Here is a 115,116-nt window from a genome sequence, read left to right as displayed (position 1 = left end):
TAAGGCATCTGACTATAAAAAGCCTTTTAATTTAAGACATCTAGCTTTAATATCAAGTTCATCATTTCAATCTATCACGAAATATTATTCTCTCTAAAAGTTTCATTAATCATTTTCTCACGATTTTATTTTCAAATACAGCCTTATTATTCAAACATAAAAAACATTTGTTAGTCTAACACAGATCCACAATTAAGTGCAAACAATTTTCCCTTAAGCTTATTTAAGAATGATACATTTTTAAATGAATATAATTAACAAATTATTTATTTTTTGAAAATTGGACTTTGATCAAGGTTTAGTGATTCCGTATGTCATCCTAGCATTTCAAATCCACAATAAAATCACTGACCCTTGGAGCTATTAATAACTTTACATCTCTCTATATTTTCTGGGAAGTTTGAAGCAGAAATTCAAATTGGAGGGCTTAAAATCAGAATTGACTATGAAAATATTAGAAATACTTGGATCTTAGAGAATAAGGTTTCTCTCTCCTTCTCTTTATTTCTTGGTTTGTGTTACTTTTTTAATAAAATATTGTTACTCATTTATTTCTATTTTGTTTACATAGTTTGACAAAATATAAATATGAAAATTTAATTAATAAAAATTATTTTATCCTTTTTTACCTTTCACTCGTTAAGACATTAATAAAAGTCATTCATTTAATAACAACTATAAAAATTATTATGAAAAAAATAATTATTTACGTTATTTAAATTTAGAAACTTTGCAAACATTTTGGAGAGAATAGTTAGGAATTGAAAATGAATTGATTTACATAGAGGCCATATCTAATATTTGATAACTCACTTCATCTATTAGAGCAAAGAAATTGAAGACCAAAAATTGATCAAAGGCCTAAATAAAGCTTTCTCGAATTTGGAAACTGATTTAACTCAACTACATTCTAATTTTCAATGCAAAGGAAATTTTAAACTAAAAATTACATTAAACTATTGATAATTTTAAAGTTCAACAAATTAAATATATATTGGTTTGATTTATTTGGAATGATTTTAATCTTGAAAATTATATAAAATGAATCGATACTTTGATTAAATTTTCCCATTTATAAACGGAATCAATTCAATAACTTTTTTGAGAATATAATTTTTGAGCCATTTGAATTGGTTCAAAGGTTTGTAAACATTTATGTTGAATCATGTTACACGTCTTAATTTGAATAACATTACTGTTATACTATATTATAATATCATATCATTTCATTTGATAATTAATTTGATTTATAGATAGAACGATTTTAGAATTGAGAGATTATAAATTAAAAATTAATAAAAAATGCATACTTTATGTTTTTTTCTTAAAATAAGAATAAGTTTTAATAAAAGGTTTCAAGATTTTTTTTTTATTTTTTATTTTTTTGTTTTTTGAAAGAAAAGTGCTACTAAATTTTTGTAAAATGTGAAAGAGACGGAGGGTGTCAAGACGCGCTGGTAGAGGGGCGTAGGGGGACGGTAACGCAAAGGCGAAAATAAGAAAAGAAGATAGTAAATTGCGGTAAGGAATCAAAAAGTCAAACAGGCACGGCTCTTAAACGCGCTTGGGGAAGCGTGCCATAATGGCCGTTGGATGGGTGGAGAGCAGAGATTAATGAAGTGAAACGTGGCAAATTCTAATTATGACCTGACTGACTTCTAATACCATTTGTCAACTCCAGGGTTGCCTCCGCAATCGCAACTTGACTTTCGCCTTTAGCAAATTCCTATTTTATATTCTTAATAATCAATTCTTTAATTTATATTTCCCGCAAATTATACAGAACTTTATTTTTCAAAAAAAAAAAAAAAAACCAGTATATATATGTATACATTAAATTCAGTAAATATGCCATTTTAATTATTTTAGTTATAGTAATCTCATTCTTATTTAGAAAAAAAATAAAATAAAACCCCATTCTTAGCTCAAAAAAATTAAAAATTTATCTTATAAATTTATAAATATTTTTTAGAAAATTTATGTATTTTAATTCAAAAACGTGTTTAGTAGAACCGGATATGCTCTATTTAGTATAGTGTGGAAAGTATTAGGTGAACTTTGCTAAATATGATAATTTTTCATTTTAAAATTAAAAAAAAAAAAACCAAAGTTTATGTTGACTTGTAAATCTTTGACCTTTGAAAAGAGAAGGGTATTGTAAAGAAGATGGCAAATTCTCTTTTCCTCCCTTTTTCTGACTATATATAATCTAATTTTCTAACCAAACATTTAAATAATGAAGCATTAGTATTTTCCTTTTAAAAATATAATAAACTTTAAAGTTTTTAATCTAAAAAATAATATTTACAATTTTTTTTATAGAATTGCTAAGTGCAAGTTAACTTTAAACTAAGTATAATTATATAAAATTTATAAATAACTTACAACAATAATAATGTATTTAAATTATATATTTTATAGATGTTTTGTTCAATTTTATTAAAACAAAGTATAAAATTTAGAAAATACAAAAAATTAGGGTTATTAAAAAAAAAGTTGATGTTGTGGATATTACTCGTGAATTTAAAGTACAATAAATTAAACTGAAAATTTTAATCTTATAAAAGAAAAATGGTTTGTTAGAAGTAAAAATTTTTAATCATTGCTTATGGATTTTAATGTGTTTAATGATTAAAAATTAGGCGAAATAAAAAATGAGTTTTTTGTTTACTTATTTATGAATATTTTAATCTCGACATAAATGATGTATTTTTGAATGGATTTAAATTAAAAAACCTTTTAGATTTTCTTTAGAAGGTACCAATTGAAAAACCAGTGTTTAGATAAATCAAATCATTGCTTTATGTATTTTAATACAAATTGAATTATTATTGTTCATATATTGAGATTATTATTGCCCATATATAGATATTTTATTCTCAATTCTAGTCGTTCTGACAGTTTCTAGATTATTGTTATCACTATTCTGGTGATTTTTTTTATAATATTTTATTATTTATATAGTTATATAGAAAGAAATGCAAATCTACTCTCTGAATAAAAATTAAAGATAATCTGATTGGACTTTAAAAGACCATGCAGTCAAACAATGCCTAAGTGGAGGAGCTATCACCTGTGATACATATATCATATTTTGTCAACTCAATTGGATATTTCAAATCAAGATGATATCTTTTTATTCTTTATATAAATAGTTTATTATTAGACTTTTTATGCAAAAATAAAAACATATTAACTTATATTTCATTTCTGTATGTAGTTTCCTCTTAATAAAATTTTGAGTTTCATTTCTTTAAAAAAAAAAAATTCAAACATTTGTGTTGAGCTGTGTATAATATAGTAAAAAATATAAGGTATTATTTAGTTTTTACTTTTAAAACAAAAAAAAAATTTATGAAAATAATATTTTATATTGTGAAACAGAACTCAACCATTAAATCGATTAGAATTGATATCCTTTAGTGTAATTTCACATCTTCTATAAGTGTAATGTAATGTGATGGAATCATAATATCATATTGTAAATTAGTGTTTAGAGTTTCAAACTTTTTTTCATTTTACGTACGCTTTAGGTTATCAAATACCAATCAATATATATATTTAGTTACAAAAAACTTTGAATTTTGATTTTTTTTTTTCAAATTTTTGACCAATATTTTTTATTTTATCAATAATATCTTGAGTTTATTTTTTCTTATTAATTTTTATCCATCCAAATTCCATTAAAGACTAACAGATTTGACCGTTAGACTCTACATGTTGTCATTTGAGCACCTTTTGTTTCTTTTTTTTTTTTTTTTTTAGTCAGACTTTAGTCCAGCGGTACACTTTCATTGAACTGGGTTTGAACAGTGCGCTTTAAAATGCTTAACTAATGTCTCATTTTCTAACAATTGTCAATATAATAAAAAACATTTACCATATGGCAATAAAAAGAAAGGTGTAGCATGTAGAGGCAAATGGTTTTTAGGTACATGATAGCTTCCAACACTAACCAAAAGCAATGGTGGAAAAAGGCCCATATGCCATATCTTGTATTAAATATTATTAATTAATTAATTAATTAATTAAATTAAATTAAAATAATTAAGTAGATATAGTCTAAAAGGGAACTTGGTTTTAATATGTTAATTACACAAATTTCCATTTTGATAATGATATCCCATTTGAGAATTCAAAGCCATCATCATTCAATATCACACAAGTGGAGAAACCTTCCAAAGCCCACCATCTCCACAATCCATTTGCTTGACCCACCCAACCTTCCTCAATCCCTCCCTCTTTGTCTTCTTTAACATCTACTCCTTCATTCCTATACTTATCCAATAATGCACATTAATTAGTTTATATTCTTCTACTTGACCATTTGCAATCTCAACAAATAAAATTTGTTTCAAGGCTCCTTAGTTTAATAATTCAACGGTTATTGATTTCAAACTGTAATTGAAACCGCGTATCTAGAGTTTGATTTGAATTCTTCATTTTTTTAAATCAAAATTAGTGATTTTTGTTAAAACAGTGAAAAATATGGTTTTAAAAAATTTTTTAATAATTTTTCAACTCCTCTATAGTAAAAGATGCTTCCCTCTGGTAATTTTAGCACATCAAAATTCTCATTTGACAAAGTTTCAATGTCCTTTTTGCCAAACATTTGACATGTTATTTTCATGCACTTCCCTCTCTCTCACTTCTATTTTTTGTGGGTTGTTCATGAATTTACTTTTCAACATTGGTCATATATTACTTTTTTTTTCCTACTGTCTTCCAATCCTTTTCATTAGTTAATTTCAAGTAGTTTATAGACCAAAAACTAGAAAAAAAAAAAAAAAAAAAAAAAAAGACCCAAGCACTTCCTTTTTTCACACAATTAAAAAATAAATAAAATAACCCTTCCACTTTAACATTCATAATTATCTCACCTCATGTTAACCAATAAACCTTTAGCATATTTCAATTTAAAAGCTACACTTAATTGAACCCTCTTTTGTGGATTAAAGATTATATTATCTATTACCTTTTAGTCATTCTTCAATCTCAATCACATTTTTCTACAAAAAGTTTTTGATAGCGTTTAGCTGTTTGAATAGATTTTCGTAAAATGTTATAAACTAAACATAAGTTAACTTTTTATAAAGTACTGTATTAACCTTTGAAAGTTAATTCAAACACTATATATTATAAAATACTATAAAAAACAGCATTTAGCGTTTTGACAAAAACAATTTAAAAAGTTGTTGCAAACACAGCCTAAATCATTTTATTTTCATTCATAATTATACTGTTGATAACATTAAAACTCAACTCAATTGACAGAATGTTATTTTTCACTTGGTTGATCATGAGTTGATATTTGGGATTCATGTGACTGTTATATAAAGAAAAGAAAATCTAAAATTAAAACTCAAATCCTATCAAAATATACATTGATTGAGTTTATCTCAATTGATTATGTATTGGAAATTTTATAAAAAAAAAAAAAAAAAAACCAAAACATATAATATATGTGAGAGAAATAAACTAAAGGAGGTCCAACCAACCAAGAGAAGATTTCACAATCTTGGACTCAACCTTCCATAACATAAAATGCATTAATTAAAAATGAAGTAATATAAGATAATTGTAATGAAATTATGAAACCCAAGACAAGAGAAAGCACCAATCTACAAGAAAGATCATACATATAAATATTCATGCTTTGGATCATTAAATCCTGACTTTATTTAATTATTAAGATTTGAATATATTTCAATTGACTAATTAGACAAAGCTTAGTGGAGTTCTCTCACACTCTTTAAAATATATATTTCAATTCACTAATTTCTCGAAATTGAAATAAAAACTAAGAGGTTGCAAGTTGGGAATGTTCCGTTGCCAATCGATTACAATGTATTTGTTTTTTTAAGAATAACTCACATAAAATATATTTTTAAAAATTTTTAATATTTGGAATGCTCAAAAAATTTAAAATAATTTTTTTTTTCCAATCGAAAGAAAAAATCATTGTAATTATTATATTGTTGATCACCAAAAGTCATAAGCTACTATTCTTCATCATCGACCGACGACCTTATCATTGTTCACTACAAGTCATCATCGTTGGTCACCAACTATTATCACAATTTATCATTTCTATGTATTTTTTCTCATATTTAACCAAAAAAAAAAAAAAAAGAATATAAAAGATCTATAATTTTAAAAATATTTTTATAATCTTAAAAGTTAAAATTTTTAATATTATTTAATAAATTTTCAATATTAAACCAAATAATGGAAAATAAATTACTTAAAAATATTTTTCAAAAATAATTATTTTCCTGTCTATATTCTAAATTTCTTCCTATACATATGTGGGAAAGAATGTCTTTTTTTTTTTTTTTTTTGTTAGGTGATGATTAAAATTTGAACTTTCAAATTTTATAATATTTCAAACTCATTGATAAAGAATTCATTTCAAATTTTACATATGCTAATGAATTCAATTTTTTACCTTTGACCTCCACTACTTGTGTTATAATAGGTTTAATATTTTGGTTTTGCTCTTATATTATTAATGAAAATGAAGCTGTGGACCTTTGGCTGCGCTGGCACCGTGCAACTTTGTTGACTTGTAATGGTGTCCACTTCAGTTGTTTAGGACCATTCCCTTGTCCCATACCAAACCCAAAGCTTCATTTTCTATATATATATATATACTCTTTTCTTCTCTCTTCCTTGTCTTTCTCCCAAGCCCTAGCTACCAATACTCTATGGTGTAAACAATATTGATTAATACATAAATTTTAATACAATTCTGCAAAACTTCTTTAAAATTTTGAAATTGATATTTTTTTTAGAAAATAAATAGGAGTCTGGCGAAAACTGCTTATGCTAATAAGTATGATTGATTTAAAGCGAGTCGAGATAAATTCTTCATCATCCGTCTTCTATAAGTCTAGAAAAAAATAATTAATATTTTCTATTGTTTGTCAATTGAATATGAAAGTAGAGTGCAATTATCAAAGTTAAAAATATAAAAAATTATTTTGACTATAGATAATTCTAGGTTTTGACTTTTGCTTAACAATATTTCTAGCTCTCATATTTGATATTTGCAAAAACAAACAGAAATTCAAACACTTGTATTAATTAATTAATTAATTATACTTTTATTAAAATTCTAAACTGCAAAAAGAATGTTGAATTTTATTTTGATAAATGAAGGAAACTTAATGTGCGAGTTCAATAATTATGTCTTAGGAAAAAAAATAAAAAAAAAAAATCAAATTTCCAATTAACTATAATATAAAGATATTTTATACAATTAATGCCAGCCATTTTGCAAACACAATCCAGATAGTTTGACTCAAAAGGAATCCATTAGCCACCACCACCATAGTCATTGTCATATGAGCTATCACCACCACCTCCACCTCCACCTCCACCATCAACCACCATTATAACCCCACTACCAAAAATCCAGCAACCACTATTCCTTTCCAATATATATATATATATATAATTACCATGGACATGTGTACGTGTCATATGAGAAATTTCTCTTCTTGTTTCTCCCTTTTGTATTTTTTTTTTTTTTTTGTTCTTTGTTTGTCTTCCTTTCTTTTCTTTTCTTTTTCTTTTTTTTTTTTATTACTATAAGAAATTGATATCATCAATTTTTCTCTTGAAAAACTTTATACAAAATTTGCAATTTTGAATATTGTTATGATTTATTAGGAAAACTTATATATGGCGAGTTGAATATTTGAAGCCGCATTCAAATTTTACATTACCAATTAAGCGTTTAAGATAGGTTTAATGCTACTAGATGAGAAATATTTACCTTTTTTTTTTTTTTTTTTTTTTTTTTTGAGGATAGAAATATTTACTTTTAAATTTTAAATTCGAGCAAGGTTTTGATATAGCAGGATCCGTACCCGGCATGACCCTAAGCATGACTGGACATACATACAATACAATACAACTGTCTAGTAATGGTCCTTGGAATTTACTATTTAGAAAGTATCGTGTGGCAAGTTGCAATTGGTAAGGTTACGAGTTGGTGAGATGAAAATGAAACCACCACAAGGAGAGATCTTTTAAAGCCCAATTATCTTTGGGCTAACCCCAAAATGCTAAGGCTAAGCAGTGAATAAAGGATTTTGGGTTAGTGTAGGCCCACAAGGACAGACTAGTAATTAGCACCAGCAAAAACTTTGATTTTGACTATCACAAAACCTTTGTTATTATTGCTAATGAATCTAAAGCAAATGCCTTTATTTTTTTTTCCTTTTGGTATAGCAATGTGATTAAAGTTCTCACTAGTTCCTATAAACTCATGATTTAACTAATAGAATTTATAATATAGTAGTTACGGATTTTGAACTTTTGATTTTACAAATAGAATTTATTACAATACAATTTATTTTTGCTAATCAAACATTTATTGATTATTAAAATAAATATTAATAAAATTTTTATCTTTATTTTTATAAAAATGTTTATTTATTATTTTAATGTATAATTATACGAAAAAAATATAAGTTATATATGATATAATTATACAAATATATAAATTCATTTTTGTAAATTTTATAAAAAAATTCAATGTCTATGAGATTAAGAATTTTTATAATATTGCACATATTTTATACTAACAGCAATAATTTTTTAAATTTTTGATCTTTATATGAAAAATATTAATTTATTTTAGAAATAATAAATTTCACATATTTTCATTATTCAATTTAAAGTTTTCAATAGAATAATTTTTATAAATTAAAATATTCAATAGAATTAATTTTATAAATTAAAGTGTGTATTAAATCAAAATAAAAATTGAAAAGACAACAAAAATTATCATAAAAGTACAAGAGCTACATAACAGGGATAGCTCTTTCCTAATTTACAAAATTGATAAAATCGTCTGTGATCGAGAAAGTTCGAATTTAAGAACTCGCTATTTTCACGTAATCGAAACCATCAATCAAATTGCCACTTCATTCGTATTGAAATTATTATGTTAAAAAGCTAATATAGCGCGGATTTTACTTATTTATTATATTATATATGAAGAATAATACAGGTTGGAGCATGTTGTCTACAAAAAGAAGTTTGTCACCTTTCGCATCCGAAAATGATGATGATCGTCCCGTAATCAGGCTTTTGTTACTTGATTAACTTTATGTCTGAACTTAAAACAAGGATATCGGGACCCATCAATTATCCTCAAAAACGCGTCATCCGATACATCTGAGCACACTCTAGATTACCCCGCTTGATCGAATAATATTGATCGCTCTAGATCTGTGGCCGTACGCTGCAAACTGCAGGCGAGTCCAATCAACATCTAACGGCATAGATTTGCGAGACCTCCATCAGCCTTTTTTAAGTTTTTTATTTTTACAGTTCGCGTTTCGAATTTTTACCTTGAAACGATATATTTTACTGTTTTATTCTGAAGTAATTTTAGTGGTTCTGAATTATGATTGATACATGCAAAATTACTTTGATCATGAATTTCATTGACCTTGAATTAATATTTCTAATATTAATAGTAATATTAATAATCTTAATATTGGAAATTTCATTTGCTTATTTAAATTTGAGTTGGCTTCAGATTTCAATTAACAAAGTATTAAAGCAGTGACAAAATGACAGAAAAGATGAAATTAAATAATGTTTAATCTGATTTTTTTTCTCTCCTGTTAACCTTGGAATTTTCTATTCCAGACATAGCCAAAACCAAACAAATATAAATAAGAAATTGTGTTCTGGAAAGAGCAGATAGGAATTCAGGATTTTCTGGGAAAATAACGAAAGAAAGCTTTATATATTTACGACTTTTTGACAAATTCATGAATTTCATGTAAATTCTAAAAATCCAATTTCTCTTCTCAACATTTACTTTCTTTCTTCCTCTTTCAGTTCCTTCCAAATCCAGAAACTCTGAAACCTTTATTAAAAAAATATATATATTTGGGATTCTAATTCTATTTCCATGCTTCAATGTCAAGATTCCAACTTTTACCTTCTTATTACTATCTGTTACTGATTCAAAAGTAGAACGCAAAAGAGATATATCAACAGATCGTAACACTGAAACGTAAATGCAATTTTCTTAACTCAAAAGTTAAGAATTTGCAGAGAAAATCAAAAAGGAAAATGCAGGAAAAAAAATATTTGCTCTTTTTCTATATAGATTATTGAAACATTAACACAATAAATTAATAATTAGACAAAAATTAAAAATACAAAATCCAAAAAAACAATGGCTGCTTTTTTAGCCAAATTCAATCACCGTGTACAAATGAGGAAAAAAAAAAAGAAAAAGGAAAGAAAAATAATTAATTATGAAAAAAAAAAGCTCATACCACTACAAACAATCCTGTACAAACCAGAGCAAGAATCAAGCTCCGCAATCCATTAATGGCGGATTCAGTTCTAGCTCCGGATTTAATGTCTTCTCTAAAATCCGGTGGCGATGAAACATGAGACGGTTGTTGCCCATCGGATCCTAGTGAACTTTCCGGTGAGAGAGAGATATCCGGCGGCGGAGCTGTACCCATCACGGCATTACCCGGCTTACTTGTCGTTATCGACGGATTCTTGCCAAAAATCTCTCTCGGCAATAAAACTTTCGATACCCCAAATATCGCCACTGGATTCTGATCAAAAACCGTCTGCGTCACTGATGCTTGAACAATCCCTGTATCAATTGCCACAGAACCATTAACTCTTGAGATATTAAGAGTATAACTTCCAGCGCCGGTCGCCTCCGTCGCCAATGTGGGCTGAACTGGGTTAACAATCGACTCGAGAGAACCTAGTGGGTAATAAGAGTGCAAAACATGAAATTTCAACACTACAGCTTTTTTTTCAGCTGGCAACGACTGAAAACTGACGGTGGCCGGTAGATCTGCAAAAGCGACGTCGATAGGGACAAAAAGAGTAATTCCGGCGCCTCTTTCATCGGCTTCGAATTCATCAACCACACCAGACGCCTGTAGCATCGAGGCAGCCACATTAAAGTTATGCCCATCGATCAATGCTTTCGTTATATTTAACCCTAACGGCGGCCGAGTCTCCGACGCCATCAAATTAAACCCGTCGGGGACTAAAAGGGAGCTAACAGAAAGAATAGTAATATTGTAAGGGAACGTTTTAACAAGAGACAACACGGTGGCGTTTGAGTTAGAGTAAGGTGATAAAGAGTTTATAGTAACGGTGTTGGTGGTTGGATTCCGGGTAATGTTAACGGTCCCGGAGTTAGAAGATGCCCGGCCGGTAGTTTGAAAAAGAGTGGTGACAAGTACCCCGGAGGGAGAGATCTGGTGGAGGTCGGACCAAGAGAAGTACTGTAAAAGAACATGGTAGCGGAGGAGGTCGGCGAGAGAGAAGGAAGAAAGGTGGCGCGTGAAATCGACGGAGGCGGAGAGATAAGAGTTGGGGACAGCCAAAAGAGTAAGAGAAGAGCGGTGAGTGAGGTCATCAGATAAGTAAGGATTGGAGGAGAGAAGAGAAGCGAAGGAAGAGAAGTCAGGGTAAGAAGAGAGAAGAGTGGAGATGTTAATGGCAGAGGTAGAGGATAGGAGGAGTAAATAAGTGAGTATGACAGGGGTAAAATGGGAATTGAAAAATCGGTTTAGAGGTGGCGATAGTGGTGGTGGTGCCATTATTTTTTTTGAGCGCCTCTCTGCAAGAAATGGAGGCTCCAGCAGAGAGAGAGAGAGAGTGAGTGAAGTGAGCGAGTAGTGACAGAGGGAGAGAGAGAGAGAGAGAGAGAGATAGAGAGAGAGCAAAGAATGAGAGTGAAAGAAGGTGATGTTGAATTTTTGTTTTTGATGATAAATGACGGTAATGAACTAATGATGTGGATGCAATGAAAGTAATTAATTTTTGTTTGTTTTTTATTTTTTAATTTTTCAAATATAAAAATTATATACATATATACATATATATATATATATATATATATTATTATTTTACTCCATTTTTTTTCTTACATCAGAAAATGACCGTGCTACTGTGTACATTTGTCTGCTTACTTTATCAATTTATGTCATGTCCTTAACCAATAAAAAAGAAAAAAAAAGAATTATTCTTATCTGACTCATGGCCATGTAAAGTGTGATTAAAAAAATTTTCATTCGGTTTGATGCTAACAACAAATAATTAAAGGGTAGTCATCAATTATTAGTAGTTTCTAGTAATTACATGTTACTAGTATTTCATTATAAGAAAGTCATAAATCATCAAACATAATTATTTTTTTTTACATGTAGCGGTCTAACTCTAATTTTAATTTGTGTTTATCGTTGTTGATCAGTGATAGTTCCTATCTTCTTCGATTCATCTTTTATTATTTATTTCACTTTGTCTCCATATTTAAAAATTTTTATTGTTTCTTTGTAAAGGTTTAGTGACTTCTTTATAAAGATCTAGCACTAAATAAAAGCACGATATTTGATTTTATTTAGTTAGAGACTTTATATCTTAATTTGTGGATGTTAATCTTCAAGTAGTGAAGTCTGGTACTGTAACATGTTTCTCCGTTGGTGTTATTGACGTACAATGATTGAAATCCATGTGTGTACATTATGTTCCAAGTTATTGAAAAGAAATCTAAGTATAGAAAATCCAAATGATTTCTTATTTATTCGTCCAAATCAATTAAAGAATTAATTGCTAATATGAATATTTATATATTTTGACAGTGTCATATTGAAGCAAAATGATCTAATATTATCTCTTTTATTTTTCAGAAAAGCATATAAATAATTTTTATGGTTTATCAAAAGAAACAACTAGCTCTATTAACTAATACTAATAAAGTTTCATTTTAAATCCATACAAGTATTTGCAATACTTGATATTATCACTAATAAATTATATTTAAAAATAATTTTTTTATCAATTTTAGTAATTTTAAGCATTAATTTTTTAATATTTTATCTACAACAATAAATTATGACTATTACTCTAATAGACAATTTAACAATTATCTCAAATTAACAAATAATTTTTTTTTATTTAATGATAATGGCGTTTCTGCTCTGGCATACTGTATTTTTCTCTAAGTTTGATAAAAGGTAACTAGACATACTAAATTTAAGGATATATAAATGGAAAAAGAATCATTTATATTCCATTTAGCTGGGGTCAATTTTTAATCAATGAAAAGTAAATTCAATTACCAAATAAATTGAATTGAACAATTAGTACTTTAAACTTTAAACCTTAAGTTTTAATTTTAAAATCAATTGGTGACCTATTAATTGTTAAAATACTATCATGAAACTTAAATAACTATTATAAGCTATTATTTATTATTAATTTATTATTATTAGTTAAATATTACTCTTTTTATCCATAAGTATAAGTCCTTTTAAACACCAATAAAAGTCATTTGGAAAATATTAAAAGGTAATTAATTAATATGTTTTAATTTTACCCTTATATATATTGAACATATTAATTATTAAAATGTGAGATAAAAAATAATTTAATAAAAAATTAAAATTTATCAACTTATAATATACAGAAAAAACTTATTTTATTCAAATACCAATTCGAGTCAATAAGCTCTACGCCACGTAACTTAACTTGGATAACTTAAATAAAAAAATCTGATCTAAATATCAATACTCATCAAAATTAAATACAATAGAAAACCAAAATTATTAATTGATATTCCATAAAATTATAAAGCCAAATCTGCAGATACAATTATTTTATAGTTATACCAACCATCCAAAACAATTTATAAGGATGGAAAATGATGAACGAGAGCTAACAAGCAAAACTTTGACATGTATGCCCGTCTGCAACTCAAATCAGATTATGTCTAAGCTAAAAATGGCCTAGTCATTTCAACTTTTTCATTGGACATGTACAGTCATTTTATTTTTTCGTAAAATAATTTATAGAAAAATAATTTGTTAAAAAATATTTTTTATGAAAAATAACTTTTTTTCATTTTTTTTATAATATTGAAAATTAATTAAAAATATTTAAATATTTATCTCATAAAATCATAAAAAATATTAATAATAATAGAAATTTTATAATTTAAATTTTTTATTGTTAAATATGAGAAGAATGCAAAAAAAAAAAAAAAAAATTATGAAAGCCGATGGCTGGTGGTGGTGGCCAATGTTGCTAGCCATTGGTGATGATCGGTGGTAAATAATGACTGGTAGTAATAACTATAATGGTTAATAAATTAAAAAATATGTATTTATAATGTTTTTTAATGTGCAAAAAATATTTTACTCTTTCGAAAATGAAAAATTATTTTTCTTAAAAAATGACTTAATTTTCCTTTGATCAGAAAAATATTTTCCGTTGACTTATTTTCTTGAACATCCTAAATAACGAAAAATTATGAAAAATATTTTTTTATAAATTATTTTACAGAAACAAATGGAGCCATAATCAGCAAAATAATTTACATTTCTGTTTATATGGTGAAATTTCACCTGTTCTAAATAAGATAACATCATGTCAAACTTGTCAAAATGTTTCTGCTAATGCTAATGATATTTTTGCATTTGATGTTTTTGCATTTGAATTGCTCAATAGACTGAGTTGCTTGAGTTTGACTCAATAACCAAAGGTGAGTTTAGTTAAATAAAAGTTTTCTTTCTATAACATAGGAATTTTTTTTTCTTAATAATCATGTAAAAACCTTAAACGAGAGAAACAAATGCTAGTAATAAGATACTCACAAATTTTATTTTTCATCACTTTTGTTATAAATTATGAATATTGCTTCAATTATCATATATTATCAAATGTTATAATAATTTATTATTATTAATTTAAACATGATCAATCACTAGCTCTCAATCATTAGGGACAAATTCGGAAATTTAAGTTGAGAGGCAAATAGTCAATACTTAAACAACTAAATTGAGGATGCGAATAGTTAACCGGAATTTAAGAAGTATTACTTTAAAAAAAAAAAAAAAAAAAAAAAAAAAAAAAAAAAGACAGAGAACAAGAAGCCATTGCCTACCCACCCTCCCATGAATGTGCCTTCCCCACCGTCACAAATTCATTTATGAAGAAATTAAATTTGTTAATAATATCTAAAAAATGTAGCTATCAGAATTTTTTTTTTCTAATTTAATAGTAAGCATATTATCAATGGATAATTTAATAACTTATACTAAAAAAATATTTAATAATTTTGATTGACTTTCAAATATTTGAACTCATATACCACTATATATTTTGATGTTTCAATTGCGGATGAATAATTATAATAAATTTTGATAATTAATAATGAATACAAGATACATAATTGTTTTGATTAAATAATTACTCCTTTATTCCATTTTAAATTTTATTTGAGATAATTAAATGATTAACAAAATTATTAAACAATTTCAATTAATGATTAAATTTTTACATTAATTTAGTGAAAAGTTATAGAATTATACTCAAAATCTATATCTCCTTTAATTAATAATTTAAAAATAGTGAAAAGTTAATGTGTAACAATTTGTTCTCTTGCCCTTTTTATGTCTAATCCATGAGAATTTAGATTTGCGTGCGCATAAAAAAAAAAAAAAAGCATAATAGTAATTCTAAATGATTTAGGTTCAAATCTAATATTTTTTTTTTTCACGCAGACTTTATAATAAAATAATTTAAAATAATTCGAATTCAAAATTTTTTATTCGTTTAAGTGAAAAAATTAACGAAGTGTAATTCACTAATAATATATATTAATCATTGCTTTTATCTATTTTCTTCATAAACAAAATCTTTTTGATTTTCAAGATTATTTATATATATATATATATATATAAGAATAAAAGATTATTATTATTATCAAATGGAATATGTGACTGACTTTCTTGCACTAAAGTAATTGGTGTGGGTCCTTGAGGAACAATGGAACCTGTATATTTCAGAGAGAATAAAATTATATTTTTGAGAGAAAAAAAATATCTTCATATAAACAATGCATACAAGCATGTGAAAATATTTATATAGCCTCAACTTTTGGCTCATTCTAAAAATGAATTTATTTTTTAAATTTATTAATTTTTTTGTATATAAGGAATAAATTCTTAATTCAATTTACTTAAAAAGAATTTTTCTGATATAATAAAAAACATTTAAAAAGAAATTTTAATTTCAATAGACAAATATCCTTGTTTATAACATCTATATATATTAAGTTGTTATTATAAAACCATATGATAAAATAGTAATCAAAATGAATAAAACTTCTAATATATGTTATTAAAAACTTCAAATTTCCTAGATAAAAATTATTCCATATATTTTTTTAATGTTGTGTAATATAGTATGTTGAAAATTAAATTCTCATCTCAATGTAAAAAGAAAAACTCGAACATATTAGGTTGTATTCTCACGGCTTTATTTGATAATAACTTTTAAACTAATGTGTAGTGTTTTAACTAAAATAAAAAATAATATTTATCTTATTTATGTGTTCAATGACATTGCATTTATATTTAGATTTATATATTGTGGCAGTAAATTTAAAATAAATTTACTCTAAATTATGAAATTTTATTCTCCAATATTTAGCTTACAACAATTAAAATAATTAATAACTATTAAAAAAATTAATATTGCAATGTCAAAATTAAATTAAAATCTAAATAGTAATTCAACTCCACAAAGATATACTAGTAAAAAAAAAAAAAAAAAACATTGTGAACCACATCCTTTTATAATTTTATTTTTCAAGGTACTTTGACCAACGTGTCGAGAAATTTTATGTGTCGCGAATGAGTTTTATTCATGAAATATATACATATCAAAAATTGTGTTATTAAGAAATAAGAATTCTCAAATTATAATGCCATTTTTGAATTATATTTTTAATTTTTTGTACATTTTCTTAAGGATCACCCTTTTCTTAATTACATTTTTAGCGCATAATTTCGTTTAGTTATGTACAATTTTCCTAATACAAATTGGTATTTATTACTAATAATCTCTACTTAGAAAACAAAAAGGTCATAGGAGTTGAGTGATGACGTGGCGTAAATCAATTGGTGAGGTGTATCATATTATAGCTTTTCTCCCGTCAAATTAGGGCTCGTGACGAGATGACGACCATACACGTATACATATGTTAGAAATTCCCAACTGTAAAGGGTGCATTTGAAGACAGGAAGTGGTAGGCGCCTGATGGTACGGCGGTGTCCAAATACACGACGGTGGGCCGCTACTACAAAAAACCGTCATGTGGGGCCTCTCCGGCTCGGAAATAGTTAAAAACCAACACGTGTTAACGTCTCATAGTAATTGTCATGTGTCTAGATTGTAGAGAGCAAAGGGCATGACGCAAAGCCTTAAGTATTCTATATATTTAATAAGCAATAGATTTTTTTTTTTTTTTTTTTTTTTTTTTTTATATACAAAGCCTTAAGTAATTCAGCAATAGATATTTAATAAGCAATATGCACCATTTACAACTGTAAGTACAAAAAATATATTTTATATACAAAAACAAGACACGTGATTTTTTTTTTCAAAATTATACAAGACATGTGAATTAATAAATTTGAGAATTTGCCTTCTATTTACTCAAAATGGATTGAAATAATTGAAATTTGAAAGCACGAATAGTTTATTTTGCACCTTACTTATCTTATACATAATCAAATGGAAAAAAAAAAAAAGATTGTAAAGAAAGGGAATATCCTGATATAAAGATTCCTCTAACACCAACAAAGCAACAACACAACTTGCATTATGAATCTTACAATTTTTATATATATGTACAATGCTTTCCTTCACATATAAAGCCTAAGTACCAATATTCCCCAACATGGCCTTAAAGGCAAATGTATACATTTTTTTTTTTATTCTCAAAAGCTTAATGGGGCAAAAAAAATCTTCAACTTAGACCTCTTTTATAATATTTTTATAATTTTTATTAAAACTTGAACCATAGGTTTTAATTAATACAATAATATTAGTTTTTTAGTGCAATTAAAAGAATTAATAAATTGATTAGCAGAAGATTGAAGATAGTCAACTCCTAAAAAATAATAAGCAAATCAGGTAAAAGATCTCTTGGAGGAGACACTTTATTATTCTCTTGGATAACCAAGACCTAAAATATTATAACCAACACCTAAAATAATACAATAATTTTTTTTTATTGCTCTTTGCTATTTGATATTATTATTTCCAAAAATATTAAATTCTTCTCAAATAATTTCCATTACAACTTTAAGCCCATATTTAATGGGCTGAGCCCAAGAACACCATGGATTTTTGGGATCTTGAGAGACTGTATTTATTTTATGTGCGCTGCATATAATAATAGGTAGGTAGCTACTGATTAATCAAGTCAGTCAAATGATGTGAAGTACCTTATAATTAAAGCTAGATGTTGTGAAAAACTTTTGAACAAGTGAACATTGACGTGTATTTTTTAGCACGACCATAGAGTTTGGTTTTGCTTTTATAATAATATAATTATATTTTATTTTTTTCTCTCTCCATTTTTTATCCGAAAAAGAGATTTTACGTACGTTCTTTCTTGTTTTATTTTGTTAAAGTAATTTTGAATCAGATATTTTCGCTTAACTTATCCGGGTTAGGCTCAAATATCTTAGGAAGCCTGTTGGTTTGAGTTAATTTGCTTGGATAAGTTAATTTTTTCTGCTATGTTTTATTATAATAAAATAAATTAATTTCTCTCGTAAAAAAATTGTGTAACGTGTTTGTTTATATAAGGAGAGTGTTAAATTTTTGGCCAATCAAGTAGTAGGCATACCCTTCATACACATCAAGTGAAGAGGTCATGGTTGTGTTTCTTTGACAAATTGTAGTATTATCCAATTTTCAGGCATAACCAAAATTTAATCGTAATAAATGCCAAAATATCTGAGTTTTCAACATTTGAAACCCTTAGTTTGAATGAATCATAAGGTAATGACATAGTAAAACAACTTTGGAATTGTACTATTGGATATATCTTTGAAGTGACAATGACATATATTTATATTAATTAGTTAAAATTGAAAAATTAATTATATTTCTAGATGTCTTCAAAGGATGAAATTGCAATAGAAAACTAGTCAAACTTCAAAATTTTCCCTTCTAGATAGCCCCCAAAATTATACCATAAGTCAAGTCTAATGACCACTTGCAGATTAGACTCAATATTGTTGCTAAATCACTATTTTATAATATCATTTTCAAATGACTTGGTAGCATGAATGTGTAAATGAACCAAATCGGCTTGCGAATTATTGAGCTCGACTCGAAAAGAATTCGAAAAAGTTCGGTTTCGAGACTAATGACGTTCAGCTCGAAAGTTCATTGAGTCTTATTGAGCTTTAATATATAAGTATATATAATATTATTTTAGATTATTCAAGCCTCAAGTCTCGAACCGAGTTTAAGTTTAAAATTTTTTGAATTGAACTCAAGTGTCAAGTCGAGATCAAACTGAATTTGAGCTTTCATCGAGCTGAACGCGAGTCTAAATTTTCAGGCTCATTGATTTTCGAGCTCAACTTCGAGTCTGGCAAATTCGAACTCGGCTCAACTCATTTACACCCTTAATGGGTAATTTTCCTTACTTATATATACAAACTCTAATTTGCTTATAATTATTTATTTTGCTAATATATTTGGTAAGACGTAAAATGGGATATGGACGCACAATTTGGACAAAAATAAATATGGTATCGTGATAAATATGGACCCTTTAATTTGTAATATGTTAGGTCAATTGAATCCAATTTGGCGTTTGTATTAATGGAATATTATGCTTCTAGATAATTATTTTTTATTTGTTAACATATTCTCGTTCTTTCTAGATTCTCGTCGCAATATAAATAATAAATAAATATAATAAAAAGAAACAGATACAGCCAGCATGGCAAACACTATGATCAAATATTAAAACATTTAATATATTCTAATCTTTATAAAAATTTTTTATCTAAATTAAAAAAAAATAAAAAGAGCATATAAGTGGTGGAGGTCAATTATTCAATTAATATTTATTTTGATAATAATTAAATTTATAAAACTTAATTTATATATTGAAGCCGCATTTGTACAGTCCATTTCTTATTAATTTAAATAAGAGTGTGCCATGCACCTCTTTTAAATTCCATCATATTTCTATCCACAAAGCAATTAATTTTTTTTTAACTTTCCGTACAAATTTGGAATTTTATCAGTCAAATTTTGCAAGAATATGATTAAAATATTTTTTCACAAATAATTCAGCTAATAAGAATAAAATAAATAAATGTAATTAACAAGAGAAAATGGAAGAAAATATAGGAATTTATAGAAAATAAAGAAAGATGTATAAATAAATAGATAATATTCTTTTAATTGCATCTTTAATAGATATAAATATATAGATATGGCCATATAAATATAAATAATTAAGAAAATAAATAATTATAAATAAATTTTAAAAAATATCTAAACTGATCCAACCAAGATATATAGAAACATGAAGAAAATTTTAAAAATCTCTGAAAAGAGAATTATAGAATACTTAAAAAGAGAGAATTAAAGATTAAAGATTAAAGATTAAAGAAAAAGCCAAATATTTCTATTAATGTAATATAGATATTAACATTGAAACACATAAAGTAAATTCAAACTTAAATAAATATCTCAAAATAATAAAATAATTAAAGTTTAAACATTAAACTTATAAAATAGAAAAATAATAACATATTGAATTGCCAATATTTAATGATATATAAACATGATTAGATTTTCAAATTAATAATTATTATAAATAAATTTAAATTTTAAACTTAACCCATTGCCTGAAGTGGTAAAATCAAAATATAGAAAAATAAATAAAAAAGATTCAAAAATTCATCAAAGAAAATAGAATGCTAAATAAATAAATAGAGATATAATTTTCTTTTTATTTTATATATAAAATTGAGAGTTTAAGAATATATATAAATATTGATGAATATCAAATGAATAATTTAGTTGCAAAACGAGAAATTGATGTGATCTTGGAAAATTAACTCAAGAATTAATTTAATATTTTTTTTCACATTTCTGTGTTTCCATTCTCATATGTGAATCTTTATTTTGGAAATGATGATTCATCCAAAAACTTAAAAAAAAAATGGAACATGTGAGAAGACACTAAAAATGGAACAAGTCCAAACCTTTCACATCAAACCTCCTCAACCCAAACCAAACCCTTTTATGAGTAACCCAAGAATTGAACTTGGTCTGCTGTATAATTTAAGGGCTTCGCTCAATCTCCAATCAAACATCATTATTTACAATAACAATGGTTGTGCATCTAATACGTAGCCCCTTAGCTTACTTATCGGACTTTTCTTTTGACTTGTACCTTTCAGTTTAGACAAAGTCTTCTTATTTATTTGGGAACCATATACAGATACTCGTACAAAGAACCAGACTTTGGCGGGCAAACTACGCCAAAACTGCTTTCTTGATCTTCTTTACCGGGAAAAAACGACTAACGACCTTCTTCTACCCTATTCTTGCACGTTGAAATACCTTGTGTATACTTTTATTTGATTCATCAATTTCTCGTAAGCCTTTCTCTGGTTCTTGGAAGCGAAGCTACAGCTAAAAGTTTCGAGAAACTTGTCATAAGTAAGTTTTTGGGTTTTCAAGCATTAATTCGTAAGCTTTTTCTGTTACTTTTATGAGTTTTTTTGACATGGGTTTTTGTTTATTTGGATATTTCTATTCAAATTTTATATATTGGCATATCACATACAAGGTGTTTGGCAATTCTTCTTAGTTAAGATTGATACTTGAAAAGCTTTTGTCTGAGAGATGGATTTTAGTTCAGAAAGTCATTCTTGATTTTCTTTTCTTTTCTTTTATTTGGCAGATTATTGAATATTCAGTAATAATGTTTATTTATTCTTTAAATGAGTTATTCTCATGGTTTTTGATGTTGTTTCAGGTTCTACAGTAGAATTATGTGGAAGATATAGATATCAGGGAATCAGTTTTTCTATAGTAAAGCACTTGGACCTCGAAGAAACTAGTATTCAATTTCAGGGATATCTTACAGGCTGCATGTGGATCCTTCATATTCTTGATTACCATCATTGGCACCGTGCCAAAACGACTTCTCACCGCAAAAAACATAGAAGAGTGAAACATGCCATATGTAAGCAATCTTGATTGTCCTTGTCTTATCTCCCCTTCTAAGGTCAACTTTTTTGCATATTGAGTGAGGTAGAAAAGTTGAAAAAAATTACTATTTTAGTTGCAATACTAATTTTTTTTTAGGTAAAAAAATAAAAAAAAAAAGGGTAGCCAAGGCTCGAGATATTACAAACAAACTCTAGGATGCATTCCACCCAAGTTATCACGCAGTAGCCATGGAAAAACTCCTTGAAGATGCTGTTGAAGAAAGTGTGTGCCACTAGGAAAGTTTCCAGTTGTATAATTTTAAATAACGGTTAATACGATAAACAGCAGTTTCTTGGCATTAAAATGAGCCTTTCAACCAATGAGCTTTGAGTCAATGGTAGTAGAATCATCTTTTTAAGGTTGAGAATTTGATGTATTAACAGGCCTTTCATGTATCATGTTTTACTGGATTTGTTCTGTTGGTTAACTTTATGGCTTCCACGAATGCATAGTTTCTCACTTGACAAACGGAATTCTTTGGTGCCAAAATAGTTGAATCAGATTTAGTAAATCATCTGTCAAAGGAAAATTTTCTGAAGGTTTTCAATTTGGTTGAATTTGATTCAACTTTGGCCAAAGAGAAATCTGAAGTGGGAAAGATAGGCCTAGCAAATGAAATTCTTAGAAGTAGATATATGTTGTTTTGATTTATACCCTCCTATGTACTCAGCAAATTTTTTCTCTTAATCATAGGCTGTGGACATCCAAAAACAGTTTCTTTTGATCATTTTAAGGATGAAGTGCAAAACTATTTGGATGCGGATGCTGTACCCTTATTGGTAAGTTGATGTTCTACTTTTACAATCTTGAGAATCCATGAGATGTGAATTTTGTTGCACAAAATTTTTTACTTTGCATATTGCAGAATAGGGATTGACTATGTTTATTCTAAAATTTACCAGGATGAGCGGCAAACAGTACAGGCCACTCCAACTGATGGGGTTTCTAGCAAAGCCCGCATAAAAGCATTAATTGCTAAAGAAATGTCTGCAAGGTCACGGTTTCAGAGAACTGATTCAGTTCTTCATTCAGGACCTACAAATGGCCTTCATCCAATCATAATCCTGCAAAAAAGCACTGATACTTCTGCCTCTGGATTGCTGGTTCCATCTCTACCAAAGTTCCATGAGGAAAGAGTCGCATTCAGTGGAAATTATAATGAGGCCTGCTTAAAACAAAACTCTCTTTCTGCAAAGCAAGAATTTCCCTCAGAAAAGGGCGATAAATCAGTGACTGCCTCATTGGACCGGAACTTTTCAGATGCCAGTAGACAGTTACACAGAGAAAATTCATGTCGCCAATTTGTGGAATGTGTGGACGTTCTTGAGTTATTTAAGATAAACAAGAAGTTGTTCTTGGAAATCTTACAGGATCCTGATGCTGAAGCTGCCAAGAAGTTCCATGTTCAGCTGCCTTCTGATTCGAGAATAAGATTAAATAAATCAGGGTCATTTCCCTCAGCTGAACCTGCACAACGTAGCTATTTGAGGCCTACTACACTTGAACACAAGCAGAAGGAAATTTGGTCTTTCCCAAAAGGAGAAAAGTTTCCCGCTGGAGCTGCAGCGCTGAAGTTTGTCGCATCCAAGTCTTCAGAGGATTCCCATGATGAGTCAACTGGTTTAAAGGCCGACAATAATGGAGTTGTTGCTGTTGCTCAGGAAACAGACTTTTCATCTTCAGCATCAAGTCATGGGTCAAATAAACATGGGTGGCATCAATCATTTATGAGTCATCTGAAAGATGTTATGAAGAAAATAAAGCATACACTCAAAGAGAGCAAAAAGGAGAATAACCGCAAATCGGCGAATGTCCTCCTCTATGGAGTTCCTTCGAGAAGTAAAATGCCGATTGATGAGAAAGAGACTCCTGTAGTTTTGAATGAGGGTAAACTTCACCAAGATGGTAAAGAAAACTCCACAAATTTTCATGACAGAAGTGTTTCTGATAATGATCCCAGCAAGAGTAAACTCCCTCAAATTAGAAGAGTGTCCTCGCTAAATGAGTCTATAGATAGATATGCTCGGTTGTTTGAGTACAGTTTAACCAGAGAGACCAAGTCGCATGGATATCAATCTCGGAGTTTAAAATTATCAAATGAAGATAAATTTCCACCTCCAGGGAACAGTTTGAAATCCTTCAAAAGGAGACTTTCTCTGCCTGATCTTGACTCTTTGTATCCATTGCCAAATGATGCATCAGATGATCCACTTCATTCAGGGATGCCAATTAAGAGTATTGCGGATGATGCTACAAATGCTGAGAATGACAATCGTGATGACTTGAAATCAGTGAGCACTCGTGCAGATAGTGAACAATTTGAAACATTAGATGCTATTGAAGAGGCTCATTTTATTCAGGAAAGCTTGGTGGAAGTAGGTCACCGCTGTGAGAATAATGAATATTCAGGTGATCGAACAATAAGTAAGGAGGAAATTGTAAAGACTGAAGAACCACACGAGGATGCAATTGTGCTAGAAAAGCAAGGGTGTAGTTCTTGCCAAGATCAGGAAACAAGTTCTATAATTAACTCCAGTAAAGAGCATAAAAACCAAAGTTCTGTTTCAGTTTTTGAGACAGATTTTCAAGAAGCCATAACTGGCCAAGCAGAGCTCCCAGTCTCAAAAGGTAAAGCATACAAATCTGTTACAATATGATATTTAAAGAAGCTCACATTTGTTTTCTTCTTCTTTTTTTTTTTTTTTTTTTTTTTTTTTTTTTTTTTTTTTTTTTTTTTTTTTTCTATTACGTCAGGAAATGATTAGCATTTTTAACATAAGTTCGGTGTGAAACACAATATTGACTTGATACACTCGAAACTATAGTTACTTCCAATTAGTTTCCTTCTTTTTTCGTCTTCTTTTTTTGTCACCTTGATGGGATTAATCATTAATGGCAACCTCTAAATTGTATCAGGTTCTGAGTTGGTCTCCAGTCCCATTAACATTGATGAACCAAATTCTTCTCTCGATCAACAAGACAGGTCTAGCAGTTGCATCAGTGTAGACAGTAAGAACTATGAAAGTGCACACTCAATGGTTGACTGTAACTTCCTTCATTTCCAATTAAACGAAGTAGAAGAAAATGATTTCAGTTATGTGAAAGATGTGCTTGATATATCTGGCCTTTTTGAGCAAGGGTGCCTTGGGACTTGGCACTCGCTAGACCAGCCATTAAGTCCTACATTGTTCAAGGAATTAGAAGCTTATTTACACCATGAATCTGAACGCTCATCAGAGAATTTTGGCTTTAACTGTGATCACCAGCTTCTGTTTGATTTGATTAATGAGGTGTTACTTCATATCCATGGAAGCTCATTAGCCTACTTTCCAAAACCCTTTTCTTTCACTCAACTTGTACATCCATCACCGAAAGGAATCCATATTCTTGAGGAAGTCTGGAAAAGAATTAGTTGGTATCGGAATTCGAGAACAAAGGCAGATCAATCATTGGATGATATCGTCATCAGAGATTTATCAAAAGATGATAGTTGGAGGAACCTTCAAATAGATGTTGAAGATATAGCACTTGACCTTGAAGATTTGATTTTTGATGACCTTATAAATGAAGTTGTATGTTCATGAAGAAGTCAAGGCCGTATATGAAGGAATCCTTCCGCATTTGCACATGAAAATTTTTGTTTCTTTTCTAAGTCATGCTTTTTTTGCCAGGAAAATCATGGTTTCTTGATTTACAAAATTTCAGAGAGAGAAATACTTGGAATCTCGCAACGGCTGTCTTATTCCATTGCAAGTTTCTGTATCTTCTGGATGTGAAATTCAGTTGGGAAAAGAATAGGAATCTTTAGCATCAAGTAGATAGAGATCACATGTAATTATAGGCTTCTATAGTTTTGTAGCATTCTTTCAGAGTTGAAATGATATTTTTGTATACATTAGTACAGTTCTATTCAGCAGAAGTTTTATTTGGAAAAAATTCTGAATAAATGTATAATTCTACAGTCTCTATTCTGCAATGAAATCTTAATGATCAGATTACTACGGTAATAGAATTTTCCTGCTTGAGCGACTGAATGCCAAAGAGTAGATAATATTTCTCATAGAAGAGACAAAAAAGAGTAATCGAATTTGCGGTATGAGGATTTTGATCATCATCATCATCATCAAAACTGCCACAAGGATTGTATGCTTATACTCAAGAAACTAAAGACAAACAAACTAATAGAAGAGACCATGTAAAAGAACACAATACCAAAACTACAGATGCCCCCTATCAGCATACTCAAGAAAACACACAAGACCCAACTGAATCTACAATTTACCAAATTCACTCCCCTTTCCCAGACATAAAACTAAACTGGATTTGTAAACAAAATGAAACTACAAAATTCTACCCCGCTTCTGATTCTGCAGGAAGGGACATGAAAAAGGGCCAAACTGACTATTTGTGTTTCATTCTGCACTTACAGCTTCACTTCTCTATCAAAAATCCAACTGAAAGGAATTGTGGGTCCTTCCTTGGCTCGTCCTTGAGCTCTCTCTTCCAGCCTTCTAATTCTTGGAGGTAACCGACAAACGTAATCCTGAGCCTTTTGCCCCTCAGCTGAAAGTCCTGTTAGCTTATCCACCTTCCATCTGCCCACCAAGAACTCCAATATATCTGCATAGTCCTTTGCAGTATAGACACCAAGCCGCTGTGCAACAGCTGAAAAGTGGTCAAAAAGATTGTCATCACGACCATCATACATCAAGTGTGCCGGCATGGAAATTTTCTTTCTCATCATGTCAGCAAAAGCCAACACAGTTCCATCAGGATCAATCTCGAAGAGCTTTTCCACTATCTTTGTGTATGCTGTCTCATGTCGCTTCTCATCTGCAGCAATTGTACCACATATTTGAGCCAACTTTATGTCTCCATGTTCTTTGGCAAGTCTGGCAGTGTTTCCATGCGAGATGAACGTTGCCCTTTCTTGGAATGATGTGTAGATGAATCCAAGATAGGGACTGTTTTCAGTCCGTGGATCCTACAGAATGATATAAAGAAAAATAAAAGTCAGATTAAAATTTAAAAGAATAATACATAAAAAAAGAGCAACTGAGCATTGTGATGAAATACAGTGAAAACAAGAAAACGATTACACAGTAGATTTAATTATTTATTCATTCATTCATTCATTATTATTATTATTATTATTATTATTAGTAGTAGTAGTAGTAGTAGTATTTTGCTTACTCCATAGATCTAATTTATTAATCCTATGAAAGATTCATAAATTTTGCCTCAAATGCAATAGTAACAGGACCTGAGAAAAATCATTGGACCTAAAGCTACAATGCTTAAGTAAATCACAATAACAAGGGATAACATAAAAGCTCAAGCACAAACATGTTTTTCATGTAGCAACCAAGCAAAACATTGTTTGCATATACTTCTAAGAAACAAATAACCCAAGCCCAGACGTATCTTATTTTGCTGAAATGTCTTGGTAGTCCTGAAGTTAGTGAGCTAAAACAAAGGTAGCCATGAATTGGCAAGACAAGCATGAAACAAGAGTGAGGAACAGATGAAACTCCCAAGTCCATTTATCACTATTTCATTGCTTATCTACCAAATTTAGCTTGATATAAAGGAAGTATCTTGATGTATCTGTTTATCTATGTGATTTTTTTTAATCCGGGAAAAAAGATCTGTTTTATCTACATATGTATCTTTGTTTCAAATAGCGTATAAGAAGATTTAAGACAACACAAATTAAGTGGCAAGGACATTACCATTCCTGATCCAATCAAATATTGAATTGTCTTCTCAATTTGCCTCATGTCCACTCGTCCAGACAGATAGAGATACTTATTGAGAAGGTCGCCATGTCTATTCTCTTCAGCAGTCCATGCCCTTGTCCAAATTGCCCAAGAAGTAAGGCTAGCACCAGTTTCATCCCGAACTCCATCTAAAGTGTTCAGCATTGTTTGATAAGTGGGAAGGGCTTCTTCTGTGATCATGTCTCCAACCAAAACAACAAAGTAGTCATCTGGAATCTCCTTCACTCTCTCCCTAAGTTCCCTGACTTGTTCATCAAATCCATCAGAGGAAGGATCAGGCAAAAAATCCTGTGGTTGCCAACACTTCTCAACTGGTTTCAGATGAACAAGAATGTTCTGCTCAGCCCATTCATCTAGAGATTTAAATATCTCAATCTTCTGGGGTGGCATAGAATGAGTAACCTGAACATGCACCTCCCGAGGAGGCATAAAAGGCTTCTTAAGATTCTCCACCTCCCTGCAAGTAGAAAAATTTAGAATTATGGAAATACGACACTGGAAGGTAGGAGCTGAAACTGAAAGCATAATTGCCATAGAAGTAAAACAACAAAGCTCATGGACAAAATGCAACCAATGTGCCTATTTTCCAATCAATTATTTTTGCACAAAATTAAAAGATGATTAAATGAAAGTGCACTATCCAATGTAGCCATTCAAGTATTTTCACACACTGAAACCGATTTAATGGTTCTTGAGCTTGTTGGTTCAAAATTTTATGAGAATGAGCTCAAAGAATGTCATGCAATACCTAACTTGCTATGGTTGGAGTCTCTAAAGAATATGGAAATTTTTGCATAGTAATGATTAGATGGATTCAGCCATTCTAGCTCCAAGAGAACAACGTTTAGCACACCCAACCCAAGTAATGTTTAACATAACACATGAACTCTACATTTTCATATGGAATTTAACTCAAAATAAAAGGAAAATACAGATGCCAGGTATCCACATAAGCTACGAGGGACACAGTTCTCATTTCAAATCCCAATCACATTGTTAGACACATTGATTACAGTGTTCTCCTCATTTTAGAAACAAAATATTCATTTTTAATTGAGTACTTGTCTTTCGTTTCCTCTATATTTTAGTTTATTATTGAATGTTACAATTTAAGGTTTGATTCAATTCACAGTTCAGAAAAAGGATATTAATTCATGATCACAATCTCAAATTGACAATTTTCTTGGTAAAACTTTAGGACTCGAGAGTGCTTCATGCCAAGTTGCCAAAGGTAAGACTATCAAAACAGTTCCTTCTTGAAGAACCAGCTTGAATGAGAACATTATTGGCCTTATCCAAAAGTTTTAAACACTTCAAAAGGCATTTTGGATGAAGTTATCAAACAAAAACTTAACGTTAATTCATCTTTATACCATACAGCACATGATCCACCCGAGAATCAACACTATGCATGGTTTTTAGTGAATTGAGGACAAAGTAAAGGGAACAGAGGGAAAATCATCCTCTTAACTTTATTTGGCATTTAATTATTTTTGAAGGGGTATGGAAAAGAAGGTCAAGGATTCCCCAACATTCGCTCCTAAGAGTCAAAGTTGGTCACACTCCAATTCATAGTGTAAGTCATTTCAAACTAATTAAATAAACTCAAACTGTCCCTTTTATCGTTATAATTGCATAAACAATGTAAAACTAAATTAAAAGATACTATTTATTTTGTTTTCTAAATATTAAATTTACTCTTCCTCTATCCATCCAAACAAAATAAAGATATTATGCGTCTTTTGTTTTACACATCTAATTTTTAATTTTCCAAACATGATTAGATAGAAATTTTATCTTCTCATCCATCCATTCCTTCCCTTCCCCTTTGCGCCCCTTAGCCAAGCATCATGTGAGTAATTAGGAGAATATCATCCATATAGAACAGAATTGACCACAGTCTATCACTAAGCAACCAAGAAATACCACTACCATACCCAAAAATGATAATCTAACTCCTAAGAAAAAGGCAACAAAAATGGGACATAAGATAGAACCTAAGTGCGGAATCATTGCCGATGAGAACTGATAGAAAAAGAAAATTATATTCAATTATCACAAAGGCGCTATAAAATTAATACAAGATGAGATCAGCAAAGTAGTTGACTAATAACTACCAAAACTAAGACAACTTAAAAAATAAGAGTCCTCAGCTCTTGCAAACATGATAGCAGCTGTAATTTAGAAAATAGTCAATGATCTGCACGTACACAGAAATCAAATCTAGGTTTACCAACTTAAATATTCACCTCCAATGACACCAAAAAAGTAAATAAAACTATTTAGGCCATTCAAAAAGAATAAAAATAAATACTTATAACTAATGCAGCCACGCATGGATCACTAAGTTAAAAAGACAACTGATGAAATTCAAAAAAGATTGAAAACAAAATTCAAGTTCACAAACTTGTTGAATAATGCGGAGATTTCTTAACTGCCAAGAAGCAGAAACCAAAATTTAGTCCTAAAAACATGACAAACAGCTGCACCTTCGAAAGTCAAAGATTCCACTGCTTAATTAATTCAAGAAGGGATCTGCCTACTTAAGTTAAGCATCACAAGTCCATAACCACTTTCACCCACTTCAAAGTCCTTTTCCAAGATAAAGACTAAACCATATTCAAAGAAAATAAAAATGAAACATTATTTTCTTTCAAAAAAATTATAAAAGAAATGGTAAAAGCAAAGTAAAAATTATACCATCAAATCAGCCCATAAAAGTGCAGTGACCTTTTCTAAATTGAATTGGCACATGCAGAGTTGTTTTACATGTATCACTCATCATGTTAATATTGTAAGTATGAAATAAAATAGAACACAGTAGAGAAGAACAAATAGAACAGCTAATATAATAATCCAAGCATTTTCTTGCAGAAAACTTCCAAAAAAAGGAAGAAAATAAATTGAAAGAAAACAAAGCCTGACCCTGGGCATGCGCTTCAGAATCACAATTGAAAACATCCATCATTCAAGAAGCTTCCAAATACAGAAAAATCTAGGCAGGAAAACAACAACAACGAGCAAGCAACAGGTGGACAAGCATGCAGCCATCAAATTCAACATATTATATGAATGAAAATTCCACCAAAAAGTAAATGCCAAATTAAGAACTTTCATTAGCTTTTCTTTAATGTAATCATCAGTGAAAACTTAAATTTTATGGTTGTAATTTGTTTGCCATATGCATCATCGAAAAAAAATGTCTCAAAAAGAAAAGAAGAAAGATTGCAACAAATATTGATTCAGCAGAATCTTTGACAAGGAGTAAGTGCACACTTAAAACATGGATTCCTCCTAAAATGATATTATTAATATAATAATTATCCTAACCAACCATTATCAAGCTAAAAAGGGACAAATAGAAATCTGTGGTAGCATTAAAAATAGATACCAAACAAAATTAAACCAGGTGAACTATTCCAACCACCAAAATCCAATTGAAGAAAACAATAGAAAATTTTCAAGAACATATCATTTTCAGATGAAAATTATCTTGAACAAAAACTGAATTTAAAATCGCCGCAAGAAAATTTTTTTAAATTTTCTAGAAAAAGTTTTTTTAAGTTTTCGGCAATATGAATGTATCTTGCTTGACGATTTCCTTTTCTTAAAGTTTATTGCATCATTAAAAGCCATTTAAAAGCATAAATATGAAAAACCAGTCATTATCATCACATTTAAAATAGTTTTGCCATTTTAAATAACAAAAATGAAAAACTATACAAGTGAACGAAGACAAATTCCAAACAATTAATAATAAGAAGAAAATCAATTATAGATTCAGAGCATACATTCATGAAAATGCAGAGACTTGAATAAACCCCAACTAGCAAATCTAAGAAAATCCCCAGAAAACCCCAATAATATGCGGAAATATAAAACTAATTTCAAAGAATTTAAATAAGAGAATTAAAGAAAGTTTTATAGGTGAAACACACAACCAAATAAAAAAAAATCATAAAAGAAATTATTGCAAAAGTGAAACAAGTTCTATAGAGTTCAAATTAGAGGAGAGAGAGAGAGAGAGAGAGAGAGAGAGAGAGAACCTCATTACGAAAAAGCAGAAAGACCATAAATAAATATATTTGAAAAACATAGACAAAGTACACAAATCATTGCTATAAAGAAATGAAGCCATATCTCAATAAAATCAAATAGAAAAAACCCATAAGAACACATGAAAAGAAAATCAACAAAAACCCACATAAAAATGATGAATTATAAAGCTAATTTAGAAGAGCAAAAAAAGAAAACCCAGATCCAGAATCGGCTGAATAGCAAGAAACCATGGAAAGATCCATTGTTTAGTAAAGAAACAGGGAATGGAAGTTTATAACTCACTTGGAACCGGACTTGAGGGTAGAAGCCATATAGAACTTGGGAGATCTGAGATTGGCCATTGGTGGGAGAGCGAAAGTAGGCAACTTGTGAGATTGAGAAATGAAAGAATTGAGCTTGAGAGCCATTGTTATTGTTCTGCTGTTACCTCTTTTTGTCTTGGTTCAGTTTCCTCCACAGGAGAGAAAATATGAGGACATAGAGGAACAGAGAGGAGTGACAACTGACGACAATAAAGCTCTTCACTCGAATAATGGGTATTATATGTGTACACTCTACTGTCCTGCTGGGTGAATCTCTTACATCACTACAAACCCCTTGTTTCCTCCTAATTGCATATTAGCCCTAATTTTTCTCCAATTTTTCTAAGAGAAAATCACGGTACGATTTCTGTAATTTAGAAAATACAACTAATACGTTCATGTATTTTTTAAAATAAATTAAAATATCCTTATATTTTACTTCAGTTAGATTATAAAGTCCTTCCGTCTAATTTTTACATTTTTTCCATTAAGTACCTTATGAAATGACAAAAATACCTCTTTTATTTTTAAAAATATAGGAACAGACTAGTTATCAAACTATAAGGACCGTACTGTAATTTTTTTAGTATAATAATTTAATATCTCTCATTTGATCTTTGTATTTTCTTATTGACTTAATGAAAAAAATGCAAAAAATAGACAAAAAGACCTAGTATGATAACGGAAGCAAAATATAAGGACAATTGGTATATTTAAAAAAAAAATGACTAATTATATTTCGCAAACTACATGGATCATATTGTAATTTTTTCTTTTCCTAACTGAATGATTTAGTAATAGTTATCTACCTTTATTGCTTGAAGCATTGTGAATACGAGTTGCGAACACAAATGTGAAAGGTGATGTGGCTAAATGTCATATAGACATTAAATTTTAAAAATATATGCACTATTTTATAGATCCACAATTTAATATATTGTTAATCAATACAAAGCAATAAATGTTTACATTATCTAACCGACCTTCAGAAATAGAAGGTGTGATAAGTAATACCTATTTATTTTTTGACACCTCAATTTGACATACCAAATAATCATCGGTACTGGAGATGATGCCAGCTATTAATTTAAAAGTTACAGTTATTATAATATTTCATGGTTGTTTTATTATTTTAAGATAATTTATTGTTATTTTTTAAAAAATAAATATAATATGCTATATTTTTATATTCAAGGTTCTTCAAAATGCTTAATTTGTAGATTTGACAATATTATAAAATTAAATACTTAATTAAGATAACAAATTTCTTAGTTAGTAATGGATGAAATACATGAAATGAAATGAAAGGTAATTTCTGAATTGGAATCTTATTGTAATTCGAAATGATAGAAATGTACTACAAGTGAATAATTACGTATTATTGAGTTTAATAGTTTAAATCGTATATTAAAATTAAGAAAGAGCATTTATTATAAATTTTTATACTCTGTTAACTATTGAAAAGGTTGAATGCGACAAAAAAAAATGAGTTGATTGGATTGGTAAGTGAATTCAAATTTCATAAAGGTAAAAACTGTCGTAATAGAAGTTTGATCAGAAAATGCACTTTTTATATATTTTATAAATATTTTATATCTATTTTGGCATAAAATTAATTTCATTTTAAAATTTATGGATATTTTCTCTATAAATTGTTTTTCGCGAATCAAAATTCCAACTTTGGAAAGATTATTTGTCTTATGGATATAAAAGCATTTTTTTATAGTAGTCTTAAGAATATCATACAAGAAATGTATAAATATAGTATTAATTGACGTTAAATACACGACATATAGACAAACACGTCCATTTACCAATTAAAATATTCTCTTTTCTTTTAGAATAATTAAAATACTCTTTAGATATCTATCTATTTTGCCATTTATCTTCTTTCATTTAAAATATAATGTGAATATATCTTTCTGTTTACGAGCTGTAATTTAAATGGCAACATATATTAAATATGTGAGAAGAATTTTCGAATTCGATTCTCATTAAACACATTTATACTAAAACTCTGAGCTTGAATTAGACAATCTCTAACCAGTGATTTATAAAAAAAAAAAAAAAAGTTTCTCTACAATAAATCCAAATACAAGGAATAAGGATAACTGATAAGCACTATAAAGCTAAATAATCCAAATACAAATTGCTCGACGGTTCATTTAGAATCAGGAAAATGGTATTAAAATTCTTAATTTTTTTTATTGATCTCCAAATTAAAAAAAAAAAAAAAAGGAAAAAGAAAAAAGTAGGCAGAGATTCAAAAAATTAGAAATTTTCTCCTTTTTATTTCATGAAATGATGCCTGCAAATTTTTATTCCATATCAACACAGCTTTGTAACTCTTCTAATTCAAATATGCTAAAATATTTTTAAGCATTTAAACATCAAAATATTTTTATGCATGTGGCCAATGAAAAAAAAAAAAAGCAATTTTAAACCCACATTTTCTGTAGTTTCTGTTGAGGTTTACTATTTTTATCACCCCTCGAACAAATGAATTGCTTCCGTTCTTCAAATAATAAAAAATAGAAATTTAGAATTTAGAATGCAAAGGTAAGGAAGAGTAGTGCAGTGGTTAGTGAGAGCATATAATCTCCAAACTTTGTTAAACCAGTACTTTACAAGAGCAAAGCAAGTGCCAAACAGGTTACAAGCATCTATATAATTATAAAGCAAATCAGAAAGCAGGTATAAGACATCTACGTAATTGGTTAAATTCGTAGTTAACTTAATTTTTAAAGCACGATTATAAGTTGAATGTGACCGGACCTTCTCTATACACCAGGAGCAGGATAACATGTTGGCGAAAGCATTACCAGCTGATGGAATTCTTTGACTTCTGGATTTTTGCATTATGGGAACTCTCTATCTCTTCCTGTAAATTTCAAATCACTTAGATCAATTCTACGAGGATTAAGTATTCATAGATAAAAGTATAAATGAGCTGAACCGGTTCGCAAGCTGTTCGACCTCAAAAAAAGTTAGAAAAATTTCGACTCAAATTGAGCCTCATTTAGCAAACCAACCAAACTCGAGCCTGATGATATTTAGCTCAAAAATTCGCCGAGCCTTACAAGCTTTTATATATACATGTATGTAATATTATTTTAGGTTTAATTGTGCCTCAAGCCGAACTCGAACTTAAAATTTTTTGAGTTGAACTTGAGCTTCAAATTGAGCTCGGCTTGGCTTGTTTACACCCCTATTCATAGTATCCAAACAACAAGAAATGGACAATTGAGTTGCTTTGTAATGTAAGCTAGCATACAAATTAAATCGGAGCTTAAGTTAAATTTGGTGCAAATAATGATGCTTCATATATATATATGACAGAATTTGCTTTATGAAATGTATAAGAGCCTATATGGCACTAAAGGTTGAAACAACTTATCAGCAAAAGTATCATATTATATGCTGTTGGTAAAAACAGTCTGAAAATGTTGCGTAACTGTTTAAAAGTTTTTATGACTAAAACATATAACATTCACCTGAAACAAACTTTAATAACCTCATCTATAAGATAATGCTTTTCTCAACTACAGCTAAAACAGATTTTAATTCCTTCTGGGGCAGTCTAGGTTTCATTTTACTCAGTACTTCGCTTTTCCCACCATTAGTTGAGCATTTATCATTTCATTCTTTCACAGGCAATGTTTACAATGTACTATGTACTTCGTTGAAAGCAAACTGACCTTAGAATTTTCCTAAATTAATGTCTTTTGTACAGAAATTCTTGATTTCGAAGTTCTACTTCCTATTTACTGAGACAAGAGAACCGCATAGTTCATACTTTGAACATAGGCAGCAATGAAGGTTTGAATAACTGAAGTAATGTTCAGGACAGGAGCTAATTCAACTGAATACTAAATAAGCTTCCTAAAATGAAGATAACAAACAGTGCATGCCGAGTTGATTCAGGATATACCTTGCAAGATTTTAGTAGAGGTCGCAAGAACGACGACCTGAAAAAGCTAATTGATTTTCCCAGTGAGGTTCTATCACATTCTGCCATAAAAAAGATATAAATCAATAAATGCATTTTGGATATCATTTGTACCAGGAAAGGGAAAGAAATCTAAAAATGGACTCTGAAAGTGCACATGCGGTAAACAGGATCCACTAGCAGCATTTCACAAAACAGAAACACTAATCTTATCCTAATCTTATAATATCCTTCTAAAGACTGCAAAGAAATGCTTGACTATGTACAGTAGTTCAGGGTCATATTAACATACCATTATCACCATCAGCTCTCAGTCCCCCCTTGTTGAGTTCTTCCAAAAGCTGTGAATACAACATAGTCGTACAGAAATTTTAAAGAATAGGGGAGGATTCAGTAAACATAAAATGGAGTATTTCACACCATGAATAATACTTGCTAATTTTATTTTCTCTATCACACGCATGAAGATTGACTAAAGTGTGAAGGGCATCCCGCAAAGGAGCATTTAAGCCTTTCAAAGGCTCACATGGTAAACTGGGTTTCATCTTAGTGTCAATAACAGCTGTATAGTGAGTCAATATCAGCTGTAATTATTGTATATATCTTTACTAATTTGCTATAATTCTGGTATTTAATAGCTGTAATCTGGGGATTTATTGGGGATGTAAATATGGGATGTGATGTGCTTAAATTTAGGAATATTGTAGGCTATCTCTTGTATAAATGTATATGATACAGAAGCATGAAGATATACAGAATTTTCTCCAAATTCTTTTGTCTTGTTATGGTATCAGAGCCTTACGAGATACCTCTCTTGTGTTTTCTTGTCTGAGATAGTTCTCATCTTGTGTTGTTTTTTTTCCCCTTTTTCATATCATCTTGGTTTTCTAATCATGGAAAAATCTGACGTTGTTGCTTGCATCAAATTCACAGGCAAGAATTACTTTGCTTGGGAATTTCAATTCAAGATTTATGTTCAGGGAAAAGACTTATGGGGACATGTTGATGGTTCGACTAGTAAGCCGACGGATTCAACTAAAATAGCTAAATGGGAAACAAAAGATGCTCGTGTGAAAAGCTGGTTGTTGCAAACAATGGATCCTTCCATTGCTGTCAACCTCAGACCATTCAAAACAATGAAAGCGATGTGGGAGTATCTAAAAAAAGTGTATGCTCAAGATAATTCAGCTAGGCATTTTCAACTGGAGCAAGATGTGTCCACTTACACGCAGGGAAATTTGTCAATCCAGGAATATTATTCGGGTTTTGTTGCTTTGTGGACTGAATATACTGAGATTTTATATGCTTCTATTCTTGAAGCATCTTTGGAGACAGTCATAAACCTTCATCAGACTAGTCAAAGAGATCGTTTTTTGATGAATCTCAGATCTGAATTTGAGATTGTCAGATCCAATTTGTTGGCTAGGACTAACATTCCATCTTTGGATGATTGTTTGAGTGAATTGCTTAGGGAGGAACAACGTCAAAAGACGCAGCATGCCTTAGAACAGCAAGGCAGCTCATCCAATGTTCTCAATGTTGCGTATGCAGCACAAACCAAAACTCGGAACCTGGCTGGAGTCCAATGTTACAGCTGCAAAGGATTTGGTCATATTGCAAGTCAATGTTCCCAAAAATTTTGCAACTATTGCAAAACTAAGGGACATATTATTTCAGAGTGTAGAAAGCGTCCCCAGAATCGTACATCTCAGGCTTTGCATGCTTCAACAACCAATCATTTGGCGGCATCAACATCGAATAATGCTTCTCAACAAGCTGTACCTGTACTTACTCAAGAGGCAGTTCAACAAATAGTCATTTCAGCTCTTTCTGCACTTGGAATTACGGGTAAAAACAAATCCCTCTCTAAAATCTGGCTTTGTGATTCAGCTGCATCAAATCACATGACTCCATCACTTGACAATCTGTGTAACATTAAAAAATATGATGGGCACTTGAAAATCGAGACTGCTAGTGGGAATCATGTTCCCATTATGGCTACTGGTGATATTTCTTCCTCTCCTTTTCTGAAGAATGTTTTTATTGCTCCTAAAATCACTACAAATTTATTATCTGTTGGACAAATAGTGGAGAATAATTGTGAAGTCATTTTTTCTCCCTCTGGTTGTGTTGTGCAGGAGGTAATGACGGGGAAAACGGTGGCAAAGGGACCTAAATGGGGCAGATTGTTTCCTCTTAATATCCATGAACCGACCAAGCTTCAAAGTGTGTCTTCTTTTCTAACTACTTCAGTTCAAGATGAATATCACTTATGGCATACGAAGTTGGGTCATCCTAATGATAAGACTATTTCTCTTTTGTTTAATTCTGGTGTGTTGGGAACTAAAACCTTGTCTAAAAATATTGATTTTAATTGTTCTAGTTGCAAAATGGGTAAAAGCAAAACCTTACCTTTTCCATCTCATGCTACTCATAAAAATGAATCTTTTGATTTAATCCATAGTGATGTTTGGGGAATTTCACCTGTTATTTCTCATAATCATTACAAATATTTTGTAACGTTCATTGATGATTACAGTCGCTTCACTTGGATCTATTTTTTGCGACAAAAATCAGAGGTCTTTGATGTTTTCCAAAAATTTTTAGCCTTAATCGAAAATCAGTATTCTAAGACTATCAAAATCTTGCGTTCTGATTCGGGTGGGGAATACATGTCCCAAAAATTCCAAGTTTTTCTTCAATCAAAAGGGATTCTATCTCAACGAAGTTGTCCATATACCCCTCAGCAAAATGGTGTGGCTGAGCGAAAAAATCGCCATTTACTTGATGTGGTTCGAACTTTGCTCATTGAATCATTTGTTCCACCAAAATTTTGGGTTGAAGCCTTATCCACTGCCGTACATCTCATAAATCGACTTCCCTCACAGACTCTCAATAATCAAACACCATATTTTTTGCTTCATAAAACCATACCAAATTATAAACATTTACATCCTTTTGGATGTGTATGTTTTGTCCTTCTACCACCTCACGAACGAACCAAGCTTTCCCCACAATCAATAAAATGTGTCTTTCTTGGCTACGCACCAAATCAAAAGGGTTTTCAGTGTTTTGATCCAACCACCCAACGGATTCGTATTTCTCGTAATGTCATTTTTTTTGATACCAAAAAATTTTACTCTTCCTTTGAAGGCTCATCCAATACCTCTTCTTATACACTGCTTCCATCTTTTGAAGACAACTTCAATGACTCACCTTCCAACTCTTCTCTTCCAATAACCGGATTTCATCCTGGGATTGTGTATACTAGAAGACCTGTTCCTAGACAAATTCAACAACAATCTGATACTCCATCAACAGTAATGGCACTTGAAGCTTCGCCTGGGTCCCCTCTGCCACCTGAGCCCGACATTGCACCTCCACCACTTAGAAGATCTGCTCGAACCATCAGAGCCCCAGACAGGTACGGTTTCTCTCCAGAAAGAAAAAATGAATCTCATACATCCATGGTTGCTACTTTGTCTTCTATTGCCATACCAAAGTCATATTCAGAAGCAATTAAATCTGATTGTTGGAGGAAAGCTATTCAAGATGAACTGGATGCTCTGGCAGAGAATCAGACTTGGCAACTTAAACCGTGTCCACCAGAAATCACTCCCATTGGTTCCAAATGGGTTTTTACTGTCAAATTGAAAGCAGATGGTTCTTTTGAACGTTGTAAAGCTCGTCTGGTAGCACTAGGAAATCGCCAGGAATATGGGATTGACTATGACGAAACATTTGCTCCGGTCGCGAAAATGACTACAGTTCGTACAATTTTGGCTATTGCAGCTTCTCAAGACTGGCTTATACATCAAATGGATGTTAAGAATGCCTTTCTTCACGGGGATCTTAAAGAAAATGTTTTTATGCGTCCGCCACAGGGATTGCAAACTGGTCCAAATGAGGTATGTCATCTGCAACGTTCTCTGTATGGGTTGAAACAAGCCCCTCGTGCCTGGTTTGCAAAATTTCGTCAAACTTTGCTTGATCTCTCCTTCCAACAGAGTCAATATGATCCTTCTTTATTTTTCCAAAAGACACCTCAAGGCATAGTTATGTTACTTGTATATGTGGATGATGTTTTAATCACTGGTAGTGATACTGTTTGCATTCAACAATTGAAATCATCTTTAACTGCTTCATTTCACATGAAAGATCTAGGGTCTCTTACTTATTTCCTGGGATTAGAAGTTCACAGAAGCACCAAAGGAATCTTTGTAAATCAACACAAGTACATTCAAGAACTAATTCACTTGGCTGGGTTAGCAAACACAAAACCAGTGGATACTCCTATGGAAGTTAATGTCAAATTTCGTAAAGAGGAGGGTGAACTTCTACAGGATCCTACATTATATCGGCGCCTTGTTGGAAGTCTTATCTACTTGACAATAACAAGACCGGATATCTCTTTTGCTGTCAATTTGATGAGTCAATTCATGGCATCTCCACGCCACTTACATATGGTTGCTGTGAAACGCATAATTCGGTACTTGCATGGAACTCCACATCGTGGTCTATTTTTTCCAGCTAACTCTTCCCTTACTCTTGCTGCTTATAGTGACTCTGATTGGGCGGGTTGCCCGGATACTCGTCGGTCTACAACCGGGTGGTGTGTATATTTAGGTGAAGCTCTAATTTCTTGGAAATGCAAGAAACAAGACAGAGTCTCCAAGTCTTCCACTGAAGCAGAATACAGGGCAATGTCTGCAACATGCTCAGAAATAATATGGTTGCGTGGTTTGTTATCTGAATTGGGTTATACTCAAGCTGGGTCAACTCCTCTTCATGCGGATAATACTAGTGCCATCCAGATTGTCGCTAATCCAGTCTATCATGAGCGCACCAAACACATTGAAATAGACTGTCATTCAATCCGAGAATGTTTTGATAATAATGTAATCAGCCTCCCATATATTTCTACAACACAGCAGATCGCCGATATCCTGACCAAGCCCCTCACTGCTGCTCGACATCAATTTTTCGTAAACAAATTGATGCTGCTTGATTCACCAGCATCAATTTGAGGGGGGGTGTCAATAACAGCTGTATAGTGAGTCAATATCAGCTGTAATTATTGTATATATCTTTACTAATTTGCTATAATTCTGGTATTTAATAGCTGTAATCTAGGGATTTATTGGGGATGTAAATATGGGATGTGATGTGCTTAAATTTAGGAATATTGTAGGCTATCTCTTGTATAAATGTATATGATACAGAAGCATGAAGATATACAGAATTTTCTCCAAATTCTTTTGTCTTGTTACTTAGTTTGCTGAATAACTAGAAGCATAATAGGAAAGCACGAGCTGTAGCAGAAAGTCATAGTTTTCCAGAGTTCTTGTGAGGAATAACTAAGAAGTCAACATCGACTCACAAGGCTTATTGGAGGCAGAAATAGAAATCAAAAGTGGGCAGTATTGAGGTTCTAAGCGTTCACCTAAAAAATATATATGAACATTGAAATTTATTTTAAAAGGAGGAAACAATGGTGAAACCAAGCAAAGTGTTCCTATATACTTTATTCTGTTTGTAGGTGAGAACTAAGACCATACAACTTCACAAAGTATTCAAACTAGTTGCTTGGTATAATCTATGAGGCATTTTTGCTAAGACTTGGAAATTCAAGAGCAAGGAAGCAAGGAAAAGAAAGCAGTCGCAAGGACATAAAATATAAGGGATAAACCAATGGCACAGGACCAGAACAAACTTAAATCTCAGGTCCTAATTACAGCAATTTTTTCCCCCACAACTATTTTAGGCTGATCATTTTCTAGACAAGCTGAAACTATCCTCAGTTCAGAACAAAAGAAAATCAGGGCAAATTTGATTTTATTTAGTAATAAACTAAGAATTAAAAGTTATTCCATGAGGAAGCAGTTATCTGGTTCAGAATAACTGAATCAGGGCAAATTTGATATTATTTAGTAATAAACTAAGATTTAAGATTCATTCCATAAGAAAGCAATTAGGTAGATAAATCAAAAACAGGCGCACGGCATCATTACCTGGGAAAGTGTTGGCACCGTAGTAGGATCAAATTCTTCACAATGTTTTGGGTCAATAGGTACACAAACACGTCCTGGGCCAAGATGATTTATTAGTATAGAAACACAGAACCTGAATAGTTAAATTCATGAAAGATAACAGTAAAAACATCTCAAAGATTCCAAGGAAAACTGTAACGCCTTTAAGCTATATATAAAAACCTATCAAAAAGACAAGAAACTGGTGTTTGGAACAGAAGAAACTCTTGAAATTTCAAAATCAAGTGATGATTTTAAATCAAATAATGTCGATGGCATTAATAACTGGTACGAGTAGAAACTTCAAATTTACCTGTTTTTGGATGAATACAGAATGGTGCTTTCAGCAAATGGTTCATGTGTTTTGAGACCTAACAAAAGTAGGAAGGTTCAAAGTAAATGGCTAGAACATGTAATCATATGGAAAAGGCGTGCACTTGCTGAAGGTCTGCATTAGTGGAGAACCCAGAGTAGATTGCAGTATTCATGAATTCTCAGGACTTGTTATAAGGGATCTGATGATAAAAGTGGGTAAGGGGATGGAACTGTACAAACCTCCATATCAAGCCTAGGATACGTAAAGGAGAACACAATCTCTTCAACACATCTACGAAGTCCTTGTGCCTGAGAGAGAGGAAAAAAAAGCCATAAATATTAAAGCAAAGTAAAGCTTTTATACTTATAAAATCATCTGTTTTATTCAGTTTGCAAGATATCCTTGTCAATATAGCAATTCTCAGAAATTATATATATATATATATATATATATATAAAAGCAGTATTTAATATTTTCAAGAGATGCAAGACATTACAAGATAATGTGACCTTGAAACGGAATAAATGAAAGAAACCAATCCTACTTAAATCAGATCAAGAAATTTATTCAATTGAATCTCAGAGAAAACATATTTGAGCTCAAACTGTATTCACATCAAATTGTATCTGCTCCAAAACTTAAAAATGATAGAGATACAATCACAAAGAACAACAAGCAATTGCGTTGGATGGGAATAATCCAGTCCACTCCAATTGATATGGATCAATGGAATTTTCCAAGCAAAAGCCCATACTACAGTTATTTGAGTAGGCATGGACAATAAAACATTGATTGAACACCAACATAATGGTTGAAATGTATTTATTCATTTTCTTAAGAAAAATGACAGTTCCACAAATGCCATATTCTTACCTTCTTTTGTCCAGATTGGAGTATATGCGTAAGCTGCTTCCATCGAACAAGATTAATGTCTTCTTTTGCAATGGAGGATTGCTTTGCATTCTGCCACTTCCCTCGAAGCTCGGAAGTAACAGCTACAAAGATGACAGTTTATTTCAGCAGGAAGTCATGGAGAGAAACTATACATGGAAGTAAAAATTTTGCAAGACAATACATTCATCCGGAATCATCTCAAATATCTTCTCATATTTCTCTTCAGTTGAAAATATATTTTGACTGGAAAGCAATTTTCTCTCGAAGAAATCCTTGAGAACTTCTGTATATGATCTCCTGCAATATAGCATTTCTCACTATAACAAATGCATCCAGAACTAGAAGCAGCGATAGAGGACAGGAAAAATAAAATACACATCAAAACTTACACAAGGAAAGGGTGAAGAACATGACCAGCCAAAGACACCCTTTTGTTACTATTTTCATTGCCCTGAACAGAGTACAGAATAAACTTCCATCAAACTTTCAAAATAAAATCTCATTATGCAGTTACATTCCTAGAGTGTAGTAAACCACCTTGTATACTCTGAAATAATCAGCAATTGCTGCCCTCTGTTCATTAGTTAGCCTGCATGCATAGTTGCAGTGAATTTAAAACATTGAGCTAACACCACAGGCAAGAAAAATAGAAGGAATTAAAACACAGATTATAAGCTGCATTACCTTCTTGCTTTTCCATCACAAACCCAGCAATGGACACCACGTCTTCCACTATAAACCCAAAGAATATGGTTGAAGCCAAAGTCATCTGCATGGTTGAAGTAACTGAGTAAAACATAATCGTAGTCTTATTGCTCTTCACTATTGTCCATGGCATGAAATTAGATCTGTCCATTCGCTTAGCATTTTTATATATAACATTTATTTGGAGAAAATGGAACAAAATACTAGACTTGGATAAAAGTTCAGGGAAATGAAGAAAAATGATGAAGCTTTTGCTGAACTTCCATTAACATTGGAGTTGAAATTTTAAGCATTAACCTTACTGCTTGAGACATACTTGAAATTTATGATCAAAGAAAATGTTGTGCAGCACCTATAATACAGATAGTACACTAGATTCTATAATATGCCAAGATGACTTTCTAAAGAAGATATCGGGAAGGTAATATGAAGTATTCTTACCCCTGAGTGCAGTATCAATCACTTTAATAGCAACAGTCATTAGAGGCCAGCAGTCCAAGCAAACATCAGCGCCTAAGCAGCAATATCTTACATTATCATAATCTGACATATCCTGGGGGAATTAAGAGCTTAAAAATGTTAGCAGTGAAGCCATAAACTCATAATTAAAAAAAAAAAAAAGTAGAATTAGGATGTGACATTAAGCTGCAACAGAAGTTCAAGGACTTACAATATCAAAAATCAGCTCCCTTTCCACTGGAGTGAAAACATTATCACCACTTTGGGCATACGCATGCCTCTTTGCAGGCTGTAGCATACAAAAATTATAAAACAGAAAGGATTATAAGCCAAACGCTAATGAGTTTTTATTCTGGAAAACATGGAAAGCAACTAAAAGTAACCAGAGAACAAAATTCAATTCATTGCTCTTATAGGACTACAAATGCTTGGAAGCATAACTATTCGAATCCAAAACTTCTTTTAATCCAATAATGAGTCTAGCAACAATAAAAGGCAAAAGATGAACGTTGCATTTACCATGTAGCACACACTACAATCAGATTAACTTTTTTAAGGCAAATATGTAAGTCCTGAACCTAGATAAAAGTAATCATCCAAGATAGCAGGCACATAAAGTATAAGTCAAATTAACAACTTATCATCAACTTCAAAAGCAATGCTAACAGAAAACTTACATCCACACTGTAAACGGGACCAATATCTATTTTAAATGGACATTTCTCTTTTATGGAATTCTCCAGTTCAGACTCATTGTTGAAAGACTGAAACCGCAAATAAATGTCATTATCCAGAGTAAAAGAAAACTCTCTACGACCAAAGTAGGACTTGTCACAGGCAGGATGCTTCCCATCTACAGATAGGCAACAAGTGGAAAAGTTACATATGAAAGAGATATCATCTTGAACATCCACGAGCATGTGAACAGTTGCAACATGGCATGCCTGCTCCACTAGTGTACGTGCACATGTTAATATACACGGAAGGATATGTGAATTACCATGTCCATAGGACATCCATTTGAAAATATCAGCATGAGGGAAAAGCTTTCCTGCAATGCAGAAAGTTCTGGTTAGATCTAAAGAAAAGCACATTGCCATCTCAAATAAGACTCTAGGAACAGGAAAAAACATCAAAGGAAAAAAATGAAAAGAAAAGGAGCAAGAAATTACATGAACAACCATCAAGAAAAACTTATGTCACTATATTCAATTGGGATTAACCTTGTTGATTAAGTTTGCCTAAAACAGTAGCCTCTAGTGTCTTAATCCCCCTATAAACTGACAATTTCAGGTTCTTACTCAAAAGACAAAGTGAAATATAATTAGACAGCAAAACATCACAATCAGAATCATAAACAAGAACTTAATAGTTTCATTCCATTAAACACACCAATTTCACATGTATTCTAGTAAAATTCATTGATTTGGATTAATCATTATACAACAAATGCCAAATGGCAAAGTAGCCGATGTTATAAATCAAAAAACAATGATGTGATAAAATGGCTAATATTCAATTATGGATGATCTTGAATAAAAAAATACTGCAAATATTAGTGAAACTAACGAAAAATTTAGTCCCCTGCACCCTCCTCCCCTCTACACAAAAGGAGAAAATGAGAAGAATTTACCATAGTAAACTTTAAGATAGTTAGGATTAAATCCGTCAGGGACAGCATTTCCCACCCTCTGGCCATCAATCAACATGTCATCCCTTCCATTATCAACTTCCATTGTCCGTGTGGAAAGCACCTTTTGCTCGATACTGAGAAAAACAAATCATTATTATTATTCTGATGATGTTTCTTGCTTAGATTCACGAGATAAGAAATCTAAGGATAAGCAAAATTAAACTATTACTATAATTCATTAAACCTGTAAATTATAAACCACTAATACGTTGTTTTAAACAATACCAACTCCGGCTAGCCAATCAAGCTGCAAGTTGAACTCAGGCAGGTGTGCTTGCTTAATCAGATGTAATGCTCCTGCAACAAGGTCAAGAGGCATAAATTCAGAGTAAGAGAGGTTTGGAAATGATAATTTGCTAAGTTTCATAGAATTTCTTCTAATATAAATTTTGCATATCAATAAAAAAAGAAAAGAAAAGAAAGCACATTAACCAAGGAAAAATTGATTTCAATTTCAATTATTAATCAAAGCAGAGAAAATGTTGAGATTCCTTCGAAAACAATTCCTGGGATTTTGATTTCCTGACCCCATTTTATGGAAAAAAAAAAAAAAAAGAATCAAGAAATAGAACTGGAAGAAATTACCTTAAAAACAGAAAACTCAGTGGATTCAGTAGTCCTGAGCGTCAAAAGTAAACGAAATATTCGACGGCAATAGTGAAAAGCGGAAGGTGACGGTGCGGGTGTTACGGTGGCGGACAAGGGCTGGACATGTGCTTCAGAGGCTAGAAACTAGTTGGGATGCGCATTAAACGATGAGTTTAAGGTTTTGGGGTTGGAAATTGGGCGGCAAAACGTCGGGATGATTAGTTTTGTGGCGGGAAATGTAATATAATGATTTTGATACGACCAAAATACCCTTCATTTTCTTTTAAAAAAATGTCAAAAAAGCTCAAATTTGTTAAATGCACTACTAGAGTTTCCTCTAATGAGTTCGAATTGTTCATCAAAATTACAAAACCAGAAAAGGAAATGAATAGCCAATCAGAATTTGCTTCAAAGTTCAAATTGAAATATCCCAATTTTTATTAAAAATAAAATAAAACAACAATTTTTAACATTTTTAACTAATAAAATCAAAAATATTATAATTTATATTATTAATTGGCTTTTTGATCATTTGATGCAAAGTTAGATTATATTTATATAAATTTAATTTTTGTGTGAATTGGATATTGTCTTCTAGTTCATGCAGCAAAATTGAGAATTATTCCAAGTTCTTATCTAATAACAACTTTCCAACCATTATTGGGATAAATACAATTATTATTGAAAGTTTTATATTGGAATAAATGTAAATTTTCAGTGGCTAGATTACAATTTGTATTTAGATAATTACAATTGCTATTAATATATTTATATTAGAATAAGTGTAATATTGAACATAGTCATATATATGTATATAAATATATATAATAATAATAATAATAATAATAATAATAAATTATTAAGGCAATCAAGGGAAGCAAGTCAATAAGGATTTTAAAGGAAGAAAAAATATATATAAACTCTTACACTCAAACCATCATTTCCTATTAGTTGCTTTTATTATATTACATCAGTATTCTGTAACTCAAAATATCACCATACACTCGAATCAAATGACACCAAAAATATGGGAAAAAAATGTTAAAATATACCCAAGAAAGGAAAAAAAAATCACACAAATCGGTTAAATGGCTTTCTTCCAACAGTGGCAGGCATAGATACTGTTGAATCCACACTCAAATTTCCTACAGACTGAACTGATTCATGTTTATCCAAAACCCTTTGAGAAGGTGAGTCCTTGCCACCAGAGAACAATGACCCTTTGTTCCACTTGAAAGATCCAATGCCTTGTGTTAAAGGAAATGAAAGTCTCCTCTTTTCACTGCTTGGAGTCCCTGGAAACCTCTCCTTTGGATTACTATTAGGTCTTGCTTTCGCTTTTGCTGAAACTGTAGGAACCATATAGTTTGGCACCGAAAAGGGTGGGCAGCTCGTGAGGCTATCGTCGTCCTTCGATGGTAAGTCGAAAGGAGATTCGGCTCCAGTACTAGCTCTTGCTCTTGAATATTTTGACATGCTTGAAGTGTTTGCTTGTGGAGTCCGGTGTACGGGCGTTCGTGCTGGTCTTGTTGACACAAATGCAACTGACTTACTTGATCTCGGTGTTGGAGTATCCATACTATCAAACTGATAACGTTGTTGCTTGTGGTTGCTTGATGATGGTCGAGGACTAGGCTTCAGCTCAGAATGTGGCCTCGGGGGTGTAAGTTGAAAATTCTTTACGGTTTGGCTTTCAGGAAGATTTGTTGCTGGAAGCTGACGCTCTAACCAGTTCCACCACCATGGGAAGCCATTTGATCGGATGTCTGTTAGAGCTGACTGAGCAGATTTTGGAGTTGATTTCCATAACTGTCAGCAAATAGAAAACAAAATTCTAAGTTGTGTTCTATGACTCAAATCATCCAAAATGTGTTAATTGTATTATAGAAATGCTAAGTCGGCCGTGCAAAGAAAAGATTAAAGAATATATAGCTAGGCTGTAACATTGATAGACAGAACATGTAGTGATTCTGCAAAAAAGGAAGTAATATAGCAGGTTAAGCTTGTTCATCTAACTCCAAGGAATGAGGAAGCTTACTATCTTGCAATTATTCTAGCATTTTATCTTTGTAGGTTAAATCTAACATGATGTCCTTTCTATAACTAATAGAAAACCTGAAAGAATATGAGAATGCAATAATCTTTCTACACAGAAAGATATTGTAAACATGTACAAGTTTTAAATTAACAAAAACAAGGTACAATATCATTTGCTATGGTCTATGGATACCTGGTGGGAATATGCATATGCCATGGCTCTTTCCCTTTTGACAACTGCATCCACCTTTCTCTGCAACCTTGCTTCAATTTCCTCTTTTGTTAGCAGGCTGTCATCCCAATCTTCATTACCTGCCTCAGACTACAATGGTGGACCCAAAATCATAATTTTGCAATAACTGGGGTAAGTGACTCAAATTTTTGGAACCTAGACTAAATCAAACTGCAGACCACAATGATTGAAGTGTACAACATGAACAACTAATGAAGCAAATGGACAGATTACAGGCCCAAAAACTTATAGCTAGTTAACGGATAGAAATACGGTCACAAGTCACATGAGGGACTTACTGCCAGGCTCCATTTTCCCAAGGTACTCTCCACTTCTTTATCATTTCTGTATTGAGCTTGGCGTCGTGCTTGGTTTTCCAACATCTGGATCCTCCGTGACTGAATCTGAGATTGAACCCGGACTAAGAGTTGCATGTATTTCATAGCATTCATCGTCTGCCGCTTCACATTTTGTCCTCTTACAACTCCTTGAAGCCTCACCAGACCCTTGAGAGCTCTAAAGCTCCGTCTTGCCTGTGTTGAGAGATCCATATAATGTCATTTTGGTAGTAGTCCACTAATATTGCACTATAACACAAGTTAACTGCTGATGCAAATGAAGCAGCACGAATTTAAATTGCAGGGTTCAATTTAAAATCTCAATGTTAGTAGCTGCACTTACATACGCAATTAATTATTACATCAAACTCTACTGCAAAACATGAAAAAATTGCCATTTCATAGTAGGGAAGGTACCAGTAGTAGAATTAATATGGAAAATAGAAAGAAATTAGGGAAAAAAGAAGTGTACAATATAGCCCCTATAGGCTGCTTGGATCTTGGTAGCTGAAGCATGGTGGTTCCTGAGAGTTGGTTCTGGTCTATGGTATATCTCCTTATGGCGATGGACATTCCTAGGAGAAGCTGCCCTCGGGGAAGCAACCCTTGGAGATGCAGCTCTTGGGGAAGAAACTCTAGGAGAAGCAGCTCTTGGGGAGATAACTCTTTGAGAAGGAACCCTAGGAGAAGCAACTCTGTGAGGCACAAAGGGTGGTGTTTTAGGTTGCTCAGGAGGTGTAGGAGGCCTAAAAATTAATTTATGCTCCCTCTCAGCTTCATCCAAAATTTTCTCAATGCTACTTGGTTCTCTAAACAATGGAATGAATGAATTGGTATCTCCATGCCTTAGTTTTGCTAGCCCCTTCTTCTTCTTTTCTTTTGTGCTTTTCTTATCTGATTCCTGCAATGTGGTTTGTGACAGTAGACAAACCAAGCCATCATTCAGCTGTTAACAATTTGAATTGCACTCATAAAAGCAACAAAATGCTATCATTCTAGGTAAAAATTGATATTCAAAGGACACAAATTATCTAAAATGTTAAATATAAAGGGCTATGAAATTCTTTTTTCCCCTTATCGGCATAGTATGAAAGCCAAGCGGCTAAACATATGTTCCGCTTCATTAATTGGAAATAATACACATTTTCAAAAACAACATTATAATTCATATATATAAATCATTTTTCACAATCTTTTCAAAGGCATGCATACAAAACACAAAGCATTTCTAGGACAACAGAAATACGCCTCAAAGATGGAAAGGTTCTAAATTACAGTTACATCAACTTCAAAAATAACACAATTTTTTCTCTGTTTCTTAAAATTAATCCACTTACATTAGCTAGCTTGTCTTTGGAGTGGGTTAAAAAGACCCTCTTGATTGCAGAAAACCAACTCCCTTTCTTTCCCATGTTCCAAGCATTACTGTCTGTCTACCTGGATGGGAAGATTAACTGAGTAATCAACTCTCTGCAGGTCCAAAAATATAAACCTTTTCTTATCTGTGTATGCATGGGCTCATAAATGTACATATGTAAAAAATATCCACCACAGTTAAATTTTGACAACCAGACTGATATATTTAAATGTCGACTTGACATATGACAAAATATATTAAAACCATGAAAGAAAAATTACAGGTGGAACCATTCAGATGTGACAATTCATAGTTTATCATGTCAATTGCTACATCTAAACACCATTAACAAGACTCACTTGGTTAAAAAAAGTACCAGATCAACACATGATGGGTAATTCTTATCTTCCCAAATCACTGCAAGTGATCTGCAAAGTGTAATGGATGGGGTATTTATAAACAAGCACCAAGAATTTGAAGGAAGAAAGTTTGGCAACTAAGTTCCCAGTAGAAATTTGTTAAGGAACACGTGTATACATAGAGGATAAGGTAAGATAAGAAGTGAACAGAGGAATATTCAAATTGAATTAAGATATCTGAGCCATAGAGGACAGAGATCCTCCATCTTTTCATATCAATCACAAACAAATTGATGGTTTTAAAATTAGTGCATAAAGAAATTATAACCATAGATGCACATAGAAGCAAGAAAGTACTGACAAAGCAAAACTGTGTGTTAACACACTAAAGACAGAAATGTTTCTTGTCTTCTATATAATAAACAAAAAAGTATTGATACCCTTCTCCTTTAAAAGACTTTTCTTGTTCTAAATTAGAGAAAATAAAACAATTAAATTATAATAAACTCTCTAAACACAGAGGAAGAGAGAGAGACGAAGAGATGAGGAGTTGTTGCAGCTGTATTTTCAGGTGCTAAATCTTATCCAAGAGAGAAAATTATAAATCTCTAAGAAACAAAAATCTGACACTGAACAGACAAAGGGGATCCAAAGACAGAAGGGATCCAAAGACAGAAGGAATTTAATAGGGGAAAAAATAATCTAAAAAACTACAAGATGAGGAGTCACAAAACAGTATCAATCTCTCTAAAAAGAGTAAAAATGCATCTTTTAAGCATTTTCATCTCTCTTTAACATAATTAACATAACAAAACAACAAAAAATATCACATATTCCAGAAACAACATACCGTACTCACACATATCCAGAAAAATCTTTGCTTGAAGAGAAATAAAAAACAAAGAAAACAAGAAAAATTATCTGTTGATAAATTACCTTATTCAAGACCCAATTATGCAAAGAAGCCTAAAAAGACAAGAAAAAATTAAGAAAAAGGAAGGAAAGAGCAGCAGCAGCAGCAGAAACAGCAGCCAGAGAAGACTCTGTGACTCTGTCTTTAGCCTCCTTCTCCTTTCCTATAGAACATACTGTTGTTTTCTTTTGAAATCTTTTTACTCAATAATTCCCATTGGTTTTTCCTTTTGGGTTCTTGAATTAATTTGATTTTGTTTCAAAACAAGAACTCCCTCCTTTCTTTTTCTCTCTGTTTCTTCTTTTCCCTTTCTCTCACTAGAAATACTTTGAATCAGGTTCCTCTTTGCTTGTATGAATTAAACTTTTCTTTCCTTAACACCTTTCACCTTTTATTGGATTTATAATATTTTCTTTATGGGTTGATGATCATGATTATGAAAGAGAGAGGATGGCCCCTTTCTCACTCAATGGGTAGAGGCCAACTTCAACTAACTTTACTTGAATGGGAAGACTATTTGGACAGCAACAATCCACACACTGATTAAAACGGTTAGGTTTTTGGTACTCTGTTATATTCTTTATTATTATTATTATTATTATTATTATTATTATTATTATTATTATCATTCATTTTATTATCATTATTACGTTAGTATGATAGAGATCTTACACTAAACTATCCTATTTTTTTACTATTTTTATAACCAAAAGAATATATGTGGTATAACTTTATTCTTCTCTAAAAAAAATAAAATAGTATTTTTCTTATTTTTAAATCAAGTTTTATTGCTCTTCCAAACATATTTGGAACTGATTTGTATTCTAAGTAAATTTTATTTATATATGATAAATTTAAAATTTAGAGCCTTCATGATTAAAAGGATTTTATCCAATATTATTGATTATTAATATTAATTTAAACTCAAGTGCAAAAGTTCGTATAAAAAATTATAAATCAGTAAATAATTAACCGGTAAAATAATATTATATTTTCAGGTCTAACTTTATTTATAAAATGATCTTATCTAAACAATATTCCGAGCATACGAATAAGTGTATAAAAAATTAGGATTTCGCGTTAAAAGTTTCATTGGTCACTGGTAAATGTCTAAGCGTGTTCCTCACGCTCCAATCATGAGCAGTTTAAGTCTTTCACGCAAACATTCTTCTGTTTCCATGTGTTAGGCACCTGGTTTATTGTAATATTTTCTATTATATTAACGTAATAACATTCAACCGGAACCGGTCTGTGTCCTCACTGATCCCCACTCGTTTTCAGAGATAAAAAAGTGAATCTGATAAAAGTTACCTAAATCGTGACGATAAATTCTATAAGTATTTTTTACTGTTGAATTATCCATTTGAATTTTTTTTCCATTTATTAATAATTAATTAAATTCAAAAATATAAAATATAAAACAAAAAATGGGAAATTAATAAATAAGGTAATTGTTTTTTTGTGATTTCAAAATATTATTTCTTTCAAAATAAATTAACTTCCTTCTATTAGACGCTTGGCTTATTTTGACAGTTGTTAAACAAAGGAAGGTTGGTCAACTTTTTTTTTTTTTTTTTAATCAATGATAAATTAAAGTGACATTATAAGCTAGTTGGGTCAAAGGCAGACCATTTACCATAAACTAAAGAATTCATAAATAACAAAAAAAAATATATATATTTATCGTCTAATTTCAAGTATAGAATTATTTTAATAATTTAGAGAGTAAACCTACTTATTAATTGAGTTAACCCTTCAAATTGTCGAAATAATTATTATTTTTAAGAAATTTTGATTGAAAAATAAATTTTCTTTTAATATCTAATAATTGTTTGCTATAGAACAAGAAGTAATATGTTTTATGTTGCAAGTTTAATTTCATTTTATAATTCATAAAGGGGTATTTGGTAGAGAAAAAACAAAATTGCATGTTTGTTGTTTTGTTAAACGTGTGTAGTTGATCATACATTTGACTTTGTCTTTATAATAAATAATACTTTTGACCTGGCAAATTAACAAACATGTGACCTCCAAAAAAATCTCCACCGGGATTCAAGTTTGGGTCGAATTTTCTTAGGACAAGTCTAAGTCTGCTGACCCCGTTAACTTCTTGCTACTTTTTTTTTTTATTATTATTTTTAATAGTTACGTGAGGTATTTAGATCCGTGTCCATTTTAACAGTTTACAAATCTAACTAATCATCATTCGTCTTTGGAGAAAGAGACTAGCTTGGAGAAGTTTGTATTGCAGAGGATTAAACCGATAACCTAAACCATAGTAATCAACTCTGCAAGTGTTCTTTACCACAGAACTACCTTATTCGGGTTTGCTATTACTTTTAATTTAAGTCTTTGTACTATCCATTTTAACATGTTATTAATATTATTATGATTAAAATATTGCAAATTCATATTCTCAAATCAAAAAATATAATGTGATGTATTAGGCTCATTTTCCCTTGTCGCGCTCGATTCCAACCACCTGACAGTTTTGTCCGCAGGTGAAACTGGAATCCATTCTATAATTTCTTTTAAGCGAACACAATTAATTTCGGAGTTTTTTAAATTCTCCAAGTCATTCACCAAAAAGTGCATTTGATAATTAGTTTCTTTTTTTTATATATATGTTAAATTCATTCATGTATCCCGCATTCTACTATCTTAGTTAGTTTATCATCCTAAAAGCTAGTCAAGAGTTTTGCTCTTCCTGCTCTCTTAGGATTACTTTACCGGGTCAGGATGTCACATACCTTGTGAAAAAAGACCTATCTTTAAAATATAGTATTTTTTTAAAAAAAATATTTTATTTTCTATTATTTATTTGCAATATTGAAAAATATATTAATTAATTTATATAACCTAAAAGTATTTGAAAACTTGTAAAAATTTAGCATTTTATTTGATTATTGAAAAAAAAAAATAATGATTTATAGTAATTGTTTTAATAAGAAATTTGCTAGTGGCTATTGGTGGTAATTGATGATGATAACAATAATGATAAGTGATGATAGATAAATTAGTGAAGTATAATATAATCAAATAAAAATTTATAGAATAATAAATAGAAATTAATTTTATTTTATTTCATAAAAACCTCATTATAGACTTATCATAATCTATTAAAAATTTAAAAATTCACTTATGTGATTGATGTTTTTTTTTTTTTCTTTTTTAAGGAACATAAACATCAAATTACACAATGCTAAAGAATGTGATTAAGTGACCTTAAAAAGTTCTATAAATAAGGAAAAACTCCAAGAAAAAAAAAAAGAAAAACAACGTAAAATAAAACATAACAAGTAATATATGCAATCTTCTAAATCAATTTGTTGTTATTTCTGATAATAACTTGTCATAACTACAAATTTTATTTTATTTTTCCATTTTCTGTTTGGGGTTGGCTATGGGTCACTTCATGTTCCCTTTCTGGCTTAGTTTTCTCCCCATGCAGCCAAAACATTACCTTAATATTCAAATGAAGGAGATAAGAAAAAAAAAAAAGACTTTATTTGGTTTACAGAAAAATTGGTTGTCCAAATTCAATACGACTTATTTATTTTGTTTATAAAAAAATTATATTAAAATTAAATTTCTACAGGTATTATTTATAATTTTCATATAAAGTAGCATAACAACATATTAATTTAACTTGCAGATTGTATTAACGTTAATTTTTTATAACAATTATATTCATATAAAGTAAATTGTGTATATATATATGAAAAAAAAAGGACTACTAGGTGTGTTAGTCACTACTCCTATCGGCTCGGGCCACCGGTCAAGTGTTAACGTTCCGATTTAAGACAATCCATAGGCCTCACGACCCTCAAGCATTGATGGGAGACGCTGTCCCTTTCTTGCAAGATCGCAGCATTCAGCCCACAACAGTAGAGCCCGACCTAAAACAATATATATATATATATTCTAGCTAGCTTGTTTGAGTTATACGTAAGTGAAACAGACTTGACACTTAAATTTAATTGCAGCATTACCTGAATTTAGATTATATTTGTTAAGCTCTCAGAAATTGAGGATTGAGTAAATTGTGAATTTGCCCCTCTTTGTGGTATATATACTGGATCCAAGATAATTTTGTATTAGGATAAGGATTATGAATTATGTATTATCTGTTAGATAGAGTTTATTTAGGAGTCTAGTATTGTTTTTTTAATATATTTTGTTATTGTATATTAACAGTATTCCCCCTTAGTTATTTGATTATTTATGTCCAAAAGATGTTGTCATGTGTTATATTATATGTGTATACTTTATTTTTTATACTGTGATTACTAGCTATTATAGGTTCCTTTTTAGTATGGAGTTCCTTGTCTGTTCTTGTCAGTTCAGCGGTGGTTTTGTTTGGGAGAAACGGGGTGATGGTTCGTCTGCCTAAGGAGAACCTCAAGAGTCACGTTCTTTCAGTTTATTTAATCAAGAACTCTTTTATTTATCCTTTTTGTATGATTTTGAATGTTAGCTTAATTTCAATTTCTAAGCGTTTCTGATAAAGTGTTTTCCACTGGGGCCGAAGTAGTATGTGTATATTGTCAAAGCAAAGTTCTCCTTATCATCCCTAAGTGTGAACCTATTTAAGTTACTTTAACTTGAAATTTTATGGCTAAGAGAAGTGTTTTAACAGAAGGATTGCTTAAGTTCGGGCTGAAGTGGAAGAGTACTTAAGTCCGAGCTGAACAGGAGGACTGCTTAAATCCGAGCCGAACTGGAGAACTGCTTGAGATATTTAGGCAAACTGGGTATGTTCGAGCTATAGACTTAATCAATAGGACCGCTTAGGTCATTTTGGCAAACTAAATATGTCCGATCTATGGACTTAATGAATAAGACCGCTTAGGTCACTTTGGCGAACTAAATATGTTCAATCTATGAAATTAGTGAATAGGACCGCTTAGGTCACTTGGCAAGCTAGGTATGTTCGAGCTATGGACTTAGTGAATAGAACCACTTGGGTCATCTGGGCGAACTAGATATGTCCGAGCTATGGACTTAGTGAACAGGACTGCTTAGGTCATTTAGATGAACTACGTGTGTTTGAACTATGGACTTAGTGAATATGACCACTTAGGTCATCTAGGCGAACTACGTGTGTCCGAACTATGGACTTAGTGAATAGGAATGCTTAGATCATATGGGCAAGCTAGGTATGTTCAAGCCATAGACTTAGTGAATAGAGCCATAGACTTAGTGAATCTGGGCGAACTAGATATGTCCGAGATATGAACTTAGTGGATAGGACCACTTAGGTCATCTAGGCGAATTATGTGTGTTCGAACTATGGACTTAGTGAATAGGACCAGTTAGGTCACCTGGGCGAACTAGATATGTCCGAGCCATGGACTTAGTTAAAGGACCGCTTAGGTCCGAACTAGAGAACTAAAAATATGCCAAAAAGTTTCTAAATGAGATCTTTCAGGAAAAACTTAATGCATCATGTCTTTCTTACCTTTATAAGGCATGATGCATTAAGTGAAAAAACCTGAGGTCCTTTTATTATTTAAATATAAAGTTACTTTACATCTTAGGCAAACGTCTTCTATGCTAGGCGAGCGTCTGCTCACTGAGGAAGGATGTCTTCTATGCTTGGGGTTATATTCTTTAGGCGATCTACAGTGCTAAGCTTTATGGGCTTCGTCTACTTTTGTGTATTTATGGGCTCGTGCCATGATTTTGGCAAAAGTCAAAGGTGGATCTATACACAGACTTTCAAATAACTTATTGTACCTGCAGTTCTTGGCCATAACATTGATAGCTACCTCATCATTCAAATTTTCTACCTGCATCCCATCCTTTGAAACTTAGAGACATACTGCCTGAAATCTCTCCATCTTCCTTTTTCAAGTCAACTAGGTCGGATGATATTTTTCTAGATGGTACACTTGTTATAAACTGAGCCCGAAACGCCATGGCTAGCTGTGAGAATAATTGAGTGGACCATGTTTTAAGTGTCTAGTACCACTCTTGTGCTGTCCCTTTTAGTGTGATCAAAAAAACTTTGCACATGAGGTTCTCCGAGTTAGTTTGGAGATACTGTAACACCCCTTCCCGGTCCACCCGTAAACCCGAATGAACCGAGTCGAGATGCTACAAACTGGTTGACTGTATGGTCTGACATGCTGAAAACATACTGTATATTGAATATAATAACATGCTGGTACTGTTTCCAAAAATAATGTAATTTATATATTTACAAAACATGATACAAGTTTACAAAATGAAATGGGCCCAACTGTGTGCCCTGTACATGCCATAAAAAGAAAAACAAAATGAGTTTCTACCCTGAAGACCGAGTCTTCTACAGATGAACTGCAGCAGTTGTACGCGGACTCTCTATGGACCAGTCTCAAAACCTGCGAGTTAAACAGGTAACTCGCTGAGCAAATAATGCTCAGTAGATATCTCAACAAATAAAGAAACAATTAAACACATACATATATAGAAAGAACCATGGAAACATATATGGCACATATAAGCTCACACATTATGATACTTTCATGATATCTTGATTATCTTTTGTACTGTTTATAATCCTGTATAATTCATGAAATGTTATGTCAAGATATCTGAATGGCTCCATAAGGTTATAGTGAAACCGAAGTGATAAGATAAACTGTATGAAACTGGGTAAAACCGTATGCTATAGGCCCCTAACCGGATTCGCCTATGCCAATATTGTCCGTTTTGGTGCCCCTAACCGGATTCGCACCGCACGGTTTAATCATATCCACTCAACGGCCTGTAGCCGGAGTTCCAAACTGTATGGGGCGCAGATCTGCTATTCTATGTCGCGACATAGCCTTATCTACATGGTTTCTACCTAACCTCAATGGAGCTTACTGCATAACTACAATGTAATACAATAGCACATAGATAGTGTCACAACATCATAACTCATCATGTTGATTTGATTTCACATCATATGAATGCTTGTATGTTGTTTTAATCCATGTTCTTATGTTGTATTTTTGTTGTAAAATGATTGGGTGCATGCATGTTGAGCAAAGAAATGTGATTACATAGCAAATGAAAGGTAAAAGAGTGTCACAGCACAAGTCGCGACCGCGTATGTGAAAGTCGCGAGCGCGACTTGTGCATCCAGAGAGTCAGTGTGTTTCTGGCTGAAGTCACGACCGCGCAGCACAAGTCGCGAGCGCGAGATGAAGTCGCGAGCGCGCTTGTGTGATTCGCGAGCGCGAGATGCGCACACTGAGAGTCAGAGAGCTTCTGGCCAAACTCGCGACCGCGCATGTGAAAGTCGCGAGCGCGAGTTGTGCCATTTGAGAGTCAGAGAGTTTTTGGCCAAAGTCGCGACCGCGCATGTGATCCTCGCGAGCGCGAGTTGTGCAATTGAGAGTCAGAGAGCTACCTGACTCAAGTCGCGAGCGCGCAATAGGAAATCGCGAGCGCGACTTGCTTTCCAGTATGCGCGAGCGCGCGACGTGATTCCAGATTGTGCAGTCTGTGTTCTTTTGGCCATAACTCTCAATATACAACTTCAAATTGAATGATTCAAAAGCCCATGTAAAGCTAACACAGAAAGGAACAAATAACTCTTCTATGACAATTCCTAATTCCATCATTATATGGGTTCAAAATCAAGATGAAGTTGCTGGTGACATTTCCAGCAAACTCTGTTTCCACTTCATACATTCATCCCCTGTTTTCACATCATTTCCAGTACTTCCACCCAACAACAAGCAACATATCATCTCATGAGCAACACTCCACACAATTTTTCATGCAAAGAACATGGGAAATAACAAGAGATATCAAACCTGTCTTGCCACAAAGCTGGGGCTCTGTTTTAACTTCTCTTTTCTGCAACTTTGGAACTTTCTTCTCCTATACACAAGAATTCTCATAACTCATCTCCAATATAACTCAATTAAAGAGTGGATAACATATAGCTTCAAGGAATTCTACTTACTTGGAGGTGACTTAGTGCTTAACGTGCATGAAACTTGCAAGGAAACGAGAGGGAAAGTAAGAAGAGAATATGAAAATGGGAAAGTGAGCTGATAAGAACGGGTAGTCTCTAGAAGAAATGACTTGGCTGTGTAACATATCTACTTGGTACCTCAAGTGTACAAAGACACAACTTAATACCCACACTGTATGTTTGGAGGCAAACAAGTCCTAAACTTTCCATGCAAATAAGTCCACTTATCATCCATTCTACCCCAACCAGGTTTGGTTCAACCCGACTCAACTCAAGAGGATGTTACAGATACATCATGGTTCGGAAGGTCGCCAGGTGACTTCGAGGATCTGTAGATCCGTCATATGGTTGGAAGGTCAGAATTTTAAATTTTGGAGGACTGACAACTGTGAGTCTTGTCGGAGACTGTAATCCCCTGCTTTTCATATCTCTCGACATTCTCTAACCAGCTCTTTGACAACGTTACAAAGATTAACACTATCTAAGACTGGCTGAGTGTGGCTCGATTCTTAATTGCAAGGGGTGGTTACGCTAGGATTCACCTCCAACTTCGCTTTTTGGAATCGTTCAGATATTGGACGACTTTGTGAGTTAGGTGGTGGCAAAGGTATGTTGTGCTCTCGATGGTTAATGGTCTGTCTAGCGGTGTCAGTTCACCAGTAGGAGATGGCATCTCCAGGAGCTGTTTTAGCATAGTGGTGAACTGAGAGTGGGCTTGCGCTAAGGCTACCGCCACTTGAGGATCAGTTGTTGGTGGAGGAATAATATGGTTTGCATAATTGTTTCATCACGGCCATCGCCTTGGCCTTCCATGGTAGGACGATCGCCTGAATCGTTAATCATAGCTTTCAAGAGTGAAAGGATCGGGATTTTTAGAGTGTGAAGTTGTGTTCCACGCTCACCACACCAATTGTTAAGCTCTCAGAAATTGATGATTGAGTAAATCATGAATTCGCCCCTCTTTAGAGTAAATTTGGGGTATATATACTAGATTAAAGATAATCGTATTAAGATAAAGATTATGAATCATGTATTATCTGTTAGTTAGAGTTTATTTAGGAGTCTAATATTATTATTTTAATATATTTTATTATTGTACGTTATCAATATTCCTTGTAGGTAAAAAAAAAATTTGCGAAGTGATGATTTATCATCCTCTATTGGCCATTTCTGGTTTAAGTTTTTTTGCATGTGGAGACCGCCAACACAATCACTAAGTCATGTTTCTCGTAGTCAAATTCAGCTACTAGTCTAATGATTGATTTGGTTTAAATTGAACCACATTAGGGAAAAAAAAAAGCAAATTGAAATTTTTTTATGACAAATTGGACCTAATCAACCAATTTCGATCAATTTTTAGCATGTCAATTGACAAATTTCCATGAAATCGACTCAACCGAACAACAAATTTAGTTCAAATCAAATAAACTGACAAACTAAACCTTGCTTAAATAGTGATCAAACCGAATCAAAATGGATCAATTCAATTTTAGTTTGGTTCAATCGTTAGTTTTGCAAACCCTACCAATAGGTGCTCTTGGCAATAGAGGAGGAAAAACACTGGTCAATTTTAGGTACCCATGTATTGTTAGAACCCCCTTCTGGGATGACTTGATGGCTTAACCATGATTTGTATGGTGTAGTTCACCCTAAACTTTGCATGTAATTCTTAGAGTTTTACACTCCATTTTCACCAAAAAAAATAAAGGCTCTAAACGAGCTAAATCAAATTGAATCTATTAAATTTGAATGCAGTTTAATAAAAATATATTTAACTTTGAACTTGAACTCAATTGATAAACATATTTTAACTTGCTCGTTAAACTAAATAAATTTCAATAATCTTTTATATATTGGCACACACAAATGAAAAAATATATATAAAAAATAAAAAGGACATATGATATATTATGAAGGAGTAAAATGAAATGACAATAATCTATTCTCTTTTGAGTTTGAGTCCTAAATATAAAGCATTTTTAAAAGTTTAATATGATGTGCTTTACCCCTTTGTGGGTATATTTAAAATTTTCATAATATTATTAGATGTTTTTTCATTTAATATTTGATAAAATTTTACATAACAATTATACTTTGTGTTATCAAAAAATAAAAATAAACTATATTTTAAAACTAATAAACTATATTTTAAAACTATCTTAATCTAAGAATAAGATTATATTTAATATTTATTTAAGAAAATAGCAATTATAATTTTTTTTTTTTTTTTAAAAAAAGGTGTAAAAGTGTGCTCATAATGAATAACAAAAAGAGACACCCCAAATGGACAGTATTGCCCTACTCTACATAACAATAGCATAATTTGTTGTTTTTTCCTTTATTAATTTTGGAGCGTGTAAATTACCTTCTAGGAATTGCGGTGGGGCAGTCACCTAATTAATAGGAAGGAAGGGAACGGTACTATAGATTATGGTGTCGCCCTAAATGATAGGGATTGTGGGACCAATGACATTTAGAAGGAATCCAATGTGATATCAGCCATTTGATCAGAATATATCATATGGTCCTGAAAAGTTGTAGCAGGTTTATAGGTATGATTGTGCTCTGCAAACTTTGGTGTTGGATTATGTAATGTACTCATTACTGTACCGTTTTAACACCCTGTCTTTGCACGTGTGAGTTCAAGAGAATAAATTGAGGTATCTGAAAAGTATAAGTGGTTACCTAATAGGAGAAGTAGCCCACCTTGTTTTAGAAAAAATATCCTAAGTAGGTCCATTTTTTTTGGGGTGATTTTTAATTTTCGTCTTTCAAAAATATTATATAGAAATACAATTAATTTGTCAATTTTTAAAAATATTTAATCTAAAAATTAAATATTTATTTTATAATATAAAAAATCATGACTAAAATTTTGAATTTAATAACTCATATTCTTTTAAGATTAAATTTTAAAACAATTAGAGCTTTTGGTGAATTTTTCTTAAATAGATTTTTAAATCAGTATTAACATATGTCGTGTGTGGAAATCTATTAATTCGGCTTAATGACATAAATTTATTTAGAATTGCTCTTAACATCAGTTCGAAACGATAGTTGAAAAATAAAATTAAATTAAGAAAATGTTTAGAATAGAAAACGCCTTAGAAATTGGTTTTTAGAATGAAATGATAATTAATAAAAGGATTGTTGTGATTCGCTTTTAAAATATATAACACAAGCAAAAAGGTGAATATATTAGTTTCCAAAAACCATCAATTATTGAAAATTGAATATGTACGTTTCGAACAAGCGTTGATGCAAGAGTGAAAAAGGAGATTGAAAGAGGCAAGGAGAGCAATTGATAGAGATTGAGAGATAAAAATCAATAGTTAGAACTAGTGAAAAATTGAATAACATATATATACATGCTAAATAAATATATATCTGTAATTTATTTAATAAATAATATAAAAATTTGGCAAAAAAAAAAAAAAAAAGCATAGAAAGCATGGATAGATCAAAAGTGCATTTCATCATTTTGTGAAATTGGAATCTCCACCAACTTCTAGTTGTCTAAGATAGATTCCTATTAAATCAAACCTAATATGTCAATTAATTTCTTTATTTACTAAAATAATATTTAGGTTTACATTATTGTTATTTATTTTAATTCATTTAAAAGTCTAACGGGCCAAAAAGAACATTTCAAATTACACTGTTATTTATTTATTTTTGGTTAAGAAGAGACTTGATTTTATAGTTAATACTGAATAATATAGGTAACATTTTTTTCATAGGTCAACTATTAATTGTTGGAGTTGAAATGATGAACAAGTCATTGTTGGAAGCATAATAATATACCCCTTCGTTCCATAAGTTTCGTTATAGTTTTACTTACACACATATTAAGAAAAATTAGTTATTCTAGTTAAACCATAATTTATTTATTTATTTCTAATGTACTCTTATGTTAATATCCACAAAAATTAATTGATCCATATTAAATTATTTTTGAAATCAATAAAATATTTAATTAAATAAAATCTTATTAGAAGATTAAAGGTCGATATGTTAAGTTTGTTTATATCAAGATATAATTAATGATAATGTGATAGTTTGACTATTATATTTGTTGAGAAAGAAATACATTAAATAACGGTAAAATAGTAAACTCTAAATATTATTCATTTCTAATAAAGAAAACTGAACAACAATTTGTGACGGGTGAAAAAGAAAATTAGGATAAAAATTATGAGATAGAGAAAGTATATAGAGATGGTGTTTGGTGTGCTAGGTTTACCATCAAAGTTGAAATTAGAGGTGGAGCTACTTTATGTCTAGATTAAAGTAGTCTAATTAGATGGCATCTTCCCTTTAAAACTATTGGGTCCAAGTCAATTGGTGACATTTCATTCTTTTATATTCTTTTTAAGGCACTTAGTTTATATTTATGTTGTAGAATCATAATTTTCAATAAGAAAAACATAATAAGGGCATTTTAGATTATGCTTCAAATGCTTATTTCATCAACAATAATTACTCGAAGGAAAATAAATTTCTTTACTATTTTCTTTCAAGGTGGAATATGAATTATGTAACATGATTTTGAAACTATTGCCAATACAATGATATTAAAACAAACTAATGCGTACTTTGCCCCCTGTACTTTGCAAAAAAAATCTTATGGCCTCTAATACTTTGCGGGTAATCTAATGTGCCCTTAAAATTATTTTTTATATATTTAAACTGTCCTTTGCCACGCTGGAAATAAGGATTGAGACTGCACACATTATGAAGCGAGTGAAGCCTTTAGAAAGCATCCTACATGGCATATGACAGGGTTTTTCACCTCTCTCCATATGTGCTCTCTCTCTCCTAGCATGAATTTCTATTTTTTTCTCTCTTCTTCTTCTTCCAATTTCTGGTTAAGGTTCACAGATTAGGGATTTCTATTTGGGTGGCGCAATGGACATTCTGTTGGAACACATAATCCCTAATTGCTATTGTGGGTTGTGCTTAAGGTGTCGTTCACGAATGCAAATCCTGGAAGGAGATTCTTTGGTTGCAGACGTTATGGGATTTCTTCATTGTAGTTTTTGTTTAAAATCTTTGGTTTTTGTTACTTCATTTCTTGTATTGAGAATGAATTATTGTAGTGAGAGTGAGTTATTTTTTTATTTGGATTTAGGAAAGTGAAGCTTGCAATTTTTTCCAGTGGCTTGATCCTCCAATGCCCAACCCTGTGCAACATGTAATTCTAGGACTGATGAGGAGAATTAAGGATTTTGACCAGGAAAAGAAGAAGTACAACTCAACTGTGTTTTGCAGAAGGGGTGAAAAGACTATTTTGGTAGTGGAATGTTAAGGGTTCCAGAGTATGTATTAAGTAGAAGCTTTGCCTGTAAATGTCTTTTATGGAATTCAATGAAAATGTATACTATTTTTTGCCATGATTGTCTATATTTTCTATACCATTATATTCAAAATCAATAGAAAATGAAACAGTACACAGTAAGATTGAAATTGACAAAAGGCATTTATATTTTCATTCCATTAGTGCACTGTGGTACATTCTTGCAATAGAAAGAAGAGTTCTGACAGTGTATATAATGTCATTGTTCTTGACAAACAAACCCAAAAGCAAAATGTATCTAGATTACATATAACTTTCAACCTTATCAAAATGACAAAAACTACATAATTTGAGGCTTCTGAATCTATAATTTAGGCATTTCCAATCTGTTGTGTAGGTTGTTATTGCCTTGTGATTGTGGACTGCTTTGATTTGTAGAAAAGAGTTGAGCTTCTCTTGTTTGTTGCAATTGGAATTGTCTAGTTGCCCTTTGCTGGTTTAACTACCTCACTATTGTTGCATTCTTCCCTTTCCATTTCAAGCATGGAGCTTTGAAACCAAGGTCCCTTGTGACCACAGCTGAACTCCTCAAATTGGTTGGTTATGTTGTCACTCTAGTAGTGGCATTTAGTGATGACTGAAACAAGAATTGTGTTATCAATCAATCATACCCCAATCATAAAAAAAGTGCAACACATCAATTGAAGCAAATCCATCAATTTACCTGAGATGTTGTAAGTCCAATGGTTTCATTAATGAAAACCCCTATTCCAGCAGGTGTCCCTTGCCTTTTTGCAGTTGAAGCAAATGTTTGCTCTGCATACCTCTTTCTCCCAGGTGCAGGTGGTTGAAAATTGGAAGGTGCTCTACCCCTTCCCCTTGTACCACCATTGGCATTGCCTGTTCCACTTGTAATACTACTTCCCATGTCAAGACTAGCAGTGACATTACCACCCCATGCCTACAGCAGCATTATCATTACCACCTCCCCTTCCTACATAAGCACTAGTAGTACTACCAACTGTGACATCCCGACCCAGCAAAGCGATCCTAAGAGGGCGGGTAGAGCGAAGCTCCTAGCTAGCTTCTAGGATGGTAGGCTAGCTAGGGTAGTAGAATGCGGGACACATGAATAAATCGAATCATATATTGAAAAGGGGGAAACTAATCATTAGAGGCGCCTTTTGGTGGAATGGCTGGAGAGTTGGAAGAACTCCAGGGTTAAGTGTGCTCGCTTAACGGAAATCTTAGGATGGGTGACCTCCTGGGAAGTTTTCCATTTCACCTGCGGGACAAAACCGTGCGGGTCTTGCCAATCTTGTATGGGGGATTTGGCTTGATCTAAAGCGGACAATTCCTCTGGTGATTAGAGTCGGACGTGACACCCTTGTTCTACTCTTAAAAATTCTAACCCTCTGTCTTGCATGAATCAACTCCTTATCAACATTACTGCCCTCATCAGACCCTTTCCCTCTACCTCATAATCCTCACCTGAAGATGAGGAGCTTTCTTCAACTTCAATAGGGATATATTCAGCCTCACTCTCTCCTTCATTGCTACTGTTACTAAACCCCTATTGTTATCATGTGAACTAGCTCCTAACCCTTGCCTAGATGTCCCTGCCACATTTGCATCTTGCACATCTGACCTCTCCTTGCACATTAGCCCCTGTCCCACTCTCTTCTTGCACATTATTGCCCTTATTAACTCCCTCAATTAAACTAACAACTTCAACTATGTCAACACCATGCTCCATATAAACCTCTATGGTTCCACCATCAGTTATGACGTTTAGGGCAAACATGCATCCTCATCATTGTATAAACTAGAAAACACCTCTGTCTCACCAGCAATGAACCACCTTTAGTACAACTTCTTTATATTTTTGTACCCAAAATCCTCTGCTTTACGAACTAGGTCAATGCATAAGCACCCATTTGTTTCCACTTCCAACTAGTACTTCAATGCCACCAATATATCTTGTATGTGGTTCATAGACCGTTGTGCCTCCATGGACCCATCTAATGTTTACATTTGTGCCTCCATGGACCCATCTAATGTTTACATTCCATAATAAATAATGGGGAAAAGGGAAGATATCAACACATGGAGGACTTCAGCAAATAAACTTCAAGCTTAAGCAAATCAAAACAAAAAATGTTAGCTAAAGGGAATCAATTCCTGAGCTACTAACTTTTTTCTCCAAAAAATTCTAACCCATTTCTCTTATTTTCAAAAAAAACCTAACTTTACACTATTTCTCTCCGTTACTTAACAAACCCCTAAGTCTCATTGTCAATGTTCAAACCCAGAAACCAACGCCATCAATGAAATGAAAAACTAAGGTGGTCAAGAAGTACATACCTTTGCCAATGTGAGAAACCCTTTAGCCTTGACGTGATTCTTCCTTCTTCTTCCCCAGATTTCACTTCGTTCTCTCTCTCTCAAATGGTAACTGAGCAAAATGGAAAGTCTCTCCATGATATTTCAAAAAATAACAAGAAAAAAATGAAATTATCACATTGGAGGGAAACAATAACCGACCCTTGCATGGCATCTTACATGGCAAATTATTTTGCCATATGTTCTCTATTTTGCCACATAGGCGCAAGTGCAATTCACGCACTTCTCAATCCTTATTTCCAGCGTGGCAAAGGACAGTTTAAATACATAAAAAATAATTTTGAGGGCGCATTAGGTTACTCGCAAAGTACAGAGGGCCATAAGATTTTTTTTGCAAAGTACATGGGACAAAGTATGCATTAGGCCATATTAAAACTATTAGCTACTTTTAATTAGTGATTTATGAGCTAAATTTCACATAATCTAAAAACTAAAGTTATGATAATTGCTTGTTGAAATATTAATTTTAAACTCATATGCATAATGTTGGAATACCTATTTGTTAATCTAAGTGGTTAGTTAAATTCTTTTATTTATGTCTTAGCTTTTTGTGAACCTATTTCATATTTAGTGATTGTTGTGAGCTGCTGGTGGTTTATTTGCTAAAATTTGATCATTAGAAATCATAATTTCATTTATTTTTTTATTATAATCTTAAAGAATTGGTTATTAATTCTTATTTTATCCAAGTAATTAAAGGTATTTTCATGCTAGTTTAATAAGATTATCAAAATATATTTGTCTGAACTTGAGCTGACACATATATAGCGAATTAAAATTTTTAAAACACCTTTGTATATTATGGGCAAAATCTATCACTTTGAATCTACTGAGGATATTATAAATAATTTAATCGCTATATTAAAAATTATATTAAACCTAAAACTATGAATATATTACCGTTGAGTTAAAGTTGAATCCCTAAAGAGGTGTTTTGGAGTAGAAATTAGTTCAAATCAAACTACACTAGAGGGGTTATGATGGCTGAGATCCATTCTTCTTTAACCAGTGATCTCATGTTCGAACTCTAAATATAGAATTTCTTTAAACACTCGGAAAAGAGAGCATTTTGCCCCCTTTATAGGTATGACCAGCATGAATCTGAATTAATCGGACAAGTAGACTTCGAATATCGGATAGTAAAAAAAAAACAAACAACACTTTCTCAATGTGTCATATCAAGCAAGAAAGTGAAATTGCAAATTCTGTCTGATTTGTAAATTTATTACGTCTAAATTAAAATTTCCTTTACATGACTATAACATGAGAACCCAACAACTTACTTAGAAAATGACAAAACAACATGCTAATGATTCTAATCTAGTTAGGGATTGCATCAAATAAAGTAAATCAATTATTGTCACAAAGCTAAAAATAACATTAACCAAGTAATTAATTTATCCAATGTAAGAAACATTAAATTATTCATATCAATTTGGTAGTTGCCAATTCCACCAAACATCTACATTTTACTTTATTTGTTTTTGTTTTTAATGAAAATTTTTATAAACTATATTACAAAAAATATTTTTTGATGATTTAAAATATTGTTTATTGTTTTATCGAAGCGTGATTGATTTATATACCTTTATTTTTTGAATTTAATTATATCATTCATCAATTTTTTTTTATTATGTTACTTAATTATTCTGTTTAAATAACCATTAGTGAAAAGAATTATATTGTGCAATGAACACAAAATAATGTAGTTACTACAATAGAGAAAACTAAATAATACTAATTCACTATTTAAAACATTATCTCTAATAATTTTTAAAAATTTAATTATCAAATAATTATTTTATTCAAACATTTAATTGGATCAACAGAAGTGAACACTATTAGAAGCGCATTACCTAAGTATCGCTCTCATCCCGAGCATAGAGATCATGTCCAAAAAATAAAACTACGTTGTATTTGTGGTTAAGAGAGGTAATGCAAATTTCATACGTGAGATCCTTTAAAATTTTTACAAATATATAAAAAAGGAAAAGAAAAATCAAAATAATTAAGATATTCCTTTACCATCTTCCACAATTTTTTAGTCGTAGAAACACAACTATATGTAGAATAGGATTCATTTAAGGTTGAAATGAGAAGTAAATATAGGAATAATCAATTTAGGGTAGGAAAGTATTTATAAAAAGAAAATGATAAAGGAAAAGCAAATGAATAAGATAGAAAATTTTGTGAAAAAGGAATTAGTTGACAAAGTAAGAAAAGAAAACATAAAACAAACCTAACTTAATTGGTAAAGTGTGATATGGATTAAATAACTACTACTATATATTAGCTTAGCCTTGATCCTAAAGTTTCTCTCATTAATTTGTTTTAGAGTGGCGTATAAGCAAAATCAAGATCTGCCTTATATATATAGAAGCTTAATTACCCATTCCGGTTTGTTGTGGTTTTTTTATAATTGCACGAAATCTGATTAATCCCTACTCGTTTAGGTTTGAAGGGAGTTTGCATTGTGCAAGATCGAACTTATAATTTAAGTCTGAAAATCAACTTCGCAAATGCTCTTTGTCACTGAACTATCTCATTTGGGTTATATCTATTAGACATTAGATTGCATCTAAGTTAACTGGATAGAACTATAATTTTATTTATTTTTTACTACCAACCATGACTTTTTGAGTTAAAAAGCTTGCATTCCAATTGAATCAGCATGCCGGCAAAAGTGAATTACTTCTTCGTGGGAACTTTACATGCAAAGTTAGAATTTAAAACTTAAAATTATTTTTTATATGAATTTCATACGCATGCCAAAAAAAAAAAAAAGAAATTCTTGCAATCAATTGTTACACATATTTCACTTGAGAAATACTATATCGAAGCTAAATAGGAAAATAAGTGATTATTTATATTAAAAAAAAAAAAGAAAAAAAATTGAGAAAAGTAGGTCTAAGAGGGATTTTCAAAGCTCCTGCAGTCCTGCTCACCATAAATTTGTGAATTCTTTGTCATTTAATGATCATGAATTGTACTTTAGTCTTTACCTATTTGCAATAAATTTCAGAGTTTAATTTTTTTTTTTTTTTAGTTATTACAAAATGCTTTTCATCACCCAAACCATCTAATATTAATGATATAAAATTGCATACAGCAAGTACAAACCTCTTAGCTGGATTATAAAATAAATAAAATAAAAAATAAAGAAAAAATGGGGAGGAAAATTTTCAAAATTTACTGTTTGAACACAAATAAACATTCAAACTTTTTTATCAGTATTCTTCCTCAGCCATTACCATTCTACTAAGAGGGCTTGGTCCAAGCCTTTTTCTTCTCATCAAGCTTCTCTTTCTAATAACTTCCATTTGATTTCTCCTCCTTACTTGCATCATTGCTTCTTCCTCCACAACAAATCTCCTCATCAAAACATCATCCGTCAACGATTTTCCCCGAAAAACTCTTCTTCCTTCCGCACTAGGTCTCGCGCTTGGTATTCTTTCTTGCGAGGCAGGAAATGGTCTCGATCTAGGGTAACTATTGCTTCTTCTAGGCGGAACATCAGCTCGAAACACCTCATTGTAGGAAGAGATTGGCGCGCAAAGACAAACTCGAGTAAACGAAGTGGCGACCCTAAGAGAGGTACATTTTCTTAACTTCCCTCGATTAGGGTTTGTCGTTGGCGGAATTTCTGCCGATTTTGAAATCGTCCTCCATAAATTTGCATTTGTTGCGCGAATTTCTGTAGGATTAGAAACATTTTTCCATAACGTGACATTATTTGTTGGAGGAATTTCTGTGGATTTAGAAACCGTCTTCCATTGAGTAGCCATCTCTATTGCTCTTTGATACCAAGGCTTCCTAGAGCGCAAGAGATGCACATTATGCATATTCTCAATATTCATTATATATATATAAATAAACATAAATGCTCAATAATTGGAAGAAAATGGAATTCTGTCTTTATACATTATTACTAATTAATATGATTTGAATTAATTTTTAAAATTACAATATTGTTTCTATCTCATCCAAATTGTGAGGTTCATAGTTCCAATAACCCCAGTTCCAAGGGGAACCTATAACTTCAACTTAATTTGTTATTATTAGTATAATTAGATTAATAAAGAAGGGAAAACTCAGTGGGACCAGTAACTTATATAGGTAATGAACTTGTGGATTGGGTCAAACATTTGCTAACTATGTGAAACAAGTGGTTAATGAAATTAAATTAAACCAAGTGTCAAATTGCTGTAAATATAACAATTACTAAAATTGTGAAATAGGTTAAAAGTGATGTGATCCATGAAGAATTACTGGAACCTCAGGTCTAAGCCCATTGAAAAATTTTCAATTTTAAATAATTTAAGGATAAGGATAGAGTTGAGCTGATGGGTTTAAAAGCAAGGCAAAACAAAACCTAACGCCCTTTCAAGGTAATGGTCCAAGTGTCCATCCATTTCCTTTTATGTTTATGTCACAAACTTTTTAATTTAATTTTAAGTTAAAAATTTCTGAAAGAAGGGATACCCTTTTCAATAATATATCAGTTTATGCCTTCCAGTGAAAGTGATGGGTGAATAAATTCTTCTACTACCTCTCTAAATTGATGTTTTTAGTTTTTGTAATAATTAAAAAATATATATATGTATATAAGCCTATGTAATTTCAATAAATATAGCAAATTTTGAAAACAAAAATGGAAAAGAAAAAAAAAATAAAGAGTACCTTTTGTCAATTGTATAAGAGGCATGTTGTCTTGAAATTGTCATGTGGAGAGAGATCAACGGTGGCATAGATTAATCATATGAACCTGTGTATTATATAAGCAGTAATTTCCTTTAGCTTAATTAAATGAAATTGAAAATTCAACAAACTGAAACTAATTAACGTTCAAACTTAATTATATACCCACATTTTCTTTCTCAAGCAAATTCAATAAACAAATAATCACTAATGCTTGCAAGAATCAAGAATCAAGAATTAGGGAGAGAGAAAGAGAGAGATATGAATACCTTGTGTTAGAGTTTTTTGGATCTTGCATGAACAAAGCCAGTTGACGTTTGAGTGTAGAAGAGAGTGAAGAAGGAAGTTTTTTCATTTGGGTGGAGAGAGCTAGAGAGAGAAGAAGAAGTAGTCTTTCTTTGGCCTTCAATTTTGTGACTGAAAGATGGGTTGGCAATGTGCTTCTTTTCTTTAATTTTTCCCTATTCTTTATTAGACCTTCTCTTTTTGCTTTGGCAGGGATGATTCCTATGGATTTAGTGTGTATGTGAGAGAGAGAAGGTTTTTTAAAATTCAAAGGTAAAGTAAAAATTGTTTTGTTGCTTTTGATGGAATTTACTAGAGTGCCCTCTTTCTTGATCACTTTAATTGATTACTTTTCTAGGGCATAGAAAGTATATGGACACTTATAATCATGTTCTGGTTTTGCTCCTATTGTGTATGATTGTGAGCAAGTGAGAGACATGAGTTAAGGGTTAAGGGAGGGAGAGGACCATTAATTTGTCCTAGACATGCCTCACCTGCCTTTGTGTTGAAACAATCATATGGGTTTAAAGTGAATTCCTCTTTTACTTAGTTTTCACCTCCCAAAAATGCACAAATATTAAGATGTTGATTCTTATGGATCCCACAATACTATTGATTAGTGACCTTCTTTTCTTTTTCTTAATTAGTTTTCATAATTAGTTTAGTTAATCCAGTATTAGTGTAATTAATGAGAGGTAAATTACCAATAATAATGTATTGATTGAAGTGATAAACGACTCTAACCCTTATAAGGATGAAAATTTAAATTCGATCTTAAAAATAAGTATTTTGTTGAGAGGATAAAAAATTTTTACTCTCTACGTTACGGATCAAAAAGATTATACTTCGTTTAAAAAAAAAAAAATTAAGGAGAGGGCATGCTTAAGATCCAGACTGTTTGTAAATAATTTGCTAATGGATGGCATCATCATTCATTTGTGGCTGATGTGTTATTTAAAGAACTCAAAAGGCTGCTACAAAAAGAATAAAAAAGAGACATTATGATTGGAGGTGTTGGATTAGACATTTCCATTAGTACAATTATATTAAACTTCTTGTTTTTCCAATTTGTCAAAAAAGTCTTATGAGATAATATATGTTATGCAATCAGATTGCATGCCATTTCATTATGAAATTATATAGGGATTAATGAAATGTCCTTCCAATTAGATCAAGGGCTAACCCTTTTTTGATTGGTTTGTTAATTTTCAATAAACTTGTACAAAAGATTTTGGAGTTCAAACCCTGTTCACATTGGAAGAATATGGCCATGGGAGAGAGGAAATTTCCGGTAAAGCAGTGAAATGCGCAGAGATTCGAAATTTGAGAAGGGGAAAGAAACTCTCCTCCCGCAATGGATAGAAGATAATTTATTCAAATCACATATAAAATATGTTAATTTTTGTATCTCACACATACGTGTGATCTTTAAAAAATATGAAATCTTTAAAACCATAAACAGTTTAATGTTTCAAGTTAATCTATAATTAGAATTTAAATCCCTCTTTTAGTAAATGCATTCACAAACAACTATAATTATATTAAAAAAAAAGAATATAATGAAATGGGGATTGAGATGAATTTGTTTGACAAAAACTTTTTCAGGTCAAAAGCTTTAGGGTTCCCAAGTCATCTTTTGTACATTGTAGACCATAAACATTATTTTGCCAGACTTGGATTGGAAATAAGAAAGAGATTTACATATATATGACTTTATAACTTTGCTGAAATTAAGGTCTTAGTATGAAAATATGTGCAGTTATTACTTTATTTCACAAATTTGACCTACTATTTAACTGGGAAGATTTTAGATTTGTTTGATTAATCTGTTAATTTTCTTTATTTTCTTTTGCCTTTATGGTATTATAATTTTACTTTTACAGTAGAAAAGTTTTTTTTTTATTATTATTTTAATGAATTAACCAAAAAGCTTTAAGGAAATCAAGATTTTAAGATCTATTTAGAAAAACTTTAGACAAATAATTTAATGATTATTTACCAATCCTACAATTGTAGTATATCAGAAATCAAATTTTACTGAGAGGTAATTCCTATACACTCCCTAGATTTACTCAAATGCATTAGTAAAGATTTCAATTTTTAAAATTTCACTATTTAATTCCTGCATTATAATTGCATTTCACTGTAAAGTCTAACAGTTATTTTTTCAGTTCAGTGAATATAAAATGTTGAAAGTACTCATAAAAATAATTATGGTATAGACCCTATAATTTGGTGAAATATGCTAAGAAAACCTCAATTTTCATAATTTTGCATTAATAGTCCCTATTTATAATGTTAGTTTTTATATTTCACAACCACTTAACAATCAAAATTAACCGTCCCTATAGTGTAACAGAATTATAATTCAAAAACTAAATAGTGTAATTCTAAAAACTATATCCTTATCAGTGTACGTGGCAACGGTATAAGGACTATATAGTATTTACTTCTTTAATAAATTTTGTTAAAATTTTATTATAAAAAATTGGTTTCAAAAATAAAAAATGAGCTAAATTAAATATGAAATACTCACCAGAAAGCAACATGTTGAGAAATAATAATAATAATAATATGCTTTTAAAATCTATATTAAAAATTATATATGTATATTTAAAAAAAAAAAAAATTGTTTCTCTCTTTCAACTTAAGTCATCACGTGAAAAGAAGGATGCAGTTGCAGTGTGGGATCCACACGTGCAACTCCTGACACCTATCAAATGTTCAGAACCACCTGAGCCTTCTCAATGCCTGCACCAGCTTAGCTTAGTCATTTTCAGGAAATAAAAAAAATAAAAATTCACCAATTTATTTTCATAGCTAAATTAATTAATTAATAGGCTTCAAATTTCATTAGAAAATTTATCAAGCTTGTGTTCCAATTCAACAATAATCAGGCAATTCAGCTAGTAATCTCTTGGTTCCAACATTTTTTCCAATTTCACTTGGCAGTATCTGTTGAGAAGCTCAGAAAATGGAAGACTGGTGGTTCTGGTCTGAAGTGGAACTGTGACTGAACTGTGGCCCCACGGACGTTCTAGTCCACTTCTAAATTGTGGGGCCTGCAGGCTGCTTTCAAGTTGGTCCTTGGCCAGGTAGATATGGCAGAAAGAAAAGAAACAATGGGGAAAAAGTACTCTGGTAACATTGACAATAGAAGCCTTAAACGAAGCCTCTGCCAGGAGATACAAGACGGTATTTGTGCTCACAAACAGTCATCAATGTCCAACAGCCTTCATAAGAACAGAAACACATTCTTGACTTGGAAAATTGACTTCACCTGTCCGTCTGTTAGAGCTACACTTCTAATTTCTAACTAAACCTAAAGATAAAACCTGCAGAACTAATGCACAAAGGACAGGTAATCAGACTGGTTAGGCTTCAACACTGGTCTTTTATGTGGAAATGGCGTTCTCGACCATAACTGCTGCTAACAGCTGGTGCTAACATTTTGAACGATGAATATGGGCGACCTTACTCTGTTGATAAGTTCAGCACCACTTCCAGCAGCTTTATTAGAAAAGCCTAGCATTTGAAAATTACTGAGCCAGTTTGACAAAAAAATTTAGACAAATCACTGGCTATCAGGCTCGCCAGAACATTTCTTGTTCCAACCACCAGAACTGGCTTTCCTCTCCCCTCGCTTCCTTTTATTTCTTGGAAATTGGATGTCTGAGGCTAAACATGATTTTAGAGTTGATTGCTCGTGTGGCACAGTGGTTGTTACCGTTGGATCAACTTCTGAGGTAGGAATGGGACAAGGATTGGTACTTTCTCCTTCTTCTCCTTTCTCTGGTTCGTGATGCTTCTCTAGGAGTTGATTGCTTGTCCCTATGAAAGTGTGCGTCTCCCCCTCAACTGTTTCATTGTGTATCAGCACATTATCCAGAATCTGCAAATGCAAGAAATACATACAAAGTGACTAAAGGATTTTGCAATATTGAGAGCATGGAAAGGATTACTAGGAACTCTAAGAATATACACGTGTGCACAGACACACACACACATATTGCCGCAGACTGAAAATCATCGAATAAGTTGATGAAATTTTAAAAAATCATGATGTTTTATGCAATTACGTATATAGGTCATAAGCTAAATAAATAAATAAACAGCAATCAGGACACATAAAGCTAAATGAAGAAGGAAATATTTTCCTTCCACTTGAGTAAATGAAAGCTGTCCTCACTCTAAAAGAAAAAATTTTTTATCAGTGAAACTATGAATGAAGCATAAGTTCTAGAAAAACATATGAATGTGCATGCTGGTTTCATGGTATATGGTTGTTAAAACCAAGAAGAAAGGCTATTGAATGAACAATTTTTCCCATGATCAATTTACAAAAAGTAAATCACATGCAAACACTTTTGCTGCAGCCATATATATATATATATATATATATATATAATTAGACGTTCTTACATCTTCACATGAGTCTCCAATTTGTGGCTGATGGAAGGTAACATCAGCAGCAGACAACATTCCGACTGTGCTTTCAATTATATCAGGTACGTGAATAACCTCTCCGTAACTTGATATGGCACTATCAGGCAACATCAAGTCTCCAATATCATATCCTGAGATATGCTGAGCTGCATTATGCATAGCTCCTATCGATAATGTTTCTCCATTGCCAGCAGAGAATGTAGGACTAGGAGCAGAACTAGTCTGTGCATCACACGGCACAAGAAGGCTTAAAGTCTCAGAGGAAGAAAATTTAGCAGTATTTTTTGATATAACCATGTCAAGTTGATTTTTCAGCTTGTGAATCCGAGATTGTGCTATTTCAATTTTCCAAAGGACTCGCTCTAAGGAATGATCACCATCTTCGAGCTCAAAAGACAACTGGTCATTATCAATGCCAAACTTGTCATTGACATCAGCACGTTGTTCCGTAATTGCTGATCCAAGACAATACCAAATGAACAGCAGTCATAGACTAATCACTGAAAACTTAGTTAAGATAAAACATGCACATGCTGAACTGGTAAGGATTGACAATGCTGCACATCCAAGGAATTTTTATATTTACAAGATGAAAATACTAAGTTCAAGAGTATTGCAATTCTAAGCAATAAGCAGTTTTCACTTCTACTCTGGTAGAGTAATTTGGCAATGCCATGAAGCAGAAACCAAATAAAAATATTACAGAAAAGCATTACCTGCATTGTCAAGACCATCAATCATAGAACTTGCATCTGGATTAGATCTCTTGCTTTCTGCAATAAGTCATGAAGTGAAACTGAAAACGCTTAGGAGAAAGAACCTAAACCACAATATGCAATGTACAGCAGAAGCATATACCCAAATAAGAGAAAAGGTTATGATGTAACATATATGATGATGTCTCAGTGGTCTCCTCAATTCGCTTTCGTTTCCTCCTCTTTATAGCCCTTCTTTTATAACATTGATTTGAAAATGGCAATGCCTTCGAACAAAAACCTTCAAATGTAGATTGATAGATTCGCGAATGTTTTCTTTGTTCACATGCCACAAGTTCTCTGGCATATTTTAAAGCTCGAGACTCAATTTCCTTAATTTTCAATTCTGCCCATTTGCAACGCCACATCAGAGGACGTATGAAGCTCCTCCAGTGATTGGTTAACTTTTTCTTCCTAGTTGGAGGCAATACAAGTTGAATGAATTGTTACTTTGGGTAAACAGGGCTACAATTTGAATTCCAAAGCTATGAAAGGAACAACACTCCAAATTTCAGATACGTAACAATGTGGGAAAACCATGCTAATAATGCCAGGGTATATAGATTATTGCATCTAGATGAGAGAAACTCTTCACTTCAGAATAACGACACTTGTGTGTGGCAGTACTGATCAGTCAAGGGTATATCTTCATTAATTGATTAATATAGTGCTGGATTAAATAAATTGTTGATATACGGAATGTAAGACCATAATATTCATATGAAGGCCAATAATAAATCTTGTAGCATAGGCCTATACAACATGAATGGCTTTATCTTCTACAAGTTTCTTTATGCATTAATGTTGATTTTTAAGAAAAACTAAGAGATATGAATAAGAGCACTTACAGTTATACTTCCTTTTCCATTAAACATATTTTCCATTGACATCCTCATCCCATAGTTACTGTCCCACCATCAAGAAATGAAGAATGCATATGCATAATTACACATTGTACGCTAATATCTAACTTGGAACACCAGTTCCCGAATTAGAAATTAGAAATGGGTTTTCCCTACAATAGCAAGCCAAAAAGTTCTCTAAGCAACACCAAGGCATGCATAAAAGGCAGCTAAGATCTAAAATCTGAGGCCATGGCTTAATAATTAAAAATGATCATATTAATTAAGATGTGTCTAAATTTTAGAATGACGATAAAGGTAACATTTTAAGTAAATGCAACGGAAGAAATTAAAATAAGATAGAGAAATTTTTAATCAGGAAAGTAAGAAATGAAATTACAACAAAGAGGATAAGGATCCTTCTATCCTAACCACCATAAAATTCAAGCAACACTGAACAAAAAACTATAAGAATAACTTATGCTTCCAACAGAAATTAAGAACAAGCACCATTCCTATTGATAAAAGAAATGAAGCCCTCAACCAGGCACCATTATACAACTAATTGCCTATAGTGATGCAACTAGAGCCACAAGCAACTCTCAGGCTAGATCTGAGTGTTGCTATCAGACAACGTTATGAAAAGAATTGAATTGTTGTCCATTACCTTTACCAAGACAAGAATTCCACAAACGTTTTAAGTCATTTTGATCCTAATTGACTACTCATATCATCTTCTACAAGAAAATTGTTACTTTCATGGCAATTAAATAACTCCAGAATGTCAACCAAAAGTATTGGAAGATGTTTCAAGTTACCAACCATTTCTCCGCTTTTTAATTTAAACGTGCTGGCCTTACCTGATAATTTAGTGCAGCTTAAGAAAATGTTAGCTCTGCAGCTCATAAATTAATTTTGGCATTCATTCAACATATATGCTTATAAAATGGTTATAAAAGAACAGGGAAATAACCAAACCCTACTCTGTCACAGGCATTTGCATATAAAATGTGAAACAAAAGCACACCTTGTTTGAAAGATGCTACTGAATGCATCATATGGTGATACCAAATCACTGTCATCAAAAAATTGTGATTCTACTTCAGTTTCACTTAGTCCAGAGCATTTCTCATTATCAGAAAAAGTGTCGGCGAATGAGCTTGAATATTCCGTGGCATCTGGATCTTCAGCTTCTGCTGATCTGGTCTCATTAACATTTTTACATGTAACTATGTCAACTGCTATATCCTCAGGGTCCATTGGCTTAGTTTGTTCATCTAATGTAGTGACTTTCTCATTAACTGTTTCCCCACAGCTATCTATGCACCTTGAATCCGTCCCTTCTAATTTTGCCAAGATATTTTCGTTATCTATATCAACTTCAACTTTTATAGAAGGATGTTGTTTATAGTCTGGATCAATATCCATTAATGGCTGTGCAGGAGCCATGGCAGAGACTGAACCAAAACCGATTGATCAATATCCATCAAATGCTTCAACTTGCAAAGCCAAAAAATTAAGATCCTTTATAATTAACCTGAGAAGAGATTGAACAAGCCTATGTAAGTGAATCAATGTATCAGCTAGAATTTACTTCTCAAGAAGCAAAACATAATTGTATAATTAGAGAATTATATTAAAGCTTTAAAAAAGAAACTCATAATAGAGAAGTAAAAGGGGGTGCTATTTTAAAATTTGAGGAGAAACCAATAGCAAACAGAACTTTATTTGAATAAACAAGTCATTCACTTCAAATTTGGAACTACTGAATTTCACCTAGACCTCCCTCATGTTGTATTTGATAATATAAATAGGTTCTGAGGTAGTTGTTTTTTTAGAACTTTGAGACATTCATTCAAATTACTGTTTACCAGGATAGCTTGACTACAGTGATCACATTACAAAGCTAATGTTTTAAAAGTACTATGCGGAACTCCCGAAGAGTGGGCTATGTCATTTACGTGCACACCTTGTTAATTTAAAAGTTTCTAACAATAATAGAGTTAATGTTAGAAAAATTCTGACAACACCTAAAACATAAGTATGGTTATCCAAAGGTTGTATGACACAGAAGTACAAGTAGCAAGGATGCTTCTTAAGAAGAATTGTTTGTCCATATTAAACACAGAACTAAAGAGACAAGTACATATGTGCCATTGACATGGAAGAAGTGCCAAATTTAACAAATTTGTTTTGGAATATGAGGTTGAAACAGGTAAAGAATGAAATGAACACCATAATAACAGCTCCTTTTGATCTATACAAAGAATGTTCAAAAAATAAATAAATACAATGTATGTTGAGTTTGCATGTAAGAACAGAGGCAGAGGCAGATGCACCTTATTAGGCAAAGTGGGTCCTTGTTATAATTTTTTTAAGATAGTATGTTTTAAAGGGGTTGAAACCCACTCTGAAAATTTAATGGGTTGTCATTAGTTAAAGTTAGTGGTAAGTGGTTAAAAGATTGTTTAGTAACATACAATGAGGAATATGCATTTGATAGTGTATTGGTAATGACGTGATTATACATTATTTTCAAGGCATGAAAAAGGTGTTGAAAGTTGTTTAAAATAAATGATTTAAGAAGCATAGGATAAATAGCAAACTATGCTTGAACTATATATGACTTTTCAAGCTCCAAGTCTCACAATCTCTAAATTTCAAGAAACTCTGCTTCTCAGAAAATCCACAAACATGCAACTGCAACAAATTTATCAAAAATAATCACAAATTTGATAACACAACAGAATTCCAAGCATTACCCAGAATTACTAAACAGCATAGGGAAACAACTCGGAAACCATAAAAGTGAAAATTTTAAATTACACACACAAGGAAAATAAAAAAAAAAAAAACTTGAAAATATCCCTCCAATTCTTAAAATGAAAAGAAAGCTAAGCTGAAGTTATTACGTTTGAGACATACAAACACAATTCTTAAAGAAGATACTAGAAGAAGTGATCAAGAAAGTTCAGAAAAATTCGCATGCAGTTTTAACAATCACATAGGCATTAAAGCTAAAAAAAGAATAAATGAAAAGGAAAGAAAGTCCTGAACAAGAGAAGGAATAAGCAAAGAGATAAGCTATAAAAGAAAAGCTAAGCTCAAAATCGAAGAAAAAGCTGTCTATATACATACACTTATGTATAAAAATAGAGAAGGAGAGTAGAGAGAGGCACCAGTGAGTTAGATGGTAGTGTGGACGTTGGGTGTGCGGCGAAGAGGAAGAAACAAAGGAAGTTAACGTTGTTATTATAAGACCTAAAATCAGTTAGTAACTTAGTAGTGCAGTCCTCTAGTACCCTTCCCGCTTTTGCTGATACGTGCCATGCTCCTATTGTTTTTTTTTTTACCACTTGGCACTCTCTTATTGGCTCAACAGTCTACTACTTTTTTCTAACTATTTCGATTTGGATTAAATTTCTCTATTTCTAAAGTCAGTATATTCCATCAATAATATTCGTCCGTACAATAATATGCTGAAATCATGCCAAAATTATTAGATTGTTCGGTCTCAATCCTTCAGGTATGAGCTGCCAGAGATTTCATCACTTCAAAATTTCCTTCTTTTTTTGTTTTCTAATCGAAATTTCAAAATTTAGGTCTTCGAAGTACTGAAAGAACCGATTCCATAATTTGATAATTAATTCCACTATACTATTCGAATAAATATGTCCATATATTCTATTAAGCATTAAAATAAAAATAAATAAATAAATTACATAATGGGAAGATGCCCATCTGAATCACTCATATTTGAGGACATAACGAAGATGCTTGTCTTTCAAATCAAACGAAATCCACTGTTTTGGAGGAAAAAAACAACAATATTAGATGATCACTATGATCAGTTTTGGCAACAAAATTTGGTCTATGTTTTCTGTGTTGCAGTACGTACAAACATAACCTGGCAACTATTTAAATATGCCATCAAATCCGCCAGTAAAGATAAATGATCCATCATGCCTGAGAATGACCTGGCGAAAATTATGATGACATGGCGAGGTCAACATTTCGAATTCCCTTCTATGGTTTTTCTTCTCAAATCCTCATATCAGATAATAAAGCAACTCAAGATGGCAATGTTTTTCGCCTTTCCTCCTTTAGCATCCGCAACGAAATTTTTACAAGGAATCTCCATCAATTCAAGAAGCAACTACTTATGCTTACTTACTTCCTTGGCTTTCCTCTCTTCTTATTTTTACCAAAATTTTTACCTCCTCCAGCTTTGTTCTTCATATGAGAGATTTTGTTGGCCTTCTTTTGCCTTTCCTTTCGAACCTGTTCAAGGTCTTTAATTTCTGAACGCACATTAGCATTAGGCACCGAATGATGCTTCCTGCCTGCATTAAACTTTCTATTGTGTCCTCGAAATTGGCGATCTCCTGCAAATAAAAATGTATTTAGGGGTTAAACTGTGGATTTGCCACAGGCAGAATCAACAACCAGTATAGGCAACTAGCTGTTAAGATATATTCCTAATGGAAACAGGAGAAAAACGTTTAGCAATCTTCTAAGGTGATAACACAAAAGAACTTCCACCGCAGTTAACATTGAATAATGAGTGCCGTAAAATATCAAACAAGAAAATTTAAAAACTTCTAGGAAAATCTTAGGGTAGAACACCAAACAGAATAATCTAGATTAAGAGAAATACCTGAGAAGCTTGAGGTTTGCTCATCATTCTCTCCATTGCCAATTCCTTTAAGAGAGACTTTTCTGTGTGACCGCTCTTTCCATTTCTTGTACATCCCTGTATTCTTAGACTTTACTTTTGCACCATTTTCTGTCTTTATCTACAACCGGCACAAAAAATAGAGCAAAGTGCTAAACATCATATTATACAGATAGAATTATACAATTACAATGATGATGCATCAAGGTCGCACAATATGAAGGCAGTAGAGAATAAAGCTTAGCATGCCTAAGTCTGTTTGATACAATCTAAACACATTCAAAGATATTGATTTTCTCTGAAGAAAAAAACTCACAATTTTTTGTCCGCTGCTGGGGACATGATATGCATAACAACATGCAAAACTTATCTTTTCCAGGAAAATGGCATGTTTGACCACAGGTTCACAACAATGGTAGATAAAATACAATGCAGTTCAATTAAACCAAGCTGACATGACGATACAGTTGACAAGAATTCAAAGCCATTAGCTCCTTAACTACTACATAGGTTTAAGACAGACCATCCATAAAATAACAAGAGTATCATTGCAATGAACTTGGCAGGTATAAAAGTTTTTAGATTCAGCTTCTAGTAAGAGGGTATGATGAAGTAGGAAGTAAGGATGTATATTTGCCTGACTGCAGATCTAAAAGGTAAAACAAACTTCAAAAAGAAAAAGGAATAAGTTCCACTTTTAGAACTACATATTTGATACACAAACTTCAAAATATATATATTTTTTCAAGATGCCATACACAGCAATGTGATTACATACTTCTGTACAAAGGCCAAAATAGGAAGAGGTCAAAAGAGTACCTTTCCACTAGCTGTAACACGTTCACCATTGTTCAATTTGATGTACTTTTTACTCCTCTGCCACCAAACAGAATCATGAATTGAAATGAAAATTGTACAAAACAATTATGTAATATACTAATATTATCATAAAAAAGTTTTCAGCTTTCAAGTACCTTGTCCCAATGATATACTGTCTTCTGTTTCTGCATGCCAGAACTATCATCTGCAACCAGATCTAAGACAGCTGATTCCAACCTAATAGATAAGTTCCATCCATTAGTGAGAATAAAAAAGGTATAAGAAGTTCACCAAACAAAGACCTTGCGCTATCAATTCTTGCATAGAACAGTATCAACAATTCGTTAAAGTTTACCTATTTGATCCAAAGCCTTCATTAGCTCTCACTGAAAGGCCTGCCTCTGTGTGCTGCGAGTAGTACCCAAATGCAAATCAAGTTAGTCGGCCAAGATTTCCATTATATACAGTATCATTTTTTCCTTTTAAGTAAAATATATTCCTTAACTAAGGAACCAATCGGGGTAACGCTGTGTAAATTGGAACTTGGAAGCGCACAAGAGAGGAATGTTCGGTAAAATTTAAAAATAAAAGTTGTCATTAAAAGAAAAGGATAAATGTGGAACCACCTGTCTTCTATCTTATACTCAGAATGTCAATAGAGAATTACAGCACAGAATTGAACAAAAAACACTGAATGCAAATATAAATTTGACAAATTATAATTAAGACGAAGACTACTAAATTAGCAGAGTTGAAAGATTAAGTAACAGTAAAGGGCATGACAAGTACCAAAACATACATGGTTTGTGGGTACTGAACTTATATAGTATTCCTCATCTTTGAAATTCTTTGCCTTCCTTTTAGAACCGCGAGCTTCTAACATAAAAAGTAAACCATCAACTTTTAGTATCAGGAAAAAAAAAAATGCCATGTTTACTGGAAGATATTTTATGTTGTGACAAAATAAAACCAAAGAAATGAGAAAGAAAACAGTATATATAGGGCAAAAACAAACCCTTTTTCTGCTTTCCATTTGAAGGAGTAATTTCAGATTGAGCTTCCTGCAAGTACCACAATGTTCAATTATTTCCAAATTATAGACAAATAAGCAAGAAAATATAGGTCAACTGTTCCCAAAATCAAGAATAGGTCAACCATCAAACCTATTAATGATGGGGCTAGTAACTACACAAAGGTTATAGGCTTTGAAATTTTGATTCCATGAGAAGGGTTGGATTGTAAAGATTTGAACCCCAGAAAACTTGGTCAAGAGAAAAATTAATTGGGAATGACAGATCAAGTTGTCAATTTATTATGGTCATGTAACTTCAACAAAAACAACAATCCAAAATGAAAGATGCTTTTTCCTTATCAATCTATTATGCTCAGAACTTCAGAAAAAAGGAAATAAAAAAAAAAAAAAACAAACAAAAAATATTAAGTTTATGCAAAATCTAAAAAATGAATGGCATCCCTACACAATTTTCTTGAGGTTGTTTTCTTCAGGTGTATGACAACAGAAAGATACAGCAACAAAATGTCATATGACATAGAATTCATTATTTCTTGGAATTGAAATCCTCCATCAAGAAATATAGCACGAATTTAGATTAGGTACTATTTACTAAGAAATATGACGGCAATTGAAGCAGCAAGCAACAAGATTTACCTTTTCCACCTTCTTGCTAGAGCGCTGCTGATGTACCAAATTAATGATCTCTTCATGAATAGCTCTTTTTCTCTTCATCACATCAACCCATTGACTAGAAGGACCCTGCAATCAAGTCATACCTCAACTTAAAACTCAACAAACAGGAGCATGATTTTTTAAATACTGACAAATATACACAATATGTTCATAATTATTTGTATCATTGTTAACGGTTACAAGTTAAAGTAAGCAACAGACTAACAAAAGAATACAAAGGTTCTCCACTATGGCTTAGATGCTTCACAAGGCCAAATAAAGTTGCAGCTTCTATGATGAAAACAAAATGGAAAAAACAATAATGACTGATGACTTAAAAAATAATGAGGATTTAAACAACAGGGACAAAAGCTTAGATAACAATGATGAGGAAATAATGATTCCAACTTTTCCTAATTAGCATTAGAAACAAAATGGTTTCAAATTCAGATCAAGAGCTATTCACAAATAAGCAAATGTTATGAGAGTTAAAAAATAAAGTATACCTGTACATTCTTCGATTTGGCAGCTTCACCTTCAGCTTCCAGAATAGTCTGCTTAGGTCTAAGAAATCAAGGGATAGTGCGGTCAAAGTTAGAGCATTCTTCCTTCATTATCTCAAAAAAAAAAAAATGAAAAGGAAACCTTCTTAGGCTCACCTGAATGCTTTTAAGCGCTCAGAAAATGCTAATGCCATTAGTTCACCACCTCCCAGAACATTTTTGAATATTGGATGTATACCTTCACGTGGTAAGTCCTTCACTCTTTTAATGGACTCCTTTGCAGGTACAGGTTTTGTCTTCGTGTACAAGCGGAAGGCATTTGTACAGGTTTTCTGCAAAGAAGTCAATTCTGCTGATGAATCAATGATTTCTCGAACTCTATCTGAAACAAGATCAAGAACCGTCTGAGGGAATCGTCCATAAACAGTTTCCCCATTTGCAATAGCTTGATCAATTTTCTTCATCACTCCATCCATGTCCTGCAAAACCTCTTCCTCAGCAGGTGCAGCCTTTATTGGTTTTGAAAGAAATAGATGAAGATCTAAAAGGTAAGGCATATCTTCAGATGTCACAAAAGAAAATGCTGTACCAGTCCGACCTGCCCTTGCAGCTCGCCCTACACGGTGGACAAAAATTTTTGGTTTTGGGGGGAAGTCCCAATTGATAACATTATCAAGCAATGGAATGTCAATACCCCTAGCAGCTACATCTGTGACAATTAACAACATAGTTTTCCGTGCCCTAAACCTTGATACATGAATCTTGCGAGCATCTTGATCCATATCTCCATAGCAAACAGAAGGCTCAATACCCTCTTCTCGAAACAAAGTATTAAGGAACTCCACATGATGCTTTGTGGAAACAAATATCAAACTCTGCTGGTCAGAACTGATATGCTCCCTTATTAAATACAGTAAGGCTGCATATTTTTCCTCCTGTCGTAGGGTGAAAAACATCAGCTTCAAATCAGGGCTAATTTTTGTATCCACATCAAGTCGAACAAGCTGAGGATCGCGTAGACCAGCCTTGGCAAACTCCGCAAGGGCACTTGGCAAAGTTGCACTGAAAAGCAATGTCTGGCGGTTCTCACTCAACTGGGTTAGGATTTGATGCAATTGCTCAGCAAAACCCATACCAAAAAGACTGTCAGCTTCATCAAAAACTACATATTCCACCGTCCGCAATGACATGTCGTCAACCTCAGACAAATGATGCATAAGCCTACCAGGAGTTGCAATTATAATATCCGGACTCTGTGCTAATTCTTCGAATTGACTTTCCATGCTATCACCACCAACCAATAAACTAGTGCGAAGATCTGCAGTAAAGAAACAGAATAAAAAAAAAATCCATGTTTGTGGAACACTGAAGAAAGCGCTCCAAGGAAACATATGTATATGATACCACACCAAATGACCAAGCTGGTAGTGATAAATTTACTATTCTCAATTTGGTGTCTGGACAAGTCCATCCCCGAAGCCATCTATAGTTAGATACAATTAAAGCAATGACGATAAAATTTTCAAAGAACCAAAAAAAAAAAAAAAAAAAAAAAAAAAAAAAAAAAAAAAACTAACCAGTGAACCTGCCAAGCTCTTTAGTGAATTTCAAGGTCTGCAGAGCCAAATCTCTTGTAGGCGACAAAATAAGAGCCCTAACGCCACCTTGAGATACATGTTGCTTCAGTTTTTCGAGCATCGGAATCAAAAACGCAGCGGTCTTGCCGGAACCAGTACGAGCCATGGCGACCACGTCTGAACCAGAGAGGATAATAGGCATGGTCTTGCGTTGGATAGGAGTAGGAACACGATAGCCCTTCCGCTTGATTCCTTTGTAAACATTGGGACTGAGGTTTAGAGACTCGAAACCACCTGATTTCGCTTTCTTTTGGAGTTTTTGTTTGCGCTTCAGCTCCGCTTTGGAGCTAACCAGAGGCTCTTTTCCCATTTTGGAACTGCCTGTGGAGGCAAACGCAATCCTCTGTAAATGCGTGATTCTGCAAGGAAGGAGTAGAGACGAGAGGGGTTTTTGCCAAAGATGAAAGGAAATAACCAGACAGAAGTAGGGTTTCTCTGACTGCTGCTATATCCGGAAACGACGCCGTTTAAATTAAAAACCCAGTCGAAATAAATAAATAATATTTTATTTTACAAAGGATCAAGCATTTGGTGGGTAACTGCTAACAAGTTTGAATTTTTTTAATGAATGAAAAAAAAAATGAATTTAAACTTTTTTTTGTAGGATTTGGTCAATGGTTTTATTATACTTCAAAGTTTATTGCATGTGATTGGAAATGGTTGCGATGATTTTTTCTTTCCACATATGGTTTAAGTTTAATTTATGGATATTATACTTAGCTATTTTTCTTAAAATTTGTTGGAGTCAATATCTTAATCAACATCTCAATCAGCATAATTGCTATTAATTAAGTTTTTATGTTACAAAAAAAAATTTATTGGAGCGTTCAATGTAAAATATATATATATATATATATATATATATATATATATATATATATATATATAAGGAGCAAATACTTCACCCATTTCATAAAGATATATTCACTTTTTTCATTTGTCCTAAATTATAACCCACTTTACATGTTAAAAGTATAAATAATTATTTTAATTATCTGATATAGCTTTTTAATATGTTTTGTTATTAATATTTTCATTTCACTCCTTTTATTGAGAATGATATCTAATATTAGTCTAACCTTACAGTGAGAAAAAATGTAAAAAGTAATTGGTGAAAAATACTAATTATATTTTATGGGATGGATGGAGTAGTTAAAATAAATAAAATGTAAGGACTATAGAATATTTTTTTATTTATAAAAAATTATTAACTTGAAGTGCATAATAGATCAAATTAAATGTGATAAAATCAGTAAAGTAGTAGAGTGAGCATTTGGTTACTGGTTAACATTAAATTGACTAGCAGTACACTGAAGGAATTAAAATATTTTAAAATGAAAACCAAAACGAGACAAGAAGTGTATAAAAATTGATTGAATGTATAAAATCTTTGGCAACTTTCTTACTTTAACAGATTGTTACTTTTAACTTTGCAAAAAACCTATTATACACTTTAACTTGCATTTTTGTAATAATTATGTCCCTTGCCATGTTGGAAAGGCACAACGTAATTTCAAACCCTACCTAGAGCGTGATAGTTTGATAGTTGTCTGATGTGGCTTAAACAACGTCATATATAGACTCTTTGGCCTCTCTCCTCAATTCGGGTTTCCATTTCTCTATGTTCTTCATCCTTCTTCCTTCTCTTTTTCATAGATGTTAGTCGTCTTTATACAAAAATGGCACACGCATATAGTAAAAAAGAGGGAGCAAAATCAAAATCATCATCTTATAGATTCTTTGTTCCATATAATATAAGTTTGTTTCTTTCCCTTTTCAACTTAAATTTCATAAATCCTTTATTTTCTTTAAATCTCTCCGATCTCATAACTTCTATTCTTTTGTCTCTTAAGTCTCTCTTAATTACATTAAATTCCTATCAAGATTTCTTTTTTTGAACAAACCGTCTTCTTTAATTCTACATCCGATTTGTATCATGAAATTTTGAAATAGTCAGATTAAATCCAACTATATCCAAAAGCATAATTTTTTTTTTTGCAGGTGCTTCTTTTTATTTTTTTTTTGATTTCAGCTGCTTTACTTTGTTATTGGTCTCCATTAACGACGAATCATGTTGTTTTTGAAAAATTAGTGCTTCCATTGTTCCTTCTTCAATTAAATTGTAGTGGTTTGAATTTTCTTTTTTAAGATAAAAAATGGTTATAAATTATGAAAGTTGTTTGTGTGAATATAAAAAAGGTTAGAGAAATAGATTTGCGGCTTTAATCAAATAGAAGAGGGAACAAAGAATTAAATGTTTACGTGTACAACAATACAACAAATTAAACCTAGGACATCTATTTTTTTTTTTTTTTTAAAAAAAGACATTTGATTTTATGCATTGGCATTTTGTAGTTTATCTTAGTAAGATAATAACAATAACATGTCTCTTCAAAAAAAAAAACAATAACATGGTAATAAAATAATAATAATAAAATAATGAGCGATGACCTTTCGGTGTCAGCCTCCGGGTGACTCAGAGTCTTGAGAGCTTTTATAACAGCGAATAACGATAACAATGCATGGAATAATCTTCTTCTCGTTGTAGCTTTTATAACTCCGCCCTCCAAACTTCCCCATATTTAAATACGCATTTAAGAGGGAACATACCCGTTATTACCGGGCAACAGCAAGGGCATTACCGTCATCAAATATAACGGTTTTCTTTTTTTTTTTTTTTTTTTTTTTTTTTTTTCTCTCTCTTCTTTTTCTTCCCCTGCCCACAACCTTCATAATTTTACCACTTCTTCCACGTTCAACCCCTTCCTCAACGGTCCAAACCTTGACCCTCTCTCCTTAGAAATGGTCGCTATTGTTTACTTGTCAACGCTCTTTCTCACTATCAAAACCCTAAAAACTCCGAACCATTGATCAATTTGTGTTGGAAGCGAAGACAAGTAAAAGAGAGAGACAATTGAAACGAAGCGATATGGTTATGATCGATGCAGCACTGGATTTCTTGCTCCCTTCTTGGTGGGAGATCAAGGTCACGGTTGCTGCTGCGATATTTATGATCGCTTCGTTTCGGTTCTTTGCTTGGAGTGGAGGCGCCGGAGATAATGATCGATCGCAGATTTTGGACAATTCCGGTAATTCTGGGGATGGAATTGATGATAGATACAAGGTCAATTTGGTCTATTCGTTTCTTAATTTCAATTTTTAATTTTACTTTTTGAATGTGATGGATTTTGCTTGCGATATGCATGTTTCTGGTTGCGAAGAGGAACGTCAGGTTCTTGTCAAGTTTGACTTTTTTATGATTTTCGTTAATTCTTTTTTCTTGAGTTTTTTAGTACATAATGAGGAAGGTGAGCGTGAAAGGGAGTTCTTTGTTTCCATTTCTGGACTTATTTTTCTTAGCTTTAAAGTTTACGGTACTTCATGATTAATAGCTTTTATATATAGAAACGTGATTCATAAATAAATTGTTTTTCTCAATTTAAGATTTTTTTGGACTTCTTTTAATTACTTTTGGCGGTTTGCTTCATGCGGGTGATAGTAATGATAAAATTTGAAAATATAATAAATAAAACCTCTGTTATTGGTTCTGAGAATGAATTCGGTTTGAGGTAATTATCATCAATTTGAGTGTTTATTGCAGCTGAAACAAGGATCAACAATTCATTTAAGAGAGCTTAATTTATTGAAGTCCAGGTTTACAGTGGGAAAAATAGTGATTGACTTTGGAGAACTCACCTTCTTTTTCCTTTGGGGGAAAAAAAACTTTGTCCATATAGAAAAGCTATATATATATATATATATATGTCTATAACTATAATATTTTATTTTTGCTTGCTTTTTGTATTATTTTCATTAATTTGTATCGAAATTGGCTGCTTTTCATTGTTGAGAAATTCTTATGAAGAGATGCAACAAAATTGAGATTTTTATTTTTCATTACTTTGGGACTAAAGTTTTTCCTCAATGTTGCGCTAATATGCCATGACAAGGTGACTGGTCTTCAAGCAAACATTGAGTATTTGACATCTTGCTTGCATGGGCACAACTTAGTTGGTATCTAGCAGAATTCAATGCTCAAAATTAAAATTTTAACATGACATTATTATTATTATTATTATTATTATTATTATTATTATTATGTCATCATGTTATTGCCAAGAACCATTAGTACTTGCTATCTTTATGCCCGGATATCGGATTTTAGTAGTGTTGCTATACACAGTCTTGCTTGCTGCTGGTTTCATGGAGTAATTTTCCACTTCTTTGACATGCAGTTCTGCACTTATTTTGTAGATGGGCCAGTTGAAAGGAGATCCTCAGGCCAATTCTGCATACATAATTAAGGTATCTTTAAATCTTACATACACGTTTGATTTTGGCATATCTATTAATTATGTGTGGAGGTTGTTATTTATTATATAGTTTATGTTAATTTTATACAATGTCTCACTGGCCATTATTTTGTGCTTCAGTTGGAATTGTTGGCAGCTAAGAATTTGATTGGTGCAAATTTAAATGGAACTTCAGATCCTTATGCTATCATTACTTGTGGTTCAGAAAAGCGATTCAGGTTATTCAATTCGTTATCCATTTTTTGCTTTAATGAATTGTTGATGTAGTCAACAAAAAATTTAAAAAGATTGGAAGACTGAGTTTGATTATATAATTATTATAAATATTCCTATTAAACAGTCCATTCAATTAGTTCCAAAAATCTTTGTAATGCCCATGTTGTTTAATTATTTTCTTCGTTATTGTTGATTACTCAGAAATGAAATTATCATGATTTTGGTTTTTTCAATTCTTATTTTTTGAAGTGTGTTTTCTCTTTCCTTCTTTCTCTAATTCTCTCTACATGTGTTTTGTGTTATTTGTACTTTAATTCTTGTTTCTCTTAAATTCTAATGATGTATGAGAGTACTCATGATCAAGTTCTTCTAATCCAATCTTCCATTTACATTATATACCTCATTTGCTTCTACCAAGAGATTCAAGCTATGTATCCGACTTGTTAGCAAGGAAACTAGAGTTAGGAAAGACCATAAGAGCTTGATATTCGACATATTAAATTACGTTAAGTTACACTGATGTTTGCCAATACTCTATCTGTTCACTAAGACACCTTTTTTCTTTTTTTTGTAACAATTATAGTGACACATTTCATCGAAATTCTAAATGGTCATAGTAGTACTTTGCATGAATAAGTTTATTCTTCCTGAATTTATTTTACTTTTTTTATTGATGCAGCTCAATGGTCCCCGGTTCAAGAAATCCCATGTGGGGAGAGGAGTTCAATTTTTCTGTAGATGAGCTTCCTGTCAAGGTAATTATTGTAATAATTCTCTCCATTGAATCAAATTAGCCAAAGGTGTATCATAGCAATATTTTCTCCATTATGAGAATTAGGGTCATGATAGTCAGAACTAGATATTTGGGTCTTTTTTACAATCAATAATCTTAGCAGTATATAATTTGCATACTACACGTGTGAAAGATATTTGTTTTTCCTTTATTCTTTTCTGCAATACCTATTCTGTATTAGTGATTCCCATATGCAAAATGAGAATTCTCAAAACCTCAATTCAAACCTAATATATTTGATGTACATGTCCAAGTTTCTTTGATGAGTGAAAAAAATAATGAAGAAATTGAGTGGGTGTAATCCAGTTAAGAAAAAAGGGATCATTCATTATCTGCATGTGAGGGAATAAACATCTGCTACATTTGAACTAGAGTTTAATAAGCCAGCAACCAATCAAGTAGTGAGATTTTTCCTCCTCTCCCTTAAAGGCCTTCCTTTTTGGTATATTAGTGAGAAAAATAAGTGACAATATGCTGCTCCAAGCCCATAAAGTTTGAATTTAACCTCCCTGAGTAGTTTGTTTTTCTTGTTCAAAGCTGTCCATCATACTGCTGAATTTCTACTATGACTTGTATTATTAATATAAAATGGTATTAAGTGAAAAAAAATAAAAGCTGTATGTTGCCACTATAAAATGCAACAGAAAAATACTTTTGTTGTTAGTGCTTAATTTTTCCTCCCCTTTAAACTAACATTTTTGTTTTATATATATTCTTTTCCTGCTCTAGCAGATTAATGTAACCATATATGATTGGGATATAATTTGGAAGAGTACTGTTCTGGGCTCCGTAACTGTTCCAGTTGAAAGTGAAGGTCAAACTGGTGCAGTCTGGTATACACTAGATAGCCCATCTGGGCAGGTGATTCTTCTTCTTAAACTAGATAGCCTGCTTTAATTTTGTTTCTTACTGTATTGAAATTTTGAATTCCTTTTTTTTTTTTTTTTTTTTTTTTTACATGGAGGCTAATATGCATCTTATAAATTCTTTTTCAGGTTTGTCTCCATATTAAAACATTAAAGCTCCCTGTAAATTCTTCCAGGTAGTCATTTGGTTTATTACTTCCTTTTCCTTTGTCTTCTTTACCACTCTCTCACCAATATATGGTGTAAGAGCTCCATAATTAGAAAAATGCCCCATTTATCATGCTCATCTATTAAAATTGCTTTGCTTATATTATCTTTACTGGCGTCCTTTGTATATTGCTATGTGAAGGGTATTTTCATTTAGGGCCTCTCTGGGAATTATTCTTATTAGTTTTTTATCATGTAGATGCCTGCACTTTTATATTAAGAAAACCCCTTCCAATGCATTGATCTTTTCATTTTTAAACCAGCTTTTGGTTTCCAAGTTTTGTTCAGAAGGACACCGTTTTCATGTGATTTTAAAAATCTCAGAAAAGGAACTTTATTTATATTTAAGACGTTTAAGCTTTGATGGAAGATCAAAGTATGCCCTCATGATGTCTTGCTCCCAGTGTACCTTGCTCAATTTAGGCCGTACAAAGATATGTTATCTTGCAAAGAACAAATAATTAGGATCTGTTAGAATTAGGATTTCTATTTAAGGAATTCTGGATTTTCAGATTTCCAAGCAAATGAAAACGAACACATTGGCACAAAAATTTGTCAAATAAAACTTTCCAAGCTTGAGTCTTACTCCATATCATTTAACGTTGGAATTAAAGGTGCTACTGGGTTCTAGCTGCCTCGCAAGGTTTTATAGTCCAGTGATAGTGCCAAGTTATATTGCTACCTATGCGGGAATAGTAATTGTTATGGCAATTTAAATGTAGATAAATATTTTGAAAGAACCTCCAAAATTCCTATATTGTTGCTTGCTCATTTCGCATCATCTTAACGCTTCTCTGATTGTGCTTAGACATGTTTTTATTCCGTTATTTGCATATGGTTGGTTTAAATGTAATCTTGACGGTGCTGTGATTTTCATGTTATCGCATTTTTTTCTTCACATCAAATAACTGGAAGAATTTTTTGTTGTTTTTTTTTAATTTGTTTTGAATTAGTTTAAAATCTTGTTTTTGTTAGGGTTGTGAATGGATATGCTCGAAGAAGGATGTCTTCAGATAAACCGGGGCCTACAGTGGTTCATCAGAAACCTGGCCCTTTGCAAACAATATTTAACCTCCCTGCAGATGAGGCAAGATACACAAAATTCATTTCTTATGAGAATTCTTTATCCACTAAACCTATAAAATTATTGGAATTTATAAACAAGCCCCTTTTAGTTATTCTCCTGCAAAGTAGCAAAATTTTGGAAAGAGTCTCTTTTAGTTCCAGCCCAGTAGGTTCTGTTGCTGGCTTAACAAACAATGCCTATTTCAGATTGTTGAACACAGTTATTCGTGTGCTCTTGAGAGGTCATTCTTGTATCATGGCCGCATGTATGTCTCTGCATGGCACATATGCTTCCATTCGAATGTGTTCTCTAAGCAAATGAAGGTAATGTTGTCTTCTCATTTACAATTTATTGCTCAAGTAATACTTGAAAATCTTAGTGGATATTACTGTGCTATTCTTCACTTGGCTAATGATAGGATGCTGCATTCATCACGAATAATAGGAAACATAATTTTCTTTTTCTCCCCTAATTTATTACAATGAAATTACTTACGACTGTGCATTGGTCAGTTCAATTTGGTTTGTTTTGAAATTGACTAATACTGAAATAACTGAAATTCTTAGAATGGCAAATTATACTAGACTGATTCCCAAAGAAAATTGTGAATCGGTTCAGGTTTCTTTCTCTTCAGTTCTGGGTTACTTTGAGGACCAACAAGAGAGGGAAGTGTATAACGCATTATGATGAAATTTAAACTTAGGAGCGTGCATTGGTCGATTCAATTTGGTTTCTTTTAAAATTAACTAATATTGAAATTTTTGGAGTGGCAGATTATGAAATTGTTCAGGTATTCTAGGTTGCTTTGGAGACCAACAGGAGAGGGAAGTGTAGATTTTGAACGAAGTGTACGAATTGTGAAAAAGCTTGAATTGTTTCTAACTATAAAATTAGATAACATGAAGAGAAGTAACGCTGGATGCTCAAATGGGATAAATTTAAGACCACAAGAAATTTACAGCACCCATAAATAAAAGAAAATTTTTGAATAAAAGACCATATAGTGAAACAAGGAAGAGGGAGGTTAAGCACAGTTATAGAAGGCACTAAAAGGTTATGAACCTCTCTGGATTCAATCTAGCCATAGCTTTCTAGGGTTGATTTTGTATATGGACCTACACTGCTCTCTGCTTCTCCGATTTTCCTTTTCCTTTGCGGTTAACGAGTCTTTACGGTTGGAAAGCAGGCTGTCTAATTTGGGTACAGATTTTTTATTACGCGAAAAACATTGCTAATTTTAAAACAAGTGAATTCAAGATTAGGTTAGCTGCTTGGCTGTAGAATATCGTACATATCAAGATTTTAAATTGCTGTTTTTGTAGTAAGTGTAGGTGTGCAAGTGTTTTGCAGCCAAAATGTAACAGTCACAGTCAGCAGCGTCTGGAATTTGTTTAGATAAAAATGATGGTATCAACTCTTTCAATGTGCCGTTTTCGTGTTGATTCACTGTTACAATTTGGATGATACTAGGTTATAGCTGATATTTAAAACCATTATTCACGTCATTAACTCTCAAAATGAGAAATTAGATCTGATAATATTAATGATTATTTTGTTCATTAAGTGAAAAATTACTCATCTTCTGCAAATGTTTTGTTTTCTAGCTCAAACTGAACATCTCTTTCTAACAATTTTTATTTACATTTCACAGGTGATTATACCTTTTGGAGATATAGATGAGGTGTGTCCACATGTTATGTTTATTTTTATAAAACTCCCTTGTGTAACTTTGAAGCATAGAGATTTATCTTAATGGATCACATTCATTACTGTGTGAGATATGGCACATTGCTAACACGTATAGACATGCCAAACCAGGATGTACCTGCAAAAAATTTTACTTTCTTTTACAAGATCTCTGGAACCAAATCGACACAAATAATGCATGAGAATTTTCCATAAGAGCCAATAATGATAAATATAACCTCAGATTCTTAATTTTTCTTAATTATTAAATGCATAAGACAAGGTGATTTTGCACTTGTGTTGTTTTTATTACTTGATTATTATATTTTGTGATATTGTATCATGCAGTTTTTTTTATTATAATTTGTAAACTATTTTGCTTGAATTTGATTTATTATTTTAAATTTAATTAGAAGTGTACGAGTAATCATAATCATTTGATTATGCTGTAATGTTGGTCCTAGTTATCAGAAATCTCTTTATGATTAACGAACAAGGTCATTTGAAAAGACGAGCTTTATATTGAATAGTTATATATGATGATAAGATGCAATATTTGCATATTAAAATTAATTATAATTTCAAATAGTAGTAATTAAATAAATATGTCTGTAGATGCTTTTTATATCTTGTGGTATTCTTCTTTTGCCAAAATTTCCATATCTCTATTCAGCATGTCCAAATTGTATGCAGGTTGGCCAGTATAATTGAACAGATTGTTGAACTACAAAAAATATGGTTTGTATTGATTTTTTGGTTCATGCAGGTCCGTAGAAGTCAGCATGCATTCATTAATCCTGCCATAACAATTGTACTTCGGATGGGTGCTGGAGGGCTTGGTGTGCCTCCACTAGGAAGTCCTGATGGTTAGTGGATATCTCTAAATTTTAAAAAGGCTTCCACTTTTTTATCCTCTTTGATCTTGAACCACATGTTTGGAATAGAACATTTCAACCTTTCTTATCACTTTCCATGCCTCAAGGGGCCTTAATATTTTCAAATTATTCAACTATATGCATTCAGTGATTTGAAAGAGGGTCTGAATTGAATGATATATCTCTCATCAATATTCAGCTTGTTATTGGAATTATTTAAAAGGAGAACCATTGGTGGGATGTTAGGAGGTAATTGATGGTGAAGGTGCCTCCTATTTAGTGTAGTGCTATTGTTGGTGATACTATAAAAATTGGTGTACTAAACTAATAATAAGATTTGTTTTTTATTCTCTAGTAGTTTTGGTTAAGACTTCGTTTCTTTTATGGAAGGTAGTTTGTCTGTGAAAAAAGTTTTTCTAGAAAGCATGTTTTGAGGAAATAGATTAATTTTTGTTATTTGGATGATATGCTGTAAATTAACTGAAAATAAAAGTTTCTCTAGATACTTATAGACACTGCTTAAAGTTCTATTGATACTGTTATTATTAACTTTTTCTCTTTTCTTTTTCTTTATCTGTACCTTTTGAAGAATTGAGAATGAGTGTGTAGTGGAATGCTATTTGTAGGCACCCACAATCTCTGTCATTCCTATTTTTAATGTGAATTTGGTTTTTAAGTTGTTTTTATATTGCTTTTTTCCCTCCAATGTTATTTTCAGGTAGAGTCAGGTATAAATTTGCATCCTTTTGGAACAGGAATCATGCTTTAAGAACACTACAGCGTGCAGCAAAGAACCACCATGATATGTTAGAAGCTGAAAAGAAGGTACATTTGTGCTTTATGAATGATCCCTTCCGTTTCTATGATCTTATATTTTTACTTATAAGATTTGTCTTAATTATATACCACGTAATAATATAAGGTAATAGTAATAGTTGGGATGATGATTAAGACAAATCGCTTAGTCATTACTTGGAACTACCATAAATCTTCTGCAGATATTTGGGAAATAATTTTGTTACATCAAGTTTTTATTATAATAAGCATGTCAAGTGAGTATGCTCGTCGGTGCATTATTCAATGGTTAGCTGGCTATGTTAGGTGGTAAGATTTTTTAGTGGATCTTGGGATGGTGATTGTATGCTTGTGATTGATCATGATTGACGCCTTAGTTGCCTGGGCTGTGCTCAATAACTTCCTTTTTCCCTGAAAATTCTTTGAACTTTCTCCTGTTAATTAAAATTTTCGTTTGATGATTCATTATCATGTAGGAGAGAGCAGAATCAGCATTGCGTGCTCATAGTAGCTCTGTTAGAAGTAATAGCAGTATTCTCGACGATATTGTGCCCAAAGTTGAAAAACATCAAGCTTTTATCAAAGAAGAGGTTCTTGTTGATATATATAATGTATGGAAATCTTTTTGCATCCACCTGCTTGTGAGTTTGTCCTATTACCTATGATTTTTGTATAATTCTTTATGTTTTCATTGCAGGACACGTTTCCTTGCGCAGCTGATCAGTTTTTTAATAAATTGTTAAATGACAACTCTAAGTTTACCAATGAGTATCGTGCAGCTAGAAAAGATACAAATCTTGTTGTAAGTTGAAGATCACTCACAAGAGATTGTTAATCTTAATTTCCTGCATGTTTGGTCAGTTAATGACCTACAACTTATTCTGCAGTTATGATGTAGAAAAAGAAATGGATGTTGCTCATAATTGAGGAAATTAAAGGGAATATGTGTATCATGATGGAGATTCATTTGGTTCAAAATTTTCAGACTGGAAAATGATGAATGAGTCAGTAACTTCTTTTTTGGGGGGAAACTAATATTTCCACAAGAATTGCTCCTATGAATTGGTTGGTTGTGAAGACTGTTTAGTCTAGTTTCATACTCTTGAAGAACGGGGGTTCAAAATTTATCATTTTATGTGTACAATGAATTTTCTCTCTTTCTGTACACGTGGGTGTGCAACACGTGAAGATATTTCTTGTTAGGGTAATGCAGATCTAGGTGCAACATGTTTTGTTAGATAGTAAGATTTCATGGAAAATTGGATAGTAAAGAATCTTGGAGATAATATTTGAATTTGATTTGTTATAGTTTGACTTTGGATAGCCTTGTTTGGAAATTATTATACTTGAGTTTGATGTCAGCAAACTACTATATTTATTTTCTTTTCATGTTTCGTTCTCTTGCCTTCTTTTGTTTTTCTTTACTTTTTTTATTTTTTTTATTTTTTGAGAATTTTGTTAACTTCTTATCTTTGTTTTGGAATGGGTGTTTGAAGGGAAACCATAGTTGAAATTGAGCTCTATAGTTTATTGTTGACTCCTAAGATTGCATAAATATGATCAAAGAAGTCCGAAAAAGGATATGAAAAAAAATAAAGCAGTTATCAATTGCTTAAATTTATAGTAAAGTCCATGATGTAATTGCTGAAATTTTGGCTGTTATTGCTTTGACTTTAGAAAGTCTCAGTAGCATAGTGTCTCATCAGATCTCCATTATGCCATGTTTCCATGCATGATGATTCATGGATTTTGAAGTATAATGGTGTTAGCAGCCGTTAGACATGTAGATTGAGTTTGTTTTAGTAAGAAAGCTTCTTGTATTAGTTTGTTTTATGAAGAGTTTGATTAAATAATGTCCAAAATTTAGTATTTTCAAAATCGATTTAGTAATTTTTATGTTATGCTATTTCCAGATGGGACAGTGGCATGTTGCAGATGAGTACGATGGTCAAGTGAGAGAGATAACATTCAGATCCTTGTGTAATAGTCCCATGTGCCCGCCAGACACAGCCATGACAGAATATCAGCATGCTGTTCTATCACCAGATAAGAAAATGCTTGTGCGGCCTCTTATCTCATCCTTTGGCCTATTTCTCACCCCACCAATAACATTGTTGTCAACATTTCTAATCCTTTGTGCCTTTTCTTTTGATTTTCCTCTCTTCTAAGCATCCCTGCTTCCGATAAAATACGATGGTTTAATTGCATATATTCATTAGTTTGAAAATTTTGCTCTCTTATTAGGTGTTTGAAACTGTACAACAGGCTCATGATGTTCCCTTTGGATCTTATTTTGAGGTAAGTACCATTTAGACATCTTTGGAATATATCTCCCGTAGCTCTAAATACTCAGTGAGAGAAAATAAACCCATCAATGACTGAGGGTAGTATTTATAGCATAAGCTCGAATTTCTTTGTTCCTTGTGAATCACTAGGGCATTCTTTGTCATGTGTATTCCTGTGGCATGCCTCGTCTGTCGATTAAAAACCTCTTTGATAGTAAATTTATAGCCAGTCACATATCTCACTAATTAGACTTAGCTATTAGATTGATGGTCCAAATTAGATTAGCTGTTTGACATATTAATAAATTTCTTTTTTTTTTGTATCTGTTATTGGAAGACTTATTATTTAGAAGAGAATTTGCTAGTTGATATATTTAGAAAATATTTAGTAATTGATACATTCTCTTGTGATGTTGTGCTTTACACTATTGCTGCTGCTGGATCAGATTCATTGTCGATGGAAAGTAGAGACCAATGGTGAAAACTCTTCAACAATAGATATAAAAGTGGGTAGGTGTTAATTCACAATATTATGCATGTTTTACTATCTTTCAGACTGCAGGTTTAAGGACATTAAATCGTGAAGATGCTAGCCTGGGAGAATTTTATGCATGTTTTTACTATATGTTTTCCATCTTTACACGGATCAGGAATCTACCCAATGCCTGTCTACTTATTGACTTTCAGGGAGAAGATTTTATTTTATTTTTTTTAATTCACAGATTCACTGGCTGTTGTCTGCCCTCAGCTACTTTTACTTCCAAAATTTTTACAGGAATATGTCAACTTGAATTAGCTATTTTTGTTGCTCAAATTATTTTTTCTTTTTTTTTTTTTTTTTTTTTTTTGGGTTGTTCAGTTCATTACTTACAGACCGCATTTACCTTTTTAATCCTTTCGTTATCGGCTGGTTGTATTTATTTCAACCTTCAATATATGTAAGGTTGAAACCTATGCAGAAATATATATTACTTTTATGCTGGCACACCCATATGGTGGAAATTTTGGCTATAGACTTTTTTGATAGGCTTGAACTTTCACGTGCTAAGATATCTCGCAAGAAGCTGCATTCTATATGCATCATGCTTGTGCAGGAACATATATCTGTGTGCTTGGTTCAATCATGAACTAATGCACAATGCATATTTCGACTAAAATTGCAGCTTATTATGAATGAAACCTTTTAAAATGCTTTTTGTCTCAGTTTTGGTTGTTTAATATAGTATACACATCTTTATTAGCTCAACAAATCGGTGGAAATTTAATTTTACAATTTATGCAGGTGCACATTTCAAGAAATGGTGTGTGATGCAATCCAAAATTAAGGCAGGGGCAATTAATGAGGTTGGTTCATTTGTTATTGATGTCTTTCTTGTCTTTCTTCTTTTGGGCAGTCTTTTGATGATATTTAGGAATCCATGTGGTACTGAATGGAGTCCATGGATAGTATTAACTTTGTGAGTTTGAATCCAAATTCATCTAAATTATCCTGTGTAGTACAAGAAAGAGGTGGACATGATGTTAGAAATGGCGCGCTCATATCTCAACTCACAAGTTTCCAGCACTGAGGTTGAGGCGGCAGTCTCTTCATCCCCTGTTCGTGCCCCATTGTAACACAAGATAGCAGCTGATAACCTTTGAAATTAAGTTATTCTTTTCTTAATTAAATTTTATTACATCGTTCCTTTTTTTAAATTATTTTTTAATGTAGAGCTAGAATTTTTATTGTGATGGCAATAGTTGTAAATCTTGTGTGCTATTTTGTATAACTTCACCCTGTCTCCTGTTATGAGAACCAGTGGTGTGTGTTCTTGTGATATTTGATGTTGTAATGGAAGTTATGTTGATTTGATGTCAATAACGGCCAAGACAGTAAATTCCATTTTCAATGCACAATTATGGTTCAGAGTTTACAACAATTTTTTAACCTTTCCTCGAATGGTAGCCTAACCTTTTTAAATAGTCCATTATATATTAACAATATAAATGTTGTGGAGCTGTGATTCATAAAATGAATGTGTGATCACATAGGATTAAACAAGATCAAGAAAGATAACATTAAAATTAAGATTAAGTTGGAGATAAAATGAATATATCGTTGTGAAAGATTAAAGCCTTCAGAGATTGACTAGTATATAATTATAATTATACCAAAATAGATACAAAACATTCATAATTTATTTATCTCCATATACTCTGCTTTGCATTGCAACTAATCTAATCATTGCAGATATTTAAAAGAAACCTTAGTTTTTTAATCTTAATTTCACCACATTTCTCCAATCATTTATTATTAACACATGACACTTAATTGTACGTTCAGAACACTTGTAGGTAATTAGACGAAATACAGCACACTTTGGAAATCATAGAACATTTGTTTATGTAGCAGAAAGTAGTACTGGCCCTAACAAAGAGAGCACATTAGCTTTCAGAACTGTAGGATCCCTCACCAGCTGAAAAGTTCTCTGTTTGATGACGCTTCATCTCCTCATATGCCCATTCAAGACCAGGACAGTAATGGAGCGGTGGATTAAATCTGATATCATTCATGTCATCTGGCAAGAATGCCCCATTCTCAATAAGGAACTTGACTGCTTCTTTCTTCCTTTCTTTTGCTGCACTATGAAGTGGTGTCCCTGTCATTGTCAAAAGGGGCAAATCAACAAGACAGGGCAAGATGGAGTAAGAGGAAAGGGAATTTGGATACTTACAGCCACAAGCCCCCCATGTTCTAGCATCGATGTTAGCACCACGTTCAAGCAATTCATCCATAACCTCAATGTGGCCTCCCTCAGCAGCGAGGTGGAGAGGGGTCACCCATTTTGATTTGGGCCCCCAAGAAGGTGCATTAACGTCCATTCCTTGATCAAGCAACCGCTTCACCTGTTACAGCAGCAGTTTTAATCTTTTTGGTACAATGTTTGGTATATACATTTTATGGATAGAACAAAATATATCAATCATGAGAAGCATCACAAGAAAGGGAGGAAAGAGAAACAAGAAAAAAAAAGCAGCCAAATCTTCAATTAATAACTATTAAATAACAAGAAACATATTCAACTTAATGGCAACTTAGTTGGGATCACACTATATGAATCACTTTCCTCCATTCCACTCAACTTAGAACAGCACAAAAATAAATGCAAGACTCACCGACAATATTTCAATATCTATTCCTTCCAATTACATCTACAAGCCTCTTAAATCAAAAATCAGCATTCAACTCAATTTAGCCTGCATAAATGTGACTTGACATATTCTGATTAATCCTTGAAGGTATTACAAGTTTGTGTGACATAAAATACTGATTTCCCTATAAGGCCATAAGATATATATGCTTACAAGAACAACAAATTCCTAGAAAATGAAGCGAAGAGCAACAGTTCCCTGAGGACCCAGAGATTTTTGTGCCAAGAAGCAGGGCACAAAAGAGAAACAAGAGAATAAAGACAGAAGACTATGTAGCTTAAAATGATTCCTCCTCAAGAATGAACCAATTTTTCTATTAAGGACCAAAAACAATCTTTCCATGGGAATTGATCAAATAAAAAAATTGCATCTTACTAACTATATTTTAATTACATTGGCCTGTCATAGATAGAGATTCTCACAGAACACAGGGCGAAGGTTATTTATTTTGCAAACTTGCCAGAGCCAACTTCATCAAATATGTACAAAGTACAATGTAGATTTAGTAAAAAAGTTTGTTAATCAAATTCGTAATCAGAAGATAAGATAACCAATCAAGTGAAGGAACTCCAAGGAGTACTTTCTTTTAAATTCCAAGAAGTTTGTTTTCTCCTTCGCATTAAGTAAATTTTCCAAAAAAATATAGCAAATCAATAGCATGAAACAAAAAGAGTTAGAAAATTGGCACGTATCAAATCCTTGTTTTCCTTGTTTTCAAATGCCCCAAATTGGCACGTATCAAATCCTTGTTTTCCTTGTTTTCAAATGCCCCTGAACTGCCAAGAATTGTTTGGAGATTTGTCATCCAAAACTCTATTTGTTGCATGCTTAGCGAGATTACCCTACCCCAACAAGCAAAATATTTAATATGTTAAATTGGACTCAAAACTTTCTAGTCTACAAGAATTTATTTATATTCAGGCCAAACTTGTTTCATTATATGCATTCCAAATTCTTCGAACAGGAAATAATCAATCATGAACCTGATCATGCATAAATAGAGTAGATAAAATTACTAGATAACTAAGTCCAAAATCATAAATTTGAACAAATTTTCGCTATCATCCATGGGAATAGAACAAAAGAAAGAACGTAATAGAATAAGCATACCTCTTTGAGATCACCTTTTCTAGCGCCGATATGAAGCAAAGTCCAGCCTCGGTCATCTCTGTCAACTCTTGACCTAAAACTACGTCGTTTCGACAAACTACGTTTCAATAAAACCGAAACGGAATCAGACCGTTCCTGGAGAATCATACTCTTTGATCTTCGATGCAAATGACCAATCAAGCAATCAAATATCAAAAATTTAATCACCAATGGAAAACAGCCTTTGAGGAAATATCCAACCAATTAAAAACCCTAAAAGATTGAGAAGGAGAAGACGAAGAAGAAGAAGTCCACTAATTTACATATTCTGTTTTTTTTCCCCAACGAAAAAAAGAAAGAAATTAGCGAGAAGCAATGGAGTGATTGGCAATGCAATAGGGAGCAAAAGGATTCAAACCGGGCCCGTAAACGCGGAGGTTTTGGCAGATGACGACGGAAACGACGACGGACGATGAAGAAATTATGTTCATAATTTCCTGTTTTTTCAACACAGAAATACAATCCTAAAAGTTACGAAATCGATTCCGAAAGGGATCGTTTAAAGAAATCCCGGTCTGATATGGAGAGAATTTGGCGGGAACATAAAGGACGATGCACCGAAACCCTAATTTTGGACAGAGAGAGAGAGAGAGAGTTTAATGTTCGGAAAGGGAGAAATTGCAGAGAGAATTTTGTTGTGGTAGAGATATTTGGGAAATTGACGGCCAGCACTAGTAGTTGTGGCTGCCATTGGCACGGAAAAGTAAACTCGGCCGTTATTTGGGCTTTCGGCCCACTAACGATTTTTTTATTTTTACCTTTTTTGGTATAATTTTTTTATGAAAATAAGAGAGAAAATATTTTTTTTTGGTATATATTGAGTAAAAATATAAAGAAAATAAAATTTTATTTATTGGTTTGGTTGTATTTTTTATTTATTTTTCTTGTGAAATTATATGTAAACCTAAGTATCATTATTAATTAGTATTTATATATGTATAATACGTATTAGTTTTTTAACCAATAGAAGAAGTACCAAAAAAATTAGTGTTCGGACATGTATATGATATTTTAATTGTTTAGTATGTAATATTTTAATTATTTAGTGTGTATTTTTACCTAATTTTTTTGAAGGAAAATGGTAAAATTTGGTATCTATCGTAAAAATTGCTGATGGGGCATATATCTCAATGCTTCAAAATTACTTATTTCTACCCCAAAGTATAAAATTACAAAGAAAAATAGAAATGGGCTTGAGAGGCGGCCCATGATGGTGCCGGATAGCTTATGAAGTGAGCCCAAGGCTCTTAAGCCTTCTCGGCCCACGTCTTAGCAACCAAATCACTTCAATAAAAATCGTTTTTATGTGTGAGCAAAGTCCCACAGAGTTTATAGGCAATAGCCTCCTCCATGTTATGATGTCAGTGAATTAAAATTTACCTAAATGCAATTAATCTCATTTATGTAAACATTTAACAGAGATAAACCTCAAACTTCCTATATTTGGTTTAAAATTTTTCCATTATTTTTTCTTAAAGTATATATTTTTATAAAATTTGGTTGCCACGTAATTGTCTCCAGGGACTAGTTCATCCAAGCAGCAAGGAGCATTAAATATCAACAACCCACGTATTTCTTTTTATTTTTAATTTAAAAATAAATTCTGTTTAATAAAAGGGACAGATTAGTGGCCCCCAAACTTTTGAATATTTTATTTTTTCCCTATAAACTACTACTATCTCCGTTTCATATTGATTATCACATTTAAAAAAATGGTTTGTTTTAAAATATTTATCACATTTACGGTTTCAAGAAGTAATAATTTTTTTTTATTTTTACTTTTCGTATATGACTAATAATTATTACTTCAATTTAATGATTTTTTTTTTTAGAAAATTAGTATTAAATTAAAGGTAATATAGTGAATCTATTTAATAATTTATTGTAATTTAGACAAATTTAATAATTTTTAAAAAAGATGTAAAATTTTAAACGTGATAAGTATTATAAAACAAAAATAGTAATTTTAAACCAGAGTCGATCCAATAATTAGATGATTTTGAGCCAGAAATTGATTACTTTGAAATCCTCTTTAATATAGTGACTCCATAACTTAATTTTACGATTGAGTGAAAAATTATTTAGCAATACATATTTGCAGAATAGAACCAATAAAAGCAATTTATACCTTTGGCGAAATTGGAAGTCATCGTAGGTTGTTTCTGCCTCACACGACAATAAAAACCTATGAAAAAGGCAAAAGTTGGAGCCAAGTTGCTGAATAGGAGAAATAAAAATAAGAGTAACGCTTTTCGTATTAAATGTTGTGAATTATTACCGAGTTGACAGCTTGCCCATATTCCACGACATCAGATGCTTCACTGTCCATCCATTTGAGCGCCGCTGCAAGCAAATTGGCACCGACTACATACTAAAATTAATTATTCTCTTTTTGCCATTAAAATTTGGGAAAGTAATAAAATAACTACAATGACCTTTTATGTTTTGGTGCAGAAAAAATATTTGTCATATTTATAGTTTATTTATAGTTTTAAAGAGTAATAAATTCATTTTTTTCATATTTATTTTTTATATATAATCAATAATTATTACTTCAATTTAATGATTTCTTAAAAAATTATTATTGAATTAAGGATAATATAGTCAATTTTACTCGATAATTTATTATAATTTAGATAAATATAATGATTTTTTTTTTAAAGAATGTGAAATTCCAAATGTAATCACTATTATGAAATAGAGGCATTATTAACATGCTCTAAAAATCTTAAATGAGTACTAAAGCAGAGCAATGTAAAATATCCATTTATTTCTATTAAAGTGAAACATGAAGAGTATTATTTAGAGGATTTTAATTAAATTTTATCTAAATTCAAGCATAAAAATACATGTAAAAAATTTATTCTAATGGAGTATATACAATTATTTGAACAAATAAAAAGTATTTTCTCCGTTCCACTCTAATAGTAATAAATAGAAATTTTACTTTGTTCCATTTTAAATGCTCATTTAAGATTTTAAAAGTATATTATTATTTTTTTAATTTTATTCATATTTATTAAGTATTTTGTAGCCAAATTAAATGGAGAGTTTTTAATTTTAAGAAGGAAAATTTAAACCTTTTACTATATATTTTTAGAAAACCAATACATTCCAATAATTTTATTAATTTTTATGCAAAGATCCACAAACCATCAACGATTTAAAACAAATAAATAGGTTATCCCATTTTTTTTAGTGTAGTGGTGGATAAAAGGACTAATGTAAGGAGAATTGAAAGTTATTATTCTGATAGTTGAGTCAATTTCATGATTATAAGTTCATTCCATATCGGACCAGATCAGAATAGGCACATTCTCATTATGAAAAAGAAGAGGTTGTTCGAGCGTATCTAAATAAATACTATGTTTACATATGGATGTCCTTGTTGTTACATTCGATTTAAGATTAGGAATAGGCGTAATCAGATCTGTTTTTTACATATATATCTCTCCTTATTTGGGACTCTATTCCGTTCCTCTTTGGATTTCTATTGAATCGAGAAATGGGTTTAATTATCCATTTTTTTATATAATACCGAACTTGATATAAGAATTTGGAATGAAAGGGTTCGCTTTGATCGTTAAGAGTAGGTAAACCGTTCCATGTATCTTTCTTTCTATCGCATCCCATCTCATCATATCACGTTCTGTTTTGTAATATTTGAGAATCGTCGTCAATAACTCGATATAGGTAAGTCTGGTTAATCCTTTGTTCCATAGTCAGGGGCTATTTACAACTAGGCAATTAAGAATCTTTAGATGTACTAGTACTAGCAAGTGCATCAAAGTTGCAGTCATCAATCCCGAGAGGCCACAATTACCGCAAGCAAATATATTAATTACGAAGAACACATTTTTGTTATGCTACTAATAATTGTACTTGCTTTGTTATTCTGCCCAAGCCTGGCTGAAGAAGAGTTAGGGATCGTAAAACATAAAAAGATTCCTGCCGAGCATACCATATGGAAAGAGTAAACCATTTACGAAAAATAAAGAATAAAAAGAAAAAAGAAAAAGTGAGGACATTCTATTTCGATAAAAGACCTACCAGCAAGTTCCATAACTTTTGAGTCTACTATCCCGATCATGATTTTCAAAAAGAAAAAAAAAAAAAAGAAAAACTTGAAGATATTCTATTTCGATAAAAGAGCCACACGCAGGTTTCATAATTTTAAATCTACTATCTGATAATGATTTTCCTACCTCCGGAAGGAAAGATCCTTCCCTTTTTAGCTAGTTGTGACCGAGGAGGGATTCGAACCCCTGACACCGGAGCTCGTAACCACATGCTTTAATCCTCTGAGCGCCCCACCTTATCTCCACTGGATCTGGTTCTCAGGAGTACTCTAAAAAACAAGAAACCTTTCCTCTCCCAGCCATTTGGGTTAGAAAATTAACAATTTTATTTTCAGTATAAGAAAAGACAAAGTAATAAAAAAATTGAGAAAAAGTTACATTTTCACTTTTCAGCGACCATTTCCGGTAGCTGACGCAATGTGTTGGACGAAATTACATTAAAAAAAAAAAAAAAAAACCAACGCCCTTGATGTTCATCTCATTAATCCAACGATCGTTAATAGTTAACACCATATCAAGATTTCTAAGTGGATATAAAACCTAAAGGGGTGCCGGATATTCAAGATCCGGCCGGGTCATCCTCGGCAATATGTGTACTGCTACCGCTTCAAATCCCGGCGGCGTATCCACCATCCATAATTTCACTGGAAAACTCACTACATCCAACACCACAATCCCACCACCGTTGCCAACAACGCAAACTCTACCACCGCCGGCAGTCATATGTTCCGCACCTTTTAGCCTCTCCGACTCCATTATCTCCTCCCAGTCATCTCTTTCTGGATCATATTTACTTAATATACCCTTTGTTTCATTCACCACATACATAACCTCCTCATTCATGGCGGCCACCGGACCTTTCCAGCCGCTAAGCATACCATCCGGCATGTCTTCCCATGCATCCTTCTCTGTATCATAAACTAAACCTTCTTTTGCTACATCACCTTTTACATTCACCATACATAGCTTTCCTCTCCATCCTATTGCATCAATGGCATCTGTACTAAATCTTCCATCTTTAAGTCCTTTCACTTTCTCCCATTTCCACGAACAACTCTTGTCGTTTGTATTAGTTAAATAATGGTTAGTTTTGTTATTGTTGTGCAAGAAATCCCATTTCTCTGCCGACTTGGCCACTTCAGCGGAGAAATGGGATCCAATTCCACTCGCTACGTAAATGACATTATTTAAGCTGCCAGCAGAGCACCACCGGCGAGGTGTTGCAAATGGAGGGCCAAAAGCCCAAGACCGGGTAAGAGGATTGAAAATGAGAGGATGAGTGAGCGCCGGACAAAAATTATGAGTGGTGGCAGCCAACAGGATGAGGTAGCCAGAAACGGAGACAAATTGTAGAGGTATATGGCGGGAAATGAACGATGGATGGCTGAGGAGTAGACGGAGAGGAGGGTCCGGCGGTGGTGGAGGAAGTGGATCCCATTTGGAGGAAATAGGATCAAAGGAAAAGAATTGGGTAGAATTTTTAGAATTGTAATAACCAAGTTTAGAATCTGTTGGTGATAAAACAGTATAGAGAGAAAGGAAAGGAGGGAAAGTAGAAGAATAGATTAGGCGGCGCCATGAATGACATACAGAATAAAGTAACGAAGGATGCACTAAAGAGAGACAAAGCTGAGCTACGTCGTCAGGTAGACCTGGTATCAGACCAGATTGTTCTTGCCGGCGGCGGCGGTTGTCGACGTCGATTAAACTTTGGCGTTTGGCGGTGTTTCTATTGGTGGTTTCAGCCACTGTATTGTTGTTGATAGCATTGGCCATGGTAAAGGAAAGGACAATACACGTGAAGGAGTATTTTAGGGACACTCTCTTGCTTTCTCGCCCCCCGCTCTCTCTCTCTCTCTCTCTCTCACTTTCTTTATTTTATTTTGTTTTCTTATTCTTAAATTTACAGATAAGGACCTTTTACTTTTTTTTTTTTTAACCAAAGAAATAGAATAATAAAAAAATTACAATTTTTTTTATTGATTCTTCTCGGCCGCCCAAAGTCTTAAATTAAACTAATTGATTTGCTAATGTCTTGTAATATAAAATATAAAGGATTTGTTCTAAAATATTCATAGTTAGAATTATTCTTAGGTCAACTTATATGTACTGAAATTAAATATTCATTGAGGGTGATTTTAAGAGTATTTATTTACATCAACTTATCTATAAGCTATATATATATATATAAATAAAAGTGAGAATGGAGAGTGGCATATTGAAATTGTCAAAAACATCCAGATTAAGTTTATGGATTAATAAAAATATCACTGAAAAGTTTTTATTTTGTTGGTTGAAAAAATAAAAATAATTTAATTTTAATTGGTCATTTTAATTCCTATTTAAATCTAAATTCTATCGGATAAAATGATAAATTATATTATATACTACACAAGGTATATATTAAATATGATAAGAGTATAATCTCTTTAAAGGATTTTAGGATTTTAATTGTATTGGTTGAATAAACCGAAGAAAATATAATTTTGATTGGTTATATTAATTGTATGTTTAAATATAAATCCCATTGAATAAATTAAGACATTGTATTATATAGTATTATATAAGCTACATATATTCAATACTCTTTCGATCCCATTTTGTTTACTTATTATTCATTTTTTGGATGTCCTAAAATGTTTGTAAGGTTTTTAAATTTAGATATGTAAATAATTATTTTTTCCATGATAATATTTATAATCTTTTATTAAATGAGAGACTTTTATTAATATCTTCCATGTAAATTTTTATTGACTAAATTCTTAATATACGCGTTTTGCTAAATCATGTAAAAAAAATAAAACCAAGGGAGTATAAAGGAAGATAATATATTTAATTATTATATTTGAGAGAGAGTGGTAATATTGTTGGACAGTCCCAAAAATATCCAACCAAAAACAAAAAATAAAGAGTGTGTGTGTTGTGATGGAGCGAGACGGGCTTTTTCTTTAAAGTTGAAAGGATCACATTTATTAATCAAACCTACTAGACTTTAGATAGGATTGCAATTAATAATTACCATTCAACCCATATACCTCATTAATGCTTGGACCCCAAAATTTTTTTTTATATATATATTTTTTTATCTATTTATGTTGTGGTATTTATTTATTATTTTAATTAAAAATAAATAAGTTAAAACATTCTTTTGTTAATTAAAATATTATTTAAATGATCTATATTATTATTAAAATATTCTTTTATAATTTAAGTGCAATTTACTTCTGAACAAGTTCAAATTATTCTTTTTGGTGTATAATTTTGAACCAAACAAAGCCTTAGCAGGAAGAAATGAGAAGCACTAACCACTTGTTGAAAGGTCCAAAGCAAGTATAGTAAAGTAAAAAAATTATTCCCTTTTATGTGAAATTGAAACTTTAAAACAGAAAAGCTGAAAAGGCAGCAGAGATGGTCCGGTGGATTTATTATAGGCAGGGGAAGAAGCATGTGGAGTGTGTGATGTGAGGTCCACCAACAATATACTACGTATAGGCACAGAGACTTCAAATCCCAGTCAACGAGACAACAATGTAAAGGTTTAGTTTGGTTTAGTTTGGTTTGGTTTGGTTTGGTTGGACTCTAACAGTCAAGTTTTCAAAATTTAAATCCTCTCTCTCCCAATTCTTATAATTTCTACTTAATTTAATGGATTATGAGCTTTGTAATTTCAACTCATTACTCTCCTCGTTTTTTTTTTTTTTTGTTAGATTTGAAAGTTTTTACTTTTTTTTCTCATTTTTATGACATTTTTAGAAAATTAAAGTAGTATTGATTATTTATTTGTCTAAATATTTACACTAAACTTTGTATTAATTAAATAAACACTAATTAAAAGATAATTTAGTCAATTACTCTTTTTTTTTTAATTAAAACGATTCAATCATTTCTTATTTTTATGAAAATTTAAAAACTGTCAATTTAATATAATAGATGAATTATAGTAATTATAGTCAATCACTAACGTTTAGTTATTAGTTGTTTGAGTAGCTTTTCATAAAACACTAAAAGTTAAATGTTATATGAGTTATCTTTTCACAAAACGCTATTCTAACCTCTAAAAACTAATTCAAAAGCTATGTTACCAAACAACTTTTTAAGTAGCGTTCAACATTGTGACAAGTAAAAACTCTAAAAACTATTTAAAAAACTATTGCCGAACACAATTTTTAGCGTCTTCATTTCATGAAAAGCTACTTAAACAGTTAATAACTAAACGCTGCTAAGACAGCTAATAGCTACGAAAATAATTAATTTTCTCAAATATAATCTAAATAGTTATTGCCTTCTTAAATTAACCAAAGAGAACTAAAAATTTCTGAAATTTTATTTTATAAAAATATTGGAACTTTTTGTTTAATTCTCTTAATTTTTAAAAAATTTCTCCATTAAACAATTACATAAATTAAGAATATTATACATTGATGGATCCCTTTATTTCTGCTAATTAATTTCCAGTATATTTATATAAATTTAATTGTGGTGGGTTTTTGCTTTACAATAAGTATCTTTTGTTAGAAGGAATGAATGGGAAAAGGTGCGTTTGGATCGGATAGAATGGAGGATGGATGGACGGTTGTGATGCTTTTAAAGCCTGATTTTAAGTAGTTGTGGCTGTGAAAGGTAGCCTTTTAGACACGCCTTTGCCTTAACGCATCCGCATGCCAAATTATGCCTTCTTTTTTGTGGACCTAAATCTAAACTATTAATGCTTAAGTTTAGAATACTTCTCCAAAATTAATAATTATGGACATGTAACAATTAGTCTCGAGTTAGAGCCCCAGATTAAAAATTGTCAACATAAAAGAATTACTTTATATGGGTCTTATAATACTTGAACCTAATATAGGTGAACCCAACAAGCTTTCGGATAACGATAGTTATAGTTATATTCACTATTATGTCAAGGAGAAAAAAAATATTTCCTTTATTTGAAATTGGCAAAATTTAGAGTAAAGATTATGTTATCATAGAAAATTAACAATTATGCCTTTATTTATTTTTAAATAATAAGATGTAATTCTAATTAATTTGAGATATTTAGGTAATTTAATAAAAATAAGCAAAATTTTTATGTTTTTATATTGTTTTCTCTTCAAATTAGAGAGATTAAAATATAAGTATGGGTGAAAAATAAATGAAATATTATATTTTTCAATATTTTCTAACTCTTTTTAAAATAAGGAAAAATACACTTTTCTAAATATTTTCCCAATTATTTTCTTTCCTTTAAAAAATATTATCATCAAAACAAAGACTAATAAATCAAATCTCATAATATCTATTCTCAAAAAAAAAAAAAAAAAAAAAAGATCAAATCTCATAATATTAGTAATGACTTGTCAATGAGTGATAATCTGGATAATCCAACAAACAGAAAAGAAAAGATACAACAATCTAAAAGCAAATCTAAAAAATGCAAACTGCCGTTTTGACGTTACATCCCAACATTTAAAATTCTACTAATA

At 31.9% G+C, this 115,116-nt stretch overlaps 11 protein-coding genes and 1 long non-coding RNA gene across 23 annotated transcripts; 3 read left to right on the top strand and 9 right to left on the bottom strand.

Annotated features, from left to right (window-relative positions):
* Positions 1–10,102: 10,102 nt before the first annotated feature.
* Positions 10,103–11,781, bottom strand: SOS5 (Fasciclin-like arabinogalactan family protein). The gene has a single exon (XM_012209639.4). It carries the CDS (start codon positions 11,610–11,612, stop codon positions 10,305–10,307), a length of 1,308 nt encoding a protein of 435 aa, XP_012065029.1. The 5' UTR covers positions 11,613–11,781; the 3' UTR covers positions 10,103–10,304.
* A 9,463-nt stretch (positions 11,782–21,244) lies between these two features.
* Positions 21,245–26,336, top strand: LOC105628258 (uncharacterized). Its single transcript, XM_012209641.4, has 5 exons — positions 21,245–21,564; positions 21,884–22,093; positions 22,813–22,898; positions 23,022–24,747; positions 25,036–26,336. The coding sequence occupies exons 2-5, from the start codon at positions 22,000–22,002 to the stop codon at positions 25,701–25,703; spliced, it is 2,574 nt and encodes an 857-aa protein (XP_012065031.1). The 5' UTR covers positions 21,245–21,564; positions 21,884–21,999; the 3' UTR covers positions 25,704–26,336.
* SSI2 (Plant stearoyl-acyl-carrier-protein desaturase family protein) lies at positions 26,250–32,369 on the bottom strand. Its single transcript, NM_001306013.1, is given in 3 exon segments — positions 26,250–27,103; positions 27,852–28,356; positions 32,241–32,369. Coding segments are annotated over 3 exon segments (1,191 nt in total). The 5' UTR covers positions 32,366–32,369; the 3' UTR covers positions 26,250–26,542.
* A 2,451-nt stretch (positions 32,370–34,820) lies between these two features.
* On the bottom strand, positions 34,821–47,105 carry POLA3 (DNA primase POLA3). Of its 3 annotated transcripts, none has more exons than XM_089725339.1 (18): positions 46,891–47,105; positions 46,514–46,602; positions 46,246–46,379; positions 45,613–45,663; positions 45,290–45,465; positions 44,824–44,901; positions 44,595–44,706; positions 44,133–44,217; positions 43,986–44,037; positions 43,838–43,899; positions 43,630–43,745; positions 43,428–43,549; positions 42,794–42,862; positions 42,552–42,609; positions 42,221–42,294; positions 36,502–36,550; positions 36,192–36,271; positions 34,821–35,141 (listed from the first exon to the last, which is right to left on the bottom strand). In XM_089725339.1, the coding sequence occupies exons 3-18, from the start codon at positions 46,346–46,348 to the stop codon at positions 35,079–35,081; spliced, it is 1,350 nt and encodes a 449-aa protein (XP_089581465.1). In that variant the 5' UTR covers positions 46,349–46,379; positions 46,514–46,602; positions 46,891–47,105; the 3' UTR covers positions 34,821–35,078. The 3 variants fall into 3 exon arrangements, with proteins under 3 accessions (XP_089581465.1, XP_089581462.1, XP_089581460.1); XM_089725336.1 differs by having other exon boundaries at positions 46,490–46,602; positions 46,891–47,104; XM_089725334.1 differs by having other exon boundaries at positions 46,531–46,602; positions 46,891–47,104.
* A 680-nt stretch (positions 47,106–47,785) lies between these two features.
* On the bottom strand, positions 47,786–52,632 carry IQD13 (IQ-domain 13). 4 transcript variants are annotated; one of them, XM_012209645.4, is made up of 6 exons: positions 52,153–52,632; positions 50,838–50,970; positions 49,973–50,401; positions 49,462–49,695; positions 49,124–49,252; positions 47,786–48,702 (listed from the first exon to the last, which is right to left on the bottom strand). In XM_012209645.4, the coding sequence occupies exons 2-6, from the start codon at positions 50,910–50,912 to the stop codon at positions 47,965–47,967; spliced, it is 1,605 nt and encodes a 534-aa protein (XP_012065035.1). In that variant the 5' UTR covers positions 50,913–50,970; positions 52,153–52,632; the 3' UTR covers positions 47,786–47,964. The 4 variants fall into 4 exon arrangements, with proteins under 4 accessions (XP_012065035.1, XP_012065034.1, XP_012065039.1 ...); XM_012209644.4 differs by having other exon boundaries at positions 50,838–50,937; XM_012209649.4 differs by having other exon boundaries at positions 50,838–50,933.
* Positions 52,633–70,949: 18,317 nt separating this feature from the next.
* Positions 70,950–72,987, bottom strand: LOC105628262 (Serine/Threonine-kinase). Of its 2 annotated transcripts, none has more exons than XM_012209651.4 (3): positions 72,750–72,987; positions 72,463–72,547; positions 70,950–71,595 (listed from the first exon to the last, which is right to left on the bottom strand). In XM_012209651.4, the coding sequence occupies exons 2-3, from the start codon at positions 72,528–72,530 to the stop codon at positions 71,010–71,012; spliced, it is 654 nt and encodes a 217-aa protein (XP_012065041.1). In that variant the 5' UTR covers positions 72,531–72,547; positions 72,750–72,987; the 3' UTR covers positions 70,950–71,009. The 2 variants fall into 2 exon arrangements, with proteins under 2 accessions (XP_012065041.1, XP_012065042.1); XM_012209652.4 differs by having other exon boundaries at positions 70,950–71,591.
* LOC110008836 (uncharacterized) lies at positions 71,237–76,714 on the top strand. Its single transcript, XR_002283640.3, has 3 exons — positions 71,237–71,376; positions 72,979–73,038; positions 73,994–76,714. It is a non-coding gene; the product is annotated as an uncharacterized LOC110008836 (long non-coding RNA).
* Positions 75,889–82,112, bottom strand: LOC105628261 (elongation factor). Of its 2 annotated transcripts, none has more exons than XM_012209650.4 (6): positions 81,988–82,112; positions 79,836–80,345; positions 78,070–78,380; positions 77,928–77,984; positions 77,188–77,666; positions 75,889–76,657 (listed from the first exon to the last, which is right to left on the bottom strand). In XM_012209650.4, exons 2-6 carry the CDS (start codon positions 80,255–80,257, stop codon positions 76,340–76,342), a joined length of 1,587 nt encoding a protein of 528 aa, XP_012065040.1. In that variant the 5' UTR covers positions 80,258–80,345; positions 81,988–82,112; the 3' UTR covers positions 75,889–76,339. The 2 variants fall into 2 exon arrangements, with proteins under 2 accessions (XP_012065040.1, XP_020532570.1); XM_020676911.3 differs by having other exon boundaries at positions 81,947–82,062.
* A 356-nt stretch (positions 82,113–82,468) lies between these two features.
* On the bottom strand, positions 82,469–88,547 carry LOC105628263 (putative DEAD-box ATP-dependent RNA helicase 29). 2 transcript variants are annotated; one of them, XM_012209654.3, is made up of 11 exons: positions 88,070–88,547; positions 86,649–87,810; positions 86,496–86,553; positions 85,972–86,076; positions 85,318–85,363; positions 85,102–85,175; positions 84,658–84,710; positions 84,458–84,539; positions 84,303–84,359; positions 83,466–83,604; positions 82,469–83,193 (listed from the first exon to the last, which is right to left on the bottom strand). In XM_012209654.3, exons 1-11 carry the CDS (start codon positions 88,437–88,439, stop codon positions 82,979–82,981), a joined length of 2,361 nt encoding a protein of 786 aa, XP_012065044.1. In that variant the 5' UTR covers positions 88,440–88,547; the 3' UTR covers positions 82,469–82,978. The 2 variants fall into 2 exon arrangements, with proteins under 2 accessions (XP_012065044.1, XP_012065043.1); XM_012209653.3 differs by having other exon boundaries at positions 85,102–85,178; positions 88,070–88,546.
* A 2,305-nt stretch (positions 88,548–90,852) lies between these two features.
* LOC149498812 (C2 domain-containing protein / GRAM domain-containing protein) lies at positions 90,853–103,127 on the top strand. 4 transcript variants are annotated; one of them, XM_089719849.1, is made up of 18 exons: positions 90,853–91,218; positions 92,384–92,434; positions 92,563–92,660; positions 93,338–93,413; positions 94,184–94,312; positions 94,447–94,493; positions 95,500–95,611; positions 95,797–95,913; positions 97,242–97,271; positions 98,043–98,142; positions 98,870–98,976; positions 99,423–99,557; positions 99,644–99,748; positions 100,860–101,006; positions 101,191–101,244; positions 101,678–101,741; positions 102,514–102,575; positions 102,729–103,127. In XM_089719849.1, the coding sequence occupies exons 1-18, from the start codon at positions 91,189–91,191 to the stop codon at positions 102,843–102,845; spliced, it is 1,581 nt and encodes a 526-aa protein (XP_089575975.1). In that variant the 5' UTR covers positions 90,853–91,188; the 3' UTR covers positions 102,846–103,127. The 4 variants fall into 4 exon arrangements, with proteins under 4 accessions (XP_089575975.1, XP_089575974.1, XP_089575979.1 ...); XM_089719848.1 differs by having other exon boundaries at positions 90,853–91,253; XM_089719853.1 differs by having other exon boundaries at positions 91,078–91,218; positions 92,365–92,434.
* A 337-nt stretch (positions 103,128–103,464) lies between these two features.
* On the bottom strand, positions 103,465–106,249 carry LOC149498811 (phytochrome-interacting ankyrin-repeat protein 2-like). Its single transcript, XM_089719858.1, has 3 exons — positions 105,534–106,249; positions 103,946–104,117; positions 103,465–103,870 (listed from the first exon to the last, which is right to left on the bottom strand). The coding sequence occupies exons 1-3, from the start codon at positions 105,678–105,680 to the stop codon at positions 103,656–103,658; spliced, it is 534 nt and encodes a 177-aa protein (XP_089575984.1). The 5' UTR covers positions 105,681–106,249; the 3' UTR covers positions 103,465–103,655.
* Positions 106,250–109,685: 3,436 nt separating this feature from the next.
* KUF1 (KAR-UP F-box 1) lies at positions 109,686–111,523 on the bottom strand. The gene has a single exon (XM_089720483.1). The coding sequence runs from the start codon at positions 111,425–111,427 to the stop codon at positions 110,192–110,194; it is 1,236 nt and encodes a 411-aa protein (XP_089576609.1). The 5' UTR covers positions 111,428–111,523; the 3' UTR covers positions 109,686–110,191.
* Positions 111,524–115,116: the final 3,593 nt, after the last annotated feature.

The sequence above is a fragment of the Jatropha curcas genome, chromosome 1, assembly GCF_041381405.1.
Source record: "Jatropha curcas cultivar XTBG-Jc1 chromosome 1, XTBG_Jcur_1.0, whole genome shotgun sequence".
Classification (NCBI taxonomy): domain Eukaryota; kingdom Viridiplantae; phylum Streptophyta; class Magnoliopsida; order Malpighiales; family Euphorbiaceae; genus Jatropha; species Jatropha curcas.
The sequence above is the reverse complement of the archived record's forward strand: the minus strand, read 5'-3'. Positions and strand labels throughout refer to the sequence as shown.

What these genes read in the sequence shown, in the direction of transcription:
- LOC105628261 (XM_012209650.4), bottom strand. Translation starts at nt 80,257, where the DNA reads ATGGCTCCTGCACAGCCATTAATGGATATTGATCCAGACTATAAACAA. An exon ending in TGATGGTCTTGACAATGCAG is followed by an intron (nt 77,667 to 77,927) that starts GTAATGCTTTTC and finishes GTCTTGGATCAG; the next exon opens with CAATTACGGAACAACGTGCT. An exon ending in TTGGAGACTCATGTGAAGAT is followed by an intron (nt 76,658 to 77,187) that starts GTAAGAACGTCT and finishes TTGCATTTGCAG; the next exon opens with ATTCTGGATAATGTGCTGAT.
- LOC105628258 (XM_012209641.4), top strand. Translation starts at nt 22,000, where the DNA reads ATGTGGATCCTTCATATTCTTGATTACCATCATTGGCACCGTGCCAAA. An exon ending in AAGAGTGAAACATGCCATAT is followed by an intron (nt 22,094 to 22,812) that starts GTAAGCAATCTT and finishes TCTTAATCATAG; the next exon opens with GCTGTGGACATCCAAAAACA. An exon ending in CGGATGCTGTACCCTTATTG is followed by an intron (nt 22,899 to 23,021) that starts GTAAGTTGATGT and finishes AAAATTTACCAG; the next exon opens with GATGAGCGGCAAACAGTACA.
- POLA3 (XM_089725339.1), bottom strand. Translation starts at nt 46,348, where the DNA reads ATGGAAGTTGATAATGGAAGGGATGACATGTTGATTGATGGCCAGAGG. An exon ending in ATCCTAGGCTTGATATGGAG is followed by an intron (nt 42,610 to 42,793) that starts GTTTGTACAGTT and finishes TACTTTTGTTAG; the next exon opens with GTCTCAAAACACATGAACCA. An exon ending in CTGTATTCATCCAAAAACAG is followed by an intron (nt 42,295 to 42,551) that starts GTAAATTTGAAG and finishes ATCTTGGCCCAG; the next exon opens with GACGTGTTTGTGTACCTATT.
- SOS5 (XM_012209639.4), bottom strand. Translation starts at nt 11,612, where the DNA reads ATGGCACCACCACCACTATCGCCACCTCTAAACCGATTTTTCAATTCC.
- KUF1 (XM_089720483.1), bottom strand. Translation starts at nt 111,427, where the DNA reads ATGGCCAATGCTATCAACAACAATACAGTGGCTGAAACCACCAATAGA.
- LOC105628263 (XM_012209653.3), bottom strand. Translation starts at nt 88,439, where the DNA reads ATGGGAAAAGAGCCTCTGGTTAGCTCCAAAGCGGAGCTGAAGCGCAAA. An exon ending in CCAAATCGAAGAATGTACAG is followed by an intron (nt 86,077 to 86,495) that starts GTATACTTTATT and finishes ACTTGATTGCAG; the next exon opens with GGTCCTTCTAGTCAATGGGT. An exon ending in GTGTTACAGCTAGTGGAAAG is followed by an intron (nt 83,605 to 84,302) that starts GTACTCTTTTGA and finishes TGCCGGTTGTAG; the next exon opens with ATAAAGACAGAAAATGGTGC.
- LOC105628262 (XM_012209651.4), bottom strand. Translation starts at nt 72,530, where the DNA reads ATGCCACCGTTGATCTCTCTCCACATGACAATTTCAAGACAACATGCC. An exon ending in TCTTATACAATTGACAAAAG is followed by an intron (nt 71,596 to 72,462) that starts GTACTCTTTATT and finishes CTTGCGCTCTAG; the next exon opens with GAAGCCTTGGTATCAAAGAG.
- LOC149498811 (XM_089719858.1), bottom strand. Translation starts at nt 105,680, where the DNA reads ATGATTCTCCAGGAACGGTCTGATTCCGTTTCGGTTTTATTGAAACGT. An exon ending in GAAAAGGTGATCTCAAAGAG is followed by an intron (nt 104,118 to 105,533) that starts GTATGCTTATTC and finishes CTGCTGTAACAG; the next exon opens with GTGAAGCGGTTGCTTGATCA. An exon ending in AACATGGGGGGCTTGTGGCT is followed by an intron (nt 103,871 to 103,945) that starts GTAAGTATCCAA and finishes TGACAATGACAG; the next exon opens with GGACACCACTTCATAGTGCA.
- IQD13 (XM_012209645.4), bottom strand. Translation starts at nt 50,912, where the DNA reads ATGGGAAAGAAAGGGAGTTGGTTTTCTGCAATCAAGAGGGTCTTTTTA. An exon ending in TGGGAAAATGGAGCCTGGCA is followed by an intron (nt 49,253 to 49,461) that starts GTAAGTCCCTCA and finishes CCACCATTGTAG; the next exon opens with TCTGAGGCAGGTAATGAAGA. An exon ending in CATATGCATATTCCCACCAG is followed by an intron (nt 48,703 to 49,123) that starts GTATCCATAGAC and finishes ATTTGCTGACAG; the next exon opens with TTATGGAAATCAACTCCAAA.
- LOC149498812 (XM_089719848.1), top strand. Translation starts at nt 91,059, where the DNA reads ATGGTTATGATCGATGCAGCACTGGATTTCTTGCTCCCTTCTTGGTGG. An exon ending in TTCTTGTTGATATATATAAT is followed by an intron (nt 99,558 to 99,643) that starts GTATGGAAATCT and finishes TTTTCATTGCAG; the next exon opens with GACACGTTTCCTTGCGCAGC. An exon ending in CACCAGATAAGAAAATGCTT is followed by an intron (nt 101,007 to 101,190) that starts GTGCGGCCTCTT and finishes CTCTCTTATTAG; the next exon opens with GTGTTTGAAACTGTACAACA.